The sequence below is a fragment of the Canis lupus genome, chromosome 4, assembly GCF_003254725.2.
Source record: "Canis lupus dingo isolate Sandy chromosome 4, ASM325472v2, whole genome shotgun sequence".
NCBI classification, from domain to species: domain Eukaryota; kingdom Metazoa; phylum Chordata; class Mammalia; order Carnivora; family Canidae; genus Canis; species Canis lupus.
Window position 1 is genome coordinate 8,969,328 of NC_064246.1, and position 121,896 is coordinate 9,091,223.

Here is a 121,896-nt window from a genome sequence, read left to right on the forward strand (position 1 = left end):
AGCTGAGTGCCCTCCAATTCCTATGTCGAAGTCCTAACACCCAGCACCTCCAAATGTGACTTTATTCAGAGACAGAATTTTTAAACAGGTGATTAAGGGAAAATGAGCTCACTGGGGGTGGGCCCTAATCCAATATGACTGGTGTGCTTGTGAGAAGAGGAGATTAGGACATAGACAATACACACCAAAGGGCAGTCATTTGGAGATACAGTGGAGAAGACAGCTCTCTGCAAGCCAAGGAGAGAGGCCTTTGAAGAATTGAACACCTTGATCCTGGACTTCTGGCCTCCAGAACTTTAAGAGAATAAAATTTATGTTGTCTAAACCACCCAGCTTTTGATATTTTGTTTACACCAGCCCAAGCAGAAAACCTACAATTCAGAAGTTTGAGGAACCTACCCCTGTACTTTATCCTAAAGTTCTGTTTCAGCCTGAGGGACTTGTGTGATGCTATTGTGACAGGGAAGGAAACTCATGGCACTCACCCCACTGGGTCATTGAGACATCCCACAGCTGCTCCCAGGGCTGCCTACATAATTTGCAGGCACAGTGCAAAATGAAGATATAGGGCCTTTTGTTCAAAAGCATGGACAAAGCGTTGTTAAAGGCACTAAAATAAAGAGCTCGTTTCCTCCATGATCTTTCTTTTGCTGTGTCATGGCTGCTGCTTTCTATTTGCATTTAATGTCATTCTAAGTAAATAAAAATTTAAAAATGTAATTATGAGCATGAATTTTGCCATTTATCTTTGTATGGTGCAATGCCAGTTTTAAATTATTCGCACATGGACTCCACAGCTGGTACGTGCATATGTGCCCTATTCTTATCAGAACAGTGGAAATCCTGCACAGAACCAGCTCAGTTGTCTTTACTTTACCTGGTGATACACCCACGTTCCACCAACCCTTCACCCTCAGCTTACTGACAAGTAAGGAACTTGAAATGACCAGGAGCAATGTGCTTTCTTTCCCTTCCCTTCTAAGTCACCGCTTATAAGGCTTTGCTAACAAAGGGAGGTAACATGAGTGAGAAAGGATATGACAGCATTCTGGGCTGTTCACAAGATGCCACTGCCTTCTGTCTGTGCTTAAAGCAAGCTCTGGTCCGTAGGGAAGGTGTGCTTTTGTTGACTCAGGCATAGATGTCACGTGCTCAGCAGGTTTGCTGAACCCCACGCATGGGGTGTCCACTTGAACTCTGTGCTCACCAGACAGGGTAAGCGGTATAAAAAAATGAGGAGGCCAGGAATGGTGGACACGCATCTTGGGCCATTTCCTCTGCTCATGCACATCCACTGTCCCATCCACTTTACTGGCAAAACACAAATTCACAAAATAAAATTGAAGAAATATCAGATAGTAACGTTAGAGCATTAAATTCATCTTGGGGCCCTTCTAAGGGTGGAGCCTTTGGGGGCAGGGTCTTCCGTGGGTGAGACCTTCTGGGGGAGGGGTCTCCCATCGGTGGGGCTTTTGGGGAGTCTTCTGAGTGCTGGGCCTTCTGGGATGGGGCCCTTCTGGGGGTGGGGTCTTCTGGGACTGGGGTTGGGGGGCCTGGAGGAGAGCAGTTCCTCTGCTGGCCAGGCTGTACTCAACTGCAAAGCTGGCCCTGCCTCTCCCTCCGCTCTTTCCCCAGGGACTTTCAGGCTTTGGAGACTAAAGTTAAAACTAAATATGTCTAATTGGTTTATAGCTGTGGTTGGATAGCATTTTTTCAATATTAATTGACTGGTTTTTCTCAGTATTTGTCGAACCTCTCCCAACTCAAGGCTTTCTCATAAAAAGCAATGCAAGGCTGGCCTTCCAATTGGGTCAAGCTGTTTGGTGATTCTCTGAAAAAACCCACCCTCCCTGCACTGCTCAGGAGAGTACTGCTGCATCTTAGGAAAAATATAAATAACACATCAAATGTATTTATTTATTATATTTATGTGTATACATTGAATTCTATGTTTACATATATACCTATAAAATAAAAATATTATTTGAGATGCTGTTTTGCCCTCTAGTTTGGTAAGATGGAACACGTTTCGTTCAAAATATTTTCCTTAACTCCATAACAATTTAACATCGTTTTAGTTAATCCTCACAACATCTCCACCTTTCAGATGTTAGGATTAAGGTTCAGTGAAATCCAACCACTGTGCCTGAGGTCATACACCCAGTGTGTGGCCGCCTGCCACAGTCTAGCAGCCCAAATTGCCACCACGTGGTTGGGAGGGGGTGAGTGTCTTTGGCCAGGCAGACAAAGCTGAAAGATGAAAAGAAGGAAGTCATGATTAGTCTTTCTTTTTGGCCCAAAAAAGAGGATTTAGAAAGAGTCCTGTTGCCCAAAGGAGGAGGCACCCCCATTGGTCTTGGCTGGGCAGGAATCTAAGAGCAGAAGATATGTTCCATCATCAGGGAGAATTGGCTTCTCCTTCATACAAATGTCATAGGCACCCTCTCACCTGATAAATTTCTGTCCACTAGTCATTCCCCTACTCCTGCCCCATGATTACGCTCTCAGGAAATGGCTGATAAATACATTCAACCTACAGAATCATAGCAAATGAAGTAACATATTGGTCCATCCTAGGAGCTTTTGATTATTATGAAGGGCCAAGTCATCCTAGGGCAAATTCACACATTTCAAGAACCAGTAAAATGACTCCAAGCGTAACATAAGAGCTAGTGATCATTATTGGTCCAGAAATATTTCTGGGAGTCCTTCTTAACATCCCTCCATCATTCCTTCTTATCTCCAAGTGAACGGTACTTTGGTTTTCTGAAAGAAATATGGATGACACAGTAAACTGTCTGTGACCCCTGCAGCTTAATTCATCCCTGAACAACAATTAATACTGATGGTTTGAACGATGGATACTTTCCTGGGTAGGGAAAAGAGCTGAAGCAGAATGTATGAGGCAGCCCTTTCTCCCTGGATATAAATAATTAAAGCGAGTAGCCACCCTTCATGTACAGCCACTGTGCTTTAGGTATTGCCGATTATCCCTAAATGAGAGTGAGATGGGAGGGGAAGCAGATGACAGTCAAAAAACTATGGGCCTTAACTGCCCATTAAGAGTCTACCTGACATTAGACTGAGTTTGAGTCCTGATTCCATCATATACTAGCTGTATGAACTTGGAAAACTGAACTCACCTCTTGAAGCATCAGCTTTGCCACCTTAGAGTGAGAACAGTGAGTAACACTGACCTCACAGGGCTTGTTTTGAGAATTAAATTAGATATTGTCCATTTAGCATAGTTCCTGGCATATAGAAGGCATACATAAAAGTTGATTATAATTTTTATGGACCTCCAATTTTTAGCCTTCTATAAAGAACCAAATGATATCTCTGAAAAATACCAACTACTTAACTTTGTTACGGAAAAGTGGTCTCTATGTTGACCTGATTAGAATAAGGTGGAAAATCCTTCTTGTTTAAACCTTGTTGAAAATTTTCTAAACTCCGTCAACTCTTCTGCTTTGGTAATTAGAACAAATGTTAGAGACTAATGTTTTGATAATTGAGTTGCTTGTCGTAACCAAGGGCATTTCAACATTAATGTTTATAAAAAATTACTGCAAATGAAGATACATGGTGACAGGTTGTGCTAACTTTGATGGAAGCCCTGATAATGAGTGTTTCTTCTTGTGATTCCCTATTTTTTTCTCCTGCAGATTATATTCTATTTAGGTGATGTTGGAGTTGGAGTGCAGATTACATTCTATTTATGTGATGGCTCAGGTATGTTGCGTGGTTTTTTTTGGTGCTTGGCCTTTCACAGACAATCTCGTAAGAACCATCACTGTCACTGTAAGAAAACTAGGGGACAGATGTGGCTTGACACTAAGCCTACAAGATATCAGCTCAACAATCTCCATAAAACTCAATCCTGAAAGTCTAATGGATACTTTCATTTTTGTCAGTGCCATCTACAGGTATATGAATTTAGGAACACTGAGAAGGTCCCTCTTCTAGCAGGGAACATCTCTCTGCATTTCATAGAATACCTCAGTTTCCACCACAGAGCAATCCATTCTTTTGTGTAAAGTCTTAACTGCCCGGGGCTGTTTCTCCTTTATTTTTTTTTAATTTTTAAAAACATTTTATTTATTTATTCATGAGAGACACAGAGAGAGGCAGAGACACAGGCAGAGGGAGAAGCAGGCTCCATGCAGGGAGCCCGATGCGGGACTCCATCCCAGGTCTCCAGGATCACGCCCTGGGCTGAAGACACTTAACCGCTGAGCCACCCAGGCATCCCTGTTTCTCCTTTAAATGTGAGTAAACTCAGATCCCTTTCTTTTACAGGAGAACAGTGGAGTGGGGGATTGGGCGTGCTTCAAGAGGGAGAATGTCCCCAAGGGGACAGAAAAAGGACACAAATATACAAAATCCTGTTTTCTAAGAACGTAAAAAGCTAATATTTTTTTCTTTGCTCTAAATAGCTCACAATGTTCATGTGTTGAAGGCAATTGATTGAAACCCTGGGAAGAAAAGGTAGGTTGAAGCACTAATCAGAGTTGTTTGTGCTGCTTTGCAGGGATCTGGCTGCACTAAATTATTTCAAGGAAATATTAATTATCTAAGCTACGCAGAATAAGCCATTTATTGACTTCCTTTTCAACGGCCCTTAATCCTTCTCCTGAATTCTTACATGCCTCCTTAGCTGGCACAGAGTACACTCCCATCATTACAATCACTGTCTGCTACTCTCACCTTCATCATAAGCACCTGATAAAACCCTGCCTTGGGAAAACCCAACCCTCTGTCTACTCCATGTCTGCCCCTGGCAGCTGAACATAGTTGGAGAAAAATGCAATCATACCGGCAGGTTTCATATTAAATTCTCAACCACAAATCCAAGTATGTTTCTCTAACTCACTGTGACTCTACTCTCCTCATGAAATATTTTGACTATTTCACATCTTCTTTCCTCAAACTCCTAACCCAGGGATTCTCAACTCTGGCCACACTTTTGAATCACCTGGAAGCCTTTAAAACACAGTAGTGGGGATCCCTGGGTGGCGCAGCGGTTTGGCGCCTGCCTTTGGCCCAGGGCGCGATCCTGGAGACCCGGGATCGAATCCCACGTTGGGCTCCCAGTGCATGGAGCCTGCTTCTCCCTCTGCCTGTGTCTGTCTCTGTCTCTCTCTCTCTCTCTCTCTCTGTGTGACTATCATATATATATATATATATATATAAAACACAGCAGTGCCCAGGCCCACCTCCAGAGAATCTGATTTAATTGGGTAGAACAGGGCCTGGATATGAGTGTGCTTTTAAAATTCTCCAGGTGATTCTGATGTACAACCATTTTGTTCAGAGTGAGAACTGAACCCTTCCTCAGATACAGCTGATGCCCCTACTGATGACTTCATTGAGAAAAGCAAACTGGAGGGTACCTGGTGGCTCAGTGCTTGTGTGTCTGATTCTTGGTTTCAGCTTAAGTCATGAGCTCAGGGTCAAGGAGTTGAGCGCTGAATCCTGTCAGTCTCTGCACTCAGTGGGGAGTCTGCTTAAGGTTCTCTCTCTCCCTCTCCCCTACCCCCCACACCCGTGCTCTCTCTCCCTTTAGAATAAATATACCTTAAAAAGAAAGAAAATTAAATCAGTAAGGAAAGAAGATCCACGGACTCCCCCTAAATTTATCTGCATGAACCCTTTATTCCAATCCCATCTGAGTGAGGACAAGCCCTTCCATCTGTACACTCGTATCTATTGCCATTCAAGCAACCAAGGACCTTGTTTTAGGAACTGTTTCTTCTCTGTCCAGCATCTCTCTTATACCCTCCCTACTGAATCATCCCACAAGCATTCAAACATCTCCTGATCTTCAGAAATCTCTTCCCAACCTCAAACCCATATCTGGCACTTCCCTTTTCTCTCCTCCCTTTTGTAGCAAAACTCCTCAAAATTTGTCTTGACTCAATACCCTCATTTCTTCTCCCATTTTCTTTAACTCCAATCATATTTTCATCCCCCTTTTGCCAAACTAAGTGGTTACTTCTCAGCCCTCATTGTACTAGATCTCTCAGCAGCATTCAACACAGTTACTCCCTCCTTGAAATACTTTCTTAGCCTCTAAAACTCATTGTCTCAGGTCTTCAACTTCATTTCCCTTATCTCTAAATATGAATATACTCCAGGATCCATCCTCAGACCTTTTCTCTATACTCAGTCCTTGGTGACTATCCATTTTCTACCATCTATCAGCTGATAACTTCTCCCCTCTACCTCCAGTCCAGACCTGGATCTTGAACTTTCTTCCACTGTCTGCTTTCCACATCCACCTAGATATGTTAAAGTGAACATGTTCAAAACCAAGCTCTTATTCTTCTCCAACCCTGCTGCTCTTACAGTAGCTCAAAGAGAAAACTATACAGTTATTATTGATTCATCCCTTTCTCTCACTGCCCACATTTAATTCTTTGGTAAATGCTGTGGATTCTACCTTCAAAATATATTCTAAATCTGACCAGTTCTCATCACTTCAGTTATTTCCACTCTGGTCCAAAGCACCATCTTTTATAGCCTGACTTATTGTAACAGTATCCTATCTAGTCTTCTGGATTCCATCTTTGCTCTGTTTTAGTTTACTTTCTACTCAGAGTTAAAGCAATCCATTTAAGACACAAGTCAGATTTTGTTATTTCTCTGCTCTAAGATCTCCAGTGGCTCCCTACTTCACTCAATATAAAATCCAGTCTTACAAAATTTAACACTCAGCTTCCTTCACAATTCATCTACCACTTCACTCAGCTCTCTCTGGCTCAGCTCACTAGCTTCTTTAGTGTTTATAGAAGATAGCTAGTGTGAGCCTCCCATGGGGGGTTTGCACTTGTTTCCTCTTTTTTTTTTTTTTTAAGATTTTATTTATTTATTCATGAGAGAGAGAGAGAGAGAGAGAGAGAGAGAGGCAGAGACACAGGCAGAGGGAGAAGCAGGCTCCATGCAGGGAGCCTGACACGGGACTCTATCCCAGGTCTCCAGGATCACACCCTGAGCTGAAGGCAGCACTAAACCTCTGAGCCACCTGGGCTGCCCTTGTTTCCTCTTCTTAAATGAACCTGTCCTGCTCTCTGAATCTACTCAAGGATCTACCAATGTCTTCTTATCAGAATAACTTCCCCTGACCATATATGCAACCAGCACCAGTACCACCACCAACAAAACCAACATAATTTCTGTCCCTCTACTTTTTACCCCTTATCAACAACTGACATCTTGCATATTTATTTTTTTTGTCTATTTTCTCTCCTCTACTTGAATGCAGATGCTATAAAAACAGTATTTGTGTTTTTTTCCTGATTTATTCTCAGTGCTCAGAAGAGAATTTGACATGTAATAGGTACTCAGTACATATTTGTTGAATGAATGAATGAATTAATCAATCAATGGAAATGTCAGGGTATCTCAAACCTAAGAAAGATTTTCCCCAAGAGTTTTCTATAGCACTACCATATTTCATTCTCTGCATCTCTATATTAACTAGTAGATAAATTCAGCATGTAAAATCATTTTGAGCAAGGTTGGGTCCTTAAGCTTCTATGTCAGATACGATTCCAAATGTCACACTGTGCCATGCACATTTGCCTCCAACCTTCTCCCCCATATGTTGGTCATGATTCAGCAGCTGTGGCTCTCCCCTCCCCCAATCTCAGTTCCAGGAGATTCTCCTTGGCTCTGGCTCCTCTTTGTGGGTAATGAAGGCAATGTGGGGAGAAGCAGCAGCTGCCCTGACTCACCTCTGCTTCTCCATTCATAGTGACCCAGCAACACAGCCTGTGCAGTATGGGGCTGGTCAGGTCAGTCTCTGCCACCTTAGCACTTTTGTTCCCTTGCAGCAACTTGTCCATTTGCAAAATCAAAAACTGTAAAAGTACCAACAGGCGGCAATACACCATATTTTATGGATTCTAAGATGCCCCGCCTCCCATTTTCTTTCACATCTCCAACATCATGAATTGTCTTATAGTTGGTGCTGAGAGGGTGAAAGTCCCTATAAAGTCACCACAGCAGGACACCTGGGTGGCTGCCTTCTGCTCAGGGCATGATTCCAGGATCCGGGATTGAGTCCCACATCGGGCTCCATGCATGGAGCCTGCTGCTCCCTCTGCCTGTGTCTCTGCCTCTCTCTCTGTGTCTGTCATGAATAAATAAATAAATATTTTAAAAAATAAAGTCACCACAGCCTGAGCCTGTACCACCTTGGTTACAATTCCTAGGGCATGCCTGACCATCTATATCCTTTGGCATGCCAGGCCACAGGCCTTTTTAGGACCATTTGAAGAAGGAAAATAAAAAGGTTATTATATGAAAATCTTGGATAATGTAAAAAAATAAATACAAAACCCCACCAGCATCAAACCATGCAGAATGGAGAGGTGGCAACTTGGATGACCTCAGAGTACTTTTATAAGAAACGTGGCATGCAAATTAATCTTGAGAAAGAAGAACAAAGCTGGAGGTATCACTATATCAGATTTCAATATATACTACAGAGCTATAGTTATCAAAACAGTAGGATGTTGGCAGAAAAATAGAGACATAAATCAATGGAAACAGAACATAGAGCCCAGAAATACATCCACAGTCAATTAATGGTCAATATGGTCAATTAATCTTTGACAAAGGAGGCAATAATATGTAATGGGAAAAACGCAGTCTTTTCAAAAACAGTGTTGGGAGAACTGGACAGCTACATGCAAAAGAATGAAACTAGACCACATTCTTTCACCATACACATAAAGAAGTTCAACATTGATTAAAGATCTAAATGTGAGGGGTGCCTGAGTGGCTCAGTGGTTGAGCGTCTGCCTTCGGCTCAGAGCATGATCCCAGGATCCAGGATCAAGTCCCACATTGGGCTCCTTGCAGGGAGCCTGCTTCTCCCTCTGCCTGTGTCTCTGCCTCTCTCTCCGTGTGTCTTTAATGAATAAATAAATAAACTCTTTAAAAAAAAAAAAAAAGATCCAAATGTGAGATCTGAGGGGTGGCAGGCTCAGTCCATACAGCATGCAACTCCTGATCTTGGGTTGTGAGTCCAAGTCCCACATTGGGCAAAGAGCTTACTTAAGAAAATAAATGTGAGACCTGAAACCATAAAACTCCTAAAAGAGAACAAGCAGTAATCTCTTGGAGATTGGCTTTAGCAACATATTTTTGGGTATGTCTGCTCAGTGAAGGACAACAAAAGCAAAATAAACCATTGGGACTACATTAAAATTAAAAACAAACAAACAAACAAAACTTTTGCACAGTAAAGGAAACCAACAACAAAACCAAAAAGGAACCTACAGAATGGGAGAAGATAGTAGTGAATGATAAATCTCATAAAAGATTAATAGTCAAAATATGTAAAGAACACCAAAAAAAAAAAAAAAAAAGAAATCCTACAAACAATCCAATTGAAAAACTGGGCAGAGGACCTAAATAGACATTTTTCCAAAAAAATACATGCAGATGCCCAACACACACATGAAAAGATGCTCAACATCACTATCATCAGGAAAATAAAATCAGAACCACAATGAGATTTATCATCTTATACCCATCAGAATGGCTAGTATTAAAAAGACAAGAAAGAACAAGTGTTGGCCAGGAGGAAAAGAAAAAGGAACCCTTCTGCACTGTTACTGGGAATGTAAACTGGTGCAACCACTGTGGAAAACAGTATGGAGGTTCCTAAGAAAACTAAACATAGAATTACCATACGCTTCAGTAATTCTACTACTTGGTATTTATTCAAAGGAAATACAAACACTGATTCAAAAAGATATATACACTCCTAGGTTTATTGCAGCATTATTTACAATAGCCAAGATATGGAAGCAATCCAAGTGTCCATTGATGGATGAATGGGTAAAGATATGGTATATGTATGCAATGGAATATGGCCCAGCTATAAAAATGAATGAGATCTTGCTGTTTGTGACAATATGGTAGACCTAAAGGATATTATGCTAAGTGAAATAAGTCAGATAGAGAAAGGCAAATACCATATGATTTCATTTCTATGTGGAATCTAAAAAATGAAACAAATGAACAAACAAACAACAAAAAAACCAGAAACAGACTCTTGAATACAACGAACAAACTTGTGGTCGTTGGAGGGGAAGTGGATGGGAGGATGGGTGAAATAGGTGAAGGGTATTAAGTGGTACAAATTTCCTGTTATAAAATAAAATAATTTCCTGTTCTCATCGGGAGATGGAAAATAAAGCATTGGGAATATAGTCGATACTATTGTATACGTTTGTATGACAAGAGGTGATGATACGCTTAATTGTGGCGAGCACTGAGTAATAGAATTGTCAAATCACTATATTCTACACCTGAAACTAATTTAACATTGAATGTCAGCTATATGTCAATAATAAAAATTTTTTAAGTGTAGCATGACAGAAGTTCTGTGGATTGGAGGAACATATTGTGGGAAAAATCTGGGCATTGAAAACTCTCAGTTAGAAAGTAAATAAGAATAGTGAGATCCTGAATGTGAAGCTCTGGAAAAACATGAACCAGCTATCTTAACTTTTATTTTTATGTATGCACTAAGGCGATACATGATAAAAAAAAATCTGTCTAAATACTTATCAAAGAGCTTTTTCAATACATTTAAATTGAAATATTAATGAAAAGAAAACATTGTATCATAGTTTGAAAGGTAGCATTTTTTTTCCTTTCTTCTTAAAACATACCAGTAAATGAGGCCAAGACTCAATGAAATATGGCTTTAGCCCCAATTATGTAAAAGCATGAATCCCTGGCTTATCAAAACCTAAGGAATCTACTGCACAAATGGATTGCTCTTACTACTCTGGAGCCTTTTGTGCAGACTATAAACCAAAAGCTGAATATTAATAGAAAATTATTTAATTACATTACTTATAGTTATGTAAAGTTATATTACTTGGAAGATGTAAAGGACTCAAAGTTAAAAGATCTCAGTATAATACGGCTTCTATAATTATCCTCACAGATAACATTACTTATAAAAGTTAATGATGTAGAATCATGATGGTAGCATCAAGTAGGAGGTTGCCAAGCAGATGGGAATGTTCTTTGGTTTTTGTTTTCCAATTGTTTTCTTCCCTTTCCTTGTTTCCTTCCACAAGGAGAATCAGCCACCTGTCTTTAAAAGTCTGAAATATTTTTACTTTTCTTGGTTGGAAACACTTGCTTAAACAAAGTAACACTTGGTTGCTAAACACTTCATTCTAAACTGACATAGACATCTAATTTTTGTTTGGCAAGTTTTTGGATAACAATTTGATTTCCCAGTCTGTTTCTTTTGTAACCATATAATCCTCTCCCCAATGTTGCGTGCTGTGTGAGCTACAAGCACTTGTGAGCTCAATAAACACAAAGGCTCTATGGTTTCTTTGGGATTAGCACCATGCAAATGCAAATTTGGGACAATGGAAGACTGTGTCCATCCTTGTAACTGTTAATTGCTCTATTTTGTGCTTCCTCTGGGTAGCAAAGCAAGCCATTGTTTTTAAAATACACACTCACTTTAGCTGCTTTTTCATTGGCTACCTGGAGAGAGAAGGAATTCTTGCCTATAGATTTCACTGTCTAGATCCCATTCAATTATATTTTTTATAGATCACATTAGCTCTTACAGAAGTGTTACAGAATTCCCAACTGCAGAATTTGAACTTGAGCTTTGGAGTTTTACTTTGCATCTTCAATCTATGCATCATTGACCTTTTGAAGTCTGATTACCTTGTATATAATCTCTTCAAAATCTTTTGCTGGTTAGCACAGTTGATGATATGCTGGAAACCAGCTCATTTCTGTGGCATAATTCTTCCAACGGAGTTGAAATGCTTTGCAAACAATTTCACAATACATCAGCCAATCCATATAGAAAGCAATGTCATGTGAATCCCTTCCTTTTTATATATTGTCTTTCAGTAGTTATCATGAATTCATGCCCCTACATGGGCTCTGCTTCGGGAGGAGGAAACAGGGGCTTGAGAGGGGAGGGCAAGAGCAGAAGCTGGCCACCTGCTGTTAGAACTGACCTTAGTTGGTGGTCCCAGCATCTTCATCCTTTATGCATGCTCAGAAATAGCAACATGCCTTTTCCTTTTATGTAATCATTATTTAGTTAATACCCAGTAGGATTTGTAAGCCCTTCACATCTCTGTGGATTTATTTTATTTCAGAGTGCAAGTGACTTTATGGCCCAATTACCATCATTATGAATTATTGCACTATTTGTGGGAGGGAGATAGGAGCAAGAGGACCGAACCTATGCATCGCCATCAAGAGAATGAGCGCCACACACTCCTGGCCAAGGAAGACGGGTGGATGATACCTTTCTGTTCTATTGTTTATCCGAGAACTGAAGCCTGGGTGATTGTGCTATATTTTATTAGACGAGAGTATCAAACGTATGAGTAAAGATGTTGCAACAGTGGTGGTAGAGTAATGAATATTTGGGATGTAACGAATATTTTGAGTTTGAAAGGTGTCAAACGTCAAAGACGAGGGGAATGACTAAGACCAGATCCTGCCACCCTCAAATTACCGGGGTATTGAAGCAAGACTGAGTTAGCATCTGACCCCAGAAATGGACCGGCGAGGCCGGCTCCTTATTAGAGCAAGATTCCCGGAAGCCAGAGAGCCCTTGTGCTTAGAGAAGCTCGGGGCGCAGCCGGCTGTGGCCCGCCGCCAGGAGCATCCGCCGCAGCAGCGGCCGCCGCGCGCGACCCTCGGGCCCGCCGCCTACCTGGAGTCTCAGCAGCGCCTGGTTCAGAACCACCGGGGCGGACAGCTCCCCGGCGCCAGGCGCCGCCTGCCGGGGGGACGGCGCGCGGGGTTCGCGCTCGGCGAGCCGGCTCGGGCGGCAGGAAGAACTGGCCGGGTCCCCTCCCCCGCCGCCCCCCTCCGGCACCCACGCGGGTCCTCCCTTCCCCCTGCGCGTAGCGGTCCCGGGCACACGTCCCCGCAGGCGAGGGAGCCGCCGGCCGCCCTCCCCCTCCCCCTCCCCCTCCCCGCCGCCGCCGCCGCCCCTCGCCCCGCCCCGCGCCGGCCCCGCCCCCGCCCCCGCCCCCGCCCCCGCCCCGCGCCGGCCCCGCCCCGCCCCGGCTCCCCATTGGCCCGCGGGCCGGAGGTGCGAGGAGGCGGGGCCCGCCTGGCGGCTCGCGCCCGGGAAGGTCGGCCGGGGAGCGCCGGGTGCCGCGGGAGGGCGCGCGGGGACGCGGCGGGCGCCGAGGAGACGCAGCGGCGGCGGCGGCGGCGGCAGCGGCGGCGGCAGCGGCGGCAGCGGCGGCAGCGGCGGCGGCGCCTGGGCCCGGCCGCAGCCCGTGTGCCTCCCGCCCGCGCGCCCCTCGTCCCGCCGCGGCCCGCAGCCTGCGGCGCCCCAGCTCCGAGGGCGCTTCCCCGGGCGCCGGGCCCGAGGCGGCCAAGACGGCGGGCCGGCCGGGCGCGGGGCGGCGGGCGCTGTGCTGCGGGCTGCGCTGGTGGGGGGCGGCGGGCCGCGGCGCGGGCCCGGGGCCCGGCGCGTGCGGCTGGGAGGCGCTGTGGGGGGCGGGCGCGCGGGCGGCGGCCGGGGCGATGGCCGAGGGCGGCGGGGGCGCGCGGAGGAGGGCGCCGGCGCTGCTCGAGGCGGCCCGCGCGCGCTACGAGAGCCTGCACATCTCGGACGACGTGTTCGGCGAGTCGGGCCCGGACAGCGGCGGGAACCCCTTCTACAGCACGTCGGCCGCCTCGCGCTCCTCCTCGGCCGCCTCGTCGGACGACGAACACGAGCGCCCCGGGCCGCCGCCGCCCGCCGCCGCCGCCGCCGCCGCCGCCCCGGAGCCGGAGGAGGACGAGGCTGGCGCGGGCTGGACCGCCGCGCTGCGGGACCGCCCGCCCCCGCGCTTCGAGGACACGGGAGGTGAGGCGCGGCGGGGGCGGGGGCGGGGGCGGGCGGGGGCGGGCGGGGGCGGCCCGGGGACTCCCGACGCCTCCCGACGCCCGGGCGGCTGCTCCGCGGCAGCTGTGCGTGTCGGGGCGCCTCGGGGCCAGCGCGGCGGGGCTGGGGGGCCGGAGTGCAGCTGCCTGCGTAGGGCCCCGAGCTCCCGCGGCGCGCAGGACGCCCCGCCGCCGGCCAGCACCTGGAGGGGCGCCTCCCCTCACTTGCGGGGAGCGTCCGAGCCCCTCACACCTGTGGGGTCGCGCTTGAGGGCTGCGTTTGAGTTGGGCTTTACTCGTTGGAGGGACTCTGAAGACCTGACGCTGCGTGTGTGTGCGCGCGTGTGTGTGGTCACTTTGTACTGACGGCCCCAGAGCAGCCTTACCCAGGTGCCAGGGGCGGGACCGGTGCCAGTTGGAGGGAGGCGCGGTGAGAGCCTCGGGAGAGGCCCCAGGACGTCCTCACTGGCTTGTGTTTTCTCCAGTTATCCTGAAAAACTTTGTCCCTGCCTTTCAGGATCACTTGCTAAGAGCAGAGAAGAGTGAAACGACAAGTTTAGCAGCGTTAAGGTGTACGTATGCTCTTGGGCCAGAACACACCTCCATTTGTGTTCTGCCGACCACCGTCGTCTTGGTCAAGCCCCTGATACCTGGAGGTCGCAGGAGTGCTGGCAGCTGGGGCTGCTTGAGGTCCTCTTTTACTGCCTCCTTTTTCGAGAGTTGGTTTTAAAACATCTCACCCTGCAGAAGCTCTGTGGCCTCTGCCCTCTGGGAGAGGTAGAGACCAACCAGCTGTTCCCACCCGTCCCGGGATGCCTTCGTGCCTTGCTCAGCAGCCTTCTGTGGCAGAACCTTGTTTCTGCACACCATTTTTGTGTGGAAGGGTGTGCAACCGGTGGTGTTGAGGACCAGGGAGTGGCCAGACCCGGCATGATGCGGCTTTTCTTGGGGCTCTGCCTGAGGATTGTTCAACCAGTCAGGAATACAGTGCATAGGAGGACGGACCCAAGGGACCCCTGGCCAGTGCCTGGGCTTGGATCTGGACATCATTGCTGCAGCCTGCTGCTAGGCTGGTTGGGTTGGCTGGACTCTCAGCAGGGAGTGGTGTGCAAACCTCCAGCAGGCAGGCTGCAGTGTGGACGCACTGAGCTTTGCAGGGTCCCAGTTAACTGTGCAGTGTTTTGGAATGGGTAAATTTAACAAAATGTTCTCGTTTAGGCTTTGGTTAAGAGTTTGGGCGTGTTCAAAGTCATGTCACTCTGCATAATCCTTTGAAACCCCCTACATTTTCCAGAATGTCCTAAGGGCTTGCAGCCCCAGACGCCTGTTTTCCGTTAAATTAGCTCTTTAAGAATTGTATGTACCCAGAGCTCTGGTTTGGCAGACTTGATGCTGTGAGTGCTGTGATCCAGTTTTTTGATCTTGGAACTTGAGACACATGTCCTCTTGTTTCCCTAACATCTCCAGGGGAAAACAGGGGAATTGTGTTAGGTTAGGCCTGGTTATGAAGAAGATCCGTGAGTGTGTGGGTGTGGAAAGGATGAACACACCTAAATAAATTTTAAAGCAATATCATGTTTCTTAGTAACCTATACTATAGAGAAATTCTGCATCAGAGCAATTTAATCTAGCTACTGCAGCACTTAAATGGTCCTGAAGTGCAGGATCATGTGTCATTTAGTATTAGGTTCAAACTCTGCTTCGTTTGGATGTTCACTGAACTCACACCTAGACCTGAGAATCCCAGGCAAGCGTTTTAACCAAAGACATTAGTGGTTATTTGATGGTATTTATACCCAATTTTGTTTTCCGGTTTTGTGTGGAAGCTTGCTTTTAAAATCCAGCCCTAATGAAGAATTTCCTTTCCTCCTTGAAACAGTCTTTCCCTGAGGGAAATTTGGAGTGGTGGTGGTGGAGGGGTGAGGTTGATGGTTTATTAAGCATGAGTTCAGATTGCCTGAAACAATATGATATGATTTATGGGAGCTGAAAATAGGCACTGGGCAGAGAAAACCCTTGTGCCTAGTGGCAGGGGGCGGGGGGGGGGGCGTGGAGATGGACATGTTTATTAGAGGCTGAGAGCTGCACCCTGGTCGCTCTGAGAGCAAAGAGGTTCAGGCTCTGAGGTTTATCAAAGTATAGAATCTAACTCTACTTTCTTTTTTTTTTTTTTTAATTTTTATTTATTTATTTATGATAGTCACAGAGAGAGAGAGAGAGAGAGAGAGAGGCAGAGACACAGGCAGAGGGAGAAGCAGGCTCCATGCGCCGGGAGCCCGACATGGGATTCGATCCAGGGTCTCCAGGATCGCGCCCTGGGCCAAAGGCAGGCGCCAAACCGCTGCGCCACCCAGGGATCCCTAACCCTACTTTCAAGGAATGCAGTTTGGGCCTTTCTTCCATCTTTGATCTTGGTTTGTTAACAGATCTCACTGGGCTGGTAGGGTAGGATAGGGAGGCAAGCCAGGAGGGTGGTGTTTTGATCTGTAATCAGCCCTCATAAGAAAATTTGTGGCATAAATGGCTGTTGCTGCTAGAATCAGGTGAGGAAAGCAAAGGGTTTTAGACTTAGGGAACAGGCTTGCTTACCTTCTGCTGTAAAATCGTGTTTATGTATGTAAATAGGGACGTGTGTGAACGTGTATGTGTGCAACTGTGTCTTATATGTAAATACATATTGCTGGTTTGGGCCAGTTAGGGTTTTTTCGGTTTTTGTTTTTAATTAGAAAGAGATTACAACTGCTGTCTGGGAACCCTCTGGTGGCCTAGAGTCCCTGTGCATGAGAGAGGCGTGGGCACCGGGCACCATTGAATTTTGATTTACATTTGCAGTGTACCCAGTAGGGAGACACTTGGTGCCCAGCTGAGGGGAGGAGGGGAAGGGAGGCAGAGGCATTTCTGGGGTTAAAGTGGAGACTCCGCTAGCTGCTCTTCAGAGTGTTCTAGGCTTCCCAGACTCTTCTGTTTTTTTCCACGTATTTAGCTTCCTGGATCAGGTGCTCCAGAAGTGCAGCCAGCAATTATGGGTGGAAAGGTCCCCTCCCTCCTCCCCCCCCCACCCCCTCCTCCCCAGGTTCTGATTGTGCCTGGAGATACGTGTCCCCTTGAGATGATTTAAATACAAAGACCAGGTTTTGGGAGCTGGCTGCAGGCTCTTAACCCCTGTGTGAGTGGAGGGTCAGCCTGGGAGTTGGAAATGCTTACTGGGAGCGCAAGGCCCTGAGAACCCTCTGCAAATCAGACTTGCAGTTATCTCTCTAAAATATCCCCCTCAAGCTGTCAGCCTGGCCTGCCCACTGTGCAAATAACCGACACAGCATGTGAGCTCACTCTTTGGAGACAGCATGAAATTCAGGCCCGGCTGCCTTTTGGGCTTCTGCCCTTTTGGTTTCTTATTCTGAGCAGTCTTGTGATTCCTTCTCTCTGAGGAGGCGAAGGAACAGACAGATTCACAGATGCTCTGGGGCTCCTGTGTGTGCGGCTTTGTGGGTCCTTTGTCGTGGCTGGCTGGGATCTGAGCTGTTTGCTTTTTATATTAGAGGTTGGACTTCATAGGAGCGTTTTTGCCATGTACCATGTCAGCAGCCTTCTGTAATCATTCAGTAGGGAGGTATGACCTTGAGAAGCTGGTGAGGACCACAGGGCTTTGAAAATTAACATTGTTAAATGTTTTATCCTAGGGTTTGTTGTTGGCTTGTTTGGCTTAAAATCTTTTTTTCTAACAAGTAAGAGGAGGAAAATCTCTCTCTTGAACCAGAATTAAACGGAGCCTTTCATAATGGATTTATGAGCTCAGGTACCTGGGCCCCTGTCAGTGGTGTCCAGGAGCAGCTGCTCCCACGTTCAGGTCTGTACCACATTCTGTGGCTCCGGGAGGAACTCTGAGTCTGGGTGAGCTACCAGGTACATCTTATGAGTGCTCCATAATAACCAAACATGTGCCACCACCAGGGAGAATTCAGAGAAGGAGCTGCCTGGAGAGAGGTTCTCTTCGGTAGTGGGGATGACACTGATCATCACCGGCAGTCCCCCTGATGCTTTTTCATCATCACCCTGAACCTTCCCAAGTACTCAGAGAACAAGCATCACCTCTGCTTCACAGAGAAACACAGATGGGGTGTTGTAGGCAGGGTCTGGGGCGAGGAGATTACCTGGTGGAATGCTAGCCTTCTAACTAGGTAGACTTGAGCATTCAGGGATGGTTGTAGCTTTTTATTTTTTTCTTTGCAGCTTCTAAAGCCTTGTTCAGTCAGAAGTATTTACTTTCATATTTTTACACAGAATTGCTTTTAACCTTTTTTGGGTGGGGGCGATACGCAGTTCTGTGAGGTTTAATGCCTGTATGGATTTGTGTAACCAATCTCCACAGTCAGATAGGGGACAGAAAATCTGAAATTTATCTATTTAATCCCTGCTATGCCTCAGCCATTGTGATGAGAGTTTAGAGTGTTTCTGCAGGTAGCAGGGCATTGAATACATTGGCAGTCTGGGGGTTTTGTGAAGTCAGGTACTCAGTTTTAAAGTTCAAAACTCACCTTTACTTTTAAGAACTATGATTATATATTTATTAACCATATATGTACATCTTAAGGGGGGGGGAACGATAAAATTTTAAGAAATCCCATTATTTCTCATTACCTTAGATGATCATAGTTAAACATATTGAGTGTATCCTTCATCTATCTTAAGTTACATCTTATTGGGCAATCTGCTTTTTACTTCTAATTAATATATCGTAAATGTTCTCCATTTAAATTTTAGAATGTCAGTTTTAATGAGTCTGTAATGTTACACAGTTCCCTCTGGGTGGGCATTGAATTCATTGACCCCTCCCCCTCTTATTTATTATGTGATGATAAATATTCTTGAGGCTTAAGTTTGTGTGCACATCCTTATTAGCACATTCCTTAGCACAAAATGATCAAAACAGAATTGAATTAAGGACATGTAAGGTTTTTGATATCTGGTGAAACAGCCTCCCCGAGATGCACCTACCACACTCCTGCCTGCAGTATACCAGAAAGGCTGTTAGAAGATCTTGTGTAGAGAGGACAGTACACCAGAGCGTGTTCCTGCTGGTAGGGTGCTCTTAGAGAACCATTGCATTGAATAAGGCTTGTTGAGGTGTAACACACATACAGTGCATGAGTCGTAGTCCACAGCACAGTGTGTGTAACTATAACCTAAGTGAAGTCCAGAATGTTCCCAGCACCCCAGAGATTTCCCTGCTCCTTCCCAGTCAGAGTAGCCCCCTGCCTCCAGGGGTAATCATTATTCCAGCTTCTATTCTATCACCATCGATTAATTTTGCCTGTTACTTTGGTCTGGTTATTCAGTTCTTATTGTACATTGCAGTCTTTAATTTCACATTGCATGTAGTATTGCATCATATAAATAGTTTGTTTTCTGTTATCCTATTAATGGTTTTTTACATTGTATCCAGTTTGAGGCTTCTGTGGGTATAGCTGCTTCAGACATTCTTGTGTTTCTGATGGACATATAGGTCATTTCCCTTGGGCACATAAACCTTAGGAGTAGGTATGTTGGGTCACAGGTTAGATGCATATCTCAATCTCAGAACTATTGACCTTATGGGCTGGATAATTCTTTGTTGAGAAGGCCTGTCTTGTGCATTGCCAGATGTTTAGCAGCATCCCTGGCCCCTACCCACTGAAGGGCCAGTGGCACCCTTTCCACTAGTTACGACAGCCAAACATTTCTCCAGACATTGTCATATGTCTCCTGGGAAGCAAAATCACCTGTAGTTGAGAATCACTGCTTTATTTTATTTATGTATGTATGTATTTATCTTTTTAATTAATTAAAGATTTTATTTTTTTATTTGAGAGAGCGAGCGAGCACACACAGAGAGGGAGAAGCAGATTCCCTGCTAAGCAGAGAGACCAGCATGGGCTGGAGATCATGACCTGAGCTGAAGGCAGATGCCCAACCAACTGGCTGAGCCACCCAGGCACCCCCATTTGTTTAAAGATTTTATTTATTTGAGAGAGAGTAAAAACATGAGACAGGGAGACAGAGAACATGAGCAGGGGGAGGGGCAGAAGGAGAGAGTCTCTCCACTGAGTGGGGAGCTCAATGCGGGGCTCGATCCCAGGATCCAAGATCGTGACCTGAGCTGAAGGCAAAGGCTTAACTGGCTGAGCCACCCAGCCACCCAGGTGCCTTAAGAACCACTGCTTTTTTTTTTTAAAGATTTTATTTATTTATTCATGAGAGGGACAGAGAGAAAGGCAGAGACAAGACAGAGGGAGAAGCAGGCTCCATGCAGGGAGCCCAGTGTGGGACTCAATCCGGGACTGCGGGATCATGCCCTGAGCTGAAGACAGATGCTCAACCGCTGAGCCACCCAGGCACCCCAAGAACCACTGCTTTAGTACATCCTGCCAAACAGTTTTCCAGTTTATACACCCACTGGCAACCTGCAAGATGTGCCATCTATTAATTCAGCAAGCATTTTGAACCCTACTGGGATAAAATATAAATAAGACATGTCTTGGGATGCCTGGGTGGCTCAGCAGTTGAGTATCTGCCTTTAGCTCAGGGCATGATCCCGGAGTTCTGGGATCAAGTCCCACATTGGGCTTCCTGCATGGAGCTTGCTTCTTCTCTGCCTGTGTCTCTGCCTCTCTCTCTGTGTGTCTCTCATGAATAAATAAATAAAATCTTTTAAAAAAAATGACAAGACATGTCTCCTGGGGTCCAGCAAGAGAGCCAAGGTGAAGAAAAGGAGGAAGAGTTTCTGGTGAACAGTGTCATCAAGGTAAACATGGATTTAGATGGGATTTGGGAGACACACCCCCTAATTCAGTCGGTTTGGGGAAGTGGCACCTCTGATGGAGGCAGCCCCTAAGCTGCATCTTGAAGAACTGATAAAGATTAGTCAGGTGAAGAGGAAGGAAAAGAGCATCTCAAACTCTGGCAATGGCTGGGAGGGGAGAGAAGGTACGCCACTGTGCCCCTGAGCGGCCCCATCTTCTAAACCGAGCATCTTGACCTGGGGCCTTCTCAGTGACTGTCCTGCAGTTTGACATTATGTAGTTGTTACCATATTGCAAGTAACTGTAGCTGGAATCTGAGCTCCCTAGTTCAGAGACCAATCTAAGTGTTACCTACAAGTGCTGGAGGGAGCCCATGGGGTGGGGGCCTGGGCAGGTTTGGTGAGAAGTCCGAACTTAGAGAGGATGGAATCTGTGGACAAGCCCTGTGATCTTCCCCCGCAGGAAGGAAGAGGGAAAGAGACCACTCAAGGTGCTGTGGTAAAGTCTGTACTGGCGGGAGGAAGTGCGGTATTATCTCGGGGTGGGAGGGATGTTCTACTAAGAGACTCCTAGGCTACCTAAAACATCCTGTAATGTGAAGATGCTGTTCTGTCTCGACGGGCACATGGTATGAAGAGCCCCTCTCTCCTTTGTTATTACAGAAGTATGAATCCCTGGCCATATTTAGCTGCATATTTAATAAATCACTGTACTAAAAAGTTTAGAACTACAAATTTTTACACTCTAACTGGGACAGCATCACTCCTTGGCCAGGATATTGGAAACTTCATCTGCTTGGATTTCCAGCTTCCAGTCTTGACACCCCACCCTCTCCCCATTCCTTCTGTGGAAGAAGAGCGCTCTTTTACAAACAAGCTCATCTACTGACTCTTCTGCTTAAACCTTCCAGTGGCTTCCAGTTGAAGCTAAAGGAAATCCCAGAATCCTTTGCAAGGCCTCCAACACCCTTAGGTGTTCCATAGCCTTCCTTTCCAGTGTCCCTTTGGTCACCTGTCCTGCCATCGACACAAAATGTACCCATCTCAGAGCCTTCATGCCTGCAGAGCCCATACCTGGAATGTTCTTCATAGTAGCCCTTGCTTGTTAGTTTGGTCTTGGTTCAGATGTCATTGTGTCCAGAATATAAAATCACTGCCTTCCTGCTGTCCCTCTTCGCAGCCTCATGTAAGCTAAAACATTGCCCACGTGTGCTGAGACCTCAGATGTCTTGGTCACATTAGAACATGGTAAGTCCTCAATGTTTGTTGAATAAAGAAATGAACAAAAGAATGAATGGACATAGAACTAGATGGTTTGGAAATCAGCACCAATGAAGAAATGTCTACAAGGAGCTAAGCATTTTCTACATCCCAAGTAGTGGAAGAGAGGTTGGGGCAGCTCTTGAGGGAATGGATTCCTTACTAGGAAGGTTCTGTAGTAGGCCTGGGATGTATTTTACAGGGTTTTATGTCTTGCATAGGAAACTGAATTTGGCTGCTGAGGAACTCATCAACACTTGGGCTTCTGCCGCCTGCCCACTTCCTAAGAGCTAGAAACCCCCATGACAGGAGTCTGTTAGAAATTTGCAGAGTCTGCAGGGGAGGGGCACCTGCAGGGGGTGGCTCAGTGGCTGAGTGTCTGCCTTTGGCTCAGGTTGTGATCCTGGGGTTCTGGGATCGAGTTCCGCATCGGGCTCCCTGCGGGAACCCTACTTCTCCCTCTGCCTATGTCTCTGCCTCTTTCTCTGTGTCTCTTATGAATAAGTAAATAAAATCTTTAAAAAAAAAAAGGAAATTTGCAGGGGAACCAGGTTCTTGTATCCCCTCATCTGTTTAACAAGTGCTTGTTCATCGCGCTCTATGTGCCAGATAGTGTTCTAAGCACTTTTCTTTTCTTTTTTCTTTCTTTTTTTTTTTTTTTGATTTTATCTATTTGTGAGGGAAAGACCCTGTACCAGCAGGGAGAAGGGCAGGGGGAGAGGGACAAGCTGACTCCTCACTGAGCACGGAGCCTGACTTAGGGCCCTATCCCAGAACCCCGAGATCATGATCTGAGCTGAAATCAGATTCTTAACTGACTGATGAGCCAACCAGATGCCCCTAAGCACTTTGTAATGTATGTGATCCTCAAAACAATCTCGTGAGGCATTATCATCCCTGTTTTTAACATAAGGAAACTGAGTCACAGGTTAAGTGACCTAGTTGAACTAGTTCCCTTGATTAAGGGTCAAGGAAGCATCATATTGAGAGCATAAGTGTGGAACACAGTATATGCTGGTCCTATCAATTAATTAATGATAGTCCCTTGCAAGGGGCTCTTGAAGACCAGTGTCATTCTCCAAATCTCTCTCACCTGTTGCCTCTCTTTTCAGGCAGTGGCTGCACCCCAGTTCCCAGCATCCCTTGCAGTGAGACAGACCACTGCCTGGATTCAGGGCAGTGGAAAGTGAGCCAAAGTGTGGACCCCACTCTTAGGCCTGGCCACATGGAAGCTCTTCTGAGCCAGGCGTCAGAGATGTTGCGGGCCAGTAGATGAAAGGACCTTGTATCTAAACCACCCTTTGGAGAAAAGCCACTCACACATCAGTCATATTTGTCATGGACTAATTTATGTCGGCAAGAAATGAACTTCTTTATTGTTTGATTAATCATACATTTCATGAGGGGTTGTTACAACAGCCTGCTTAAGTAGCACAGTCCCTAAAGAAAAGAGGATTGATGGAAAAGCAGGTTCAGATTAGTAGGGCCACATGTCGACTCATTGTGTGAGGATTCACAAGGGGGAAATGATGGAAAACAACCCAGGGAATAAAAATGAATTCTTTGTCTTCTCTCTGGGAGATTCCCACAGTAACTTTGGAAGTGGACAGGTAAGATCCTGCAGGTAAGCAATGTGCATAGGCTGCTCTAGATGGAGTTGTTTAATTGGACATTGATGGTTTGAAGCTGTAGATGTTTTGAAAAGGTAGTAGGTTTATGGCTGGAGAGGACCCGGGGGCAGGAGGCCTGGGCTGTGCCATGTGCTCACCCTGTGATTTTGGGCAAGGGGCTCAGTGGAATCTGCCTTCCCTGCAGGAGCTCCTTCCCAGGGTTGTGAGAATCAGTAAGATGTGTGGGGAAGCACAGAGCTGGTGCGTCCTTGCAGGTAGCTTTATCTTTATTCCTTTAAACTCCTTTTGTCCCATGTGGCCAAAAGGCCCACAATGGATATTGTGCTACTTAGATTTTCAAAACTTTTTAGCAATCAGGAACCTTAGAGAGGAGAAACCAGGCTACCTAGAAGAACCAGTGGAAAACAAGCGCTGTCTTTGAAGTTGTTAGTTGTAGGGTCCCTGAGCCCAGACCCTCCCCTCCGCTGGCAGCCCCTCAGTTCCTGAGGTGCCCTGTAAGGCATCACCAGGCACAGTCTGAGAATCTACCTCACACTCTTCTGTCAAGGCCCTCCAGCTGGGTCAGAAGGGGACAGACCCCAGAGCAGGTGACAGGGGCCTCTGAGAAGTGCCCCCATTCTTTCCGAGATGGTGAAGAGACTGGTAGGTTGATGCAATTCTGATGTTTCAAAGCTGCCAAAAAGCACCCATGGCAAAAGCAATTAAAAAGTTATTTTGGATGGAACTGGAGTGGGAGGACACCTGTTTTCTTGTTTAGGAAACTGTTAGAGAAGATCAGGGATCGGGATAAAGGATGATATTCTGAGAAGAAAAAATGTAAATAAGTGGAATTGTCTAAGGAGTGTGTTAAGAGTCTTTTTTATAGATGTTCCTCCTGCATTTGGGGAAGGTGGAGAATCCATAACATCTCAAATTTCAGTTTTTCTGAGAATCCACAGCTGAATTTGGCAGGTGGGAGAGGGGGTATACTGCGTAAAGATTCTGAGCTGCTGTGAGTGAGCAGAGCTCCACTCCACAGCTCACGTAGGAAAGTTGATACCTCCCTCCTCATTTGCCTCTAATGAAACTTGCTTTTCTTAGGTCCTAGCATTCGAGGCAAATAAATACGTTCCCTTTGGTTTGCTCTTTGAGTAGTATTTCAGCAGGATTTCCATTATGTTTTCGTTTTCTTCCGCTGGCTGGGAAACTGAACCACAATTTATGGCATCTTAGGGGACGTGCACGCAGAATTCCAGTGGGATCTTGGCACAAAACCTAATTGGGAAATTGGAGACCATCGCAGTGAGAAGCTTCTCCTTAAGATTGAAAGAGGTGGGGGATCCCTGGGTGGCGCAGCGGTTTGGCACCTGCCTTTGGCTCAGGGCGCAATCCTGGAGACCCGGGATCAAATCCCACGTCGGGCTCCCTGGTGCATGGAGCCTGCTTCTCCCTCTGCCTGTGTCTCTGCCTCTCTCTCTCTCTCTGTGACTATCATAAATAAGTAAAAAAATTTAAAAAAAAAGAATCTTTAAAAAAGAAAAAAAGATTGAAAGAGGTGCATGTTATGCAAATATTAGCAAGTGTAAGTTCATAGTATCTGTAAAAAAATTTATAGACTCATTATCTTCAAGAAGGCTGGCAGATAAGTAATAGATCCTGGAAAAGATGCAGGTAAATTCAGGGAGATGGCTGATTACTTCAGGGAAGCTGGAGTGGCTAAAGAGTATGGCCTAAACTTCTGAAGATGGTGTATGAGATACTTCGGTGGGAAGGAATGAAGATCTGCAGCTGTCTGATTCTGCTTCTCGGGAAGGCATGGTGATGTGGTTCCCAGAGCTCTGGAGACAGACACATACCCGGGTGCCCATCTCAGCCCTGTCTCTCAAGTGACACCTCCCAGAGGGCAGCTGCAGGTCCCAGGTGACTTCACACAGGGTCAGACACAGTAGGCACTCAGCAAAGTACCCCTTCCCCCATCTTGGTGAGTTCCTAAGGGCGATAGCAATGCCCTCAACATCCCTACTGCCAAAGGACCAACCAGAGTCATGTGGTCCGTGGGGTATGCCAGCATTCCTTCACCCCCCATCAGCTTACTGGCAGCAAGATTGGAAATGTTTTAAATTGCCCGGGAAATTAAAGCAAATGGCTCCAGAAAGAAGTTTCTGAATGCAGACTTCATGTTTTGAGTACATTTCATTCATTTGGCAGATACTGACAGTACTTCCGACGTGCCAGGTGCTACATTAGAAACTCTGACTTGAGAAGTAACAAGGAAAGGTTCTAGCCCTCAGCCAGCATAGAGCCTAGTGATGAGCGCAGGTGGTCCTCAGATCATCGTGATGCCAAGTAATAAGTGCTATCATAAGAAGGATGTTCTCGGAGCTAACAGGGCACCCGAGGTGGGGGGGGGGGCGGGGAGGGTGCCAGCACCAACACTTTGCTAGAGCCTTGGTAAACATGATGGGTGCAGATGGCTCTAGGGAAAACCAAAGGACTGCTCAAATTCCTGCTCCTTATTAACAGCTCCAAGTGCCCCTGTGAGAGACTGAATCAGAGCTCAGCAAGCCAGGAGTTTGGCTTGACTTGGGGTGGCATCGCTGTGCCCGAGTTTTGACCTGCAGCTCATGCTCTGATTCACATTTTCAGTAAGGACTACGACAAAATAAATTTTAAAAATCTTTAAAAAATGGAGTGCTTGGGTGACTCCGTGCCTTCGGCTTGGGTCGTGATCCCAGAATCCTGGGGTCAAGTCCTGCGTCTGCTTCTCCCTCTGCCTATCTCTGCCTCTCTCTCTCTGTCTCTCATGAATAAATTAAAAAAAAAACTTAAAAAGGAGTACGATGAATTGTAATGTCTACAACAGAGTATCTTCCCTTGTACTCTGGTACTGGGAAAGTACGTGAAGGCTATGGGGTTGAAAACAAGAGTACCTTTTTTCTCGGTAGTGCTGATTGCATGTAGTGTTTTACAATTAGAGATGTGAATGCATCCAATCTCATTTGCATCTTATTGCATTGATATCCTACATGATTTTCCCTTCTTATCTGTTAAAAATCTCCTCTCCTCACCTCTGCTTCTGGCCCTGTTGGCAACTTGGTGCTCTCATCCAGGAACCCATTTGTACCTACCCATGCACGTGTGGAGGTTTTGTCATTGTTTTATCTGCCTCTTGATCAAGCAGCACTTCTTGTTTAATAATACTTCATGAATAACTTCCTTCTGTTCTTATCTTAATTTTTGTAAGAAATGGCTGCTAAACTTTTATCAAATGCCTTCATTTTTATCAGATGCATTTATTGCTATGGTCTTAGAGTTTTTTAGAGTTAATTTAGGGATGAGGTAAATTTTATTGATTTTTCTGGTCTTGAGCTTCCTTTAATTTCCTGGAATAAATCCAAGTTGGTCTCAGGATGTATCCCTTTGATAGATGGATGACTTCTGTTATTTGCTAACATTAGTTCAGTTTCTGTAACTAATCTGTCATAAGCCAGATTCGTTAATAGTTTCTCCTCTCATCCCTCCCAGGTTTGGGTATTAAAATCATGCTCAGCTTCATAAAGTGAATTGGCTTATTATTTTTTAATTGCCTATTGCCATTTAACAGTAGAATGATGGGTTATTCAGCAGCAAAACTGCCTGGTCTTGGTACTTTTTTTTTTTTAATTTTCCACTTCTTGAATCATTTGGATGATTTTGTTTTCTGAGGAAATCATTTCTCCTAGGTTATCAAATTTGTTACCATAAAATGTCTTGCAGTTTAATGATTCTTCTATTTGCTTTTATATTACACATTTGCTTTTATATCTCTGTTCAAATTCCTTATCTGTTTTGCATCTCTCTCTCTCTGTCTCTTCCTCTTTTCCCCCCACTCCCTGAACCCCCCCCCCCCCCACTCTCTGTCTTCCCTCTTATCCTTAATAGGGCATTTGAGGTCTTTTATTGTTTTATTAGTCTTTTCAAAGAACCAACTTTGAGTTTATTTGCCCCTCTTATGTTTTTTATTAGTTTAAAATTTTATCTTTATTATAATTATGTCTCTCTTTTTTTGATTTATTGAGCTGTCCTTTTCTGATGGGTTTAAATGAATACAGCGTTTCTTTTCTTAAAAACAATGTTTAAAATTGAAAGCGTTTGACACTAAAATCTCCTTAGAGTGTATCCTCCTTTCCATTGCTTTCAGGATTTTCTTTAGTCTTTTTTTTTTTCTTGATTTTTTCTTTATTGAAGAGTATATTTAATTTCTATGTGGTTACCATTTTTTGTTACCTAATGATTTAATTCAGATTTCACTGGATTGTGATCAAAGAACTGTCCTTTAAATCTTTAATTTGGAAGGCTTGTAAAGGTTTTCTTTGTTGCCATATATGCAGTTAATCTTTATAAATGTGGCATTTTATAGGTGTAAGAAAAAATGTATGTTTTTTTGATGGAAGAAAGGGTGTCTATTTTCTGTGTCTTTTTTTAAAGATTTATTCATTCATTCATTCATTCATGAGAGACACAGAGGGAGAGGCAGAGACATAGGCAGAGGGAGAAGAAGCAGGCTGTCTGCATGGAGCCTGATGCGGGACTCAATCCTAGAACCCCAGGATCATGACCTGAGCCAAAGGCAGATGCTCAACCACTGAACCACCCAGGCACCTCTGTTTTTTTCTCTCTAGTAGGTACTCCCATTTGAAGAGCTAAAATTTTACCATGTTCTTGCATTTTTAGAGTTGTTAGGTTTCATATTGTTAGGTGTATACATACTTAGACCTTTAATATTGTCTTTCCAAACTGTACCTTTAATCATGTCATCTTAGTACCTATAACCTGATATCCAGCTTATCTGCTATTAATTTTGCCATTCCTGCTTCCTCTTCATGCCTAGTATCTCCACGCCGGGTAAATTTTTTTCAACCCTTTTTTGCCATTTTAAGTATATTTCTTGAACAGCATGAGCATGTATTTTTACCATCACCTGATGGCACTTTTGATTTAGTTGGAGAAGTCAGTCTGTATATGTTTAAAGTAATAAAAAACAGGCATGATTTATTCCTTCCATCTTTATTTTGCTTTTTTCTTTTCCCCATTTTTGATGTATTAATCAAGTTCATGCTTTTTCTACTTGATGAATGCAGAAGTTCTTTTCTTTGCATCTTTGTGATAACAGCTTAATGAAATATAATTCACAGGCTATACCAGTCACTCATTTAATGTGTACAATTTAATGGCCTTAAGTATCATTAACTATACTATTCTAACCCATTAGCACATTTTTGTTATGTCTAAAAGAAACTTAGCATCACCACCAGCCCTAGGCAACCACTAATCTACTTTCAGTCTCCCTAGATTTATCTATTCTGGAAATTCCATATAAATTAAATTATGCAACATGTGGTCTTTTGTGACTGGCTTCTTTCAATTAGCAGAATGTGTTCAAGGCTCATCTGTGTTGTGTGTATCACAATTCCATTCCTTTTTAAGGCTGAATAATATTCCATTGATTGGATAGATCATGTTTGTTTGTTTTTTTAATTTGTTCATCAGTTGATGAACATTTGGGTTGTTGTCTTTATGCTGTTATGAATAAACTAGTTTTTGTGTGGGCATAGTTTTCATTTTTCTTGGGTATATATGCAGGAGTGATATTGGTGGGTCATATGATAACTATGTGTTGAACATTTTGAGGTATTACCTGTTTCTAATGTGGTTGCACCATTTTTACAAGCCCACCAACAGTGTACAGTGGTTTCAATTTCTCCACATCCCTGCCAACACTTGTTGTTTTAGGGATTTTTGATAGTAGCCATCCACGTGGGTAGGAGATGGTATTTCATTGTGGTTTTGATTTGTATTTCCCTAATGATTAGTGATGTTGAGCATATTTTCATGTGCTTATTGGCTATATATATATATTATATATGCATATATATAATATATATATTTGCATATTAAGAAATGTGTATTTAGGTCATTTGTCCATTTCTTAATTGGGTTGTCTGTTTGAGTTGTAAGAATTCTTTATACAATCTGGATATGTGTTTCTTATAAGGTATATGATTTGCAAATATTTTTTCCCGTTTAGTGGCTCGTCTTTTGACTTTATTGATAGTGTCCTTGAAAGCACAAAACTTTGACATTTTGATGGAGTTCCATTTATATATGTATATGTATATATATTTTGTTGTTGTTGTTGTTGTTGTTGTTGCTTGTGCTTTGGGGTCATAGCTGAGGAGGCAGTGACAAGTTCAAGACTACTAACATTTACCTCTGTTTTCTTCTAAGAACTTATCATTTTAATCTTATATTTATGTCTTTGATGTATTTTGAATTATTTTTTCTATATGGTGTGAGGTAGGGTTCCAATTTCATTTGTATGTGAATATTGAGTTGTTTCAGCACCACTTGTTGAAAATACTATTCTTTCCCCATGTAATTGTTTGATACCCTTGTTGAATATCAATTAATTATAATTTATTTCTATTTTAATAGTATTTTGTCTCATTCTCTTTCCCTCTCTCATAATTAAATGCATATTCCTCCACCATCATTTGAAAACAACACACTGTTCTCCCAGCTGTTTTCCCCAGAACAAAATCTTTTGTATCAAGAATCCTTATTTCACTTTTAAAGATTTATTACTGTGCTTTTGTTTTATACACACACAAAGCACCAAATGTAGATTTTTTCCAAATTGCTAAATGTTTGCCTAAGACTGAAGCCAGTTGTAGGGTGAACTTCTAGAATAAAGATACAGCCTGAAGTTTTTGTTCTTTTAAAAAAAGCATTTATTATTAAACATTTTAGGTGTCAGAATTCAAAAGGTTGACAATATATAGTACAGGAATAATTTCTCATACTGCTATAGGCAATATTGTACTTATAGTCACTGTACTGCACATTTATGAAGTGAGAGGTTTACTTTCAGTTGGGGTTATGGAGAAGCAAGGTATTTTTGGCTCTTGTGCCAACGTAGGAACTTATATCAGTGTTGTCTCCACCTTCTTCCTTAATAGTAGCTCTGGAAGGTCAAAACTTCCTCCATCTCTTAGACTTGAGGATTTGACTGGTATGTGAGATGGTGCAATTTTGTTGATGTAATCCCATGTGTATTGCTCACAGATGTTCTCTAAATATTTGCAGGAGTAAACTTCAGATGTTGCCCTCACTTTTTTATTTCTGATATTTCTGACTGCAGTTGCTACTACCTATAGTCACTTGAGGAAAAACTAGGAACGTGGCATTGGAACAATGTGTTTTTCTTTCAAGATAACAAAATCATTTCTTAATATATGTATGTGTCTCAGATTTTGGTATACGAACATGGATTTTGGTGTCTGCCCTGAGGAGGTGATACGTATCGTCTTTGTATCATCATAGGGAACACTTGTACTCTCATGACACATCAGCTTGGTTACCTAGAATTCTCTGGGCCCACCAGAAAGCCAGAAACACTGATGAATTCCTTATTACTCCAGCAGGCTGTCAGCCCTCAAAGGCCTTCTGGATGTGTTTGCACATCCACATGTCTGCTGTACAAGATACAGAAAGAGCATGTTAGTTCTCTTTAGGATTCACAGTGTGGGCGACTCTTGACAATTTTTCATCTGAGGATGGAAAGTGGTAATCTACAGTAATCGTTTCAACATGTATTTTGAGGGTAGCATTAGTTTCCATTGACTTAAAACTTCAAGGAATTGTCTTTCTAAAGGGCATTTTTGTAAGGCCTGTTATATTTTAAAACTTGATTAATGAAAATGAAATTTTTCTGTAATGCTTTCTTCCTAATCTATATATTAGTTTTCAGGACTGGATTGAAAGTGATTTATTGTGGATGGTGTTAGACATGATTGTGGACTTTTTTTCTGTTCCTGAAGTTTAAAGGGGACAGAGTTGACTTTCTGACTTTAGTTTATCATCACTAGATGAAGAATTCCCAAATAGGACTTTTTCTTGAAATACTCCTAGCCTGAATTAATTAAATGACTATAACATTAAATTCCTCAGGGCTGTTTGCTTTAGTATGACTTAGGCTAATACATGATATAATTCTACAAAGATTATAATTACGATGTTATCCAACCTCTGTTACTCTGCCTTGTATCGTTACTTAAATTTTCTGTCAGTTCTAACTTCTGACATTTTAATTATAACATGTCTTAATGTAGTTCTCTTTTTGGACCTCTCTAAGCTTCCTGAATCTGGATGTCTATTTCTTTTCTGAGCTTAGGGAATTGTTTAGCTATTATTTTTTTTTCAAATCAGTTTCCTGCCCCCTTTCCTTTCTCTTTTCCCTCGGGGACCCCTATTATGTGAACATTATTATTCCATGTGATGTTGCCCCATCAGTCTCTCAACCTATCTGCACTTTTTAAGATTATTTTTTATTTTTGCTGCTCTGTGGGTGAGTTCCACCGCCTGTCTTCCAGGTCACTGATCCTTCTTTCTGCTTCATCTAGTCTGCTGTTGAACATTCTTGTGTATTTTTCAGTTGACTTATTGTTTTCGTTAGTTCGTGACTTCTATTTGGTACTTTCTTGTATTTTCTATCTCCTTATTGAAGTTCTCACTGTGTTCATCCATTCTTTTTAAAGTTTTATTTATTTTAGAGAGGGAGAGAGAGAGCAGGGATGTGAACGTGGGGAGGGGAAGAAGGAGAGGGAACGGAGCAGACTCCTGCTGAATGTGGAGCCCAACATGGGCTCAATCTCATGACTCCAAGATCATGACCTGAGCTGAAACTAAGAGCTGGATGCTTAACCAACTGAACCGCCTGGGTGCCCCAGTATTATTGCTTTTTGTCTAGACAGTCTTGTGGGACTGCGATTGTAAACCCTGCTAGGCAGTCTGGAGGTTTACCAAGCATGAGCTTCTCCCTGAGGAGTAAGGGGTTTGCACCCCAAAGCAGGCATCCCAGCCCTTGGGACCTGCAAACAGACTCTGGGCAGCAGTTGCAAACATCAGGACTCCGGATGAATGTATCCGCTCCTTCTTGGGAGGTACTGGTGAACTACATAGCAAGGCCTAGGGAGAGTGCAAAGATGGTATCTCCTGGCCTCTGTTCCCTTGGAGCACTTTCATAGCCTCCAGACATGTAGCAGACCTGAAGTTGGCCTCTGAGGTTGAAGCTCTAGGACAAGGAAAAGGCTTTTTTTCACAGGAAATCTGGGGATGTGTTTAAGTCAGCGGTCTCTGCAGTGCCCTGGGGTTGGTGGCCTGCCAAGAACCATCTCTCTGATTGTTTCAGTATGGGAGGGAGTCAGGAATATAAGCCCCTGCCTGCCACTGGAGCCAAGTGATCAAGGAGAGTCCCCTGTTTGGTCTGTGCTCACTCCCTGGCTTTAGTGAAGCAGTTGGACAGTGCAGGGGTAGACATGCCCCTAGTTTTGGCAGGGCAGTAGGAGATTGCAAGAACTGTGTACACCTCTAGTTTAGTACAGCCACGGGAGATCTCAGGGGCTGAGTGCACCCCCCACTTTGGCAGGGCCGAGGGAGGTGCAGGGACTACACACACCTGCCTAAACTAGCAGCGCTAGCAGGGCAGAAGGAGAGTGTAGGAATGGTGCTCACCAGTGCCTCCTTCCAGGAGAGAGTCCCAATAGGCCCCTGCCCCTCTGGCAGACTGTAAGGTGAGCAAACATCTTTTTCACAGGGTACCTGGGTGGCTCAGTCAGTTGTACATCCACCTTTTGATTTCTGCTTAGGTCATGATCTCAGGGTCATGAGACTGAGCCCTGGGTCAGGCTCCACACTCAGCATGGAGTCTGCTTGTCCCTCTCCCTCTGCTTCTCCCCCACTTGCACACGCTTGCATGTGCTCTCGTGCTCGCTCGCTCTCAAATAATAAATAAAATATTAAAAAAAAATATCTTTTGCACAAATAATCTAGGCACTTTTCAAACTGCTGCTTTTGTTCCAGTCCCAAGGTTGAGTGAGTCTGTGCACAAGCTATTCAAGAGTGTAGTCTCTGTCCTCTACAGCGCTTTGGGTCTCCTAGACTTAAGCCCTATTGTTTTTCAAAGCCAGACATTTTGGGGGCTCATCTCTCTGGTACAGGTGCCAAGGGAGAAAGCTCCTTTGTGAGAGGCCTTCTGATTGTGGGTTACTGCACTGGGTTAGGGTTTGGGGCAAAACCATGTCTCTGCCTCTCCTACCCATCTTCCTGTGGAAGAGCTAGTTTTCAGGTCTTTTTTGGAAGGATTTGTTTTATACCTAGCTGTAGATCCAGAGTGTCTGTGGGAGGAGATAAGTTCATGGTTGTCCTCTGAGTCCATCTTGGACTGCCTATCGCTGTCACTTTTTTTTTTAAGATTTTATTTGTTTATTCATGAGAGAGATAGAGACATAAGCAAGGGGGAGAAGCAGGCTCCCCATGGGGAGCCTGGTGCAGGACTTGATCCGGGTCTCCGGGATGATAGACCTGAGCTGAAGGCAGATGCTCAACCACTGAGTCACCCAGGCACCCCCTGCTTTTTCAGTCTTTATTGCAACATTTTACCCTTACCATAACAATTACACATTTGTATTTTAACTTATAGAATTTCAACATAGAAAGCACATGAGGTTATCTTTTCAGCCTGAGTTATGCCTAGAATACAGAATTGAATGTGCAAATGAATGCTCAGATATTCATAACAAATCTGAATTACAGGTCTTGTGCATCTATCACTTAAGGTAGTAATGCTGCTTAGGCATGGTGGGAACCTACATGATCAGCCATCATTCTGGAGCATCAGAAATGACATTGAGGTTGGCATCAGCCGTTCAGCCTTGGTCATTGGCCATCAGTTTTCTGTCCATGGGGTCTTGGTTTTGGTTTGTATTTTGATAGAGCCTTTTCTTTTTTTTTTTTTTTTTAAGTTTGTTTGTTTGTTTGTTTGATACACAGAGAGAGGGAGAGAGAGGCGGAGACACAGGCAGAGGGAAAAGCAGGCTCCATGCAGGGAGCCTGACACGGGAGTCGATCCCAGGACTCCAGGATCACGCCCTGGGCCAAAGGCAGGCACTAAACTGCTGAGCCACCCAGGGATCCCTGGTAGAGCCTTTTCTTAATTTTCTCTGCTGTGATGTGATGTGCCTAGTAGTAGACACTGTGAATTTTCTTTTTTTCTTGGCAGCAGAATGAGATCTTGCCTGGGGAACCTGGTACCCAGAGCTCTCTCACTATCCAGGGCTGCTCCAACAGTATTGCGGTGTTGTTCTTAGCCTGTTTGTGTGCCTTTCCATCTCGGGTATGAGTTCATTCTTCCTGAAGGGCTGTCTTTCCCCCTGCCCCCTTTTATCCTTAGGTTCAGAAAGGTTACTAGCATTTGCCTCTGTGTGTCTTTTCTTAGCACTTCTGTCCAGAGTAGGTGCCCTTTATTGCTCCTTCTTCATCTGGCCCATTTCTCTCAGTCTTAGGATACAGCCTTAAAGTCCCCTATCTTCTCCTTTAAGATTTCCATCTCTTCACACTTGTAATCTTGCTTTGTGCTTTCTTGACTTGATCTTCTGATTCAAAAATCACGCGTGACTACCTCCACCTTCTCTTTATGTGAAGAGGTTATTTGGAAGTCTGTGTTTTTTCTGTTTTTTGTTTGTTTGTTTGTTTGTTTTTGTTTTTTAAGAGGCAGGAAATCTTTTTTTTTTTCCTGTATGTGTTGCAATTGAATCTCTGAGGACTATTATTATTTCTTCAAATTGAAGTTGTCCATAGTACTCTCTTCTTGGATGTGTGTTGTGTTTTCTAAGCCATGCCACGTTCTGCTCTGAGACCCTTGGGAAGGGGCTTATCTTTCTTTGTGGGCCCATGGGGCTGGGGAGTATTTGAGGGTGAGAGAGAGAGCGGCCCTCCCTGTGTCACCAGCTGATAACCAGCAGAACCCTTCTGGTGCTCCTCCCTGCTCATCCTCTGAGGCTCAGGGGGAGGAAATCTTCTCTCAGCTGTTTCTCTACCTCTAGAGCCTGGGAGTCTAGACAGCACACAGGTAAGCACTCACCTACCTGCTGCATCCACAGGTGGCTTCAGGCCTTCTGGTCCTGGGGCTCCAGGGCTGCTCCCTCCAGCTCCAGGCAGAAAAAGCCTGCTGTCCTTCCTGCCTAGAGCCACAGGCTGTGCACCCAGGCACCTGTGGTCCTCAGGGCTGGAGAGGCAGAGTCCAGGCAGGAGTGGACAGAAAGGCAATGCTAGGGTCACCATCTTCTTTCAAAGAGAAATGCGAAAGACTTGATCTCAAGGAAAGGAATAAAGGTTTATTGGGTAGCACATTGCTGAAATTACTTGATTTTGCACTTAAATAAGTATTGTTGTCCCCACTCTACCAGTGAAGGAGCCTGGGAGATTAAGTGATTGCCCCAGGAAGTCATAGTGGTGGAACCAGGAGGTGAACCCGCTGTGCTGTGTTTCTGCTCCCCGTATCCCTTTCTGAGGGGGAGAGGCCAGGAGGCGCCTGGCCTGCAGGAAGTGTTTAAAGTTAGCTCTTGCTGCTTTGTGGCACTCTGCTGTCCTCACAGTTATACACCTGTGGGTGCTATGGGGAAAATGCTAGAGTGAGAGGTTTCTTTCCTGTGGATTTATGTTCAGAGCTTCCATTATTCAAATTTTTTAACCAGGACTTGGTCTGGTAGTTAGTTGCTTGGATGAATACAAGAGGCCTTTGAGGGCAGAAGTCACCCTGAAGAACCTTATTCTCAGCAGATGCAAAGACCATGTAAGCAGATGCTTGGGGGAGCCCTGGTGGCCCAGTGGTTTAGTGCTACCTTCAGCCCAGGGTGTGATCCTGGAGACCCGGGATCAAGTCCCACATCCGGCTCCCTGCATGGAGCTTGCTTCTCCCTCTTCCTGTGTCTCTCCCTCTCTCTCTCTATCTCTCTCTCTTTCTCTCATGAATAAATAAATAAAATCTTAAAAAAAAAAGCAGATGCTTGAAGCTGCCATTGGCAGGGGGTTGCATGTGTTCTGCTTAGGCCGAATATTACATAATTTGGGCATATTAAAATGTTGCTATTGCTATCACGAAAGGCTTTGGTTTTGGTCTTTTAGGATAGCTTGACCTATTTTCTTCACTTTCTACCTGGAGATTAAAAGACCAGATCCTCAGAGCCAAGAGGAGGTAAGCCTGGTTTTCTGGTGCAGGCTCAGCCAGGTTCTGAGACCTTTGCCCAGCCCGTGTCAGCATCTGCCAAATAGCTTAGCTGGTGCCAGACCTAAGGGCACCTGAACAGTTTCTTATGTAATGTTGGGTTAAGTTTGAAAGTATAAAGAACAATAGACTTTTGAGTCAAAATTCCTGAATCTCCTTTGAATCCAGCCAAATCCTTGAATTCTCCTACTTCCCAGTCTCTACCGATTTCCTTGGCAAAGTAACCTGAGCCTTGGTTTTCTAATCTGTAAAATGAGGGAATAGTAGCTACCTCACTATTTTTGTATTTTTGGAAGGGATCACACGGTAAAGCATGTGTAATGTCAAGCCCGTAGCATTTCCTACATGAACATTAGTCCTTCTCTTTCACTTCGGTCTGCTGCTTGAACCCTTCTGGGCTTTTCTTGGGGTAAAGGAGAGAGATGCTGGGTCATGTAAACAGTTTGTACGGGGCTTGCTTGGTCGGTGAGCGCCCCAGGCTCACTGCCTTTGAGGTGATGGCTCATGCATATACATGGACATCAGCATCACTTAGGATCTGTTTTTACAGGGGATCCTGGGTAGCTTGGTGGTTTAGTGTCTGCCTTTGGCCCGGGGCGTGGTCCTGGGGTCTGGGGATCGAATCCTGCTTCAGGTTCCTGGCATGGAGCCTGCTTCTCCCTCTGCCTGTGTCTCTGCCTCTCTCTCTCTCTCTCTATGATGAATAAATAAATAAAATCTTAAAAAAAGATCTGTTTTTACAGACTTACAAATTTTAGAGATTTACTCCACTCTCTTTCTTGTAATCTTTTCAAGAGCATTCCACTTAGAGAAACATGTAAGAGTTATAGTATGAGAAAACAAAAAAACATTTCCGTAGCAAATGAACTCCTGTGCAATCCTATATTGTTATACTGTTGGCCTTTAGTATTTTTACTCATCTATACTGTTTTGCTATAAAAGTTTTACTATAGTTGCCTTCACGATCTTCAAGTTCTACATACTTATAAAGCACTAAAGAATTCTAAATCTTTAGAATGGTTGACTGCTAAACTCCACTAACTAATCATTATTTCTTAGTATAGTGAAAGCCTTTCCTTTCTCATCCTTGTGTGTGCTAGTTCAGTTGTTCTCTTTCTCTCTTCTTTCCCTTTCTGTGGTAAAATGAGATTTTTCTTTACTAAGAACTGGTCTATAGTATAGGAATTTTCTTATGTGCCTTGCTCAGTGTAGGCTATTTTAATGTTACTTGAATAAATGCATTCAATAACTAATTATAAATATTCAGATGAAATCTAATAGAATTATGATTTCCTCAAGTCTATCACCTATGATAGATCATTATCTATAAATGTGTTCATCCTCCCTCGTGAGGTTTTGGTTATGGAATTTGATTAGAAATGTTTGGCATTAATCATTTCTTTTTTCAAGGAAAGACTCGGGAAGTCTGAGAGATCAGAGGTTTTAGCAGGACCCAAAGGCAGATGGCCCTACCTCCATTAGCTCCTGGCAGGGGCTTTAGGGGCTGGGGTCCTGCTGTCTTATGGTGTGAGCTGGTTTGGAAGCCTGTGGGCCACCCACTTCAGCTCTCTCTGCATCATGTTCCTGTCCAGGTCTTGCTGGGGGGCTGGCAGGTGTTCAAGCCGTGCAGCAGGGGTGAATGGAGCACACCGGACCTGTGGCCCTGCACCAGCCCGCATGCAGTGGGGCCCCGGTGCAGGGGTGAGATGCTGGTGGCTAGCAGCAACAGCTGTGGCTGGAGGCCTAAGGTCTCCAGTTTGGGAGATGCCAGGCAGTGGAGATCCTGGAAGTGTGCAACCTGATGGCTTATTAATGCCAACGTGTTTTCAGTTTCTTTTACCTTCTGGAAATGAGAGGAGAGCAGTGGTTTTTCCTTGTGGATCCAGCTGCCACCTTCCAGAAGGAAGTACCTTGTGCTATCCCCGTGGGCAGCTCCCCAGCCTGACCACAGCGGGGCCCACTGGCTCTGGGTCAGTCCTTCCCGCACTGCAGCTGCGCTCCGCCCTTTGAGCTGGCCGTGTGACAGGGTCTGCTCTCCATGCACTCTTGGAGCACCCTTCAGTGTGCTGTGCTGCTCGCCTTCTCTCTTGCCCCAGTGGCCAGCCTTTGGCCCTGAGGTCCTTGGTGGAACTGTCAGGAGTTCCCTGTAAGAAGAGCCACCTCGGTGTCAACAGCAGCCACTGAGCACTTCTGCATGCTAAGTGCTATCACACGACTTCACACGCCACCACACGCCACCACACACCTTCACACACCACCACATGCCATCACACACCACCACATGCCTTCATACACCATCGCACACCTTCGCATACCTTCACATCCCCCACTGGCTATAAGCATCGCTGTTTGTAATAAGCATCATCTGCACCCCACAGTGGGTGAGGGATGGAGCCAAGATGGGCACCCACAACCAAAGGTGTTTACTACCTGGGGTGTCTGTGACCCCGGAAGCTCCTGTGATTCGGGCGGTGTCAGTGTCCTTTCCTCTGACCACACAATCTCCTTAAAAGCACAACCCATTCCCTGACAGTCTGCATAGAGCAACCTCTACTGGTAGATGCCAGGAATCGGGATGGAGGGAGAGCATATTGAAGGGGGCAGTGGTGCTTCCAAGGTAACTGTACACAGTACATATGTTTCTCAGGGTCGTGATAAAATCACCAAGGCTTTAATGGTTGTGTCAGAACCCTGACCCTGGGACCTCATAGCTGGGTGACCTCTCTGAGTCCATTTTCTCATTTATAAAGTGTAGAGATATCAACTTAACTCAGAGGATGGTTAAGAGAATTAATGTGTCTAACATATACAGAGTCCCTTTCCTAGTGCCTGGCACATACGAGGTACTCAGGGCAGGCACTTTCAGTGTTACTGTTCTGTATCCATGCAGTAGACGGTGAACTAATGTGTTCACTGAGCACTTATTCTGTTTAGGAATGGTTCTGGGCCCTTGGAATACATCAGTGAACAAAGCTGGTTATTGTCTTCTGGAGGGAGAAGCAGACAGCAAGCAATAATCAGGACAAACAGATGACATATTAGAGTGGAGGTGTTTCAGAGGAATGGAACAGTAGACAGGACTGGGCCGGGGCTTGGAGAGGATGGAGCAGGGAAGGAGGTTCAGTTATGGAATTAGAAAGGGGCAGACAAGATGGGCCCCACTGAGAAGCTAGGACCTGCGGGAAGGCTTTCAGGACTGGAGGGAGTTGGCCAAGTGGACATCTGGGAAGTGGGCATTCCTCCCGTCTGGCCGGGGGGGGCAGTGGCCAGTGGGTAAGGCCCAAGGTGGAAGTGTGCCTGAAGGGTTCGTGACAGCAGGAGCAGGTTGCTGAGGAGGAAGTGAGGGAGGGGGAGGAGGAAGAGGTCACCTGGGTAAAGGGTGGAGGTGGATCATAGGGGACCAGCCCATCTTAAGGGCATGGCTTTTCCTTTGAATGAAATGGGAGCCTCTGGAGTGTTTTTAAACAAAGATTAATGTGGCCCAGTGTAACTTTTGAGGAGCTACTCCAAGCATGCGGGGTTGAGACCAGAGTAGAGGAGGGCAAGCATGGGATCTGACCCCTGCCACAGTCTGACAGGAGGTGGTGGAGGAATGGATGCTGTGAGGTGTGCAGCTTCCGGATGTGTGGTGAGACTAGATCCGGAGGGGCACTCGCGTGGATCAGACGATTCGACCTTGGGCACCGCGTGTTGGAGGAATCTCCACCAACCTTGACAGAAGAAATATGCATGATTTTGCTAAAAGTTTGGATTAGGATCAAGTGGAGATGCTGCCAGCAGCATCTTCCTGACACCATGCAGTCTGGTACCCTCTGCCTCCTGCAGGTGATAGTGGTAGCCCTACTGACAGCGGTGTCTGGGCAGCAGAGTAGAAGGCCGGCTGGGCAGTGCGCAGTATGGCTGAGTTCCTAGGCATCGAAGAGGTGGGTCTAACCGCTTTCATCTCTAAGAGAGTGCTTGTTGGAGTCTCTGGACCAGTGCGAGGGCTCTGGAAGGGGGGGCCAGGGAGAAGGATCAGCTCTGCTGATGGACCTCTCCTGAGAAGGGCTCCCCTGGGCGCCTCCAGGCAAAACCTTCTGCTCATTGAGTAGTTGTCTCCCTGAGGAGACACCAGGTGGGCATCAGCGAGACTGGGAGGAATGTTTTTATGGGATTAGGGTTGCTAGATAGAATATAGGATGCCAATTCAATGTGAATTTGAAATAATAATAAATACCGTCTTAGTGGGCATATCCATATAAAAGGCTGTTTGTTGTTTATTGGAAATTCACTTTGAGCTAGGCATCCTGTATTTTATTTTGCTTAATCTGGCCACTTTCTCTTGGTGCATTCTTGCTAATTGATGGGCTGCACCTGAGACTGAGTCTGCCACCTTAGTAACCTGTCAGGGTTGCCAGGTAACGAGACTTGACTTTGAAAGCGGCGATTAATCTTGTGGGGAAAAGGTTGTAGTGGGTTCCCTCAGGCTCAGTCTCCATTGTCTGGGCTGAGTCAGGGCCTCATCCTGAGCTCAGTCCTGAGCTCTGAGCTCAATCAGAGGACCCTGTGCCTCCCCCCATCCTTCCTTTTCTGTTTTTCCCAAATGAGTTGCCCCAGGGGATGAAAGTGCTGGGTTCTAAGCCCTTTTGGAGGATGTGGCTGGCCTGGAGGGAGGCAGTGCTGAGAACTAGGCTAGGGGTCTTCACCCCCTGCCAACCCTGGACTGGGAGCTGCAGTGGTGGAGTCCGCTGTCAGGAGCACAGTTGCCTTGGGCTGGCTCTGTCCTCTCAGGGCTTATGGTCTGTTCTAGGGAGACCTCTGCTTCCAGTCCTATTCTGAGTAACTCCTCTGCTAGATGTCACCTCCCGTCTCTAGGAGCTGGTTATGTGCCCCTCCCCCCCCATTGGTGTGTTAAATTTCTAATTCCCAGCATTTCCAGATGCGACTGTATTTGGAGACATGGTCTTTAAAGAGATGATTCAGTTAAAATGAAGTCGTTGGGGTGGGCCCCAATCCAATACGAAGAGATCAGGATACAGATATTCATCTAAGGAAGACCATGTAAAGACACAGGGAAAAGATAACCAGCTATAGGCCAAGGAGAGGATTCAGGAGAAACTACCCCTGTGCACAGTTTGATTTCCGACTGCTGGCTTCCAGAACAGGGGGACAGACAGTACATTCCTATTTCAGCCCCCCAGTCATTGGTCCTTTGTTATGGCAGCTCCGGCGGACAGTAGACCATTCTACAAGGAAGCGTGTCAGACACAGGAATGACCATGGCAGACAGGCTGGACTCTGGGGGTTGAGGGGAGGCAGCCTCAGCTTTGCTTGCCCTTGGGTACTGTCAGGAGCTTGTGGGATTCCCCAGGACCAGATGCACCATGTCGGATGTGAAGGTGAGCTGTGGGAGGTGAGGGACTTCTATCCAGTGTGCTGGCCTGGCCTGGGAAGATCTTTAGGGCATTGCTGGCTCCTGACCACAGGGACCTGGTGCCAGGCTGGGGACTCTGCCCCCAGAGCCAGCTCTGTGTTTTCATGGCTCACAGCTTTGGAGCTGGATTCTTGCTAGCAGCATCTTCGTTTAAGCTCTACAGAAGGCAAATCACATAAGGAAAATGTCAGCCAGCTCAGAAGCTTTGAGACTATTGATCTCCCTCGAGATCTAACTTCTTTATGTGTTTTAGCTGTAACAGCCCTGCAGAAGAGTGTACGATCTTAAGTCACAGCTCGATGGATTTTTGCATATGTATATGCCCATGTGTTCCTGGAGGAGGTTTTGAAAATAATATTATCCTAGAGCTATTTTTATGGCAGTGACATCTTTGAGTAATTGTAATTCATAAATACATCCCACCCAGTCAAAAACTAGGAATTTGAGGGGTGCCTAGGTGGCTCAGTTGGTTAAGCGTCTGCCTTTGGCTCAGGTCATGATCTCAATAGTCCTGGGATTGAGCCCCAATTGGGCTCCCTGCTCAGCAGGGAGTCTGCTTCTCACCTATGTCTCTGCCTCTCTCTCTGTGTGTGTCTCATGAATAAATAAAAATTTTAAAACAAAACTAGGAATTTGAAGACTTGGATTAATTGGAGGAGGGACAGCAAAACTTGATTTTAAGTTACTGTTTTTGTTATGGTCTAGAACTTTAAATGATAGAATTTCTACTTTTTCCATGTGAGTGGTATTGGGGGGGGGGGGGGTTGCTCTAAGATTCCATAGTTAGGGAAACCATCTCCTGAACTTAAATTGGAGAAGTTAGCTGGTGAGCAAAGCCAAATGGTAGCTCCACTCAACAGATCAGTGCAGCTTGAAGCCCCCTACCCCCACCCCCACCCCCACCCCAGCCTTAACAGGGGCCTGAGCCAGCATAACTGGGTGGGAGGGGGGGGTATGTGAGCCTGCAGGCTTGTGTGTGTGTGTGTGTGTGTGTGTGTGTGTGTGTGTGTGTGTGTATGTGCGCATGCGTGCATGCTCAGGTGCATGCTCATGGGCTACAGAGAGCTGAGAATTTGGCATAAACCAAAATGGAACCCTGTATCCAAGAGCACTGATGTGTCTGTCTTAAGAGGACACCCCAAACATGACTCCCGACCCCTAGAAATGGTCTGTTGGTACATGAATTTTCAAGACACCCTTCTTCTGATTTACTAATTTTGAAACCTGAGTGATTGTTTTACGTAGTACCTTATAAACAGGCTTGCTACACTAATCTGCTTGATCCTCACAACAGTGCTGTGGGAAGGCTCTTTCTTGGTTTAAAATATGGAGGCTCACATAGGCCACGGGCAAGTCAGGGGCACCCTGGGTTTTGCAGCCCAGGGTCTTATGTGACACCCCTCGTGTGCTGCCCCCTGCCTCCATGGAGCTTCTTGGAGTACTTGTGGAAGGTTACCAACTCAGTGTGAATGAGGAGCGATAGTAGCTCTGTGTACTGCTGTGGGTGTCCCAGGCATGCCTTAGCTATGGAGGCTTACCACCCTCTATTTTTTTAAATGTTTATTTATTTATTTGAGACAGAGTGTTCATGAGCAGGAGGAGGGGCAGAGGGAGAGAGAGTGAGGGAAACAGACTTCCTGCTGAGCCAGGAGCCTGACCACATGGGCCTCGGGCTTGATCTCACAACCCTGAGATCATGACCTGAGCCAAAACCAAGAGTCGGATACTTAACCAGCTGAGCCACCCAGGCTCTGCTCATGACCTCCTATTGTAAAAAACAGTTCTACAAGCCCCAGGCTGGAGACCTTCATAGGAGCAGGAGTTTGGGTTGTGGAGAGAAGAGGAGGAGTGAGGAGACCAGAGGAGTTGGGAAGAGGAAGCTGGGGAGGGGTGGGAAGGAGAAGAGCCAGAGCTTTGGGAGCTGAGGGATGGGGGTTGGAGCACCTGCTCTCCTGGCACTCAGAAACTTCACCCCTGAATGCAGTGGAAGGATAGGGTCTTTTGAACCCAGGGGAAGTTTTATGGGAAAGTATGTGGGGCTTGGTGAGGTTGGTTGGCAGCGTTCACTAGGCATGCTATCTCAGGTCACAGGTGCGGGATGGGAGGAGTATCTTACCTGTCCTGCTGTGGAAATAGTCCTGACCAAGGGGTTGGTGGTCTCCAGGGAGATAAAGAGACAGTAGCATATTTTGTTGAAAACCTGGATAAAGCATATGGGACTGCTTGTTTTGAGGGGCTGCAGGTAGGGTTTGAATAAGAAAAGCCTGGGGTTATGGGAAGATTTACATTCAGGGTGAGAGACTGAATGAGTAAGAGAGGAAGGAATGGGTGGAAGCCAGGAGTGTGGGGATGGGGCCATGGGCAGACTCTGGGGACTGCAGGTATGGACTCTGCAGCCCGGAGCCTGTGAGGGGACAGAGCAAACCCTTTAAAGCTACCTGGGTTTCTAAGCAGAGTGTGGACTGGATGGGGCCCCAGGGAGATCCCTCCTCTTTGCTGAACTCTGTTCGTAGCCTGTCATGGGTTCCAGGATTGGGTCAGAGCCTCTCAGAGCAGGTGTGGGCCATGCCCTAGGATGGACTGACCTGCCTGGATGGAATGTCACAGAGTGGGTCCATCCTTTCCTCCTGTCCACCCCAGGGCCTCCTGAGTTCTGATGTCCCCTCTCCCAGCACTGGCCTCACATCTATCCCAGAGCACACATACCCCTCCTCCCTTTCCGTCCCCAACCCCTCGCTCATTTCTCAGCACTGAGCACCGCCCTCTTCCTAGGACTAGCGCCTTGCCTCCTCCCTCGGTTTCACCGTCACCTCCCTCTTGGCCACACACCTCCCGCCCCCCCCCCGCCCCCCCAGCCTTCAAACTGAGAGTCCAGCTGCCTGTCATCACCCACCTGCTGCTCAGTGAAGTCTGGTGCGGTGCTCCCCGGGCCTCATGGGGTGAGTGGCAAAACTTTTGGAGGATTTCTGTGGTTGAGATCCCAAGCTGGAATGGGAACATGGTCAGGAGACAGAAGCTGCTGAGGAGCCATTCAGGCCCTGGAGACATAGTTCATGCTGGGAAAAGGAGTCATGTGGACCCAGTGGGAGGGGAGGGCCCTGGGGGCCAGAGAGCAAAGGTGTTGGTGGTAGGGAATCTAGACAAGGCTCTGGTGGACGATGGGTTTCCAAGGAGCTCTGAGAGGATGGATGAGAAGATAAAAGGCTGTGGGGTTGAGTCCTGAGGCGGATGCCCTGGGCACCATGCTGGCAGGTGCTGCCCTCCGGGGCTCCTGGGAGTGAGAGAGAGAATGACAAAGCCCTGGGTGCTTTTTAACTGAACTTTGGATGGGGGGTTGGTGTGGGGGGAGAACTGCCTGGAAGTAAAAGACATTCCAAGCTTTAACTTGAAACAGGCTCAGGTGGTGGCCTGTCATCAAAGCCTTCTGCCTCAAAGCCTAGGCTTTGGCCTTCCCCAGCCACTTGTTTTGTGGGCTAGACCACAGAGTCGTCCCAGCGGAGACTCTGTGCCAAGGACACATGGGCCCAGGCATCCTGATACCCCGGGGCTTCCTCCTCAGGGCCAACTTGTCCATAATGTGGGGCCCTCCGCACCTCTCATTGCAGCCTCTGTATGGAAGGGAGGCCAGGAGGTCAACTGGAAGTCCAAGACCAGGTCCAACGCGAGTCTTTTCTCCTTTCTGAGTTCTCTCTTCTCTCCATCTTCCTGCAGGCAGCACACACTACAGGTGTAGACTTTCCTCAGTGATGCCTTGAGCCCTTCGATGGAAGGTCCTGGTCGAAATGTAGGTTGCAGTTACCTTCTCTGCTCCAGCTTTCAGGACCCAGGGCCTGTGAAGGGAGGCAGGAGACAGATGCAGAAACAGTGTTTGATGCTGATGCAGATATGGGTCCTCTGTGCCAGAAAGTCATCTGTTGGGTGACCCAGGCTAGAGTGCCACCCTGCCCTCCCGGGGGGGATTTGGGCACCACCAGTCAGAGCTATTGCTTGTCTTCCCGGCCTGGAATCAGGTGTCCAGCATTCATTGTGTTGAAGAAGCCCCTTATTTTACAGCTAGGAGGGAGGGAGTAGAGGCCCAGAGAGGTCAGGCTGTAGGTGTAGAGCTCCCCGCAGGGTCTGCGAGTGGGTGTGAGCTGTCCAGAAGGCCCCTCAGGGTAGCTGGAAGGGGGCGCCTGTGTGAGCATGGCTTCCTGTGGGGATTCCCAAGCATGCTGCTGCTGGTCCACCCGCTGGTCCACCTGCTGGTTGAGGGGGATGTTACTCTGGGTCCATAGTTCAGAGTTAAAATAAGGACCCTGGCGTGATGCATAAAGCTAAATGTGTTTTTGGTTGCGGTTCCATTCTTTTTACTTTTTTAATGTTAAAATGGTTAAAATCATGACCGAGGTTTGGTGGGGGAGGGGACTCACAGCCAAACAATCTTTGGAGCCCTTTGTGTTCCCTTCTGTTTTGTAAATCATCACCCATGTGTGAAATTGAGAAGCCCATGAACACGAATGCCTTCAGCAGCCTCCTGCCTCCCACTGATCAGGAAGGGTCCTCTCTTGGCCAGAATCGGGAACATGTTGCTCACCATCTCCAGGCGGCTTAGTGCCTCCTGGCTTCATTCCACGTGGGAACTTCTCTGAAGCCTCAGGAGGGCCAACTATTTGTCTGAGATCAGCACCTTCGAAGCTCACCAGGGCAGTTTAAAAGAGAAAATTCAAAGGAAGTAAGATATTCATTTGGGTTTTGAGATCTGGGTATGAAGCTTTACAGTCCTGGTAAGCATCAATCCTGCCTTTTCCTGCAAAAAGTTCATTTCATCTCTGCTCTTTCCTAACCACATCATTAAATGAGTGAATGCCCAGCAGGATGCCTGCATCTGGCTCCCTGTGGCCCCCTTCTCTGGGCCAGGCTCAGGCTGCTGCTGGGCCTGGAAGAAAGGCCTGCAGTTAGTGGCTTCGTTTTTATCTAATGGTATAACGGAGATCAGTGCCAGGCATTTGGTGCTGCTTAGTAATTGCAAGGCCCATTTTATTTATTGGCTATTAGAAAGGTGAGGGTGAGGTTTATTTTTCTTGGAAACAGCACACTGTCTTATTTGCACCAAAAGTACCCTAGGAACTGTGTTCTATGGACAACCAGATGCCACTCTTTGTACTCACAGGAGCACACAGTGTGGTCCCAGAAGCTGTTCTAGCACAAGGAGAAAAGCGTGTTGTAACGGTGTTGACCTGGAGAAGAGGCCAACATTTATATAGGGCGTTATACTTTTCGCTGATGCCAGCGTCTTATGTGGGTCGCACCATGGTATATGCCATTTTATAATGCCATTCGAGAAGTCGTCTCTCGGTAAAACCTCTATTATATCCCTGTGGGAAGGACAGAGCAAACACATTTTTTCCTAGGGGGAAGAAATGAGGGGGCAAAATTGGAAAATTGCTAAATTGGAGTACCATATGCAGTTTCTTCTGAATCTTGCCTAAATGTTTTGATGACTAAATGAGAGAGTGAGTCAGGACCCCGTCTGAGACCCTCACTTTGTGTGGTTGCAAATTAACCCCCATCTGGTGCGTTCCAGATGTTTGCTGTCAGTGACTGACAGGCTGGCAATGGCTCCCCACCCCACCGCCCAACACTCACACACATGGGCAAACTCTGTCCTTGGCGATGCGCCCCAGTGCTTTCCTGGTGGATTTGTAAGCCCAGTCACTCAGACAATCCTGAGACCAATCCCTGCTCTGAGTGAGATACCCAGCCTTAGACTTGGTTCGTTCTCACTCTTGTCAAAGCCCAGCAGCAAAGACAGCCAGGAACACAACTGTTGTCAAATAAATGTGGGTTGATTGAGTTTGTTGCAGTGAGAACGTGCGCCTCACTGGATGGCTTGGTAAGAGGGGATTGGGAGGAGCTCTGTACAGGGATTTGGGCTTCTGCTGGGGTGAGTCTAAGACAGGTTTGAGGAAGACGAGGCCAGTTCTGCATTAAACATCCTGGTCATTTTATGTAGAAGGTGGCAGATTGGGGTGAGCCTGGAGTGGCCACCAGTGGTAGATGCAGCAAGAGATGGTTAGTTACTCTGATAGTTGCAGAGTGCCCTTCTGTCTGGTGTTGTTCCCCACCCCCAATATTACAGGGTGGCTTCATCTGATGATTGTTACATTCTGGGGCATCCTAAGTTCAGGTGGGAATATCCCAGCCTGGCTGTCAGCAATATTAGGGCTCTGCTTGATTTTCTCACCCTCCCACCTCCTCTGGACACCAGTTCCTTTCTTTGTAGCAGGGATGAGGCTGAATCCTTGGGCTGGTTGGAAATCCAGCTCTAGGGCACATCAGGGCCCACTGTACACCTACTGGGTCATCAGCAGCATAGTGAGGTCCCGCAGAGGTTTCTAGGCACATATGAGTTGGAGTAACACCGCTCATCATACATTTGTGTGTTCAGTGAAGGGAATGGATCTGACAAACGACAGCCCTCTTGGGCAACAGGCATGGTCTGTCCTAAATTCCTCTTGTTGCCTCTTCAAGATAATACAGCATACATAAAATAAATGAAGACTGTCTCAGCCATCCCACTGAAAGCTGGTGGTAAGTAAAATTGTATTACACTGTGAGGAAGGTAGGGTTTATGTTGGGAGCCTGGGTCCCATATTGACCTCACCCTGATGAGCTATTCCTTCTCCTTTTTCCCTACGAAAACTTGTCTTGACACTTAAGAAAGATCTAATAAAGTCATTATGCCAGGGCGTTAGTGCTAATGATTAATTTCCGTACCTGAGCGCTCTGGGGTATTTTAACTTTCAGCCAGATACCAGGGGTCTTGACCCAAAGGTGTGAAATTCTAATGATAGAATTTCTATTGGTGAGAAACTTTTCATGGTAAAGAGAAGAGTTGTAAGTGCCAGGTTTGTAGTTTACCCTCTGGGCATTTGGACAAGACTGAACAGACCTTGCTGATGATGGCCAGGTGAAGCTCTGGCTTTCATAATCCAGACCCCCCTGATCTCACGGAGTTGATTCATTCATTTATTGCCTTGAAGGTGATCGGATAACCAGCTATCCAGGTTTGTACGAGACAAAGGAGTTTTGTGGGGTGCTGGACTTGCAGCCCTAAAATCCATTCAGTCGTAGACAGAGTGGGATGGTTGGTCACCAGAGGGTGAGAGATGTGCCTATTTTGAAGACATGTGCAAGGTGTTAATGGCTCTTTAAATGTCATATGTTGGTACTACCTCACTGCAAGGATACCGGCCTTCTGTTTAAAATGTATCTGATTGGAGTATGGTGGGGTCCTATCTTGCCAGTGCTTCTGTGCTATCTCCTTGTCTCTTGGGAGCCTCACAGTGCTTGAGAGCAATGACATGGAGGCAGCGTCTGGGACTAGTGGGCCTTTGAAGAGGTCTGAGCTCTGTGGATATTTGAGAGCTCCACTGCTCAGACCCTTGCAAAGGTGTAGGCACTTAGTCATTAGCTGACTTTTCCTGGCTTTTGCCTCCATTTCCAGCTTCTCAGACAAAACATATTCTGGGGACAGGCACTCTGTCTTCCTGTCTTGTGGACAAGGGGCTTTGTGGGCTGACAGGGTGAGCAGAGATGGGAGTGGAAGCCCAGAGATGAGAGAAGCCAAGATGGAGATGGGCACAGTGGGCTCAGCCTACCTGTGAGGTGATGGAGCTTGGGGAACTGGTGGCATACCTGTCCATTCCAGGCAAAAGTACCTTTGTGTCCAATCAAGCAGTTGTAAAGGTTCCTGACTTAAAAGGAGCCAGTTTGCTTTATGAGCAGGAGATTCCTAATTTCTTTGGGGAATACTTTTTGGAAAGAGGGTTGGAGAAATGGAAATTACCACTAGCTAAGTATTGGATCACATATTTCTACCACTTAGATCCAATTTAAGATTATTACTGAATGTCATGTTAATAAAGACAAGAGGCAGAGTAGTCGAGGGAGGGAAAGTATGTTAATACTTTGGATGTTTTGACTTTGGATAGTGTGGTGAAATGTAGTTTTTTGACTCCGTGGGTGGGAAGTGGGGGAAGGAGAGGAGTTCTGAGGGATGTGTGTTTCAGAGACTTGATCAGGCTTGTACACATTGTGCAGTGAGGTTGTGTGCAGGGTCCTGGAAAGAGGTGGACCCCAGTTCAAATCCTGCCTCTGGCATGCAGATGTGGGGTCCTCAAGCAGAGTATAATCCCTCCTATTAATACTTTCCCTCTGCTGAAGACAAGTGTGCTAGCCACTCTGCCAGGAAATCACCAGATATGCCCTCAATTCAGCTTCACAGATACGGGAAATGGTTCTCTTATGTACATATTACAAATAAAGAAACAGAAACTTAGAGAATAAAAGTGACTCATCCGGCATTTTATAGGTGGTGAGGGCAGAACAAAGTCCATTGGTCATTTATCATTTTTTTGTCTTCAGAATAGAAGTAATTCATGGGGAGAAGAACCCTGAGGTTCCTTCCCCATCTCCCTTCTGTTCTTTCTAGTGCTTGCTTAGTCCTCTGAAAAACTGTTTCTAGGAGGGCAGTTCAAAATGGAGGCATAAGAAGACCCTGAACTCACCTCTTCCCATGAGTACACCAAATCTACAGCTATGTATGGAACATTCCCTCTGAAAAAGACTTGAAAGCTAGCTGAACAGCTCTTCCACAACAGAGGATAAAAGACCACATCAAAATGGCTGGGAGAGGCAAAGACACAGTCTTACCAAAAACCTCATCCCCAGCACAGTGATCCAAAGGTGGGAGGGATCTCACAGACAACAGATCGTTTCCCTGAGGAGTGAGTGAAGGGTTCAAGCCCCACATCAGGCACCCTAACCCTTTTGGCCTGCACTGGAGAGATGAGCCCCCAGAACTCCTGGCTTTGAAAAACAATGGGGCTTACACCCAGGACATCTACAGAGCTGTGTGAAACTCTGCTTTAAAGGGCTCAGGCACAGACCCCTGGGATGCAGTGCAAAAGGAGCCCATTGAAAAGTGCTTAGATCTATGTGGAGGAAATTCATTGACTAATTTTAAAGCATCTGCTAAAGGGGCAGGACTGTGATGTAAGTTCCTCCGGGGATGGGGGTGCTGGTGAGTACTACTTTTACACTCTTCTTCTATCCTGCTTATGCTGCTTGTCCTGGCCCAGGGCTTTCCTATGGCCTCACACTGCTAAACCTGTCAGGCAGGCATGCCCCAGCCCAGTGCTCCCTGCATTCCTGCCAAAGGAGCCACATCCCTGTGTGTATGCAGCCCACACAGGGGACACCCCTTGAACATGTGGCTCATGGGGCTTGTGTTTCTGGGCTCCATAGAATGGAAACAATTGGAGAGGCCATTCTTGACAGGCCATCATCCCCAGAACACTGCATAGACAGCCAGCTGAAACGTACCCTGGTCTTTCTGTGACCACCCTTTTGAACCTGGGAGAGAGAGCTCTTTCTTCTAATATATACAAACAGAGAGTGAAGCAAAATGAGGAAACAGAGGATTATGTTCCAGATGAAAGAACAAGATAAAAACCCTTAATGAAATGGAGATAATTTACTTCCTAGAGAGTTCAAAGTAATGGTTATAACTCATTGATCTTGGGAGAAGAATGGATGAACAAAGAGGAAACATAAGAAAGTACCAGACGGACGTCTGGGTGGCTCAGCGGTTGAGTGTGTCTGCCTTTGGCCCAGGGCATGATCCTGAGGTCCCCGGATGGAGTCCCACATCAGGCTTCCTGCATTACAGCCTGCTTCTCCCTCTGCCTGTGTCTCTGCCTCTCTTTCATGAGTAAATAAATAAAATCTTTTTTTTTAATAAATAAAATCTTAAAAAAAAAGTACCAGACAAAAGCCACAGAACTGAAAAAAAAAAAAAAAAAGAACTCAAAATGCACTTGAGAGGTTCAATAGCAGATTAGATGAAGCAGAAGAAAGGATCAGTGACCTGGAAGGCAGGGCAGTGGGACACACCCAAACAGAGCAGCAGAAAGAACAAAAAAAGAATTTTAGAAAGTGAGGAGAGCATAGGAACGATGATCGATCAAGTGGAACAACATTCCATTATAACTCTCCCAGAAGGAGAACAGAGAGAGAAAGGGCAGAAAACTTACTTGAAGAAATAATGGCAAAAACTTCCATAACTTGAGGAAGAAACATTCAGATCTGGGAAGCCCAGAGAATTCCAAGTAAGAGGAACCCAAAGAAGCCTACAGTAAGACACACTATCATTAAATTGTCAAAAAGTTAAAGAGGGAATCTTAAAAGCAGCAAGAACAAAACAACTTATTTCATTCAGGGGATTCTCCTTAGACTATCAGCAGACTTTTTAGAAATTTTGTAGGCCAGGAGGGAATAGCATGATATATTCAAGTTGCTGAAAGCAAAAAAAAAACAACAAAAAAAATCCAACAAAGAATACTCTACCTGGCAAGATTATCATTCAGAACTGAAGAAGAGAGAGAATTTTCTAGACAAACAAAAACTAAAGGAGATTACTACTACTAAACTGGCCTTACAAGAAATGTTAAAACGATTTCTTTAAGCTGAAAAGAAAGGGCACTAATTGGTAACAAGACAACTTATGAAAGTGAATATTTCACTGGTGAAGTTATAGTAAAGGTTATAGACTAATCACTTAAAAAGTTAGCGTGAAGGTGAAAAGACAAAAGTAATAAAAATAACTAACTGCAACAGTTAAAAGACACACAAGGTAAAAAGTAAAATGTGACATTGAAAACATAAAACATGGGAAGGAGAATAAAAATGTAGAATTTTAGGTGAGTTCAAAATTAACTTGTCAATTTGAAATAGATATCTAGGCTGATGCATGTAAGTCTTGTAGTAACCACAGAACAGAAACCTAGATACACAGAAGAGAACCAAATATAAATATAATACTAAAGAAGAGTATCAAACTACAAAGTAAAACAAGAGAAGTAGAAAGAATAACTACAAAACAGGCAGAAAGCAATGAACAAAATGGCATTAAGTACAATCCTATCAATAATTGCTTTAAATGTAAATGGACTCAGTTCTTCAAACATCATAGAGTGTCTGAATAGATAAAAAACAAAGACCCATCTGTATGCTGCATACAAGAGACCCACTTGAGATGTAAGGACACACAGACAGAAAGTGAAGGTATAGAAAAAGATATTTCATACTACTGGAAACCTATAAAGTAAAGCTAAGTCAGCTGTACTTCTATCAGACAAAACAAACTTTAAAACAAAGATTGTACTATATAAGACAAAGTTGGACAGTTTATGATAAAGGGATTAATCCAGCAAGAAGATATAACCGTTTGTAAATATTTATGTACTGAACATAATGAGCACTTAAATCTATAAAGCAAAGATTAACAGACCTAAAGGGAGAAATCAAGAGCAATACAATAATAGTAGGGGACTTTAATACCCCACTTCTCCACTTATATCAATGGATAGATTGTCCACAGAAAATCGGTAAGGAAACATTGGCATTAAATGACATATTAGACCAAATGGACTTTAATAGATATTTACACAGAAACTTCCTCTCAAAAGCAGGGTAATGTGCATTCTTCTCAAGTGCACAAGAAACATTTTCCAGGACAAATCCTATGTCAGGTCACAAAACAAGTCTCAATAAATTTAAGAAGATTGAAATCATGTCAAGTATCTTTTCAGACCACAGTGGCCTGAATCTGGAACTCAATTACAAACAAACTAGAAAAATCACAAATACGTGGAGATGAAACAACATGTTCCTAAACAGTGAACCAATGAAGAAATTGAAGGAGAAATTTAAAAAACACCTTGAGAAACATGAAAATAAAAATAAAACATTCTTAAAATCTGTGGGGTACGGCAAAAGCAGTTCTGAGAGGAAAGTTCATGGCAATACAGGCGTACCTCAAGAAATAAGAAAAATGTCAAGCAATCCAGTGTTTTACCTGAAGGAAATAAAAAAAGCATGATAAATAGAAACAAAAGTGATAGAAGACACCCATGAAACTGAGAGCAGTGTTTTTAGAAAGATAAAATTGATAAACCTTTAGTTAGTTTCACTGAGAGAAAAAGAGGGCTCAAATAAATGAAATCAGAAATGAAAGATGGAGAGTTATAGCTGCTACCAGAGAAATACAAAGGATCATAAGAAACTACTATGAGGAATGCCTGGGTGGCTCAGTTGGTTAAGCATCCAACTCTTGATCTCAGTTCATGTGTTGATCTCAGGGATGTGAGTTCAAGCCCCATGTTAAGCTCGATACTCAACGTGGAGCCCACTTAAAAAAAAAAAAAAAGAACTGTGAATAATTATAGGCCAACAAATTTAGCAGCCTAGGAAAATAAATTGATGTATTCCTAGAAGCAATCTTCAGGACTGAATTATGAAGGAATAGAGAATCTGAACACACCAATTGAATCAAAAACCTCCCAACAAACAGAAGTCCAGGACCAGACAGGTTCACTGTTCAATTCTACCAAACATTCAGAAGTTTAATACCTGTCCTTCTCAAACTTTCCCAAAAAATCAAATAGGGAATGCTTCTAAACTCATTTTACAAGGCCGGCATTACCCTGATACCAAAACCAGATGAGGGGATCCCTGGGTGGCGCAGCAGTTTGGCGCCTGCCTTTGGCCCAGGGCATGATCCTGGAGACCTGGGATCGAATCCCACGTCGGGCTCCCAGTGCATGGAGCCTGCTTCTCCCTCTGCCTGTGTCTCTGCCTCTCTCTCTCTCTCTGTGTGTGACTATCATAAATAAATAAATAATTAAAAAAAAAAACAAAAACAAAAAAAACAAAACCAGATGAGGACACGACAGCAGCAACAAAAATACAGGCCAGTATCTCTGATGCACATAAATGCAAAAGAAAAATCTTCCCCAAATATTATAAATGAATTTAGCAACAGGATCTTCTTAAAAAGATCCTATGCCATGATCAAAAGGGGTTTATTCTAGGTGTGCAAGGATGGTTCAGTATCTGCACATCCATCAACATGATATTATGCATTAACCAAATGCAGGATAGAAATCAGATGATGATCTCAATAGAATCAGAAAAAGCATATGACTTGGGGCACCTGGGTATGGCTAAGTCAGTTGAGTCCAACTCCTGATTTTGGCTCAGGTTGTGATCTCAGGGTCATGAGATCAAGCCCTGCATTGGGCTCTGTGCTAAGTGTGGAGTCTGCTTAAGATTTTTTTCCCTCTCCCTCTGGCCCCTACCCATGCTCGCTCTCTCGGGAAAAAGAAAGAGAGAGCAAGCAAGCATCTGACAAAGTTCAATATCCATCTATGATAAAAACTGTCTACAAGGCAAGTGTAGAGGGAATATACCTCAACCTAAAACAGCCATATGTGACAAGCCCACAACTAACATTACATTCAGTGGTGAAAAGCTAAAAGCTTTTCCACTAAAGTCAAGAACAAGACAAAGATGCTCACTCTTACCACTTTTATTCAACATAGTATTGGAAGTTTTAGCCACAGTATTTAGGGAAGAAAAGGAATATAAGGCATCCATTTTGGAAAGGAGGAAGTAAAACCGTTGGTATTTGTACACAACATGATTTTATTTTATTTTATTTATTTATTTTTTTTTACAACATGATTTTATATAAAGAAAACCTTAAAGACTCCACAATCTGGTAGAACTAATAAATTCAGTGAAGTTGCAGAATACAAAATCAAAAAAGCTTTTGCACTTTTGTACAATAAGAATGAACTATCAGGGAAATTAAGAAAACTATCCCATTTACAGTTGTATCAAAAAGAATAAAATACCTAGGAATAAATTTAATCAGGAAAGACCTATGCACTCCAAACCACTGGAAACTGATGAGAGAAATTGAAGTTACATATACATGGAAGAATACTCCATGCTCATGGCTTGGAGATTCATGTTGTTAAATGTCCATATTAACCCAAAGCAGTCTATACATTTGATGCAGTCCCTATCAAAATTCCAATGGCGTTCTTCACAGAAATAGAACAAACCCAAGATTTGTATGAAACTGCAAAAGATCCTGAATAGTGAAAATGACCATAAAAAACAACAGCAAAGCTGGAGACATCACACACTCTGATTTCAAACTGTAATGCAAAGGTGATAGTAATCAAAAGAGTATCATTTTGACATGAAATCAGATGTATAGATCAGTGGAACAGAAAAAAATCCAAGCATGTATGGGCAATTAATTTACAACAAAGTTGCTGAGAATGTGCACTAGGGAAAGGACAGTCCAGTCCCTTCAATAAATGGTGCTGGGAAGATAGGGCCACAATACTATCCCAAACATAAAAATTAACTACGAATGGATTAAAGACTTGAGTATAATTCTAGAAACCATAAAAATCCTAGAAGAAAACATAGACAGTAAGCTCTTTGATGGTGTTCTTGGCACTATTTTTTAGGATCTGACTCCAGAGGCAATGGCAACAAGCACAAACACTGGCCTGTATCAAACTCTAAAGTGTGTGCACAGCAAAGGGAGTCATCAACAAAACAAAAAGGCAGCTTACTGAACGGGAGGAGATATTTGAAAATCATATATCCAATAAGGGGCTAATATTTAAAATATACAAAGAGCACTTAGAAATCAATAACAAAAACAAATTTGATATAAAAATGGGCAGAGAATCTGAATGGGCACACATAAAAGACCCACAAATGGTCAACAGGCATAAGCCAAGATGTTCAACATCTCTAGTCATCAGGGAAATACCAGTCAAAACCAGTGAGGTCTCATCTCACAGTTATCAGAATGGGTATTATCAAAAGACCAGAAATAACAAATGTTGGTGAGGATGTGGAGAAAGTGGCACCGTTGTGCACTGTTAGTGGGAAGATAAATTGGTGCTACCAGTGTAGGAAACTGTATGGAGGTTTCACAAAAAACTAAAAATAACCATTACCATATAATCTAGCATTTTCACTTCCAGGTTTTTTTCTGAGGAAAATGAAACCACTAATTTAAGAAGATATATGCACTCCTATGTTCATTGCAGCATTATTTACAATACACAGGACAGGGAAGCAACCTCAGTGTGCATCGATAGATGAATGCATAAGTTGTGGTGTGTATATATGCAATGGAATACCACTCAGCCATAAAGAACAATGGAATCTTGGCATTTGCAACAACATGGATGGACCTTTAAGGTATTCTGAGTGAAATAAGTCAGAAGGACAAATACTATATGATCTCTCTTATATGTGGATTCTAATGAACAAAGTCTGCTTCCTAGATGCAGAGAACTGATTGGTGGTTGCCTGAGGGGAGGAGATATTGGGGAGAGGGTTCGCAAAATGGGAAAAGGAAGTCAAGAAGTTCAAACTTCCAGTCATAAATAAGTCATGGGGATGTAATGTATGTCATGGTGACTATGGCCGATGATACCATATTGCACATTATGTAATGATACGATATATGGTAACAGGGAAGCTAGAGTTTTGCAATGTATACAAATGTGGAATTATTATGTTATACACCTGAAACCAATTTACATGTCAGTTATACCTCAATAATAATTTTTCCAGGACTCTGGTTAAAGGACTATTGTTAAGTACATATGTTTTCAGTCACTGGACTCAATTTGGCTCTTCATAAAGGTGACACTTAAAATTGCTGCGTTTTATTTTGCCCATCAACCTAGCATTGCGAATGAAACGGGCTCTCTCTTTTCTCATGGTCTATTCATGCCCAGCTTTGGGCTTGAAATTTTAGTCTCCCACACATGGGACTTCAGGATTTGGATGCAGATTACCCCATAGCTTACTCTACCCTCCTGCTTGCTGAAATCACAGTGTCTTCTGGCTGTGGGGCCTTGACTTTGAATAGAGAGACAGATGCTTGGTAATTACAAGGTTTCCTTCCTTGTGGGGGATTGGCAAGTAATTGCTTTGTTTTTTAAGGGAGAAATTTCAGCAGCATTTTAAAGAGCCAGACCCACAGCTTTTATGTGACAGGAAAAATGAAGTGAACCCTTGAAATACTTCCACCTCTCGTCCTGAGGCCAAGGGGTTTTGGAAAAGGAAGCTTGAGTGAGATTCCATTGAAGTGAATGACAGGATGGGAAAGGTCGGAGTGGCTGTCAGAGCCATGGTGGATGGGTACCATGTGTCACAAGTATGCTGAGTCAGAGCCAGTTTCTCCCTCTGCCTCTTTAAGGGTGCAAAAGGAAGGCTCTTTTTTTGTGTGTGTGGGAAAGTTAGAAAATACAAATAAGCAAAAGGAAAAATACCCAAATTTCCCCTCACTCTGAGCTCAGCACTGTTTGCATTTTGGTAAACATATTTCTAGATGCTGTGTGTGTATGTGTGTTTAATTTAAAGATGAGCTTGTACTCTTTTTCATAAGCTGATTTTTTCCCCCATTTAATATCATATGGCAACCAAATGCTCTTCAGTAAATACACAGCTCCATCCTTACTGCTCAAAAGGTGGTCCTTGGACCAGCAGCACCACCTGGGAGCTTATAGGAAATGCAGATTCTCAGGCCCAAGAATCCGTATTTTCCACAAGATCCTAGTGATGTTTATGTTATTTTATAAATGGAATAACTCTGCACACGTAGATTTTATATGAATTTTCACTTTTATAATTAGTAATGTGATGAACATCCTTATACCAAATGTCCTTGTCTCCTTGTCTCATTATCTGGCTGGGATACATTAGTCGAAGAGGACCCCCCTCTTAAGATCTTTGATGAAAGTTGCCAGATTTCCCTCCCATCAGAAGTAAGAGTGTTCATTTTCCCGCGCTGATTCAGGCAGTTATCCTTTATAAAAAAAAGTCTTTAATAGTTTGATAGAAATAATTGGTACCTCCTCACCAGTGGTTAATTTGTCTGATGCTTGTGTGGTTGAACATGAATGCATTTACTTATTAACCTTTTGTTTATTTTTTTAAGATTTTATTTAATTTATTTATTCACAAGAGACACCAAGAGAGGCAGAGACATAGGCAGAAGGAGAAGCAGGATCCATGCAGGGAGCCTGACATGGGACTCGGTCCTGGGACTCCAGGATCATGCCCTGGGCCAAAGGCAGGTGCTCAACCACTGAGCCACCCGGGTGTCCCTAGGCTTTTGTTTTGATTTTGTAAGTTGTTTAGATCCTTTGTTTTCCTTGAGGTGGTTTGTCATTTTTCTACTTGATTCGGTAAGAACTCTTGGCATATTTAGATATTATGTCTTTGAAATGTGTTAAAAATATACTTTGCATTTCCAGCATGGTGTTTTGTCCTAGCATTTGATTATGTGGCAAGTGCAGGAAGAGATTTTGGGGAAGGAAGCCTGATATGGGAGAATGCATGCAATATAACTACAGAAGCTTTCCTCTTAAACCGATATGGACATCATGGCTTATGGAAGAAGTGAATTCAGGGTTCTGACTGAACAAACCTAAGCCAGGATGGTCTGTCCCTGCTGCTCTAGGGGCTCAGAGAACCTCACTGACCTTGACAAATTTCAGTTTCTTCTATTTCATTTTTTTTTCAGAGATTTTATTTATTTATTCATGAGAGGCAGAGCCAGAGCCAGAGGGAGAAGCAGGCTTCTCAAGGCAGCCGGATGTGGGACTCGATCTCAGGACTCTGGGACCACGCCCTGAGCCGAAGGCGGATGCTCAGCCACTGAGCCACCCAGGCGCCCTAAGTTTCTTCTATTTCATGAGGCTGGATTTTTTTTAGGACACAGAGCTGGAGGAACTTTTAATTTTTTAAATAAACCTTTTAGCCTAGCAGACAGGTGGTAGTATATGTCCGTGTCTATAGAGTGCCATTTCTATAAAATTGTAAAATTTCTAAAAGGAGAGTGGGTAGGGACATGAACCAGAAAGGTGCTCTGAAGACATTCATGTTTCTAAGTGACCTTACTTATAACCTCATTTCCAGGATTCATTATTTCTGAGCCAACAATAAATTAGCCTTACTGAAAGTACCTTTCTCTCTTGACCCTGATTGAGGTGCTTTTTAAGGAGCTGGTGTGGTTTAGATTCAGAATTAGAATAAAGGACAAAACAGGCAGAATCCAAGCTGGCCCCAGATGGCCCCTGGGCTTGGGGAGGAAGCCGTAACCTCCCAGAGCCCAGCAGGCTGGCAGTGGGCGTGCAGGGCAGCCAGAAGGCTGTGCCGGCCGGCTCGCTGGGGCTCGGCTCGCTGGGGCTCGGCTGGGGCTCGGCTGGGGCTCGGCTGGGGCTCGCTGGGCCCTTGGGTCAGGTGGCTGACGCGGGGGCTGGTGGGGAGAAAGAGGCTCACCTTTTTGGCAGGAAGGGAGGTCTGCGCCAGGTCTGCCCTCAGCGGTATTTTCCAACTGTGAACAGGCCGTGCTTCCAGCACCTTCCTGAACAACCAGAGTCCTTCTGCACCACAACATATAGGGCTGACTCAGAGCATTTCCTGGTGACATGCTGAGGATGAGGTGGGCAGGGCAGAGGCTGATACTATCCAAGCCATAAGAGCGCTTGGGAATCGGGAGGAAGGAGTGCATTTTGTTTAAAGATGAAGACAATAGGAAAAGTGTTACGCAGAGGGTCCCAGCTGAGCCATTTTTTCCAGATTTTGCAAGCAGTGGAGAAAATGGATGAGGCGGGGCGGGGGGGGGGGGGGAGTTGCAGAAGAGGCCCGAAGAGGTGTTCCAGCCAGAGGAAACAAGGCAGGGGCCTAGGGTTGGAGACCTGGGCCATTCCTCACACTGGGGTTGGAGAGGGTGAAGGTGGAGGAGAGGTGGGGAATGAGATGGTTGAGGTGGGAAGGGGTGGCTGGCGCTCCGTACTGAGGTGCCGGGCTCTGTGGGTTGGCGAGGCCCCAGGTGTAGAGGTGCAGAGGAAGGGCCTGGTCTTGAAGGGTGACTGGATTTTGGACTGGCACAGAAGGGCTCCTGGGCTCCCACAGCCAGTCAGGGTGCTGTTAATATGGAAGTAAGTGGTGGTGAAGGCACCTACCACACTCTGCTCCATCCAGGCCAGCCAGTCAGTGTGCTCATGGAGGTGTGGGCCAGTGAAGGCTGCCAGGGGCCCGGCCTCTGCTTGGAGTTCAGGGTACACAGCACATCCACTGCCAGCTCCCTGGTGTAGAGGTGCAGAGACAAGGTGTGCCCGAGACGTGCCACCCCTCTGCAGTGGCTGCCAGGAAGGTGGCAGTGACCTCCCAGCAGCACCAGGAAAGACACGGGTGGGAGCTGCTCTAGGTTCCAGGCTGGAGCAGCATGTGTGCCTTTCCCCAGGGACACCAGCAGGGAGGCTGGTGGCATCTACTGGCCCTGAGGTATATTATGAGCACTTGTGAGCAGCAGGATTATACTATGGCCGAGTGTCTTCACAGCCTGACGGGAGATGAGTTGAAATGATAGTGTGTGTGACAGCAGTTTATATAAACTGTAAAGCACTGTGCACACTGTGCACACAGAGTATTTTCCTTGTTTCTCCTCTACAAGACCACCACAGGGGCTCTTCTGGTAGGAGACACCTCCCTGCCCCTGAGCTGCCCACCTGCAGCTCTGCAGAGCCACCTGCCTCTATGGGGCCTAGTGCTCTTTCTTACTTTTCTTTCTTCTGTTCCTGGTATGATTCAGCTCTTCGCTCTCGTGGGCCACTTGAGTGCTCTCACCTTTGTTCCACTTAAACTGTCTCTCCTTCCTGACAGCTAAACCCTTTGTACAAACGGAGGCTGTGCCTCTGGGTCTTGGGTACTGGTGTGGATGCTGACCGTCACAGCCTCCCTCCCACCCTGGGTGTGCATTTGCTTACAGAATGGTCTTTGGGAACCCTAAAGCCATACCCACACTGGGCATGGACATTTCCTCTTTCTCCTTTCTGCTGATGTATAAAGTCTTCGGCAACAAGAATAAGAAGGAGGGGTGGTCCAATGTTTATAGCAGCAATGTCCACAATAGCCAAACTGTAGAAGGAGCTTCAGTGTCCAGTGAAAGATGAATGGATAAAGATGATGTATATGTATATATACACAATGGAATATTATTCAGCCATTAGAAATGACAAATACCCACCATTTGCTTCAACGTGGATAGAACTGGAGGGTATTACGCTGAGTGAAGTAAGTCAATTGGAGAAGGATGAACGTTATATGGTCTCCTTCATTTGGGGAATATAAAAAGTAGTGAAAAGGAATAAAGGAGAAAGGAGAGAAAATGAGTGGGAAATATCAGAGAGGGTGACAGAGCATGAGAGACTCCTAACTCTGGGAAATGAACAAGGGGTAATGGAAGGGGAGGTGGGCGGGGGGATGGGGTGACTGGGTGACGGGCACTGAGGGGGCACATGTCGGGATGAGCATTGGGTATTACGCTATATGCTGGCAAATCGAACTCCAATAAAAAATATGCAAAAAACAAAAAAAAAAGGAGGAGTAGGGTGGGGCTGGGTGGAGTTCCCCACCTGGACGGGTGCTGCAGGGTGCAGGCCTGGCCTCGGTGTGCCCTGACCTCAGCTATCCTGAGGGCCCAGCATAGGGAGGTGCAGCCCCTGGCCACTGCCCACGACACTGGTTTGGTCTGAATTAGGAACTTGCAGCAGGAGTCTGAATTAGGAACTCTCGGTATAATTAAGTGAAGGAAAATGGCTTGAAAGTACTGCTCGCTTCCTCCGAATGTGCCCACATGGGGCTTTGTTTACCATGCCTTGATTACAAGGGAGGGCCATTTGGCTTAATTGACTTGGAAGGCATCAAGCACACCCACCTGTCTGGCACTGGGCTCTTGTCTGTGCTGGGACAGAGGCTCCTGGAGAAGCGCTGGCTGGGCCCGGAATCTGTGTCCGGTAGCCCGTGCCCCCTGCCCTGCTGGACTGCCCAGCCCTGGTAGCAGATGAACAGGAGATCCGTAATTGCAATTAGGTGTGATAGAAGTAGTAATTAAGAACTGAGGCACGATGGAACTGGACCTTCAGGGTTCAGATCCAGCCGCTTGGACAAGTCTGGAGTTTCTTGTTTCAGTTTCTTGCATCTATAAAATGGGGACAGTAAGTTCTTAAAGGGTAAAAGGAAGACTAAGTGAGCTAATATGTATCAGTGCTTAGCACCAGCTACTATTAAGAGATGCTAAGGAACTGCTAGCTTTTTTAAAAAATGGAAGTATCATTGGCATGTACCATTAGTTTCAGGTGTACGAGATACTGATTTGATGTTTGCATATAAGTGTAATGGACATCTGCCATGCATAGTTACAATTTTTTTTTTTTTTTGCCACGAGAACTTTTTTTTTTTTAATATTTTATTTATTCATGAGAGGGAGAGACACAGGCAGAGGGAGGAAAAGGAGGCTCTATGCAGGGAACCCAGTGTGGGACTGGATCCTGGGAATCCAGGATCAGGCCCTGAGCCAAAGGCAGACGCTCACTGCTGAGCCACCCACGTGTCCCACCATGAGAACTTTTAAGATCTACTTTCTTAGCAGCTTTGCAGCATGTAATACAGTGTTACTAACTATAGTCACCTTGCTGTCCATTGCATCCCCAGGACTTCTTCATTTTGTAACTGGAAGTTTGCACCTTTGATCCCCTCTGTCTGCTCTTTTGATCACAGGGGAGGAGCAGAAGGCAAATGGAGGAGTCACTGCCGTGGGGTCCTGAGGGGCAGTGGGAATACGTGGACGAGGGGAAGCCAGCAGTGCAAGAGCTCGAGGCCTGAAGTGCACAGAGCAGATAGTGTGGAGGGCTCCTGGAATAATAGGGACATAGAGTGAAGGCATCCTTTACACTGTAGGCAGTGTGAGGCCAGAGGCTTTCCAGTAGGGCTGTGGCATGACGAGGGTCATATTGTAACAGACTAATTCTGGCAATAGTGAGGGTGGAGGTGGAGAGACTGGTTGATGGCACTCAAGGGGGAGCAGTCCTTCCAGGCAGTATTTCTGGCACCCGGGAGAGTGATTCCACTGATGCCGGCTGGAGGGTGGGCAGGTTGAAAGGAGGGCCCCTGGTGCAGCTGGGATGGGGTGCTGGTCACCTGCAGGGAGAGCAGGAGCAACAAGGGTTGAGTGTGTCATCCATGGGGTGCTCCCCAGAGGTGCACATCTTGGTGGTCAGCCCAGAAGGGTGGCTGGAGCCAGGGTGAGAGGTTGAGGTCATGGAGCGTGGACTGTGGTTGGCGGTGAGGCAACATGTGGGTCCCTTCAGGTCCTGCTCGTCCTTGGTGACTTTATGCATCAGAAAAAGGACTCCCTGGTGGCTTGGCATTCGGGTCCTTCCCATCTTGTGCGTATGTCACCAAGGAACCTGGACATCAGCTGTTGTGGGTCGATTCTCACCAGTGTCTTTATCCAGAGAGGAGGATAAAATCGGGCCTACTCACAGAGTTAGGGAGAAGGGAAAGGGGATGCGGGTGTGTGAGAGGACCCCTCATTGTCATGGATATGGTGGGCCTTGCCCAGTTCTGGGTCAGGCCAGGATCTGCTGGGCTGCAGGGGAGGCCTTATGCTCAGGGCTATGTGGCAGCTCCCAAGAGAGCTTTTACTGGGGACATTTGTCCCTGCAAGGTTTACATAGAGCAGACAAGGAGCAGGGAGGTGGTTCAAATGGGGTGAAGAGAGAAGCAGCCCCTTCATATGGAACTGTCCACGGTTGAAAGATAACCCAGTTCCACTGACTGCAGGCTGTACTCCTAATACTGTTTCTTCCTGGACTCTCAAGCATGCATGGGGGCATGTGGGTGAGCACGTAGGAACCCCATTTGGCTCCAGGTGGCTGGGAGGTTTGTGAATGCAGAGAGAAAAGGAATGGCAGGAATGACCATGGAAGCTGGGCAGTGAAGGGACACTTTATCTCCTTGGAACTCAGCATCATTGTGACAACAAATTAATGAAAGAACCACCTGGTGACCCATTTATTACAATCCTTGAATAGGAGTGGATGTGATTCCTTAGTGCTGTGTTAGATCCTGTCTCTACAGAAAGGTGGTGGAAGGTGGGAGCAGAGGGAAATGCCATGTCCTAGGTGGTGGTGTTAAATGATAATCAGAAGTGGGAGGTGTGGAGCAGCACCCAGGTGGCTCAGTCAGTTAAGCATCCAACTGGTGATTTCGGCTCAGGTCATGATCTCAGGGTTGTGAGGTGGAGCTCTGTCGGTTCTGCACTCAGCATGGAGTCAGCCTGGGATTCCCTCTATCCTTCTTCCTCTCCCCCTCCCCTCCGCACGCGTTCTCTCTCTCTCTCTCTCTCTCCCCCCCCCTAAAAAAAAAAAGTTGAATATGCATGAATAATATATCTCCCAAATAATTCCGTCACTCTTGATTCCAAAAGTAAAGATGCATTTGGTGTTTATTAATCTGTGATGTGTTCTTTTGCTGAGCAGACTGTGCTCCTTGAACTTGGACTTGGGAAGAGTAGTCCTAGATCTCAAAGGACAGTCTACATTTTTTATTAGTCTCTGTAAATGTAGCTTCCCTCCTCCTCAGAGTCAGAATCAAGCCAGAGGTGTATCTTGATGTAGCCTCACTGGTCTTTAGAAAAAGGCTGCAAGTCTAATCACCATGTTTGCTTTGGGAGGCACACGGTGAGCCTGGGCGTTTGGCAGCCCTGTGAATAATGGTAACAGGTGCTGTTCCAAGTTTGGTGTGTACCTGCGCTCTGCTTTCATGCAGCATTTCATTTCATCCTCAGGATTGCTCTTTGAGGCAGGTACTGTCATCATCTCCTCTTTACAGATTACAGATGGGGCAACTAATGTTTGGGGTTGTGAACCTTGTCCCAGGCACCAGTGGGATGGGTCAGATCTGCCGGCCGGCTGCCCTGGTACTCCCCGCTCCCTGTGCAGAGCATTCTCAGAGACTTTGCCTCAGCTCAACTGAGTGCGCGGCGGGGCTCTGGGGTCAAGTGATCCGTTCCCAGGTAGACACTGGCATCATTGTCCTCACAGCTGGGCTTCTTACTGCATGCCTGGTGCCATTGGCATCAGCATGTCTTTGGAATGCCATTTTTTCTTTGTGCCTATTGCAGTCTCTGCTCTCTGATTCTGCATCGGGATCAAATCTGAGTCATCTGTGGGACTTCTGTCCCTCTTTACCTTTGGAGATAAAGCACCATTCCCACCACTACCTCAGGGGATTTGCTGCAAGGGGATCAAAACCCATCCCTCATACCTGTGCATTGAGGGTTTCGACCACTGCAGGCTGAGTGCACTCGGAGTCAAGAAGGAGTTTTCCCTTTCACATCAAGGGTGGGCAGCTCTTTGCCTCACTTAGAATTCCAGGAATGAGGCTTCCTTCCGCTAAGGGGCCTTCTCCTTCCTACCTGCTGGTCATTGTAGCTGCTATTCTTGAGCACTTCGTGGGCGCCAGGCATGGTGCTACCAAGAACTGTACAGATACCATCACAGACCTCCTCTGACTACCCTGTGAGTGGGAGAGCTTAGCCCATAAGAATATGGCAGCAGCAGCAGCAATGAATTTAGGGCTGGTTTCTTTTCTTTTCTTTCCTTTTCTTTTTTTTTAACATTTTATTTATCCATTCATGAGAGAGGCAGGGACATAGGCAGAGGGAGAAGCAGGCTTCCCACGGGGAGCCTGATGCAGTACTCCATCCCAGGACTCCAGGATCACGACCTGAGCCAAAGGCAGACACTCAACCAATGAGCCACCCAGGTGCTGCTAGGGCTGGTTTCTTTACTGGGGACAATTGTGTGTTTTAAAGAGCTGGAAAGAGCCTTAGACAGTCTTAGTCCAGCTCCTTTATTCAGCCCACAAGGGAAAAAGTCATTTGGCCAGTGTCAGGCTGCTCATCTGTGGTGAAGCCAAGCTGGGGCCTCTCTGTCTGTCTGCTGCTGGACCCTCTGCTCTGCCCCACTGGTGTCTACGCACACCTCGGGCACCCACCTGGGCAGCGTGTAGTGGCCATGGTATCAGGCCCCACCCAGCCCTGCAGGATGTGTTCATTGTGACTCTCGGGGTTAGCATGTGAAGTCTGAGTCATGGTAATGTGAACAGAGTAAATGAGGACCATGCCAGTCCCTGGGGCATGTTCATAGAGTGCAGGGGCCATGGGATAAGAAACCAAGGGCAGAGCCTCTGTTGGCCCACTTGTCGATGGGGCTGCTGGTTTGGATGATCCCTCTGTTTTCTGTAGTCATTCTGGACCTTTCTAGAAGAACTCCAGAGAGTGGATCGAGTAGGTCAGGCAAGCAGAGTCCAGGAGGATAGGACTCCTCAGAGACACTTTGGACAAGCTCCGGGTTGGGTAGGAGACAGGGAGTGCCTCCTGAACCATTGGAATTTAATAAAATGGCATAAAACCGCTCCTCTCTGAAATACTCCTCTGGAACTGTGGCTGCATAGGAAGGAAGGAATGTGTGCATCTCAAGTTGGACTGCTCCTGGCGCTCTTCGCACTCTCTGTTGACTCCATGTCAAACCAGGAGGCTGTGCATAACAACAAAATAATAAAAGCAGCAGCAACAGGCATATCCCGTCATTCCTGAGTGCATCTGGGTATGTCCCAGCTCACTGAACCCTCCCAACCACTGTCCCAGGCAGGTAGCCTGAGGCTCAAGATCACAGAGCGCACAAGCAGCACATTCACACCCAGACTCTTGGTGCTGGAATCTGCACTCTTAACCACCAGTTGTCATGGTAGGATGGCAGGATTTAAACCAACAAAAATATAATGTGAAAGTGTCCATAGCAGCTCCCAACACAGGTACATGTTTGGGGCGGGAAGAGAGCGTCTCCTTCTTGCTATCCGACCATGTCCTCCTGGATATTTTTCTATCACTGAGGTTCTTCCCTTTATTGAGAGCGAGAGGGAGAACTGAGATGAGCTTGTGTGTTTGAAAACTCCGAGTCTGGCCTGGCCATCTATTTATCTTGCATGTAAGGGATTAGGAAGATGGGAGCTTTCTTCCTCGATACATCTCGAGCATCCAGTGAGGAAATTTCAGGTGGCCCACCTGCTCTGTGCGTTTAGGGCCAACTCACAGTTGGAACAGAGTATAGGAGGAGCTTCCCTGCCTCTATGGCTTTTAGCTGCCCCCTCCCCGCCTCTGCAGGCTCATTAGTACCCACACCCCTCCAGGCAAGGTCTCTGCTTGCATTTTTCCAATAGCTGCTAACAGCTGCTTTTCCTTCCCTGAGTCTTGACAAACAATACCTCTGGTCACAGAGTGGAATATTTATAACCAGTGGAAAGCACAAACAAGTATTTGACTGCCATATTAACATTTTTGGGATTCTTTTATTTTTTTCAGCCTCATAAAAAATTCATCTCGAGGTCTATACTGTTATCAGACTGCATAAGTTTGGGGTATTTTTGTGCATCTGCACTTATACCTTTTTAGAAATTTAAGTAGGGGGAGGAGGAAATCCCAAAGAAGAAAAAGGGTCTGGAGGCCTTTGGAATTGCCTGGAGAGATTGCACTGCAGGCCCCTCACCACTGCGAGTAGGGCAGGGGACACTCCTGGCGCGCTGCTGGGGTTGTAGGCTCTGGAACAGTCCTGGGCCTGGAGGTCCCTCCTGCTTCTCGTGGGCTCTTGTGGCCTCCTGTGTAAGAAATGGAGAGTGATGCTTGAGGCAGCGAGGCCACAGCACACCAGGATATCACTGCTAGGAAGGGATCTGGAAATCTCCTAATCCCTCTCAAGTGAAACTGCCCTTGACTTTTATTTATTTATTTTTTTTTTTTAAAGATTTTATTTATTTATTCATGATAGTCACACAGAGGGAGACAGAGAGGCAGAGACACAGGCAGAGGGAGAAGCAGGCTCCATGCATCGGGAGCCCGACGTGGGATTCGATCCCGGGTCTCCAGGATCATGCCCCGGGCCAAAGGCAGGCGCCAAACCGCTGCGCCACCCAGGGATCCCTGCCCTTGACTTTTAAAGGAGGTTAGAAAGACATCAGGACCTCAAGTACCCCCTTCTTTACAATTTTATCCTCTGTTCTTTATCTACTTGTAGAGACTGTACATTCAATTATATCATTTGTTTCCAGAAATCATATTCAGAGAAGCATAAAGAAAACAGTGGAAATCACTTTATAACCTTACCACTCCAAGATGATCATGTGACCCCCTTGACTTAAACCTTTTAGTCATTCAGAGTTTACAGGCACACTTTTTAAAGTCTGGACCATTTGTACTGCTTTCTCATCTTTTTAAGGATGGTCTCATGAGTTTTCTTAAGCCCTTAAATGTTCCTCAAGAACATTCCTTTTTAATGTATGGAGAATTGCATGTCATGAATGTTCCCTATTTGGGGACGTTTAGTTTATCTGGACTGTTTTCCTTTACAAGACACATGTGCATCTCTGAATGTTTCCTTAGAATAACGTCAAAGCTTGTGAATGATTTGTAAAGGCATGTTTCTCCTTAGAAATTTTATGCCTTTGGGGTACTTGGGTGGCTCAGTTGGTCAGTTAAGTAGCCAACTCTTGATTTCAGCTTAGGTCATGATCTCAGGGTCCTAAGATCGAGCCCTGCGTCAGGATCCTTGCTCAGTGGGGAGTCTGCAGATTCCCTCTCCCTCTCCTCCCATCCCTGCGTGTGTGCACACACATGTGCACGCTCTCTGTCTCTCAAATAAATAAAAGAAATTTTGTGCCATTTTATACTTGCATAAACGGTATGTTTCTGTGAGTTCTAAAAGATACCAGGGGCCAGTCTCCTAAGTATGCTCAGATGTTTAGGGGAGAATGTCATCTTGTTTTGCCCTTCCCTACTGAATGTGGCAGATACATGGCCCCTTGCACCCTGGTCCCCTTCACCTACACTAGGCACTGCTCATCAGTCACAGCACCACCCTTCCCCTGGCCACAGGCTTCACAGTCCTCCTTAACCTATATACAGGCAGCTACTGACCATTCACATTGACACCAGAGCCATAACGTGTTTGCCATCTCTGAATCAGAGATTGACACCTATTCTGAAGAGGTGCAGAGTCCTCAGTTTTATTCATTCCTGGAGAGGTGAATGTGGGGGAAATGGGGGTGGGGGGAAACATCATAGGTGAGATTTCCACAGGCATCTGAGTGAGGCCAAAACCTACCAGTCTTTGCCCTGATCACTGTCATCCTGTAGTTACTCTGTTCTCTACCACTGGAGTGATTTAGGAAATTAAAGCCTTTGATACTCCTTGCAGCCTTTATTAAAATGAAAACTCCCTTGGGAAGGGTCATATCTGAAGGCACTACCCGCTGGTACTTCAATTCTCAGTCAAGATCCTAGCAGGCCTGCAGAGCTTGGGTAATTGGGGGCAGTTGGGGATGTACCCTGGAGAAAGTCTGGGCCAGCAGAAGGTGGCCCAAGGACCAAAGCCACCTGCTCCTGGGCTCTGAAACCTCCTTACCCGCTCCTCAGTTGGCATCTTGTTTGGCCACAGTGAGACTCTCTGGAAGGGACCCACACATCACGTGTGCCGATTGGCTTCCATCCAGCAAATGTGGTCTGGTGTTAGGACAAGAGTGGGTGGGATAGTAACTCCCATCTCTACCACCGCTTAGCTAACAGTGCTTTGCAGAGAACATCCCTCTCGAAGAAAGACGTGAAATAATTAAGGTTCCTGTGGAAGCGTGCCAGCCTTTGCACATCTACCCTCATTTGAAGGGTTTCAGTTGAGAGGTGCAATCTGTGTTCTTAGCGTTTCCATGGGTTACTGTCTGGGAGCGACCTCTTTATCTAATATGAGAACATTTGTGGGCTGGTGGTGGGGAAGGGGTTTACGGCATTTGCTTGATAGGGTATAGTGTTCTGTCTTCTTACAGCTTCCACTTTTGATTAGTCAGTCTAGTTTTTTTGTCTTTATGCATGAAGGTTAGGAATGGTGATGTATGTGCTTTGCAATTGACCTTTCTAGCATGGGGTCACCCTGCCCGGGAAGGGAATCTAGAAAAACCCAAGAGCTACAAAACTGCTGTCCAAACATGGTCACTGCAATCTAATGTGGATAATTTGTCAGAAGGTGGGTGCTGAGCTGCCAAGGACCCTGCTTTTTCTATCATAAACCCCATCAGTTTGTTCTTCCTGGGACTTTTGACCTTGGAAATGCCTGTGCTTCCCGGGCAGTTCTCCCCACTTGTTGGCAGTTGGCCTGTGCCTTGGCTGGCTAGGGTTGACTCCCAGTGGGAAGCAGTTACCTCTTCTCCTTCCCCATTCTCCATGCTTGGGCAGCTGGCGCATAGCTGTGATTGGCACTTGGGGAGCTGCATTGGGCAGTGTGTTTCCATCATAAGGCAGCCACATGGCGGGGAGGAAGCAGCTTGGGTACATACCAAGCTCTGACCTTGAACAGGTGGTCCAAGCTCTTTGCCTCTGTTTTTACATCTGCAAAACTTCCCTTAGAAATGTGGTATCAATGTCCAGAAATCCCTATCAATGTCCAGAAATCCCTGGTGGTGTTATAGGTACATCATCACCTCTGAATTAAGGCTAGTGTCTCCTTCCCACACTAGACACCTCAAACTTAGGGACCTCATGGAATGAAAGAATGAACTGCAGAGGCTTCCTTCCTGAGGGAATAATCTGACTTTTGTCCAACTTAAACAAATCTGTTGTGCATAGAACAACACACTCTAGGTTTCCGCTCTTAAGCTCATTGATGCAGTGGCATTGGGGTAGGTGGCAGTCACCTCTGTGTCTTCCTAAAAGAGCAGGTGTTTTTTAAACTTGCCTGAGTTATTTAGAATTCAAGTCCCAGCCAGTTCTTCCCCTGGCCGGAAGCTGGTCCCCAGGATTGATTGAGGAAGAGCCCAGCTGTCCCAAATGAAAGCTGCCCTCTTGCCTAGAGCTAGGTAGGTCTCCTCCAAGGGTATTTTTCGCCTCTTGATGCTTGCATTTTTGTAAGAACCTCATCCCGAGGCTGTATACTTTGAAGTTTAGGAAAAATAACATTGCCACAAGGTAGGGCAATTAGAATGGCTTTCGTATTAGCAGGTATCAGGCACAGTTTAGAGGATGCACAGGTGAGCCTCAAAGTGTGAGCTACTGGAGACTACTGGAGGTCTCGCTGATCTCAGCTGCACTGTGACTCTGGACAGTGTCTGTGAGTGTCTGGTCCCCTCCAGACCAGAAGGGAAAAGAAAGTCCCTGTGACAGCAGCAAATGTGGTTCAGCTGGCCTGCATTTATGGAGCACCTCTTCTGGAATATAAGTAAAACAAGCTCCTGCATCTGTGGGGCTTGCATTCCAGCTAATATATGGGGTCAGATCACAGATGGGCAATGTAGGGGGAGGCTCTTTCACTTCCTCTGCCTCATTTCTGTAAAGGCCTCCACTGCTGTTAGCCATGTGTGTTAGGTGTGTCTTTGGGGGTATTAGAACTGGGAATGCCCGGGAAGATGTGCCACAGTCGGTGGTCAAGGGCGTGGACTCAGGCTGGCCATCGGACATGGATTCTGGTTATGCCCCTTGCTAGTTGTGTGACCTTAGGCAAGTCCCTTAACCTGTCTGTGACTCATTGTGGGGCATTAATGATGGCACAGATCTCCCAGAGCTGTCATCTAGGAGTAAGTGAATCATTTATAAAGCAGAACACGCATAAAATCTAAGTGATGTATATGTGTATGCTAGATAAAATAAACATTCTTCATACATACTGACAAATAAATCCCTACCTCAGCAATACTTGGAGCTGGACTCCGGATGTGTGGAAAGGCTCTAGGAGCCTGGATGCCACAATTCCCCCACTCGGTCACCATAGCCTTGTTTCCTCCTGGGAAAGCAAGACCGTGGTGCCACTTGTCCTGGGGCTGCAGGTTGACTGACTGGTGAGACAGGGTCAGCCTCCAGTGCTCCTTGCACGGGCTTGACTCCGTGAATGCAGACCCTCTCTTGTGCTAACTGGCTAGCTCTGTCCTCAGCCTTTGCCCAGGCATCAGCCCTACCTTCATTTTAGGATGAGGATGCCAAGGCCTGGGCTGCATCAGCTCCCTTACCCTGGGGCAGTCATTATGGGGATGTGCTCCTTTCTTACTGTCACCCTGGAATCTGCCCATCCCACCTCCCTTTTGTCCTCCTCCTCCCATTTCGCATTCCGGCTCCCAGGGTTTGGGTGGATGTGCAAGGAATTAGAAGGATACAATTAGTGGGCGGCGTAAAGCCCCTCCAGCTTGCCTTCGTTCTTAGAGCAACTATGCCAAGCTGGGGCCTAGTACCATCTGTCCCTGCACAGGGTGCTGTGGGTGGCCCAGGGTAGTAGAAGGGTAGATGGGAACTCCCCTAGAAGCCACGCCTTTGCACTCCCTCCTCCCTCCTGACCCCTACAATCTTGCCTGATGATGAAGAGAGAGATCTTGCCTGCCTGATGAACAGAGAGAAGGAACACAGTGCCAGGTCCACAGACCTGGGCTGGGCTGTGAAAGGCAGCAGTGGGCTGCACCAGTGATGCCAAGCCAGGAGGGGAGATGCCACAACCTGTGTCCTAATAGGTTTGTATGGGGAGGGAATCTGGTACCATTCCCTGCCCCTCCGTGCATAGACCCTGCAGAACCTGACTACATTGGGAGGGGAGGCCAGGGGCCAGCAGAGGAAGAGCTGTCCCTACTTGCACCTGCCTGAAGGCCCAATTCCATGCAGTCATCTTTGATCTCCTATGCATCATTCACCTAACCACCTACCAAGGAGCTGCTTCTCTGGCCCCAGAGCAGAAGTCCGGACCCACCTTCCAATGACACTGACCAGGTTTAGGTGGCGTCGTGACCTGTACCTTTTCTTTTGGGTTGGAGAGGGCCAGGCCTCACAGAGCCTCCTGGCTTCTCCACAGACCCTGTCATTGTCTCTGGCCTGAGGCCCAGGCATTGCAGAGGTCGTCATGGGCCTGGGCCAGTTGCCTTATGTTTGTTTGCTTCCTTTGGGCTCCCGGTATTTTTTCAGTGCTAAGACTGGATTATAAAAATGACACATTTTGTATGCCCAGCTCTGTCTGTGCAACTCTGTAACTCTCTGTTTAATCTCATTTGTAGGTAAGCACAGATGCCTAAATCCAGGGTCTCAAGGGATGTGATGTGTGGGTTCATAGGTCCTGCCCACACCCCTACCCCCCTTCAGGCACATGCACGTATGCACATGATGTGGTCCTGGCTATGCCTCACGCTGCCTGGAGGGGTCCGCAGACTCAGACTTGGCACAGGCATCATGAATCTGACCCTGTGTCTTCTCTTCTCTCCCTCATCATTTTTCCCATGAGCCCCTCAGTGCTCTCAACCTTTGTGAGCTGCGGGGTGCTGCTGGTGACCCGGAAATCCAAAGAACTTTTGAATACATTTCCCTTTTTGCACATTCAGTGACCTATCTGTTAAGTACCTCAGTGGGCCACACACTGCTCTAGGCAGTGAAGATACAGCAGGGAACCCAACAGACAAGAGTCTGTGTCTGGGTGGACCTCTTGTCAACCCCTTCTAGTAACCTCTCCCTAGGAATTTATCCTGAGTGATAAAATCCCTCCTGACTTCCTCCAAAATTCTCCAGGATTTCCAGTTTACACTCCTGCAGCCAGGCCCACCGGTGGTGTGTGCTCTGCTGGGCCCCAATGGTCCCCATCCCCACTCGTTTTCAGGGGGGGCTGTAGTGCCTCAACTCGCAGGTCTTTCTAAGAATTTATTTCAGGCAAGAAAACAATTCTCAAGTCTGTATGTTTTTAAATAGTCAGTTTTCAGCTTTTGTCTTCCCTCCCCAAGCCTCTTTCCACCTTCCAATGCTTCTGCTCTGCCTCACCTCGCAGCTGTTTTGATGGTCAGAACTTCATCACACACTTGGAAAATCGGAAGCAACCACAAAGGTAGAAGGACTCAGCCATCTGGGGAGTCTTTATTCCCGTGTGCGTGGGATGTACACGGCTGGGGAGAGAGGATGTGAGCTCCTTCATTTCTCAGCTAGTGTGACCTGGAGCTGGTTCTTCATGAGCCTGTGCTTCCACAGCTGCAAAGTGGGCATCCTGGCACCTCTTTGGTTGGCTGCTGTGAGAATTAAATATGGTCAGATACTTGCTCATTGTAGTGCTTGGTGCAAAGACCCTCCAACAGGCACACACACCAGAATTTTTTGTTCTGACAGGTGTATACTTGGAGTATACCTCAAAAAGCCTGGGGTAACTGCCCATCCTTCTCATGTTCATCCTCCCTGAGGGCCTGGGAAATGGTCCCTTTCTCTGTTGCATGTCTTGGAGGAAGGAGTTGGGAGGTTCTGGGGAGCATGTCCCAGGCCACAGGAAACAGGCCAGGGCTGGCAGCAAGCTGGGGTGGGACTCAGTCAGTGGGTTCAACAAAGGCCCAATCCACAGGAGGAGGTAGGTCTGGGGAAGGAGCCTGAGGAAGAAAGAGCACAGCACCCTAGATAGAAATAGGACATGAACCTAGTTTGGTTAAGGATGAAGAACTCCAGTGGGTGTGCTTGGTGCAGCAAGAAGGGAGCAAGGAAAAGCTGTGAAGTCATGGAGAAAATGAGCAAATTGTCTGTGTGGCCCATCCCCACCGGTCACTGTGCACGAAGTAGGGCCTTTGAGAGTGGACGGGCCCCAAACGGTGGCCCAGCAGCCCCCTAGCACCACGTCCCTTCCCCAGCATCTTCCCAAGAGGGAAACACGCTCCCGCTGCCCTTTCTGTATCCTAGGAGAGGCTTTAAAAATATAGCCTCCTGTGAAAAATAGACACAGTGTCTACATGAAATATAAACTGTGGTTGCTAAGGCTGCTGTTCTGTAATAGCCATCTGGTAAGTCAGCTCTGGGAAGTGGGGCAGAAGCCTGGGCTACGGGATCAGCGGATGCTGTTGGGCCTGTGATTAGATCTCATTATTGGACACCCACCTGGCAGCAGGCGCTATGTGAGGCACCTCCCACTTCATCTGCACCCCAACTGTGAACTTCAGGGTATTATGAGCTTCACTTTACAGCATGGAGACTGGGATGTAATGAGTACTCGAGCCTGGATGTGTGTGTTTCTCCAGAATTCATGTGCTCAGACCTAATCCCAAAGGTGAAGGTATTAGGAGGTGGGCCTTGGGAGGTGCTTAGATCATGAGGGTAGGGGGTCTCATGATAGGATTAGTGTCTTAGAAAAGAGACCCCTGAGATCTCCCTGGACCCTCCTCTGTGTGGAAACTCAGTGAGAAGACAGCCCTTCGTGAACCAGGGCGTGGTCTTAACCAGACACCAAGTCTATCAACACCCTGATCTTGGACTTCACCTCCAGAACCGTGGGTAATACATTTCTGCTGTTTAAGCTACTCAGCCTGTGCTGTTCCACATGCACTAAGATTAAGAGATGAAACAATTTGCCCCAGGTCACTGCCCTCTTGAGTCAAGGAGCTGGAGCCCAGTCCTGTCCTTGACTGCTGGACAGCAGTGATTTCAAAATTGTGATAGAAGACTTTCATATAATTCTCTACATTCCTCAGGATACTTACACCATTGTCTTTACTGTTTCATTAGTCTTCGAAGGGAGATGAGGCAGGTTGCCAATGAAAAACTGAAACCCAGAGAAACTGCAGTTTTGCAGAGGTTTAGTTAGACAGTGAATGAACCAGGAACAGACCAGCTCCTGCCCCCTCCCCACCCCAGCTGCAGGTAACTCTGCCTCTCATCCTTAACAGACACCTCTCTTTGCTGTGTTCTAGCTCAGCTCTAAGGAAAAGTGAAATCTGTGGTTTTAGAGAGGAAGTGTCCTAGTGGATAAGCCTGGTCCAAGGCATAGGGGATGAGAAAGGGCACAGCAGATAAGTGAAGTTCTGTGCACAGGGAATGAGTGAGGTCCAGGGCACAGGGGATGAGTGAGGTCCTGGGCACAGGAGTGGATGAGGTCATGGGGTCATGGGGCTGAGCCTGGACCAGCTCTTCTCACGGGCCTCATGGACTGAAGAAGGCCAGAGCATACTTAGCCATGCGAGGACTCACAGAGTCATGAATAGCCATGGAATAGCCCTGTCACCTGGCCTTTAGGCTTCTTTTTTGTTGTTGTTTTTAAGATTTTTTTTTTTTTTAATTCATGAGAGAGAGAGAGGCAGAGACACAGGCAGAGGGAGAAGCAGGCTCCATGCAGGGAGCCCGATGTGGGACTAATCTAGGTTCCTAGGATCAGGCCCTGGCTGAAGGCAGCGCTAAACCTCTGAACCACCCGGGCTGCCCGGCCTTTAGGCTTCTATCACTAAGGGAGTCAGAGTCACAGTGAAGATGTGTATCTGCCAGTGTTTATTCATTCCTTTGACATCTGAGCTCGTGCTCTGTAGCCACGTCTATGCTAGGCACTCTGTTTATAACCCTTCCTGTGTTGTCACCTTGCTGCTTACATAGAAACCAGATGTGGTGGGAGGGGTAAAAGTTCCTTGTTCTGTGTGTACAAGCACATGTGACCTGATCTCTGTTCGCTAACAAAGTCCTGGCCTGGACAAAGCACAGGACCTGGAATGTAGAGTCCCACTGCTCCACATAGAGAGGACGCTGGAGCGTCCTCAGGCCCAGGCGTGTGGCAGTGAGAGCTGACCCCTTCTGTTTCAGCAGCTCCCTGTTGGCTCATTGCACATGGGGGTGGTCAGGGTCACCTCTGCCCACCAGAGCACCCCATCCCCCCAACTGCAGGTGGCAGGTACTTGAGTTGGCACGTCACACGTGAACAAAATTGTATGTTTCATGTAAGTTAGACTATTTCTTATATGTATATAGGTGCCTTGTGTGGTGAATGTTCTTGAAGGTGAGCTGTCTTGAGAAGTTTTTACATGTCAGGCTTAGGTGCATGCCGACCCTTCTCTGTAAAGCAGCTCTTTGTCACGTGACCCTTGGTCGAGGTTGTAGATTTAATGCCTGCATTAGTCAACAAATTAGCCCTCTTCTGGAAGAACCACATATCACTGTGCTGGGGCCCATGTTCCCCCTGAACAGCATCAACTCAGGGGTCAGATTCCAGAATCATTTCTTTGTATCACCAGTTCGTTTGCCAACCACTATGCCCTGTTAGTTTGAGGAAGACCACACACGGGCATGCTCAGAGGGTACTCTTCTGCGTTGCTGCTGATAGGGAGGCCCTGCAACCAGGAAAATAACTGGTGCTGTACTTGGGGTTTTCTGGCCAAGCTTCTACATGTTTTCTAAGGGCTCTGGAGGAATGGTTAGGAGCTTCATGTGTCCTCCATGGGAAGGCACCATTTAGAGGGCTGATATTAATCTGAACCTGCGTTGGTAGGTTGGTATGCATTGCGGGTCAGGCCAAAAGAGGAGGGGTTGCTGGACGCTGCTCACAGCTGCCCAGTGAGACAGGTGTGGGCAACCCCATCGGCTACACAGAGGTGGAGGGCCCAAGCCCCAGGGGAGTCAGGAGCATGGCCAGGATGCAAGCCCGAGGCTCCCGCCCCTGGCTGCGAATCGGATTTGTTACCAGTCCTTTAGCTGGGGGCTACAAGGTTGAAGAAGGAAAGAAGAAGCCTGTGACTTCTGGAGTGGCTGTGTGGTTGGATTCTGCAGCCGGGACCGGGGAGGGCACCACAGCTCGTCAGACGGACCACTCGTCCTGCACATCAGCCATGGGGTGGGGGTGGGAGGGGAGGAAGGAAATGGAGAGAAATGAGGATTCGTTTAGTGGAAGATAAAGCCCAGCTGCTGCCAGCACCGGGGACACAATGGCTTGACTCTATTCTACTTACCCTTTTACAGAATGCAACGTCTCTCTCTCTTTCTCTTTTTTTTTTTATGTCTTAACTGGAGGAATATTTTTGTGATAATGCAGGATGTTCTTTTATGTTTTTATATCTGCTTGATTTTGCCTGGAGATTATTATTTCATTATTTTAAACCCTTAATTCAGAATGTTAAGTGATCCTTATCTGTGTCACAAAACTGCAGACAGTTGGATGCCTGGATGGCTCAGCAGTTGAGCGTCTGCCTTTGGCTCAGAGCGTGATCCCAGAGTTCCGGGATCGAGTCCCACATCGGGCTCCCTGCATGGAGCCTGCTTCTCCCTCTGCCTATGTCTCTGCCTGTGTGTGTGTGTCTCATGAATAAATAAATAAAATCTTTTAAAAAATTGTAGATAATTGATGCCCCCGAATGTCACTTTATGCAAAACGCCAGTCTCCTCTCAAAACGAATGCTTTTGTCTGTAGAGGGTTGGACTTTAGGAAGCCATACTTATCTTCCAGAGAGTGTGAAGGTGGGGATCAGGGCCACAGGCTGTAGTTGTGAAGTGGGCACAGGGAAGGCAGGGTTGCTCCTGAAGGGAGGGTTGCTCCTGAAGGACGCTCCCTCACACCTAGTGGGACTCATGCTGGACTAGCCAGGACAGGCCGTGCATGGTCTGTGTGAAGGTCCTGTGGCTTGTGCTCACTTGATAGGTAAGGAAACCAAGGTGCAGAGAGGTGGTGTGGCCTGCCCAGGGTCACATAACCAGCAACCACAGACAGGGAAGGATGGCCAGAAAGAGATCTGAAGTGGTTTCCACCAGTTCAGGGAAGGAGGAAATTAGATAAAAACAAGACCCAGAGCCAGCCCAACTGAGCTGGGGACCTGGAAGTCACTGTGATGCTCCCCCCCCACGTTCTGCCCACCGATCCAGTGTTCCAAATTCCCAGGTGGTCTTCCTCCCCAGGACTTACCATGTTGGCCCTTCTTGGCTTCCTGGACCTCACTTGTGTCCTTAGGGAGGTGTGGGCAGAGGTATGCAAGCCCCTGCTCTACATGCCCAGGCACCCTGCCCAGCTAGCCGGGGGAGACCCACTGAACTGTACTGTACTCTCAGCCTTACCCACCCTGGCCCTATAACCTGCTTCTTCCACACTGATGTTTCCAGCTGTCTTTTTTACTAGGCGTTAACATGGGCTGCTGTCCCAGACACCAGCTCCTTCCCATGGATCTCAGCAAAGATGTCCTTCCTTCTGAATGGGCCATGGCATCTGCCCTACCCATTCATCTACTCTCCATGCACCTTGTCAGCAAGTGTGTCTGACATAGCGTGAGCTGGGAGCAGCATGACAGCCTTTACCTTGGCCATTGCACTTCAATTAGGTCACAGGATGAGACAGTAGACCAAAACAAGTATGTAAGCCCCTAATAAAACACCTCTGTGATAAATGCAAAGATGGAAGCCTACTTGAGAGGGAGATTGACAGGACCAGCAGTGGTGTCCGCCTGTGGTTGGGTGGGCTTTATCACTTGATGAAGCTGGAGCCCCAGGACAGCTTGCATCCTACAGATGGATCTGCATGGATGCAGGCCCCGGGATGGAAGGAGCTTGAGGCCTGGGCCTGACCCCAGGTTTGTCTGCACACCTGATTGCCTTTCCTTGGGGAATAGCCTGGGATGGGAGTAGGTAGGTCCAGGGCATGCAGACCCTTTATAAAGAATGTGCATTTGCTTTAAGTGCAGTGGGAAGTCACAGGAGTGTTTTAATTAAGCAGGGGAGTCTTGTGATCTGGTTTATATTCTTTAAAAAAATTTTTCTCGTTGCTATGAATCATTTGGGGGAGGCCGTTTTTGTCTTCTAGGCCAGAGGTGGTGGCCGCCTGGGCCAGAGCGCTACAGTGGGTGGCTGATGACGCACTCTAGAGGTGGAGTGGCAGGACGTGCTGATGGGCCGGATGTGGGGGTGCAGGGAGGAGAGGAATCCACAGCAGTTCAGGCTTCTGGCTGATGGGGAGGAGCAAAAAGGGAGAGGACAGTGAGGGATCTGGAGTTTCAGTCTTGGACACATGTGGTTTAAGATACCAGCCTCGTTCATGTCCTGGTACAGATGGAGATGATAAATGGATGAGGCCACCCGTTAGTGGAGGCCCTGGCCCCGGGCTTCGGGTCACCTGCAGTACCCGGCTCACCTGTAGTCTGTTCCCCCTGCCCAGCACACTTACAGGGAAGTGGACCGCAGTGCGGTGTGCAGAAGTGAGGGAGCCAGGACAGGAAGCAGCCATGGCCACCCCTCAGTTAGGTCCCTGCTGGGGCTCACTGGCTTCGGGAACAGTCCAGGCCCTGTGCCTGCCAGCGCCTGCAGCCAGTCTTCTCTCTTGTACAGTCTGCTAAACGCAGGGCATTTACTCTGGTCACTAGGCCTTTTTTCTGGTCACTGGGCCTTTGTGGGAGATGTTCTCACTGCCTGTGATGTTCTGTAACCTCCCTGCCCTCCCTCGACGGGGGCTGCTGACTTCACAGCCTCCTGCCTCTAAAGACATCTCATGTGGCTCTCCAGGGAGCCTCCCAGACCATACCTCCCCAGGATCTGGACTCAGGGTCCCTCTTGTAGGCACCGCCCTTCCTCCCCTCCCCAAGCCTGACCTCAGTGGGTCACTGACTGCCGCCTATTCCTGTCACTACCCGAGAACTGGGGAGAGAATATCAGGTCTTACTCCATTCTTTTCCCAGGATCAGTATGACACTCAGGCGATCACTGGATAAGTGGTTCTGCCAACTGCCCCTGTGTTACGGTCTAAACAAGACAACTGCTTTTGTAATCACTCCTGAAAAGAGTGGGTCAGTTCCTAGCTTGGGGTGGTGGGGGGGATTCTCTGGGGGATCTATTACTGAACCATTCTTTTTTTTTTTAAAGATATATTTGTTTTTTAGAGAGACCAGGGGTGAGGAGGGGCAGAAGGAGAGAAAATCTCAAGCAGACTCCCCACTGAGCAGAGAGCCAGAGGCAGGGCTTGTTCCCACCAGCCTGAGATCATGAACTGAGCTGAAACCAAGAGTCAGACTCAAGCAACTGAGCACCCAGGCGCCCCATTGTTAATTGGTCTTTTTGTTCATGCTACCCAGGATCTGTGGGTCTGCTGTAGTATCCTGGGACAGAGGGAGCAGGTGATCCCCTGTAGGCTCAGGGAACGAGGTGGGTGATGGTGACGGGGCCTTGAAGGCCGACATGGTGTGTAGGGAAGGGAGCGAGGAGGGAGACGATTATATGAGTTTATGACTTGGCAGTGCACCTCCGCGGGCAGAGCCCTGTACCCCAAGCCCAAACACCAAGGGCATACCTGCTTTTCCTCCTCCAGGTCCTCCCTGCCACCTTGCCCCCATCCCAACTCCCAGTCCCATGCTGCCTTTGCATTTCTTGCAATGCAGGTTCCCCCTTTCCCTTCAGAGTTCCTTCCGGCTGTGCATTATAACCCTATATCACCCACTGTGATAGGTGTGTGTGTGGCAGAGGAGGAGGGAGCTGATGGGTTTGAAGACAATGCACCTGGCTAAGTTGTGTGTACACTGCCCAGAAAAGCCACATCTCTGCTTGTCCACTTGTGAGAGCAGCTTGTCCACTTGTGTAAATTGTTACAGCAGGCAGTAGGTGTTCTTGGACTGGCTCTGGGCCAGGTGGGGTGAAGATCACCCTTCTGTATTAGGCGCTTAGAAGTGAGTGATCTGGGGCTGTGTCCCTATATTTCTGAGCTTCTAGTTCCCCACCTGCAGGAGGGGATGATGCCACGAGGATCTTCTGAGGTCACATGGGGTAATATCTGGAAAAACTCCTGTAAATGAATCAAATGTAGAAGAGTCTTATCTTGGCTGGGGGTGCTGTCCACCCCCAGGGCCGTGTTATTAAATGGTCATATAACAAAGTTGGTGATGCAGACTGAATCTTCTGCATGACAAGCTCTCCCTCCCCTCCTCTCCTGCCTCCTTCCCAGTGGCCAGCCTGTGCCAACACTTCTCAACTAGGAAGAGTCACGAAAGCTGAGAGGGGCTGTGGAGGACACTTAGAAATCCAAACTAAACAGATAACAGGGAACCAGATACTTTCCAGTTTCTTCATGAAGCAGCTGGCCAGGGCAGAGTTTGCTGTACAAATTCATTTTGAAATAGCCTGGGAGGCAAAATTACTTTAAAGATAACTTCTGGAAGAGAAAATTTCATTCTGCTTACTCAGCATGATGTAGCAATTAAAATGCTGGTTTTCCTCCTCTTTGAGAGCTACCCCTGAATAATTTATGGCTTCACCCACTGGAGGCTCTAAGTCTTTGCTAAAATGAAATGATTTCCACTAAGAGTGGGTGTGGGGCTTCAGGCTGTTGTCGCTACCACGGGGCCCCTCTGTCTCCTGGCCTCAGGGTCTCAGGGCCAGGGTTGCCACCTCCAGGAACAGTTAGGCGCCAGTGGCAGCAGCACCACCTGGTGCCCTTCCAAAAAATGGTTGGTGACAGGGAGTATGGTGGCAACTTGGCTCTCTGGGCCGCAGTTTTTTCTGTAAAAAGAGGGTAGTTAGAGCATTCTAAAGCTCTTAGGCCAAGTCAGGGGATTTCTGTTGATGATATCTCAGTTTCCACAACAGCCTTGCAAAGCAGCTCTTCCATTTTCCACGTGAAACAGATGAAGATATTTATCTAAGACTGCAGTTAGCTAGAAGTAAATTTCGGCTCCCAAATCTATCCAGTCTAAAACCTGCGCTGTCTTGTCCTTGACTTATTTTGCCATGAAAAACTTGTTTTTCAGAGACTGCTTAAATTAGTGGTAGAGAAAGGTTGGGGGTGTTTAAAATTCTGAACATGCACAGCTTTCCCTAGAAATTGCAAAGCTTTTGCAAGATACCCTGAGGGGGTATCTGGCTGGCTCAGTTGGTGGAGTGTGTGACTCTGGGTCTCGGGTCATAAGTTCGAGCCCCAAATTGGGCGTAGAGATTACATAAAAAAATTAAAAAAACAAAAACTTGTCTTCTACAAATCTCTACATGCTGTTAGCCTGGCTTAAGTCACTATATGGAATTTTTTTTTTTAACATTTTATTTATAAGAGACACAGAGAGGCAGAGACACAGGCAAAGGGAGAAGCAGGTTCCCTGTGGGGAGCCTGATGTGGGACTCAATTCCAGGACCCTGGATCATGCCCTGAGCTGAAGTAGATGCTCAACCACTGAGCCAGCCAGGTGCCCCTTAAGAGTCGTATCTCTTAAGAGTGTGTGGGTGTGTGTGTGTGTGTGTGTGTGTGTTTCAAAAGGCTGTCCCTGCATTAGTCAAAAATTGTGAGGTTTTCATTTCCCTGGTGAAATTATCTGAACGAGCCCCTTCAGATTTATTCACCAATAAATGTCAAGTGGCCACATGGAGAGTTCCAGGACAGAAAGACTGCAGTCTCGCCGGGGTGGGCATTTTCAGGCTCCGAGGGGTGAAAGCATTCTTACTTAGAGAACTCACCTTCCCTTCCAAGAAAGAGGAGGCGCAAAAGTGGTGCCCGTGCAGGTGGGCTGGGAATGCAGGGTGCAGGTGCAGGGAGGACCCTGGGACCCCAGCTCACGGGGGATGGGGGTGCGCAGCCGGGACCGACCACAGAGGGGGAGGGTGCCAGGGAAGGTGCACCCCACGGAGCCCAGGCACCCATCTGGCTGCGTGTGGTGCTCACGGCCACGAACACCCCCCCCAACCTCTGTTGCAGGTCCAACCCGAAAGATGCCCCCCGGCGCCAGTGCCATGGACTTCTTCCAGCTTTTTGTCCCGGACAACGTGCTCAAGAACATGGTGGTGCAGACAAACATGTATGCCAAGAAGTTCCAGGAGCGCTTCGGCAGCGACGGCGCGTGGGCCGAGGTGACGCTGACGGAGATGAAGGCGTTCCTGGGCTACATGATCTCCACCAGCATCTCCCACTGCGAGTCCGTCCTCAGCATTTGGAGCGGCGGCTTCTATAGCAACAGGAGCCTCGCCCTGGTCATGAGCCAGGCCCGCTTCGAGAAGATCCTCAAGTACTTCCACGTGGTGGCCTTCCGCTCCAGCCAGACCACCCACGGCCTCTACAAGGTCCAGCCCTTCCTCGACTCCCTGCAGAACGGCTTCGACTCTGCCTTCAGGCCTTCCCAAACCCAGGTGAGGCCCGTGGGCGGGGCCTCCCTCCCTGGTGGCAGCCTCTCAGCCCGCCTTCGCCCCAGGGCACCCCTTCTTCTCCTGTACTCCCTCCCACCCCCCCAGCTCCAGACCACAGAGAAGTCAGAGCCAGGTTTAGCTCAGACACTCCGTTCCCCTCCTCCTTGCCCGACTCCTCCCTCCTCTTGATGGTGCTGTCTTTCCAAACTATGTTTTCCAGGCTAATGTAAATTTTCTTCTACTAAGAACCTCTAATATTAACTTACTGTGTTCTTCCCTGCTGGTGAGGAAAGGGCCGAAGCCTTGTAGGTGGCAGAGGGGAGGAGGCCAAAATCTACACCAGGATCACTCAGGTGCTGGGGTCCACCTGGCACATGTGACACAGGCAGGGCCTTTGGACCAGGGTCTGATAGAGCCCTACACCAGCTCTTCAGCCCCCTGACAAACCTTCCCAACGTCCCTAACTGGTTCTGGAAGGCTCCGTTTACTCTCAGCTCCTGAGCCTTCTGGTGTTGACATGTGGCCAGTACCCTTGGCTGTGGTGAGATGTGACTTTCAGAGTCGTCCTCAAAGCTACTCCACTGGTCTAGCAAACTGAGGAGGTGGCTTATTTCTGGGATGCTTCTACACAAAACTTTCGAAAGTTTTTGGCCCACATGAGCCCAATTCCATTTGACCCATTTGATGTGGAAACACAAATTGACATCATTTTTATTTGTGTGTTTAAAGAGCCACCAGTCCACCTGCTCTTCCTTGTGCTTTTCCCTTAAGGGCCTTCTTCAGGGCAGCCCTGGTGGCTCAGCGGTTTGGCGCTGCCTTCAGCCCAGGATGTGATCCTGGAGACCTGGGATCGAGTCACACATCGGGTTCCCTGCATGGAGCCTGCTTCTCCCTCTGCCTGTGTCTCTGCCTCTCTCTCTGTGTCTCTCATGAATAAATAAATAAAATCTTTTTTTTTTTAAAAGGGCCTTCTTCATAAATCTCAGATTCTTTCTAATGTTTTCCCTTTCCCTGACTCTCTATCTTGCCTCTTTCCCTGCACAGCTGAAAATCACCGGATTTTTGTGGGGGAAGATATCTCCCTATTTCAGGTCTGTGGGAGCCTTAAAACAATCTCTGGAAGTGTTCCCCCTGCTGTTCTGTGAATATTCTGGGCTCATTATGATTTCCAGGTGTTTGTGATGCTCTTTCTGACTCCCAGAGCATTTCCCTCTTCTCTCTGCCTTAACAGATTTACCCGGTCTCTGGGGCCCAATGCAGGGCCAGTATTTCCGTGCTGGTCTGTGCTTTCCCGAATGTCCCCACTATTTACAGGGCAGCTGAGTATCATTCTTTCTTGTCCCCAGTCTCTTACCTTCGAGACAGGAGGTAGGATCTTTTGGGCCCTGCTTTAAACAGGATCAGGGCTGAGCATATTATTTTTTGTTTCACTGAATATTTGCTTGGTTGAAAATGAACCAAACCAGAGCCATGCTGGCTGGATGCAAGGGGAAAAGGATATTCTGACCATGGTCGGGACCAGCCGTTTGAGCAGCTACTGGAAGAGGCTGCAGGCTCGCTCTGGGTATCTCTCAAGAATCAAACAGCCAGCTGCTTGGATGATTGATACTTAACAGCATAAAGATAAGGCTTCTGATGATCCTTCTAGCCCCTAGACTAGGCCAGCCTTGTCCAGGGTTATACTCCTGTTTGTGGTGTTATGTGAGTTGGCCTTGTGCCATCAGGGCCCCAGCAGGAAATTCTAAAGCTTTCCTGGTATTCCAGCTTTTCTCTTCTGTGAAAAGTCCCTGTTTGGGCTCTGGAACATTCATTTGGGTAGAAGGGGATCAAGTAGTGGGTTTGTTTGGGAGTTGCCATCTGCCACCCCAAAGCCTCAGGGCTCCTGTGAAGGGTCTTCACTCTGCCTGCTGAGGACAGTTGGCACAGTTCTCCATCAGATGTGTGGGTGGATCTGCTCCAGGCTCCCCAGCATCACTCTATATCCCACTCCCTCACACACACACCACCCTCAAAACACACGGCACACTTGCCTCGCAAACCACACACACCCTCTGCCCTGCAGTTTCTGGAGCCTTTCTGTACCAGCAAATGTGACCCTCTGGGATGAGTTTAGAACTTTCACACAGCCTTCAGAAACCGGATGGTTCTCAGGGTCTAACAGTAACCCACGCAGCCATGTGTCATGTGTGCCCACACTCGTGTTTATACACAAATGCAAAATGAAGAGATGTTGCATTTCCTCAAAACTGGGAACCAATTAATTAGAAGAGTATTTTCGGACAGGGATTATACAAGTAAATAAATGGACGCTTTGTCTTTCCTCTACCATAACCACTGCCATGCCCCAAAATGAGCTTGTCCTACAGGAAAGACTCAGGAAATAGAGTTGGGTAAGGTTGCTGCTGGCCAGCCAGCATCCTGGAGAAGGAAATGCTTTTCTGGCATGCATAGCTTTCATGCAGAGTTTTGCTTTGGTGAGGTGTATGACGAAATGTAAATGCACACAGACTAGAGGTACATTGGCTTTCTGGAGATGAGGGAGCGAGGGCAGTTTTATGTACTGTGGCTTCACAGGGGCCTGAGTAGGACATGCTTCTTTTCTTTTTTTAAAGATTTATTTATTTATTTATGATAGACATAGAGAGAGAGAGGGGCAGAGACAGGAGGAGGGAGAAGCAGGCTCCATGCCGGGAGCCTGATGTGGGACTTGATCCCAGGACTCCAGGATCGCGCCTTGGGCCAAAGGCAGGCGCTAAACGGCTGAGCCACCCAGGGATCCCCAGGACATGCTTCTTGAGCAGGGGGAGCAGAGCAGGAACAGGCAGGCAGCCAGAGGGCTTCTTTCTATCATCTTCCCCTCAACACCCCCTCCATGTCCCCACAGTGTGTGGGACTTACCCATTTGACTACAGTGGTTCCAAATGGGGCTTTGAATGTTTTAGGAATCCACGGAGTCCGGCAGCCCCCGTGGCTTAGCGGTTTAGCGCCACCTTCAGCTCAGGGCCTGATCCTGGAGACCTGGGATCGAGTCCCATGTCGGGCTCCCTGCATGGAGCCTGCTTTGCCCTCTGTCTGTGTCTCTGCCTCTCTCTCTCTCATGAATAAATAAATTTAAAAAATTTAAAAAAAAAATAAGGAATCCACAGAGTCAGCTAGGCATGAGGGCCAGGGAAGGCACAGTGGCTAGGCAACTTCTCCAGCCCTCCCCTTCACGAGCATCAGACGGGGGAGGCAGGTTTAAGGTCCACATGCTTGGGAACCCTGGGTGGCTCAGCGGTTTAGTGCCTGCCTTCCACCTGGGGCCTGATCCTGGAGGCCCAGAATCGAGTCCCATGTCGGGCTCCCTGCAAGAAGCCTGCTTCTCCCTCTGCCTGTGTCTCTGCCTCTCTCGCTCTCTCTGTGTTTCCCATGAATAAGTAAATAAAATCTTTAAAAAAAAAAAAAAAGGTCCCCATGCTTCCACCAGCAGAGCAGTCTGGGGACCAGGCTGAACATTACAAGGCTGCTGCTGTTTTATTTTTATTTTTTTATTTTTTTGCTGCTGCTGTTTTAATGGAATTCAGGGTAGCATTAATGGAAGGGTGGGAGGATACTGTCTAAATCACAACTGGTAAGTACCGTCCTTGAATCTGCCCTTGTCAGACAGTGTTCTGACATCACGTGGGAGCTTGTTGGATATGCAGAAGCTCGGGCCCTGCCCCAAACCTACTAGAGCAGAATTTACCTTTTAGTGAGATCTTGGCTGACTGGTTGGTTTGTTAGAGTTCCAAAAGCACTGGTGGAGAGCAGGGGTTGGCACACTCTTTCTGTCAGTGGCCAGCTGGTCAGTGGTAGGCTTCATAGGCCATAGGGTCTCTGTTGCATCTTGTACAATGTGCTCTTGTAGCCCAGGAGCAGCCATTGAGAATACGTGAGTGAACCTGGCAGGTCCCAGTAAAACTTTATTTACAACAGGTGGTGAGCCAGACTCCACCACAGTTTGCTGGTCCCCCATCTAGGGCATTGGGTATGGTTCTTGGAATCCTATCATTTCCCACATTCTTCATTTCAATGAAATTCAGACACACATGCCAATTTGTAATTAAGCTTGAGAAAGATTTGGGGGGAGAGGTGTAGCAGATTCCTAAATTTACCCAAAAGTCTCCCCAGAAAAGCTTTAGCTTGAAGAAACAAAATTTGACCACCACCCCCACTCCATTTTTTTATGCCAATTCTTTTTACTTTATAGTCTTGTCATTGAAAACATCTTATAACCATGTTATAAAGAAACTGAAATAGGTGAAATACGTTTACAGTTTGTCTTGGGAATCCGTGTCTGGAAGGACACAATGTGGAAGAAAGCAGAGGCTGGGTTATGGGGCACGGCCACAAGGCACCGGGTTCATTTCAGGGGTGGATTTTAAGGAGAGATCGTTCAGCCCTGGGGGACAAAGGTTGAGGACCAGTGTGAGAGCAGTCTTGAATACCTAAAGAAATAGTATGTGTTTTTCTTTGTTTCTCACAGGGACAGACATTAGATCAATAGGCTCAGATTAAATATGAGGGAAAGAACTTTTTAGCAGTTGGAGCTGTCCATCAGAAAGGTCTTTTCTGGGGCACCCGCATGGCTCAGTAGTTGAGCATCTGCCTTCGGCTCAGATCGTGATCCTTGGGTCTTGGGATCAAGTCCCGCATTGGGCTCCCCACAGGAGCCTGCTTCTCCCTCTGCCTATGTCTCTTCCTCTCTATCTGTGTCTCTCATGAATAAATAAATAAAATCTTAAAAAAAAAGAAAAAGAAAGGTCTTTTCTGAAAACGGTGGGCATGTCCTACTAGAAGTCAGGACTCCTGGAGATCCCTCTACCAAGTGAGAGTTTGCTCTGGGGACCTTGAGCCACTAAGAATAATAATTATTATACATGTAATGAGATAACTATAAATATATTTAAAATATATAAGTATCTACATTAAATATGTATTTTATAAATGAGTAAAATAAAAATAAAATTACCTTTTAATTTTCTATTTACTGAATACCTGCTATATGTCAGGGCCCAGGCTAAGTGCCTTGCATACGGTTTCTTAATTCATTCTCCCCAAAACACTGGTATAGATATTACCCTTTATAGATGAAGAGACTCAGGATCAGAGAGGTAAGGTAACTTAGGTCACACAGCTGCTCAAAGGCAGAGACTCCATTGGAGCAGAGATCTGATGACATCCATCCCCCCAAACTCACGCTACCTTCCATGAGCATCTCTGCTTTTTCCATTCCTGGCAGGTGCTACACGAACCCCTGATTGACGAGGACCCTGTGTTCATTGCCACGTGCACGGAGCGGGAACTCCGAAAGAGGAAAAAACGGAAATTCAGCCTGTGGGTCAGGCAGTGTTCTTCCACTGGCTTCATTATCCAGGTGAGCCCCGGATGGGCCCAGGGAGGCCAAGGGAGGACAGTCCAAGGGACTCGGCTCGTTTGGTAACTGATGAGCTGGCTCACTCACCCTTTCCCTGAGCCTTCCCCAGAAGCTGCAGCAGGTGCAGGCCTGAGCTGCTCCCTCCTCATGAGGACACTGGGGCAGCTGGCCAGCCCTTCCTGTCCTGTCCAGCCCTTCTGGTTCAGTAACAACAGTAGACACCGATCAAGGCCCCGACCATGTTGGCCGAGGCTTTACCAAAAGAGTGGGTCCGAGAGGCAACTACCATGTCTCTTGAGGACATGCTGTGTGGTGGTCCCAAAAGGTCCCTCCCACCCCGACCTTCCAGGTCTCTGTCCCACCATAGTGTAGCGAGGAAGCCTTCTTCCTAGGCTGCCAACAGCCAGCTGGTTAAGTTAGCCTTCGTCAGGAGTCCAGCCCTCTGAGCCAGCTGGGCACCTGCTCACTGGCCCTGCTTTGCTCCAAGAGACACAGATGAGTATTTCAGAAGTGACCACGCTCCACTGCAGGGAAAGTGTCAGTTCAGCTGCCAGGATCAGCTGGGGTGCAGAGTGCACAAAAGGAGAAGGTGGGGGTTGGCAAACAATGTGGCACTTATGTGACAGCTCCGGGCCCCAGGCTGGTTTGTCCTGCTTTCCTCGCCGGACACCTTCTCCTGACTGTCAGGCCTGCCAGCCCTGCGGTCACAGCCGACCCTGCCTCACTGCCCTGGCCTGGCTGCTGCCTCAGATCTGAGGCACAGGGGGTTTGCACTCCCTTCTCTCTGAGCCAGAGAAGAAGTTGTGAGAAGATTTGGTTGTGCACCTCCTTGCCATAGTCAAGGAAGTGCATGTGCTCCAGGCAAACATGTCTGCTAAGAAGGACCATCCCATTCTCTCCCTGCAGGCCTGTAGGACCTTCAGCTTGGGCTTGGGCCAGGAGCTCCAGCTGGACCCCAGACCTGAGTCAGCTTGAGCACAGGCTTCAGGCAGTTGCCACAGCAGACCTTTCCCAGAGCAGGATTGACCCAGGATCAATCCTGGGTCCTGAGGCCTGGGCCCCTCTGTCCCTTCACAGCCTCCACTGTCCTTTGCAGTGACACTCACTGGAGACAGCAGGGTGAGGTTCACTTTATATGAGCCTTCCTAAGGAACATTCAGTCCTCCTTTGAATAAGTACTTTCCTAGTACCTGTTCACTGAAGCATTGTGCCAGGCACTGGAAGGCAGAAACACAGTCCTGCCTTCTCAGACATCTGCCCATGTGGCTTGTGAACAGATGTTCACACGTGGGTTCTGTGTGTGTCTATACCACTTCCTTTTACTGGAAGCACTGAGTAGCTAGAAACCATGCCCATTACCTGGCAAGGCCACAGATCTCTCCTTGGGTACAAGTTCTTCCCAACTTTGTAAAATCTGTAAAATCCCCATCTATTTTGAAACTTCCTATTGTTTGTTTGTCTAAGATTTTATTTATTTATTCATGAGAGAAACAGAGAGGCAGGGACATAGAGGGAGAAGCAGGCTCCTCACAGGGAGCCCGATGTGGGCCTTGATCTGAGGACCATAGGATCACACCCTGAGCCAAAGGCAGATGCTCAACCACTGAGCTACCCAGGCGTCCCAGTTTTCCTTTTGTTTCTAAAACTCTGTGATTCCAGGAGGCTTTCCTGCAGCACGAGGGTCTGTATTTAGAAACCAAACCGGAGCTGGCCCGATCCAATCCAAAGTGGTTGGTCATTCCGTGGCCTGGACAACAGCAGTGGTTACCCTTCAGCCACAGGCTCCCCCATGACAGTGTGGAGCAAGAACTTTCTCGGCTGCCCCAGTTTATCTCCTTTGTTCCTTGGTCAAAAGGAAGGGGCCTGTGGCAGGCAGCCGGGCAGGGAAGGTCACCACAGGACCTTTGTGCCTTCTTTGCAGACATTGTGTGGGCTTGTATGCCCAAGAACATGGTCTTCGTTTTAGCTTGTCAGATATATTCTTCTCCAAAGTGACTTTTCAGGAGAGAAGCCCGACTGCTGAGCCTCCAGAAGACTGTGGCCAGCCTCTGGCATGAAAGGCCCTTGGCCATTCTGGTTCTTTCTCTCTGGAGCAGTCTGCCCAGCCATCCGTTTCCAAGGTCAGCTGCATGTTTTGCTGCAGCCAGTGGGGGATGCAAGCTGATGTGATACATAAATCAGAGGGGACATGTGCGTGATTCTGCTTTGGTTCATCTGCTCTGCCCATGAGAGAGTGTCCAGGCCGGATCCCTGAGGTCTGAAAACCCGTGAGCTGTGGAACTTTTCCTCATGCCACTAAGCTTCCATGGCAGTTCATTACATGTTGACCTAGACAACTGGGCCTACCAGCTTGGGCCTGCAGAGCTGTCCAGACTGCTCTATTCTAGTCACTTAGGCACAGAGTGAGCCGATGTCTTGAAGGAACAGTGGATTTATAGGTGGGTTTCTAGAAGAAACTGCAGTCTTGCTTCGGCTTTGCCATTTCATTCTGCCAAGACTCAGCATTTGTTGGCTGGGCTGCACGCTTCTGAAGCATGGTCAGGCTGAGGATTAGCTCCACTAGAAACATTGTAGTTAAAGGCATAAGTGAGGGGAAAAACTGATCACTGTGGTGAGTGATTTCCCTGCTGGTGCCAGGAAAGGTTAGTGGGAGAGAATCAGGAGCTCAGTGCAGCCAGCCCATCCTGTCTGGGCCTTAAATGGGGTGAGTTTCTCTCCACAGGACATCTAGGTGAGGAGGGGGAGCCGACGGCTAGACAGAAATAATAATATAGGGGCACCCAGATGGCACAGCCGGTTGACTCTTGGTTTTGGCTGAGGTTGTGATCTCAAGGTTGTGGGTTGGAGACCCACGTCAGGGTCCATGATCAGCAGACCCTCTACCCCTCCCATTTGTGGTGCACTCACTTTCTCTCTCTCTCAAATAAATAAAATCTTTAAAATAATAAATAATAATAATAATGGTGGTTGTTTAGAAGAACTCTGGTATTTTTCGTTATTTTCTCAGGAAAGGACTGTAGGGAGGGATGTGATAGGAGGGAGGTAGAAGGAGAGATTAAATTGACTCATTCTGGAAGTTCAAGGGTTAATATCACTCGTTTCTGGGTTTCTGGGCATGCAGGAGGTAGGGGTGAAAGCTTCCAGAAGAAAGCAGCTGTGGGAGCTGCTGAGAGCCAGTGGACCCTCCTGTCAGTGTCATCCCGTGCTGTGAAGTGTCTCTGCCTTGTCTGTCCTCAGAGCTCTCTTGAGAACCTTGCTGTGGCAAGCTCTTACAGAGGCTTGCCTCAGAACACTGGCCCTGGGCTCCCACTTGGCATCTGTGGATGTCCTGCATGTCCGCTTACCTTAAACATCCGTCCAAAATGTCTGTCTTGGTGTTGTGCTACGCACCAAACGGTTGACCGTAACTCCACAAGTGGAGATGCCGGCCTGCAGCGCTCGGGCCTGCAGGACAATCCGATGGGCCCGTTCACGTGGCTCTGTGATGCCAGCTGTAGGCCCCAGGCCCTTTGTCTTTGCAGTCTGGTCAACTGTAATAAGAGGAAGGTGGGTAATGGAATAAGGAGCGTATCTTTTTTTATTGTGGCAAAATATGCATAGCTTGTAAAATTTACCGTTTGAGCCATTTTTCAATGTTCAGTGGCATGAAGTTTGTGCACAGTGTTGTGCAGCCAATACCACTGTCCATTTCTAGAATTTTTTCACTGTGTCATGCATCTGGGAGCATATGTCTTAGCTGGGGGATAATACGCTATCACGTAGAAATAGTGACTTCCCCATGAGCAAAGGCACTTTGCACACACACTGCGGATACTGCTGGAGCTTGGAGGTGAGATCCCTGGCACCTTGGTTTGGTTGAGCTTTGGCACTGTCTCCAAGGTTGTCGTGCTTTCCTTGGTCAGGTTTTTTTGTTTTGGGTTTTCTTTTCTTTTAGATTGATTTATTTATTTTAGAGAGTGTGCAAGCAAGCACAGGTAAAGGGAGAGGGAGAGAGAAACTTCAGCAGACTCCTTGCCAAGTTAGAAGCCCGGGGTGAGGCTTGATCTCAAGACTCTGAGATCATGACCTGAACTGAAACCAAGAGCCAGTGCTCAACCAACTGCACCACCCAGGTGCCACTCCCTCCACCCCCCCACCCCCCATCACTGTCAGGTTTACCCCAGTCTCCAGCCATGGGCCTTTGGAATCCCAGTTACAGACAGTTGAGTGACCAGGATGTTGGTGTGCTTCGCAGTCCTCAGTCCCATGGCCATCTGTTCGTACTCCATGCAGGGACAGCAGTGTCAGTCACTTGTGTTGTCCTCGGGGCACTCTGTCATCAGGCAGCTCTGCAGAATGTGAGGTGCCAGAGAGTGCCTCCTCCACTTGACTCCCTTCCTGACTTGGCCTTTCTGGTTTCACTCCTCCGACATCAGCAAGGCTCCGAGATAGCGATAATTAATTTTGTTTATTGGTTTGGCTGGACCACAGGACCCAGATATTTGGTCAAATGCAATTCTTTTTTTTTTTTTTAAGATTTATTTATTTATTCATGATAGAGAGAGAGGCAGAGAGGCAGAGACACAGGCAGAGGGAGGAGCAGGCTCCATGCCAGGAGCCTGACGTGGGTCTCGATCCCGGGACTCCAGGATTGCTCCCTGGGCCAAAGGCAGGCGCTAAACTGCTGAGCCACCCAGGGATCCCGATCAAATGCAATTCTTGATGTTTCTATGAAGGTGTTTTTTGGGGGGGATGAGATTAACAAACCCGTAGACTTTGAGTAAAGCAGGTGAGGGATGGGCCTCATCTAATCAGTTGAAGACCTTAATAGGAAAAAAACTGATGAACCTGGAAGAAGACAGAAATCTGTCAGAAAAATGCCTTTGGATTTGACCTGTAACTCTTTCCTGGGCCTCTAGCCCACCAGCCTGTCCTGTTAGACTTACTGAGCCTCCATAATCATGTGAGCCAATTTCTTAAAATAAATGTCTATCCTTCCAGATAGAAGTGATTGTGTGTGTGTGTGTGTGTGTGTGTGTACACACACCTCCTGTTGGTTCTATGCAGAGGTTTTCCTGCACTCCACATTTGGCTTAGAGGTAAATGTTCTTGTAGGAGAGACAGATATATTAAAAACCATTCATAAATACAGTATGACAGGTGCAGCATTAGAAATGCATGTACAGTGTTATGAGGCCACAGGAGGGCACCTGGGGCTAAGAAAGGCTCCCCAAGGCGTGCCGAATAGGGCATGTGGTGCACCCCTGCAGAAAGCGTCTGTGGCAGCAGGCACTGAAACGGGAGCTAGCATCTCCCTCCCCCACTCTCCTGGGTGCACCCACTGAGCCTGGTATAATCCTTTAAGCGGTACACAAGGGAAAAGCCAAAGCTCCCAGAGAGTAAGTCATTTATCCAAGACTCATGGCTGAGAGGCCGTGGAGCAGAAGCAGTGGCCAAAGGGCTAGCGGGCTCCTTGTCCTGCGGTCTGTGTGTAGCCTGCGTCCCGCTCCCTGGGGCCCTCTCAGGAAGGGAGGAAGAAATAACCACGCAGCTCGGGGTGTTCTCTCTGACTTGGACATGTACGTGGAAAGTATTTCTGTGACTCACCTTTCAAATGTCCATTTAAGAAGAATCGGGGATCGTGGCATATTTATATCTGCAGTAGAAAATCCTCAAGGCTAATGGAGGCCTATTTATCCCTCCGTGCCCACACCCTGCCATGGACTCCCAGCAGTCTCCCAACAGTCTCATGGAAGATCTTGAGGCTTTGGACTTTTTGACCCCAGGCTCTCATAGCAGTGGAATAAGCAGGCAGGGAGTCATATTAAGTGAGGCTCTGAAAATTCTGAGATGTAGTCACTTCTTGGGTTCTAAATGCTCTGTACCCTGTGAGACCACAGCTCATGCCTTCTTTTGGTAGAACCACTGCCGTTTGTAGATTAGAGGCTTATGGTGTGCTCAAGAGCATATACTGTGTCCTGTGTCCCAGGTCTGCCAAGAACTGTCTCCAGCCCCAACATACTCTCTAGCTCATGCCATTTGCAGAGGGCCTCTGAGAAAGGGGGCCAGCCAAGGGGACCGGATCCACCTCTGCCTTTTGTGGTCTCCCTTGTCAGCTGGAGAAGACTGAAAGGAGAGATTTATACTGAAGATGTGACTTCCACTTTCTGGGGAAAGTCCTGTTGTTGACAGGTTGGGATTCCTTAGTCTGAGACATTAACTTTGCTCATTTTGGAAGCCTTGTGATATTTCTGTGGGGTCAGAGAGAGACTGTCTCTATAGAGACTTACTGTTCTGCCTCTACTATGTCAGAAAGATTGAGAATCTGGTGGGAAAAAAATGGCCAGCAGTTTAGTTGATGTTATAATGACCCATGGTGACCATAGAGCCCTGAGATTCTTTGGGGGGTGGAGGGAGGGTCTGCTAATTAAAAAAAATATATCCTAACCTAGTCAAGGAGCAGATCTCTCCTATTTGAATGTGTTGAACTAGGCCACCTGCCTCTATAGTGTGAGACCTGCGGTTCCCAGCGAGGAGTGTTGGCAGGCGGGAGAGCCCCAAGGAGGGCTTGGTTTCCTGCTCAGTGAACTGACCTTCACTTGGAGGTGGTTGGGCTTCGGGAACCAGAATTCAGGATGGAAACTCCCCAGCCAAAAGGACCCCCGGCTCCCACCCCCTGCACATCGCTCAGTGTGTCCAGGCAGAGCCCAGGTGTGCATCTGTGAGGGGTTCTGTAAATGGGGTCCCTGCACCCCATGTTTTTGGGGGAGGACCTGATCTAAAAGCACCTCACTTCCTTTCAGCCTGACCTGTGGATTCACGACAGCTTTGTCTGGGGTTCAGAACAGGGAGATTGGCATCGGTGGAGAGCCTGCTATGTGCCAGGCTCCATGCTTGGGCATTTCCCATGCGTTACTCATTTTCTCCTCACTGCAGTGTTAGGATGGAGGCAATGCTCCTGCCCTTTCCACTGCGAGGACCTGAGGCACAGAGAGGGGAGCCTCCTGGCCAGAGTGCCAGCCGTAAAGTGACATGACAGAGCTGGGATGAAATGCAGCCTTTCTCACCCTACAGCCCACCCTCCTAACCACCGGGCTGTGTGAGCAAATTTTCCTCACTGTAGACAAACCACGTATCCATTTCTTACCCATCATGGTTGGTGTTTGATTGATGTTTTAGCACCAGTTGTCACAGTCTCCCTTATCTGAGACCTACTTTTTATGTTGGAAAGAACTTGAGGAATTGGCACTGGTGTTTGTCCTTATTTGATTTTTAATCTTTTTTAAATTCTAAGTGAATGAAATCTTTTGCTCCTGACCTAGAACTAACTGGATTAGCTTGAAATGTGAGGATCAGAGTGGGATTAATTAACTAGAGTGGATTTTGCTTATGGAGTCAAAACCTGGGCAGGACGGGGGGCCTTCGTCCATCTGTTTAATTGTACATGGTGGGGACGCAGGCATCCATCCTGGTATGTTGGATGTGGTTATGTCACAGGATAGAGTTGGCTGGGGTACAAGACATCTGTCACATCATCTCTGAGTGTCTTGGAGCAAGTAGCTGAGAACTAATTCTGTCTGCAGTCTGTAGAGTGGAAGTGTCCAGCCCTCCTTACCACGGAGGGATTCAGAGGGGACAGTAAAGTATTAAGTGAGTCAGGCACTGACTGGACCAGATGGAACCCTGGCCTTCTCCCCAGGGAACTAAGAATCTACAACGGCTGTGATGCGAGTGGATGCCAAGAGCCCGCAGAATGCTGCCACCCATCCCTCTGCCGCGCCTCACCAAGATTGGAACTTTGGAATGAAAAAAAGCAAGGTTCTTGCCAGGGTCAGTCCTGCTGAAGGTTTAGCTAGAGATGAGAAGAGCCATGGCACATGAGCCTGCCCTGGCCCATGGGCAAGGTAAGAGGCAACGTGAAAGAAGATTGGCGGCAGGAGTCGGCATGGCGATGAGATGGTGGTTTGCAGACTTTGCTGGAAATAATTGGGTTCATAAGCCAAGGATGGCATAAAGCAGTGGTGTCCAGAACTTTCCATTACCACTAGCCCATGTGACTGCTAAGTGTTGAAATATAACTGGTATGACTGACGATTTGAATTTTTCATTTTACTTAATTTTGATTAAATTAAAACAGCCACATGTGTGTCTAGAGGCTACAGCCTAGGCATAGAGCTTTGCTATTAAAAGAAAATCACCTTTACATGCACAGGTGTCACAGACAATGGCCTTGTGAGGTACATAGAGTATAATGATCCTTGCAAATGAGGAAACCACAGCCCAGAGCAATTAAGTAACTTGCCCCAAATCTCACTGGCTAGTGAACAGCAGAGCCCACGCGCACCGAGCCCAGCACGATGTGATGCCTTCACCATCTCCTTGTGGCATACTCCGTTCCTCTTGTGGCAGGTGAACGTTGCTTACACATTACAGCTCTCACAAGTGGCCGCCCCTGAGACGCCCTAGCAGACAGCCTCCCACATCACCATGGGCTCACCTGCCTAATTTCAGGGAGCTCAGACCCTGCACTCCCGCATTGCTTCCCCACTGCGAGGATGCCACCGTCCACTTGCTTCCTGCACTGTCCACCTGCTTCGAGTTGAGGATCACAGGTCCTGATGATGAGTGACTTCCCCGTCCCCAGAGGTGCCCTGCTCAGACGGGCACAACAGAAACAGGGAAATTAAAAAAAAAGAGAAAAAAAGAAACAGGGAAATTCTCTGTTCCATTCTGCTCTGAAAGAGAAGTAGGTCCAGTGGTCTAGACCTGCATCTCTGAACCTGATTTTCCTCGAGACAGGAAGAGTGCCAAAACCCTAGTGACAGCTTGAGACAGCTTTGTCGGTGCATTTTTTTTTTTTAAGATTTTATTTATTTGTTCATGAGAGACACAGAGAGAGAGGCAGAGACACAGGCAGACAGAGAAGCAGGCTCCATGCAGGGAGCCTGACGTGGGAGTTGATCCCGGGACTCCAGGATCATGCCCTGGGCCAAAGGCAGTCGCTAAACTGCTGAGCCACCCAGGGATCCCCTGTCGGTGCATTTAAAGAGTTCTTCATCTGGCCGTTACTGCAGCTGTCATCAATGTTCTTTCCAGAAGGTGGGTGGGGCGGGGCAGGTGAGCTAGGTCCCACCTCTCCAGGTCTTGGGAGCATTGCAGAAATGGGCTTTAATAGTCGTGTGTTGCCTAGGTCCCCCCAGGGATTACTATTATAATCTGTATTTCCTAAGATACGTTCTGTTGTCATGTCAGTATAAAATATGCAACATGGGGCACCTGGGGGGCTCAGTGGTTGAGGGTCTGCCATTGGCTCAGGTCATGATTCCAGAGTCCTGGGATCAAGTCCCATATCGGGCTCCCCGCAGGGAGCCTGCTTCTCCCTCTCTGCTTGTATCTCTGCCTCTCTCTGTGTCTCTCATGAATAAATAAATAAGAAATCTTTAAGCAAAAAATATGCAACATTAATTGTAATGTTCTGGGGCAAAGTGTAATGCTGTATATTAATTTTCCTTCCTATTCTTCCAAATCTACATATTTAAAAGTTAATAAATCATAGGAGCAAGAAAAACTTTTTTTAAGGAAAAGTGTAAAGCTTGGCAATGAAAAGATACATTTTTCTGCCCTACAGACACTTGTCAGACAAGCTTGTGGCTCAGATAGTAAAGTTTTCTGCAGCAAATTCCATATTCCCCAGGGGTGGATGATGCCCTGTGGGACTGTTTTAGTGCAAGGATGCTCTCTCTAGATATGTGTAAGGTGAGACAGGACTTTTTGGAAGGCACACCAGCCAGCAATTACACATCTAAGGGAAGGGTGTTTCCTTCAGCACTGTCTTCCTGAGGCTCTTACAGAGCACCCGGCACAGAGTGTGAGCGGCACAGAGTGTGAGCGTGTGTGTGAATGTCCAGCAATGCTGCCTTTCTCGGATTACTGATCCCTAGGGCAGGCTTTCAAAATTCGTTTGTGTGTCTGCTGTAGTTGTAGCAATGGTAGAGTTGGGATAAGATTCTATTGGAGGCTATGATTTTTTCATAGATTCATAGATTCATAGATTTATTCATTTAGCTAAGGGGTACAAATTGACATCTTTGACCAGCTGAACTAATTCAGTCAAAGCCAACCCAGACCAGTGGGATATTAGACCAAGGCGACCATCAGCACCTGTCAGGCTGAGCCCTCCTTGGCCAGGTTCTGACTGCCCGGCTAACAGTTCCTCCTAAATTGTGCCCCTTGTTGTGGACTTTTTTTTTTTTTTTTGATGTTGTGGACTCTTGAAGTAATTTTTTATGTTACTTATTTAAATGTAGATCCTATTTTATATTCACTTTAAAAATAAACTCACACCAGAGGGGAGGGGGCTGGGGGGATAGGAGAAATAGGTGAGGGGGATTAAAAGATACAAACCTGAGACACCTGGGTGGCTCAGTGGTTGAGCATCTGCCTTCAGCGCAGGGCATGATCCCGGGGTCCTGGAATCGAGTCCCACATCGGGCTCCCTGCAGGGAGCCTGCTTCTCCCTCTGCCTGTGTCTCTCTTCCTCTCTCTCTCTGTCTCTCATGAATAAATAAAATCTTTTTAAAAATAAAAAATAAAGGGTATAAACTTCCAGTTATAAAATAAATCATGGGGATGAAAAAAGTACAGCATAGGGAATATAGTTAGAAATATTACAATAACTTTTTGTGGTGACAGATGGTGACTACACCATCTTGTTGGGATGATTATTACACCTGAAACTAATATATATAGTATGTTACATATAATATTATAGTAGTATTATATGTTAGTTGTACTTTAAATATCTTAAGAAATTGCATATAGCAAAAGAGTAAAATAAACTCATTATTTTATAGCAACAAGTGCCCCAAATTTGGACCGCCCTTGGACTTTGATGACTGTCACTTGTGGCCTCGGTCTTCCTCCAGATTTCCTAATAAGAATGTGAAGACCTTTGATTCCATACCTCTCCCCCGCTCCTGTGCTGGAATGACCCAAGTGCCTTCTCCTTGGGAGGAGACTGGACAAAATTTGGGGAAACGCCAGTGCCCAGACAGGCCCATGTGCACACACAGACTCAGCAACTCCAGGGTGGCTCCGTAAGGACTGCATGTCACTGGCTTGGAGGGAACCATATATCCCCCAGGAGAGTGAGAGGCTGGCCCCTCCTGAGAGTGATCATCCTCTGCACACGTGTTCCCAACACAGCATCTCTTAACAGCCACTTACATAGATCGGGGTTGTCTTGGGAAAGAAATACTGCAAGTTCCAAATGTACCTGTGCTGGAGTACTCCTGATAAGGAAGGTCATTTGTAATTACGTTTAGTCATTTTGTGATGAAATTGTATTATGTTTAGCATCTGAAAGCAAACATTTCAAAACATCTGTAATTCCAATGTAGAGAGATAGCTACTTGGGGAATAGAGTCAACATATCTATCTATATAAACACACACACACACACACACACACACACACACACACCATTTTATAATCCAGTTATTTTGGGGATCCCTGGATGGCTCAGCGGTTTAGCGCCTGCCTTCGGCCTAGGGTATGATCCTGGAGTCCCGGGATTGAGTCCCACATTGGGCTCTGCATGCATTAGCATGGATGGAGCCTGCTTCTCCCTCTGCCTGTATATCTGTCTCTCTGTGTCTCTCATAAATAAATAAATAAAATCTTTAAAAAATATGTATATATATATATATAATCCAGTTATTGCACTTAGGATATTGTGAACCTTTTACTATATTCTTAAATAATTTTTCTAGATCATGATCTTTTAAAAAATTGCACTACTTAAAAGTAGGTAGGTATGATGGAATTTTAATCAGCCTCCTTTTCATGTGAGGTAATTAGGTTGCTGCTATATATATATATATATATTTTTTTTTTTTTAAGATTTATTTGAAAGAGAGTGAGAGAACACAGGGAGGGGCAGAGAGAGGAGAAAAGCAGAGTCTGCCAAGTGCGGACCCTGATACGGGGTTGTCTCATGACCCTGAGATCATGACCTGAGCCAAAATCAAAAGTCGGACGCCTAACCAGCTGAGCCACCCAGGAGCCCCAGGTGGTTGTTAATTTTTTTGCCATTATAAAAGAACTTCTGAGATACATGGTTATATAAATATGAGGTCTTAAGTGCATTTCTGATTGTTCCCTTAGGTTTAATCCCTAAAAGTGGAATTCATCAGTGCAATAGCATACACGTGTTTAAGATTTCCATCATGCTACAGAATTGCCCTATAGAAAGCACCGTACCAGGGCAGCCCCTGTGGCACAGCAGTTTAGCGCCACCTGCAGCCCAGGGTGTGATCCTGGAGACCCAGGATCGAGTCCCACATCAGGCTTTTTGCATGGAACCTGCTTCTCCCTCTGCCTGTGTCTCTGTCTCTCTCTCTGTCTCTCTCATGAATAAATAAATAAAATATTAAACAAAAAAAAAAAAGGACCATACCAGCTTACTACTTTCACCAATATGGGAGGTTGGGGTGGAGGGAAGATGGTGTTGCTGTTGGTCCACACACATTGTACATTGAAAACAGTCTGTTTTCCGAGTAACAAGCTGACATCATCACCAGCACTCCACCTATCAGCTATGGTGTTAGAATTCTTCAGATCCATAGAAATGCTGTTGTTGAAGCGATATGCAGGCAGTAGGCACGGCTCTAGGACGCTCACAAGGTTCCTGCCCCTGGTATGCACACACCTTCTCCCACTTACTCACTCAAACACGAATCCAGGCATTGCCGCAAAGGAATTTTGATTTCGTGGGTAAAATTATGGTCCTAAATCCATTGATCTTAGAAAGGAAATTTTCCTGGGTGGGTCCGACATAATTAGGCGAGCCTTTAAAAGGAACAGGCCCTTCATGGCAAAGAGACTATAGAAGGGAGGGATTCAACCTGAGGGAGGGTTTCCACTTCAGACTTTGGAGGTGGAGGGGCCATACTATAAGGGACGCAGGTGGCCTCTTGGAGCTGAGGACAGTCCCTGCCCAGTCCTGCAGCCAGAAGGGAACAACTTGAATGAGCCCGAAAGGATCCCGAGCGCCAGCTGACACATGGCCTGCCGACACTTTGCAGCCTTGGGAAACTCACCCATGCCGTTTCTGCACTTCCAGCCACAGAACTGGAAGCTAATAAATGGGTCTTGTTTAACCCACTAAGCTCGTGGTGACTGACATGCAGCAAAAACAGATCTGAGTTTGATTTGTTTTAAGATTTTATTTATTCATGAGAGACACAGAGAGAGGCAGAGACATAGGCAGAGGGGAGCCTGATGCAGTACTCGATCCTGGGACCCTGGGATCACTACCTGAGCCAAAAGCAGACACTCAACCACTGAGCCACCTAGGTACCCCACATCTAGGGTTTTTTCAGCCAGATTGTGTGACTTTCTGGATCATTTACACATTTTATTCTTTACCTCTCTCTTCACATTCTCTTCCTACCTCCCTGACCCTTCCTTTCCATATTTCCCTGGGAGTTCCTTGTCTGGCCACGCTCCAGATGCTGGTGACCCCCAGGAATCCATCTCAGCCACTCTGGGGATTGCACTGCACCTGTGTACAGTTGACTGTTACCCAGGTGTCCTCATCCCTGACCTCTGCCGACATAGGTCTTCCTCTGTGGCTTCTGCTTGCGTGTCTCTCAGGCACCCTAGACTCAGCCTGGCCCCAGCTGGATTTGTGTCTTTTCCACACTACCCCCTCCCAGTACCACCTCCTCACTGCCTTTTCTTGTCCCTCTTTCCAAATTAGAACCCGTTTCTTGCCTTACTGCCTGAATCTGACCTCTCCCTTAAAAGTAGGAACAGTGTTGAAAACCAACTTCACTTTCAGGGAAATTATGAAAACGATTTTGTTTCCTTTAAATCAGAAGAGAAGAAAACCAAACACTTTTCAAGTTGAAGAAAGTGCTTTAATATATCATGTTAATGTATTTGTCTTTATGACAGTGCAGTTGGTAGAATGCAATTTAAGAGGGGTCCACAGAAGCAGACGACCCATGAGAGTCCCACATAGCCCCGACCCCACCTAGTTTCTAGGGATGTGGACATTTGTACTGATGGTGGCATGCGTCACCTTACCTGCGGCCCTGAAAGTGGGGTAGGTGCTTTTTGAGGTGATCTCAATGGATGGAGCTTTGGTTCCTGGGAAGGGTTGCAAATCGCTGGTGATTGGGAGCTGCTGTGTTGGCCATGTCTGCCCTGGCAGGGGTCGTCTGAGCTGGGAAGTTCTCTCTTGCCTTCAGCTACTTGCCTCTGTGCTTCGGTACTTGTCTCACAATGAATAGAAGTGGCCAGTTCCTCCAGCAGGTGTGAGGGATTCTCTGTCCCCTGGTCAGGCACTCTAGTTCCATTCTGAGTGTCACCCCAGGGGGACTGTGACAGGTCCATGCAGCCCCTGCGTGCCACCCCATGGCCCACCCCACCGATGTGCGCACTTCCAGAGAGCAAAGGGAGAGCACGTTGGTCAGAGCAACTGAATCTAGTCTGGGAATCAAAGAGATGACATTTTGAAGGTGCGTCATGCTTTGAAGCCTGTTAGCCAGGAACCCAGGCAATCCACCTTCCAGAGGGCTAACTTTAGTGCTGAAAATGCATAGATGAGTCTTTGGCTCACGCAGTGCTCCAGCCAGGAAGCCACTCTGGCAAGAACCTGTTAGAAACATGTGATCCTCTCTAGGCTATTATAAGATCCAGGAGAGAGTCAGTGTTTTCTGAACCCTTTGCTGTCAGAACTGCAGCAGGGCAGTGTTGTTCTGACATAGGATCAGACCTGCTCACGCCAGTCTCATCCCATCACGAATAGAGGGCTGCATGCTGGGGATCCCTGGGTGGCTCAGCAGTTTAGCACCTGCCTTTGGCCCGGGGAGTGATCCTGGAGTCCCAGGATTGAGTCCCACATTGGGCTCCCTGCGTGGAGCCTGCTTCTCCCTCTGCCTATGTCTCTGCCTGTCTGTCTGTCTGTCTGTCTCTCTCACTCTGTCTCTGTCTCTGATGAATAAATAAATAAATCTTTAAAAAAAAAAAAAAAGAGGGCTGCACGCTTTTCAGGAGAGGGCCTTGCCTACTGTGCAGCTTTGTTGGGGCATCTGAGGTTGGCGTGTGTGCAGCTCTGTTCTCTCTGATGCCAACATGTTTCCCCTGCATCTGAAGCTCAGACCCAGCTAAACACTAAAGTGCGTTGAGGAACTCTCAGAATCTTAGCATTGACAGGGACTTTGGTGGCTGTTGAGCCCTCATTAGCTGTGCAGACCTTCAACCTGGCCTTGCATCTCTCTGAGCCACCCATTCAGTTGTGGGTAGTGCTGAGGGCTAGTGGGGGTTCTGATGCTTGAACGCAGTGTTTCTAGCCATTTGTATGTAGTCGCTATGCTTCTGCCTTAGGAAGATCTTAATGATCATTTTACAAGACACCTCTCTTGCCAAAAGAAGAGGTTCTTGGACTCCTTCCATGCTCCTTCCCCAGGCTTAGTGCCACTCCCTCTGTTAGGGGCCAAATTGTGCCCCTTAAATTCTTGTGTTTTAGTCTTAACCTCCAGTACTACAGGATAGGGCCTTTAAAGAGATAATTAATTAAGGTTAAAAAGATGTCATTGGGGTCAGCCCTAATCTAACATGACTGGTGTCCTTCCAAGAAGAGGAGATTAGGACACAGACACACACAGAGGGACAGCCATCTATAGGTCAAGGAGAGAGGCCTCAGGGGAAACCAGCCCTGGCAGCATCTTGATCTCAGACTTCCAGCCTCCAGAACTGGGAGCAAGTACCTTTCTGTTTGTGATGGCCACCCAGCAGACTGCTCCACCAACCCAGCACACCTCTCCTTGTGCCTTGTAAAGAGTAGCATCCAGAAGAACTGATCATGGTTTGGCCAAAGAAGCATAACATGGTCACCACTCAGATTATTATTATTTTTTAAAGGTTTCATTTATTTATTTATTTGACAGAGAGAGAGAGAACAAGCACATAGAGGGAGAAACCGGGTTCCTACCAAGCAGGGAGCCCGATGTGTGGCTCGATCCCAGGACCCCAGGATCAAGATCTGAGCCAGAGGCAGACGCCCAACCAACTGAGCCACCCAGGTGTCCTACCACCCATATTATTAACAAGCCAGGATCCTATTAACTTGGCTGGTCGTGGCATCCAGTGACCATCTCCAAAGGCTTTCATGTTTGTTTTCTAGAACTATTCTTGCTCAATCCCATTTCTTGCATCTTATACCAGACGCAGTTACTTTTTGAACTTGGTTGTGGGATTTTACATGTGGTCCTGTTAAATTTTGCCTGCTTTGGGCTGAGTGTGCCAGTGACTGCCCCCATACCTCAGGGAAGACTTTGGAAACCACCTGGGGTGTCATCAAGGTTTGGGGCCTGAGGGGTTCCCACAACACACACCCCATTCCCCGGTGAGAACCCGGGGTTTGGATGGAGGATTTCCTTTTGAATGACACATGGGACAAAACTGTCTCTAAGGTGGATATCAGGCTGCACAGTGCCCAGCATGGGTACGATGGGGTTTCAGGTAGGTATGAATCTCAGCCTTAGGTGCGAAACCCATGGTAGTGGCCACAAGAATTGGGCTTTGCTGAAGGAGAGAAGACAGGTTCTGAGAAATGTCCTGGCTCAGCCAAAATCACGTGTGATGTGTGACACAGGCAAAGCTTGGCTTCTCTATCCCTGTCAAAGAGATTTCTTCTGAGAATTGAGGTGAGAAAGGTACAGAGATCCCAAAACGAAATGGAGTCCTGCCACGTTATGTAAAAGATGTTCTATATCATTAAGCCATTGCCTGCCAGGCTGCAAGAAAGTAGGGTCCTCCCTGAGGACATCTCAGGTGAGTGTTTGGGACAGGATTAGCCCTCAGAAGATGAGCTGCTTTTGGAATTAGACCCATTCACCGATTCTTCATCTGCCTCAGGAACATCAGACACGGTATTTAGCATGTGATTGAAGTAATCTGACCAAGGACGGATATTGTGGACAGGCCTGGGTCCTCTCCGGGGCCATGTTGGTTTTTCACAGCAGAGCATCATTGGCTGTCTGCATGGACAGGCCTGCAGTTCTGTGTCTCAGAGGACAGTCAGGGGTAGCCTCATGGCCGACCCAGTGTCTGTTGTCCCTGGGGCATCTGACAGGCACAGGCGAGCACTATTAGCTTGCGACATGCTGCCGTAAAGGCACCTAAAACATTCCACAAGAAGAACTCCAATCCCTTAAGGAGAACAGTAGTTAGTACCCATATGACAAATTCTTCACGACTTGGTCAGTCATTGGGTGGACCGGACTCTTCTCAAATCCATTCCCATTTCCGGTGATTTCCCTTTTGGTGATGTTCCTGGAAGGTGTTCCTGGGACAAAGAGTGTAAAACTTGCTTGCTAATCCCAGTACAACCTCTTTGCTGGTCCTAGCAACTCAGGGGAGTTTTGAATCCCTGCTCCTGACTTCTCTTCTGCCTGTATAAGGCTACTCTGAATAATAAAGGGCAACAGTAAATACAGATGCACTTTGTGTGTTAGAAAGCTGTGTTCAGGGGTGTCTGGGTGGCTCAGTCGGTTAAATGCCCAACTCTTGGTTTCAGTTCAGGTCATGATCTCGGAGTCATGGGATCGAGCCCCATGTCAGGCTCTGTGCTGAGCTTATAGCCTGGTTAAGATTCTCTCCCTCTGCTCCTCCCACTCCCATCCCCCCAAAAACCAACAACTGTATTCAAATGGAAAGGACATGGACAAGCTTACAGGTGAGGTGGCCTTAAACTTTTATTTAATGTAAATTAAAGCTCCAGACTGGGGGATGTGTTTGTGTTGACCTTAGCTGCCAGATTCGCTACTTGTAATAGTTTGACCCTTTTCTTCTCTACCTTGACGTTTCTAAACCGAAAAGTTCTGCCAAGCCACCAGCTGCCTGGGCTCCATGGTGGCCTTGGGAGTTCCCCATGGCCTCTACAGGCTGAGGAGGCAATGGGGTGGGAGGGCTGCAGAACCAGCAGCTCATGGGAGAGGTGGCTTTTGCACCCAGTATTGGCCCAGCGAGGGCAGCCTGTGCTTTCTAAAACCTCGGGCCCCAGCCTGACATTCCATGAGCTCATGTGATTCCTTTGTATTTCTGTTCAAGATTTATGTCCACCTGAAGGAAGGCGGGGGTCCTGATGGGCTAGATGCACTGAAGAATAAGCCTCAGCTCCACAGCATGGTGGCCCGAAGCCTGTGCCGGAACGCAGCTGGCAAGAACTACATCATCTTCACGGGGCCCAGCATTACCAGCCTGACCTTGTTTGAGGAGCTGGAAAAGCAAGGTTTGTTGTGTGGTGAGCCGGTCCTGAGTGTGGCCCCTGCCCCCTGGAGAAGTTGATGGCAGGGGAGTCTGGGGGGTGCAGGTGCATCGCAACCAGCACACACTATAGGCTGCTTGGCCAGGGGGGAACATGATGGTTTCATCCTGCCACATGCCTGGACCCTGCTGGGCACTGGAGATCAGAAGGGACACCTGCCACCGGCTTGAGCTCTGGGGGGCATGCGTGGCATGTTGGTGCAAAGCTCTACCCAGGGCACGGTTGAGAGACCATGGCCATTGAAGGGGCCTTCTAGTGGCTAAGTCCATTCGGGCTGTTCTAACAAAATACCATAGCCTGGGCAGCTTATAATCAGCAGCAGACATTTATTCCTCAGAGCTCTGGAGGCTGGGAGTCAAGATCAGGGCGCCAGGTAGGTCAGGTGAGGGCCTCTTCCAGGTTGCAGACCTGAAATGCCAGAAGCTACAGGGAGCTCTCTGGGGTCCCTGTCCATAAGGGCTCTGCTCCCATTCATGAGGGCTCCACCCTTATGACCCAGGCCCCTCCCAGAGGCCCCACCTCCTCATCCCATGGTCTTGGGCATTAGGCTTTCAGCAGAGGAATTTGAGGGGAACACAGACATTTGCTCTGTAGCACCTAGACACTCCTCCTGCTAAGGCTCTGAAGTCTTCAGACCTATAATGTGACCTCTCCAGTTGACATGGATGTCACGGAGAATTACGTAGATGAATACAGGCTGCAGTGCAGCGGGCCTCAGAAAATTCTTAGTATCCCTTGGTGCTGAGGTGCTTTGTTCATCAGTTGAAAGATTGGGAAGCCTGGCTAAGACAGAAATGGGGGCTCTAGAAGATGTGGACTGAGTCAGGGAGCCCGAGAGCAAGCTGCATATCTTTTGCTTTGTCCTACATTTTGGGGATTTATATCTTGTTCACTCGGGAGAAACATAAAAAGCTTCTGGTCTGCTATGTCAGCCACTGGAATTGCAGACCTATTGCTTAGCAACGGATCAGACATCTGGCCTTAAAACAGAATCCTCTCAAGTAATGGGGAGCCAAGGGCTTCTGACCTTGACCTCAGCCACAGTGATGAGGAAGCAGCCCCTGGACTCTGTGCTCTGCTGGCTCTGCTGTGTCTTACTCATCTGCAAGGTCCAGTGCCCCATTGGGCTTGGTGTTTAATTATGGGGAGAACTCAGGGTGGAGAGAGAACACTATATGAAGAGGGGCTGTAGAAGTCAAGTTGGAAAAAAATTGGCGCTAATGTGTGTTAACCAGCCACTTTGGGAGAATGATGGGTTCCCATGTTAGGGGGTGTGGTGAGAGCCAGGGCTCCCTTCCCCACTCGCCTGCTCATTCAAGTCCCGGTGTGGGTGCAGAGCCATGGTTCTCAATTGTCCCTACGCTATTTGCACCAGCCCCTAGGGACTCTGGCTGCGCTGGTGTGGGTTGATGCCCCCCAGGGGATTCCCATGGGCAGCCAGGATTGAGGAAGGGCATCGTAGCGGAGAGTCTGGCTCTCCCTCCGTGGGTGTACAGAGACTACTTTGTAAGACATCCAGAAAAGACATTTATATAAGAAGTGCTGTTTTCATGAAGGGGCAGATTCATGAAGTTTGGATGCTATTTGAATTTTCTTTTTCCCCCTTATAAAAATGTACCTGCTCTTTGGCTGGTCATGTGTATTGATGGCTGAGCCCTGGGTGGATGACTTAAAACATACTTTACCTTGTTCGCCTAATCCTCTCCACTGTTTTAAAAATAGTTTCTTTTTTTTTTTTTTTAAGATTTATTTATTTATTTATTTATGATAGACATAGAGAGAAAGAGAGGCAGAGATATAGGAGGAGGGAGAAGCAGGCTCCATGTGGGAGCCCGACGCGGGACTCGATCCTGGGACTCCAGGATCACGCCCCGGGCCAAAGGCAGGCGCCAAACCGCTGAGCCACCCAGGGATCCCCTAAAAATAGTTTCTTATTTTTAAATAACAAGACTGGAGTGGCTGGAGGAGTTCCTGCAGAGGTGTGAGTGGCCAAGAGTGCTCTTATTTTGAGCAGCAAGACTGGACCGTGCCACCCAGGGGGTCCTGCTCTGCACCATTTGAGCAGCAAGGGGAACCTCCTGAGGGAGGCAGCTCCTCAGGGTGTCTGGGGGGGGTGGAGATGCAGGGATGAGGGAAGCATGTGCACAGGTTACATGATGAATCAGTGTCAGTCTCCAGTGAGCTTTAGTCTTTGACCCAAGACCCTGGGGATGAGACCGTCCCCAGCCACTTCAGGCAGAAGTGCCGCTCCGCGTCTCCTCCAGGCATCCAGACCAGACCTGGCTACAGGGAGGAACAGACTCCCCGTGGCCCACTCAGTGGGGCAGGCCCATGCTGGGGAGGACCAGGAAAGGCCTTGAGCCCAGGGTGGAATTTGCTGAGCCCTCCTTGTCCACACTGTGCTCACCATCCCTCCTGCTCCGCCTCGGAACCTTCCTGTGCATCAAAGGCCACACTGTTGCTCCTCCCTCGGGAGGCTTTATGTTCAAAGGCAGGACACTGGCTGGATGCATATTGCTTAATGATTATTGCCTCTGCATTTAACTTACCTCCAAGGGGACAGGGGCTCCGTCTTGCACACTGCCTCTGGGTGCTCCTGGGTGCAAGCAGAGGGCTGGACCCGTGGCTGGTTGAATCTTGGCAAGAGTGTTAAGGGGTCATGGTGTGGTCAGACTTGGATAACAGACAGACCTGTGCTTAATCCCTGCCTTTGCCCTTCCAGCCGTGAGCTTGGGGGCCTATTGGAGCTGCACTTCCTCTCCTATAATGTGGGTAGGATGACCTGAATGCAGAAGTATCTAGAAGCAGATAGAAGGATGGGTACCCATGCTGAGCACTGTGCCTGGCACATAGTGGGTGCTCTAAGGACGAGACCCCTGTTGGTACTGCTGATGGCTCACGTGATGGTCTCACGTGTAATTGTAAAGATACATATGGAAGTACTGGGAGGGAGAGACGGCACGTCTGGGATCCAGGTCCCCAAACTGCCACAGTCTCTTCTACAGGGACTTCAGAGGACCCATCCCCCAAGCATCAGCACCCTTTCAGCACGGGGCCTCCCCGCCGGTGTGGCCGCAGCTTTGTGTCCCTCTCCCCGCAGAGATTTACTGCTGCGGCCTGCTCAGCTCCAGGAAGAGTGACTGCACCGGCCTGCCCCCGTCCATGCTGAGCAACCCGGCCACCGCCCCGGCGCGGGGCCAGCACCGCATCAAGATGAAGGGGAACATGTCTCTGATCTGCTGGTACAACAAAGGGCACTTCCGCTTCCTGACCAATGCCTACTCGCCCGTGCAGCAAGGTGGGGCCCCGCGGGGTGTCGGTGGGGCCGTGGGGTTTGTGCGGCTCTCCTCTCGGGTAGCCCCGAATCCTCAGCCGAGGCCGCAACCACGGGATTGGCAGGTGCCCCGGCTTGTGCGTGGCCGCCGAGAGTGGCGTGTATTCGATCACTTGATCACCCAGGATTCCCTGAAGAATCTGTTCTGACAAGACAGGAAAATGTCACCTGTTTTATCAGTTCAGTGTCTTCCTCAGAGGTTAACCATTGTTTTTTTTTTTTTTTTTTTGGATGTTCAGGTGATTCTGTCTTTAATTTTCCTTGGGGTTTAAAATCCACTCCTAAGAAAGGGATTTACTTAGCCAGCAGTCTATAGTTAAAGCAACTACAGCTGAAACATTTTTAAACTGCTGAAAAGGGAGCTGGAAATGACCATGGGGCACTTTACAAAAATATTTACGGTTACATAGTGTATTTGAAAATCCCTGCTATTCCTTTATATTAGGACATCTTTCCTCTTTACTTCTGAAGGAACATTGCAAGGGGCTCAGTTGTGTGGGAGTGGTGTGGGGGGCATGTATGTGGGGCATGGGCTGTGTGTGTGTGGTGTGTACATGCATAATGTGTGTGTATGTATGTGTGTGTGTGTGTGTGTGGTGTCTGTGGTGCATGTGGTATGTGATGTATATATATGTGGTGTGTGTGTGTGTCTGGGGTGTGTGGTGTGTATCTGTGAGGTGTATGTATGGGGGGCAATGTGTGCTTAATTAATGCCTGCCATTCATTTATTCCCATCCCTGACCCCCTGCACACACACTGAAGTTATGTTACATGTCAGTAGAGATGACAATCCAGGGATGCAAGCCTATGGGACCTAGGTTTACAGAGTTACAGAAAGCTGCCAGTTTCTCAAGGAAGGGCTGTGTGAAGGGCACTTAGAAGAAATGTTTGGAATTGACCTTGCAAGCTGAAGGCAAGAGTTTGAAATGAACTTCTAGACTCTTGTGACTGGGCAAGCATTCACAGGAGAATGTTCGGGAAGAGCTGTTCGGGTAGGAGCTGCCTCCCACTAAATTGTGCATGACAAATTGTAAATTATGCAATACAGTTTAAGATGGCAAAACCTTAAAACCCCAATCTCTAGGGTTGGGAGCCTTAAATCCATCACCAAGGGAACCAGCAAGGAGGCTATTGATGAGAAAGAGAAAATGGGTAGGGTTGATTTTTTTAAATAGGCCAAAATTTGGTATTTGTGTTTCCTTCGGTTATAGTTTCCATTTCTAAAGTACTCTATTATAAACCACAAAGTCCTGGGGCGCCTGGGTGGCTCAGTCTGTTAGCATCTGCCTTCGGCTCAGGTCACTATTTCAGGGTCCTGGAATCGAGCCCCATATTGGGTTCCCTGCTTAGCAGTCAGTCTACTTCTACCTCTGCCCCCCTACACCCCTGCTCATGCTCATTCTCTCCCTGTCTCTCAAATAAATAAAATATTTTTTTAAAAATCACAAAGTCTCAAATCTTAGACTCCCTTAAAAACCCCAGGGAGTATGCCCTGGCCCCTCTGGCAGCACCTCTGGAAAGTACCCCCAGGGTGGATGGTATGGGCACCCATGAGCCAGACCTGCTCTGGAGCAGGAGCACCTGGAGGCAGGGAGGCAGTGTGGAGAGCCCAGGCTGGGTGGTCCACCTCTCATCCCTATGGGAAATCCTTTTACTAGTCCACATCTCAGAGTATTTTTTTTTTTAATGAAGGGGAAGATATTTGCTTTTCAATGTATTTCAAAACCATGATTTTTAAAAACCCCTTATTAGTATTTCATTTTTCTTTAAATGTCATAATTTTTCTGCCTCCACCCCCCATTAATGATCCATTTTTTCATAATATGAATAATGATGTAGTGAATATTTCCATACTTTTGGGTACATCTTTGATCACTTCCTGAAAATAAATCTGAGAGTGGAACGGCTGGCCCGGAGGGTCTGAACACTTTGAAGGCTTTCAGTGACATGTTGCCAAAAGACCGTCCTTACCACTATGACAGGCTAGGAGGGGACTGTTACTCCTCCTGTGTTTATCAACACAGATGTTGTTGTTGTTGTTGTTTTTTTTTCTAAATTTGTCAATCTGGTGGGTGAAAATGCTACAAAATTTTAAATCTGAATTGCATGACTATTGATGAGGTTGAGTGTCTCCTTGTGTATCTGTTGGCCAACTTTCCGTGATTTCTTCTTGTTCACCTTGTCCTTTGAGGCACTTGTCTTATTGAAAGCAAATTTTATGCCTATAGCAAGTATTTTTCTGTATTTGTTTTTCTTTTGTGCTTTTATTTATTTAACAAGTTGGTTTTCATTCTGCATGGGAAGATCTGCCGATCATATTCTTTGTTCTTACAAGAGCTTTGAAAGTGCCTGTTCTGTCCAAGGGGCTGGATGAGTGTTAGATCACCTGGTTGGTTGTCTTACAGTGTGATTTTTGTGCTCTTTACAGTACCCCCAGCCATCAGTTGGATTTTTACTTTTTTTTAAGTGGCAAGAGTTGCTTGACCAAGCAGCCCTGTCTCTGTGCCTGAACCCTTTATAGAAAAATTCTTTCTTTTTCTTGTATTTTAAATATCACCCAGAGGATGAAGTCTCAAATACTATAAAGAATGCCTTTGAGCTTGATACTCTCTCCTGCTGTGAATACACACACACACACACACACACACACACACACACTTCTAAAAGATGAACAGAATTTCCAATTTTAGAAAATATATAACTGGTGAGGAACATTTTAGGAATGGGCTTATTATTTCTTCTGGATTCTAAGGAAAGATGCCCCTTCTTTCAGAGAGTGTGAGCATGTGCACAGTCTTCTGAAAAGTTACCTGCTATCACATAGCCAGGGACATCTGTGTGCAGAACCAAACCCTGCTGCTTTTCTTCAGAAATCCATCTTGGATCTGTCATCTCCCTACCAGAGTCTTTGCCCAATTGGGGTGCATACTCCCTGAGACTGATGGGCGTCAGAATGTGTGTGTAGGACTGGGTCAGGTCTTGGCTCATTCATTCAGACTCACAGGATGACAGAAAGAATGTCAGCCATGCCGCACGTAGCCTGGGGAGGCGGTCGGCGGAACTGCCACTGCTGCGTGAGTGCATGTGTTTCTCCTACCAGGTCAGATAGTTTTCATGGCGCCACAGAGGTATGTACATAGAGTACATCTATGCACGGAGATTTGCATGGCTGTAAATGTGCAGGGTCCTTCCAGGGCGCCTGTGGGCCATGTCCTGGTGAAGTCAGCAAAGCCAGTAAAGCTCAGACAACCTCTTGTCAACACGTCCAGTGCCCGAGCTTTTTGGTCCTCAGAAAAGGATATTCTAGGGCAGCAACCTTACTCTTTCTAGCTGGAATAGTATCTCAAAATCCAAAATATCACCAGGGAGGAGGGTGATCTGGTTTATAAAATCGGGGTAATGCTCAAGCAGGTGAGTGCACACCCAGGTTTGGAAGCCACTCTGCTGAGATGTCCAGCAGAAAGCCTCATTGTAAGTTAAAGACTATAAGAATGGTGGGAAGGAAATGAAGGGCTAGGGTAGGACCCCCACAGTTGGGGAGACGGGACACAGCAGTTGAGGAACTGTGGCCTTGGCAGTGCTGGGGCCAGGAGGCCAGAGCTGCAGGCTATGGGAGCACCAGGGACATAGTTGACTCTGAGGTCCTTGACACGTGAGCCCGACTCACTGGAGACTGGGTGACTCAGAGCGAGTCACACTCTGCATCTGGGAACTCTATTTCTGTATAGGGATGATCTGATGTGCCCATATCCACCATGGCTTCCATGGAGCCCTAATAGGGCCTGAGCCTCTTTAGACTCTGAGAAAGCTGTAATTTTGGATAAATTTAAGCAGAGCCAAGAAACCTGCCCAGGCCTGGGCTCATTTGAGACTAGGATGTTTCCCTGATTGGTCTTAGACTGGGGTAGGGGTGGCTGAGATAAGGGACTGGAAACATGCATGCTCAGGGGTTCTGTTGAAGAGGAACAGCCCTCCTTGGAGACTGTAGGATGGGCCCACCCTGCCTGTATGGCTGGATCCCCAGACAGTAGAGCATCTTTCATGGAGAGGGGATTCGCAAACAAGCAGAGTCCCAGAACCCTCTGGACAGGAGGAAGCCCCCAGCCTGGGCATCAAGGTCCTCTGACTCTCAAAGAGCTTTAGGAAATGCATCACCTGGGGCCCTGCCAATCTCAAGTTCTCAGGGTATTTCTTTGTGTGAAAACCCAATATCTGGGGGGATGACTGGGGACAGGGACCAAAAGAAAGAGAAAGATCCCAGTTCAGGGCTCAGTCTGTGCAGATGGATCCCTGCACTCCTGTCTCTTGCAGGTCCCTCGGTGAAAGGGTGGGAGACACTGTAGGTGAGCCCCTTGTGCTTGCAGGGGACATGCCACAGCGCTTCAGCTGTATCCATTCAAGTAGTGCCAACTTCACAATTCTTTAGATTGATGCTTCTAAAACAAAACAAAACAAATCAAAAAATGGTGGTGCTCTCGTAATCACATCATGCTGCAGGGGGAGGCTGGTGAGAGATGGTAGTAAATCCCAACTACACCTGAGCACACAAGGCTTCTTGGAAGAACACATTCTTCCAAGTCTTCTGTGTCGTCTCTGGAAGGCAGCTCTTGGTCTCTGAGGCAGGTCTTGGAAAACAGGTTGTCCCGCAGTGGTTTGGGCAGCAGGGTGAGGAGGGCTGGTTCATCACTTTCTGTTCCTCACACCCGTCAGTAGGCAGTGCCCTGGACGCATTCCCGTTTGCGTTTAGTAGAGGAAAAGCATGGGGTGGCAGGGGGCAGAGCTTCAGGGGTGGCCCAGTGCAAAAGGCTCCTTCCATCCCTTGGTCCTCAGAGCCCCCCAGAAGTCCTGGGAAGCATGAAAGTGGCTCCTCGCTCTTCTGCATCTGTAACTCCACCCTTGGGCTGTGATGGAGACAGGCAAAGGAGGCCGAAAGGACTCCCTGCACTCCCTGAGCGGCAGCCTTCCTGTGGGGAGGGAGGAGAAGGGGAGAATGAGTCCCATGTCTCCCCTTTGCTCTCCGAAGGCCTGACCAGTCCAACACTCTCCCCAGTGCCACTTAAAGCCACCTTTGGGCCTGTCGTCGCCCCGCGTGCCCGCAGTGCCCCTGCGCCCTGGGCACTCATCTATATGTTCTCCTCAAGTCCTCTGAAGCTTTTAGGGACCGGTGTCTACCTTCTGCGTCCCCACTCCCCACCCCCAGCTCCCCGTTTTATGGCAGGACGGCCAAGCAGGGTGGAGATAGGCACCTTCGTTCAGAACAGGGTGTGATCTTCTGTCTTCTCCGCAGGAGTGATCATCAAGAGGAAGAGTGGGGAGATCCCCTGCCCCTTGGCCGTGGAGGCGTTCGCTGCTCACCTCAGCTACATCTGCAAATACGATGACAAGTACAGCAAGTAAGTGCACAGGCAGTTCGCAGCCACAGGAGGGCGCCTGCGGTCTCACCAGTGCGGACTACAGGCTGCTACAGGCTGCTGGGTGGGGTGGTCGCGTCCCCCAGTCACAGAAGGGACAGAGCAAGCCCCTGGGAGACAAAATCTGGGCGCTCGCCCATGCAGCCCCCTCCCCGCTGGGCGCCCTGCCTCCTTCCCTGCCAGCCTTGCCCTGAGGTGCCCTTCCTTCCACTCACTGGGCTCTGAGCCTGCACCCTCTGTCTCCCGGCCAGACCAGCCTCCCCTTTGTCCCCCCACTGTGGCAGAGCATGCAGCGTCAGTCCCAGGCGGCGTCACACGGAGCCCAGTTTTCCAGCACAGGTTACATAATCCTTTGCACTGTGGATGCCTGCAGCGGCTGTGGCCTCCGCAGTGTGCACACGTCCATGTGCACCCGAACTCACCGTGGCAGGAACTCAAGAAGCGACTGCTAGTAACATTGAGTGTGACCAATAACAGCTAGGGTTGAGCCTTAGGACCTAGAACAAGGTTGGAGTAACCCCAAAGACAGGTGGGCATTTATTCAGCCCACCTGGAGGGGAATTTGCTGGGCTTCTTCATGGCAGAGAGAAAACCAAGGACCCGGTTCTTCCTGGAGTGCTCAGCCTGGGTCCGCAGGGGAGCCCCATGCCACAGGGAGTCCTTGAGCAAATGTTCATTGCCTGCCAGCTGTGTGCTCAGCACCTGCGGCTCTATGCGGTTGCTATAAAGAAATCTGCATTTATTTAGTAGACACATTAGAGTCCACCCTGTGCAGGTGGCAGTGAGGATACTGATCCTCAAACAGTCCTCAGTGGGTGCAGAGACGAAGATGCAGGTGGAGGACACAATGCAGGGGTTGGCCCTAGAGGGGTACCATCCTCAGTCTCAGGACAGAGGCCTCCCTGAGGTGACATCTGTCCCGGATCTAAAGGGAAGGAGGGGTGGCGAGGAGGCGGACGCATTGCAGAGGCCTGCAGCTGCAGGTGCGCTTGCCCTTGGGAAGTGGAAGCAGTTCAGTGTGCGGGACGCAGCATCTGAGGAGGGCCCTTGGTGAGGAGGGTGGGCGGCCCTTCAGGCCCTATACCCTGGAGCTTCTGAACCTCGCCATGGCGGGCCCGGCCCCTGGTTCCAGCAGTGACCCACCTCCCACCTGATCCTCTGATAGGAATCGTTTTCGTCATCTTAGTCTTAAGTAAAGTTCACCGTGAGAGGGCCTCAGCGGGAGCCGGCCCGCAGCCCAATTCCTACCCCCCAGGGCTCCTCTGCAGCAGCACCGACCATGAGGTGGCCTTGGGGACCGTCTCCCCTGACCCGGGCTCCCATGAACCACCTGCATCAGCCTTTCTTATTCCTCTGCCCTCCTAGGTATTTCATTTCTCACAAACCAAACAAGACCTGGCAGCAGGTGTTCTGGTTCGCCATCAGCATCGCAATCAACAACGCGTACATCCTGTACAAAATGTCAGATGCCTACCACGTGAAGAGGTACAGCCGGGCGCAGTTTGGCGAGAGACTGGTGAGGGAGCTGCTGGGTCTGGAGGAAGCCTCCCCAGCCCACTGACGCCGAGGCGGCCAGGCTTAGGTGAGGCCCGGGTCCGGGAGGCCGGAGGAGGGAGAGAGCCTGCCGTTCGGACCTGCCCAGCCAGAGCCCTGGGGCGCCCCGGGGGTGGGCCCAGCCCGAGGGGTGCCCAAGGCCTCCACAGGGACCAGGGTGGGCCTGGTCAGAGGATGGCTGCTGTCCCGGTTCCCCTTCAAAGAAGAGCACGTCCTCTGTCCAGAAGCAGCCACCCACCCAGTGCCAGGACGGGTGCTGCACCCAGACTCCACATGCAGGCCAGAGTGCTGCATCCTCATGACACCCATGGAGCTCACCTCGGCGCAGGGGACCTGGGAAGGCCGTCGCCGCCAGAGGCGCCGGGGAGAGGATGAGCCAGGCCATGTTCTGCTAGGAATGTCTGCTCTGTAAAGACACAAAGACATTTGTAACCTGGTTCGATCTCGTACCATGTCTAGAGGTGACCAGAAGCAAGCAGGTAGCGCTACGGTGGTCCAGGTGTGCACAGGAGACCAGAGCGCGCTCCGGCACTTGCCTCTCGTGAGCAGCTTAGAACGGGTCTCCTGGGAACAAGAGACACAAACTGGGTGCCAGTAGAATGCAGGGATGAAACGGGAGAGCGGTTGCCATCCTGCTTAGTAACCGAGGCGTCCTACTCGTTTCATCTCTCTGGCTGGTGGCCGGGGTGGGGGCAAGGGAAGATGCCAACAGAACCGCAGTGATGTGTGATGCTATTTTTTATTTTTAAATATATCTTCAGGTTATTTTCTTACTGTTGCTTAAGATCTTCTGTAAAAGGAAAATGTGCCCCTTCTCTTCCATCCCCCCCCAATCCCCTCCACCCCCATCCGTGACTTTTTGCATGAGCACCGTTCGGTGTGCCTGTGACTGTGCCAGGACCCGAGAGGGCAGCTCGCTTCCAGGACAAACGCGGTTCCACCCCATCAAGGATCGAGGGGGGGCCTGTGGGCCTTTGGCTTCATCACAGGCATCACCATTGGCAGAATTACTGTTTTGAAAAACCTGTAGCGTGGCTGGAGCAGACCGTGAAAGGTCTGGGGCCGGCACTTGCTGAGTCTCTCCTGCCCGTGTGTGGTGGCCCGGCAGTGTCTGTCCGAGCGCCCCCAGACCCTGGGAGCCCTGCGAGGGGCCGGTGGCGGGGATCTGCCATGGGGCTGGGGGCTCGCTCCCCCGGGGACTGAGGACCGCACGCCACGTGCTCACTTCCCACAACATCGGGGGCCCCTTGTGAACGCCCGTCCGCCTGTGTCCATGGGAGGCCTCGGCCCGGGTGGCCCACTGCTCTGACCATCCCCCACTGACGCGAAACCGTGATTTCCGGAGTTACACCATCCCCCCACACACACCCCAATTTATGTAGCCCCCTCATATTTTTTTTTTTCCACAAAGGCAAAATCTATTCTACTCAGGCTTTGGGACTTTCTTCCTTGTTCCTACTCAGTGAATTCCAAGTGTTGCTGGCCGCATGCTCCGAACTCCATGTCATTTCTGTATCCTAGGTTCATGATGATCCCACCTCGCCCTGTGGTTTGAATTCGATGCCACGGATTGTAGGCCACATTTTCAATTGTGTTTCAGAACACCTTTGCCTGTCCTTTAATTGGATTGAAAGCACTTTTACCACATGGAGAAATATATTTTTAATTTGTGATGCTTTTCTACAAGGTCCACTCTTTCCGAGTCTAATGTGTTTCCAACACTTAGGGAGACTCTGATGAAAGCTGACGAATTTTCTTTTCTGTCTAAATAAGTAAAAAAAATAAATAAAAGTCTATTTAGATGCTGATTCTTTGTTAGTATGTGAGTTTCTTTACAATGACAGGGACAACAGTACGGGCCACTCTTTTAAGACTCAACTTCTTGTTAGATCATTTGGTGTGTATGATCTTAAACTGTCCTTAGCATCCTGTGCTTCTGAGCAGTTTAAAAAAGAAATTCAGTCAAGTCTCCCTTTTTTTAAAGATTTTATTTATTTATTTATTTATTTGACAGAGAGAGAGAAAGCACACCAACAGGGGCAGAGGCAGAGGGAAAAAGCAGACTCCCTGCTCAGCAAGAAGCCAGACCTGGGGCTCGATCCCAGGACCTTGGGATCATGACCTGAACCAAAGGCCGATGCTTAACTGACTTGAGCCACCCAGGCGCCCTGAAATTCAGTTAAGTCCCAACTACTAGAAATAGATACTGATCCCCTGGCCCTGTAAAGCACAGTCATTCTAGGTGGCTCTGCCCCGGAACACAGTCCAGCCTGCCTTCCAAATGGGATTCCTTCCCATTTCTCCCAGTTGGCCTTATCATCCACATTCACACACACAGCCACTGTGGGATGGTGGGTGGGTGACTTCGCGTGACCAAGTAATTAGAGGGACTTAGCCCATTTCAACGCTCTGGGTTTTAAGTAGTAACCAACTGTTTTCAGATAAATGCTCAACAGATAGGACTTTCTAGGGAAGCCCCTGCAAAGGTTGGGAAGAGTTTCTGTCCTTCCAAAAGGAGGACAAAGTGAGGACAAAGTGACCCGGAGTACTAAATAGGAAAACCTGCAACTGGTGAGACCTTGTTGCACAGATGTGAGGCCAAGGGCCTTGTGGAGAGCTCCAGTTAAAATCCACCTGGCTCCAGTAGCCCTGTGGGCTTGAAGGCCCTCAGGTTGGCCCTAGATTGGCTCCTGTAGTATCTGGCTGCTGGTGGTGCCTGGCGGGGGGGGGGGAGGGGCAAGAAGTGGCTCTCAGCAGAGGCTGGGAGGCAGGTGGGCAACTCTGCATGGCATGGCCAGTGAGACCTTTCCACCGGGGCCTGTTGCCATGGTGCACCACTGCCCTGTGGGATGGTTCTGCCGCAGGGTCTAAATGGCAAAAACAGAACAAGGAGTTTCCCGACCCTTGTGAAAAATAAAACACCAACAAAAATCTAGAAGTTTTTCCAAAGAAAGCTCTATTTGACCAAATGTACTGAGCTTCATGTGGTTTAGGTCACCAGAGACTGGTGATATTCAGAAGGTCAGGTTAAGCCTTCAGAGGAGGGAACTTGGGTGAGTTTTTGTTTGTATAGGCTGCTGCCTTCTTAGGAGTTTCTTTCTTTCTTTCTTTTTTAAGATTTTATTTATTCATGATAGAAGTAGAGAGAGAGAGGCAGAGACACAGGCAGAGGGAGAAGCAGGCTCCA

The 121,896-nt window shown here is 47.5% G+C and overlaps 1 protein-coding gene across 2 annotated transcripts; it reads left to right on the forward strand.

Moving 5' to 3' along the window:
• The first annotated feature begins 13,557 nt into the window (after positions 1-13,557).
• On the forward strand, positions 13,558-120,517 carry PGBD5 (piggyBac transposable element derived 5). Of its 2 annotated transcripts, XM_025448512.2 has the most exons (8): positions 13,558-13,885; positions 84,275-84,702; positions 89,960-90,094; positions 108,194-108,374; positions 111,511-111,708; positions 117,032-117,137; positions 118,521-118,737; positions 118,934-120,517. In XM_025448512.2, the coding sequence occupies exons 1-7, from the start codon at positions 13,561-13,563 to the stop codon at positions 118,714-118,716; spliced, it is 1,569 nt and encodes a 522-aa protein (XP_025304297.1). In that variant the 5' UTR covers positions 13,558-13,560; the 3' UTR covers positions 118,717-118,737; positions 118,934-120,517. The 2 variants fall into 2 exon arrangements, with proteins under 2 accessions (XP_025304297.1, XP_025304296.1); XM_025448511.2 differs by having other exon boundaries at positions 118,521-120,517.
• The last annotated feature ends 1,379 nt before the right edge of the window (positions 120,518-121,896 follow it).

Bases quoted from the DNA above. Each gene is read 5' to 3' on its own strand.
- PGBD5 (XM_025448511.2), top strand. From the start codon at position 13,561: ATGGCCGAGGGCGGCGGGGGCGCGCGGAGGAGGGCGCCGGCGCTGCTC. The intron at 84,703-89,959 runs GTGAGGCCCGTG...CATTCCTGGCAG, and splicing joins TCAGGCCTTCCCAAACCCAG to GTGCTACACGAACCCCTGAT. The intron at 111,709-117,031 runs GTGGGGCCCCGC...TCTTCTCCGCAG, and splicing joins CTACTCGCCCGTGCAGCAAG to GAGTGATCATCAAGAGGAAG.